General features: G+C 34.5%; 8 protein-coding genes, 1 long non-coding RNA gene and 1 other non-coding gene across 19 annotated transcripts in view; 5 read left to right on the top strand and 5 right to left on the bottom strand.

The window, feature by feature from the left end:
* Window positions 1-2,136, bottom strand: part of LOC113701358 (G-type lectin S-receptor-like serine/threonine-protein kinase LECRK1) — a 2,673-nt gene extending 537 nt beyond the window's left edge. Inside the window, exons 1-2 of one of the 2 annotated variants that reach the window (XM_027221967.2) lie at window positions 724-2,136; window positions 1-645 (exon numbers count right to left, since the gene is read on the bottom strand). The exon at window positions 1-645 is cut by the window's left edge and continues 537 nt beyond it. In XM_027221967.2, the coding sequence (XP_027077768.2) occupies window positions 1-645; window positions 724-2,101 (2,023 nt within the window). In that variant the 5' untranslated portion in view covers window positions 2,102-2,136. The other variant, XM_027221966.2, reaches the window with a different exon arrangement.
* Window positions 2,137-15,520: 13,384 nt separating this feature from the next.
* On the bottom strand, window positions 15,521-16,474 carry LOC113701287 (uncharacterized). The gene is made up of 2 exons (XR_003450882.2): window positions 16,335-16,474; window positions 15,521-16,244 (listed from the first exon to the last, which is right to left on the bottom strand). It is a non-coding gene; the product is annotated as an uncharacterized lncRNA (long non-coding RNA).
* Window positions 16,475-29,447: 12,973 nt separating this feature from the next.
* LOC113702518 (U6atac minor spliceosomal RNA) lies at window positions 29,448-29,576 on the top strand. The gene has a single exon (XR_003451163.1). It is a non-coding gene; the product is annotated as a U6atac minor spliceosomal RNA (small nuclear RNA).
* A 2,487-nt stretch (window positions 29,577-32,063) lies between these two features.
* Window positions 32,064-33,633, top strand: LOC113701284 (uncharacterized). The gene has a single exon (XM_072059323.1). The coding sequence runs from the start codon at window positions 32,064-32,066 to the stop codon at window positions 33,114-33,116; it is 1,053 nt and encodes a 350-aa protein (XP_071915424.1). The 3' UTR covers window positions 33,117-33,633.
* Window positions 33,634-34,922: 1,289 nt separating this feature from the next.
* LOC113700619 (protein NODULATION SIGNALING PATHWAY 2-like) lies at window positions 34,923-36,389 on the bottom strand. The gene has a single exon (XM_027221086.1). The coding sequence runs from the start codon at window positions 36,387-36,389 to the stop codon at window positions 34,923-34,925; it is 1,467 nt and encodes a 488-aa protein (XP_027076887.1).
* An 11,470-nt stretch (window positions 36,390-47,859) lies between these two features.
* LOC113702131 (autophagy-related protein 13b) lies at window positions 47,860-52,350 on the bottom strand. 5 transcript variants are annotated; one of them, XM_027223144.2, is made up of 5 exons: window positions 52,037-52,350; window positions 50,411-51,859; window positions 50,149-50,333; window positions 49,982-50,036; window positions 48,411-48,557 (listed from the first exon to the last, which is right to left on the bottom strand). In XM_027223144.2, the coding sequence occupies exons 2-4, from the start codon at window positions 51,794-51,796 to the stop codon at window positions 50,015-50,017; spliced, it is 1,593 nt and encodes a 530-aa protein (XP_027078945.1). In that variant the 5' UTR covers window positions 51,797-51,859; window positions 52,037-52,350; the 3' UTR covers window positions 48,411-48,557; window positions 49,982-50,014. The 5 variants fall into 5 exon arrangements, with proteins under 5 accessions (XP_027078943.1, XP_027078942.1, XP_071914867.1 ...); XM_072058765.1 differs by having other exon boundaries at window positions 48,411-48,517; XM_027223142.2 differs by lacking the exon at window positions 49,982-50,036 and having other exon boundaries at window positions 47,860-48,557; window positions 50,411-51,849.
* A 27,014-nt stretch (window positions 52,351-79,364) lies between these two features.
* Window positions 79,365-80,531, top strand: LOC113701547 (RING-H2 finger protein ATL78-like). Its single transcript, XM_027222262.2, has one exon. The coding sequence runs from the start codon at window positions 79,573-79,575 to the stop codon at window positions 80,287-80,289; it is 717 nt and encodes a 238-aa protein (XP_027078063.1). The 5' UTR covers window positions 79,365-79,572; the 3' UTR covers window positions 80,290-80,531.
* A 6,900-nt stretch (window positions 80,532-87,431) lies between these two features.
* LOC113700618 (ubiquitin carboxyl-terminal hydrolase 26) lies at window positions 87,432-108,955 on the top strand. Of its 3 annotated transcripts, XM_072060513.1 has the most exons (16): window positions 87,432-87,604; window positions 87,821-87,907; window positions 89,797-90,393; window positions 93,094-93,349; window positions 94,580-95,325; window positions 95,605-95,713; window positions 98,932-99,113; window positions 99,497-99,781; window positions 99,860-100,064; window positions 100,849-100,920; window positions 101,485-101,712; window positions 104,129-104,392; window positions 105,937-106,078; window positions 107,522-107,716; window positions 108,081-108,178; window positions 108,563-108,955. In XM_072060513.1, the coding sequence occupies exons 2-14, from the start codon at window positions 87,822-87,824 to the stop codon at window positions 107,632-107,634; spliced, it is 3,285 nt and encodes a 1,094-aa protein (XP_071916614.1). In that variant the 5' UTR covers window positions 87,432-87,604; window position 87,821; the 3' UTR covers window positions 107,635-107,716; window positions 108,081-108,178; window positions 108,563-108,955. The 3 variants fall into 3 exon arrangements, with proteins under 3 accessions (XP_071916614.1, XP_071916615.1, XP_071916613.1); XM_072060514.1 differs by lacking the exon at window positions 108,081-108,178 and having other exon boundaries at window positions 95,608-95,713; XM_072060512.1 differs by lacking the exon at window positions 108,081-108,178.
* Window positions 108,956-117,669: 8,714 nt separating this feature from the next.
* On the top strand, window positions 117,670-120,462 carry LOC113701041 (actin-7). Of its 3 annotated transcripts, none has more exons than XM_027221492.2 (6): window positions 117,670-117,808; window positions 118,591-118,661; window positions 118,783-119,176; window positions 119,273-119,886; window positions 119,980-120,067; window positions 120,210-120,462. In XM_027221492.2, the coding sequence occupies exons 2-5, from the start codon at window positions 118,602-118,604 to the stop codon at window positions 120,043-120,045; spliced, it is 1,134 nt and encodes a 377-aa protein (XP_027077293.1). In that variant the 5' UTR covers window positions 117,670-117,808; window positions 118,591-118,601; the 3' UTR covers window positions 120,046-120,067; window positions 120,210-120,462. The 3 variants fall into 3 exon arrangements, with proteins under 3 accessions (XP_027077293.1, XP_027077294.1, XP_027077292.1); XM_027221493.2 differs by having other exon boundaries at window positions 120,201-120,462; XM_027221491.2 differs by having other exon boundaries at window positions 119,980-120,462.
* A 4,611-nt stretch (window positions 120,463-125,073) lies between these two features.
* LOC113701885 (carbamoyl phosphate synthase small chain, chloroplastic) lies at window positions 125,074-131,362 on the bottom strand. The gene is made up of 10 exons (XM_027222769.2): window positions 131,086-131,362; window positions 130,580-130,712; window positions 128,524-128,612; window positions 128,360-128,420; window positions 128,188-128,255; window positions 127,916-128,044; window positions 127,678-127,787; window positions 127,244-127,591; window positions 126,743-126,908; window positions 125,074-125,592 (listed from the first exon to the last, which is right to left on the bottom strand). Exons 1-10 carry the CDS (start codon window positions 131,207-131,209, stop codon window positions 125,543-125,545), a joined length of 1,278 nt encoding a protein of 425 aa, XP_027078570.1. The 5' UTR covers window positions 131,210-131,362; the 3' UTR covers window positions 125,074-125,542.
* Between the last annotated feature and the right edge of the window lie 12,817 nt (window positions 131,363-144,179).

Raw genomic sequence — 144,179 nt, 5'->3', positions numbered from 1 at the left:
GCCATTCTGGCGCCGAGTATCCTCTTCTCTGTCTCTCCAAGGCCAGAGTTTGCTTTTGATATGGAATTAGAAGCTTTGCAGAACTGAAATTAGCTATTTTAGCTGTCCAATTGTCACCCACTAGTATATTTTCCGGCCTAATATTGCAGTGGATGATATGTGTATCACATTCCTGGTGCAAATAAAGAATCCCTTGAGCTATGTCGAATGCAAGTTTCATTCTTTGGTTCCAAAAGGGTCTTTTTTCGACATCAGAGAGACATTCTGCCAGTGATCTGGTTTTCGTAAAGTCATATACAAGGAGCTTTTTAGCACCCTCCAAGCAGAAGCCCACTAGTTGAACAACATTCTTGTGATGAATTCGCCCCATAGCAGCCATTTCAGCTATGAATTCCCTCTCTCCTTCGTCGTCAACTTTTTCTAGTCTCTTTACAGCAACAATTCTATCGCCTTGAGATATGATTCCTCCATAAATCTTCCCATAGGAAGTGCACCCTATCTCCTCTTTGAATCCATTTGTAGCTTTCTCGAGCTCATTATAGGAGAATGACCGAAGAGTAAACTCCTTATTTAGGCCGAAGTTTTCCATTTTTAAGAGCTTCTGGTATTTAACAGCTCTCCTTCTGTACATTGAGTAGCTCAAGACTGCAAGCAGAGTAAATATAAATGATAGGAAGCCAAATGGAGGTGCAAGAATTTGAACCATTCTCCTCCTGTGTTTACCTTTTGGCTCTGCAGATTGGAAACTGTTGTGACTCTGCTTGATGAAAGCTACCCCTGAATGGTTCTGATCTTGGGTTGCATACAGGAGAGGAGGCTTGTACTTGCTGCAATTACCACTTGCGTGTAGAACAGCCCAGCAATTGCAATCACTTATGCAAGACTTGCAACAGTCCCCCTGAACCATTGGAATACTAACATATGGATCGCCCCCGATTTCCATGTTTTTTATCGGGATTAAGTAATATTTGTTGGACAATGAATCATCTTTCCTAATTCCACATATTCTTTCATAACTGAAGTTTCTGTAGCATCCCAGGAATTTCTTATCAGGATCCGGATCACGGTAGATAAAGCCAGGAAAGCAGCTACAGGTAGCGTTGCCTTTGCCGACATTAGATGAGCAATAGCTGTTAAGGCCACAAAATCCTTTTACTTTACAGGGATCAAATTGCGTCAATGCCGACCATAGGATCATCATGCTTGAGTTACTTAATCTGTGCGCATACAGCCTGAAATTGCCATCAGCATCAAGGGTTGCTCGGTAAATCATTGTTTTGCTACTTTCAGAAACATTCAAGCCCTGCGCTATGCTGTCAACTAGAGACAAACCATCAAATTCAAGTCCAGCGTCGTATGACCAGTAAGCCTCATCAGGCGCTCCTGTACCGTTCACTGGATACGCCGCCAGTTTACCATCGTGCTGGAGAACAAGTTTAAACCTTCCACTTGATCTATCTCTCACTGATACACTAGAGATTAGGCTCTCGCCCAACTGAAGGTTTTGACCCGCTAATAGGGTGTCTGTTGGGTAGTCAAAGCTATTCCATATGACATTATCACCATCAGAGAGAACAAAGTTCCCAGAATCAAGCAATGAAGCTGAAGTTGCAGGTGCTCGCAAGTAGTAAACAATTGGGATGAATCCATAGGCACTGTCTTTTGTCCAAACAAGAAGCTTGCCTTCGCCAGTCAACTCCAGATAGGCGTTTGAAGAGATAGGTGGATCATCTCTATTTGCAGTCCATGTAACAATGCGTTCAGTCTGCAGCCATATGCCAACTGCAAATCCATCACCTTTCTCGTAGAAACCAAATGCAAATATGCCCGAAGGGGAAACCCAATAAGGATTGTTTTGAGGGTAGAGCCTTGACCCTAAGGTGATATTATTGACCGGCCGAAGCATGTCGCCATTTCCAGCCTGAAATAATATTACAATTGTCAAGAATTTGAGTACCAGTTTGGCCATAGGGATGAATAGATATCTCTGTAGGTAGAACAACATATATTTATTTGACGCTAGAAGAGGGTTGACTCCCTCCCTCAGGCCGCCTCGAGTCTTAGTGTTGACTAGATGATCTAATTTGGAATTTTGGAACATCTTATAATATTTTCCATAAAGTTACACAAATTATTGTACTTCTTGCAATATTTGATTTAGACCAACAAAATTCATTCCAAACTTGTACATGTACAACAAAATATTGTACGTATACACCAAGATAATAGTCGGTTGTGAAACCCCAGACATTTTCAATATTTCCCTCTGCTTAAAAATATTTAATTGACTAATATTATTAATTATTTTACTAGTAGTGTGACTACTTCATTTATCTCCTCAGGGATTTTATCGTAAATGTTCTACCAAGGGATTGTGGGAGTTGATATTTAACTCACGATCTGTACAACTTAACTAACCAACCTATCGAATTTCTACTTTTTATTTTTTATTTTTTTATTTTTCCGTTTGGCAAACACCAAATATGCTGATTGTCATCTAGACATGATAGGAGAAAAAGAAGGAAATAGGAAGTTAAATTCAGCAGCGGGAAATTGGAGCAGTTATGCTACAAGTCATGGAGACTAATGGAAATTGTAGCAGTTATGTTATATGTTGAGGGACTTGATATATATGAGATAAAAAAAATAATTGAAAAATGAGTTTGTTTGGATAAGAGTTTATTTGCATGATTTATTTGAGATAATTACTATAGCACTTTTTGTGATGTAATGTATGTGAGATAAAAAGATGATTGGAAAGATAAAAAGGTGGTTGAAATTTGTGAAGTAAATTTTTTTATTTGAAATCAAGCCAATCCAAACAAACCCAATGTGCTCACGAAAAATGCAGAGATTTTTTTTGATAAAAAATTTCTTTACAAACAAAGTCTGATAACATTTATAATTCTAGAACTCTTGTCACTATCCACCATTCACGTCAAAGAACAGAAAGAGAGAGAGTTTGTTGCCATTTTGGACAACGGACATGTAAGACTATGAACTTTCTTCTAAATTTCCTTGTTTTCTGTTTACCATGCAAAGATTTTCATGCTTAGGAGCCAAAAAAAAAAAACATTTATGGAATTAGAGTAAAAGTTTGGTCAATTTTGATAGATTTAGTTGTTGAAATTTCGGAACTGGCACGTCACTAGGCTCTCATTATTAAATATTACTACTAGCATCGCTAACTTCTAAATTTGATACTACTACTATTAAACTTGGACTTGCTTGAACTAAGAATCCAAGAAGACAAGAAATAGATACAGAGGAGTACCGCTAGCTTTTCTTGTATGAATTTAGAGACATAGCTTGATAATTCCATAATGTTCCGTGGCCGGAGTACATAGAATCGAGACATGGAAACTTAATCTAGAGTTTGGGAAAAAAAATTCCTTTGTGGCTCAAAAGTTTTGGAGTTGGAGCAGTTGCAGATTAAATAACATTTTTGCTTAAACTGAAAATAAGTTGTTTTAAAAATGACACAATTATAAGAAGTATACTTTGATCAAACCTAGTGTGTTATTTTAATAAAGTCAACCTTATTATAAAGGTTCCTTTTGACCTAAATGAATCCAAGGACTCTTTTAATAACACAAGTAAAAATATTGTTAATCCAAATATAAAAATAAACAAAGCTTTTTCATTAGTGGGTTTAACTCTAGATCAAACTCCAAATTCAAATTCAACCCAATCTAATGCAGGCAATTTCTACAAACGTAAATAAATATATAAATAAGTTAAATGATTAATTAAATAAATAAGTAGATAAATAAATAAATAACATAGCTCATAAACAAGTACATGTAAAATCATGTCATAGCTGATAAACAATTACATGCACTTAGTCCTGCAGGTTCTAGATTGATATGTTTTATGATTTGCAAGTATATTCAATAAATATGATCATGTCATGTTATATGTGTTTTCATGCCACATTCGGTTGGAGCCACTTCTAGAACCTGTAGGACTAAGTGCCACATCGGATGGAGGCCACTTATGTGCATGCAACTCTCGCCTTCAAGGAAATATATTTATATAATATTTGAAATGTGATGACAAAGGTTTTTAACTGATGTATATATGTGATATGGTGTGATCAAATTTGCAAATGTATATAATATGTGTATAGCTACATGATCCGACATGGGAGTAAGTACTATCTACTGGGCGTATGTCGCTCAACCCACATCTCTTTATTTTTCTTGCAGATCAAGAAAGCCAATTCGTGTACGTTTAGAAGATAAGTAAAAGAGGTAAATAAGTAAATGTTTAAATTCTAGGAAGCTGGAGTAAAGCATTGTGTAGATGCAATTTAGTGAAGTGTATATATTTTATTATTATTTGTAAGTTTTAAATTTTAGTGAAATTTTGTAAGTTATGACTATGATGCCTTGTATTTATGGGAGTGAAGTCTCGTAGATACGGCGTGCCACATTGCTAATCCAGTTCAGGGACCCAAATTTGGGGCGTGACACCTGTGGTCGAAGAGGTCTTAGGCTAATATCTAAAACGGGCCTTGTCTAACGGTTGAAGTTGAGATTCTGCGAATTAGAAATTCTTAGTTCTAATCCTTCTATTCCGTTCGCGCCTCTTAAATCTCACATCTCTTTCTATTCCTTCTCTGTTCCTGTCTTCGCTCCTTAAATCTCACGTCTAGTCCCGTCATCTTCCCGTTTTTTAAATTCTACCTCTCCTCTATATCAGAAATTTTTTTTTTTTAAAAAAGTCCTACATAGACTCCACTCCTCGAAACCAAAATTTACAATTGGACCGTGCTAGGCTGATAAGCCGTTGACTTACAGTCAACTCAGCCATACAATTGGACCATGCTCCGTGACCAAGCCTGTCAATCTATTCAGCTGCCACTTCCTGGTAGCTTCTGCCAGCATGGGAAAAGGTCGGTATTTATTTAGTAGCCAGGCTGATAAGGCGTTGACTTATAGTCAACTCAGGCATACAATTGGACCATGCTCCGTGACCGAACCGGTCAATCTATTCAGCTGCCATTTTCCTGGTAACTTCTACCAGCATGGGAAAAGGTCGGTATTTATTTAGTAGATTGCTAGGCTGATAAGCCGCTGACTTATAGTCAACTCAGCCATACAATTGGACCATGCTCCGTGACCAAACCGGTCAATCTATTCAGCTGCCATTTTCCTGGTAACTTCTACCAGCATGGGAAAAGGTCGGTATTTATTTAGTAGATTGCTAGGCTGCTAAGCCGTTGACTTATAGTCAACTCAGCCATACAATATTTCTTCTTTTTTTTTAACATTTGATGTACAATTAGCATAATGTAGTTTAAAAAGTTTTTAGGTGCCTAATGAGGGTAAATACTACTAGTATACGACGCTAAAGCACAACTCTAAATTTCAGTTTTAGATTCTTCCATTCTAACCTCTTTTATTGGTCTTGCCCCGGTCCAATAAGTTGTGTGGTTATCACTATCAGCTTAAGTAATCAGTGTTAACTACTTGTTAAACTGTCAATATTTGTTATTAATGGTTTCTTAAATTGTTGCTAGTTGACCAAATTGACCGTATCTGGCAAATAAATTTGGAGTAGATTTTTTAATGGCGTGCATTGCCCTCTTGTGAAACTTGACACCTAATTTCTTAGCATGTCCCTCTCGGATTTATAAAATTTCCATTTCTTGCATATATGATACCGAAGGATGTACAAACTTTGTTGTACCGAAGGGACATGCAAATAACTACTAGCCTTGGACTATTGGCCACCACTAAACTATTAAAAGTTTGGTGGAGTGGGAGGCAAGGGTTCAGATTGTCATATTAAGTGGTTTCTTAAAAAATTCAGATAGGTGCATAGTACATCTGTCTGGTTCGGTGGTAGTTCAGTCTCTACCGATCTCTTAGACCCAGTTGGGTCTTCCCTTAGATTAGAATAATGCAGGATACTATAGATAAAGTAATGATTGACAAAAAAAAAGAGGAAGAAGAGACATGCAAATGGATTTCATATGCAACAAGTAACCGTTATCTTATTCATTATAGCAACATAAAAATGAAGCAAAAAATCGGGACGACAAATTTGTAAATGGTAACCGGGAAATAAGAACAATAAAAGTAATGCAAGAAGAGAAAAGAAAAAAGTCGCACTCATGGGTTTATGTTGTCTGATATTTCTCTACCATGGGGATGTAAGAAAATATTTAACAAGCATCAAGATAAAAGAGATAAGTGCAATTTTGAAAATATAAAGGCGAGCTATATGAAATTCTCATAAACCATCAGTTCCGTTGACTTGACTAGATAATTATATTTTTTTTTTTCCTAACTGGGCGGGTGGAATGAGATTTAATAAGCAAAAAGCAGCAGACAGAGGAATTAGAATTTAAAATTTTTACGTTATGAGGTTTCAATCTTAATTTTAATCACTAGATTAAAGTTTCATCAACTTATATTATTTTATTATTCTTGTTTTTGAGTTACAAACCGGATGAGGAAAAAGGAGAAAGCCTGAAAATCGAGGTAAAAAGCCTCCTCACTTTCACTTCCCAACTAAATTGGATTTTAAGGTTCCTACACCAACCAGGAACATACAAGGAAGGAAGAAGAAAACACAGCCTTCTTTTGCATATGTAGCAGTAGAATTGACAAATACTAGGCCCAAGTATCGGGCCTAGACCCAAACATTCAAGCCCTAGTGTAAAGTTAGACTTCAGCTCAGAAGGGAGAGAGGCTCCAGGTGTACAAAAATCCATTAAGGTCCAAGGTCTATCTGAGGTCATGATAGGAGGATGAAGTCAACTTTTCTATACATACTAAATTTTTTTTAGGGTTGGAAAGCTAATTCTCATAATTTTATCTCTCTAAAAAGTTTAATAACTTTTTTTTAATAGTTTAATAACTTAACTTTTGAAACTTTCCCTAAGGAAAAAGACTTGCCTGTCACAGGTTGAACTCAAACAAGAAAAAAGTAAAACGACATCGAGCCAATTTCTAGCATCAACAAAACTTGTGATTCTTTAGAGGAGGGATCTATGCACTCAAAGTAAAATAGGTATGCACACAACATTTGATCCATTATGAGTACAAGGTTGTAGAAAAATTTATGTGAAACATTAGCATAACATTGTAATTGAATTGATGGTATTTTTTTTTTGTTTTTTATCGTTCCATCCCTCTTTACGCCCTTCCTATCTCCAACTGTCAGTAACTTATTTATGAAAGGTGGGCGGAGAGAACTCTAAAAATCCTCACATATTATGTGTCGAAATAGGACTGCTTTTATCTATTAAACTGAGATTTTCATCTAATCATTATTTAGCATTAGTTGTATTGTTATTCTTTTCTTCTTGACTTTGAACAGATCTTGAATTGAGGGACTGCAATGTAAATCAGCAGATTCATATCCCGTGTATTGACTGCAAGCAACATAAAAATCAAAATATCATATAGATTCCTAACGTTTAGTTGAACTAATGTTCTAAAGGTTAAACAAACACCAAACATGCCAAAAAAACAACTCGAGGAAAAAAAGAAACACTTCTTTTTTAAATCAAGAAACAATTCCTTTATTATTATTTTTTTGGTAATTTAGCAAGAAAAAAATTCGTATGCCTAACAACTCTTTCTAGGACCCAAAAATATATTGTTCTCCAATGTTGGGTATCAACCATCAGGCTATTGAAGGCCATATATGTTATCTATTCAGACATGAATCCTCAGCAGGAATGCAGAGAACTAATCAAATCAGAAACAACGAAAAAGTAGTTTCTTGGTTGAGTAGATATGATAAAATTTGAGAACCAACAGTCAGGCATAGAAGAAAATTAAAAGCAAAAGAAATTACAGAAAAAGAAAATCGATGGACAATGAATATTTAAGAGAAGAACAATAGAATTTGATGAGATTATCTTGCTTTCGACTTTCAATGTAAAAATCCATAAGACTGCAAAACTAAAAAACTATATGAATTCAAGCACTAGAAAAAAAACTAAATACTACACCGATAAACATCAAAAATTGCCATGTTGACTACAGAGACAAAGCAGCGCTACTAGGGCTAGAACTACTGACTGAGATTGCCTCAGTCCTTCCACCGTTCTGAGGTTTGCTTTTCTTGACATTCTTGATCCCTTTGGCCTTTGCAGTTACCTTTCTTTTCTTGATTTCTTGACCCTGATCAGGCCCGGCTCGGACTCTTCTTTTTCTATGTTTCTTCATCTCCAAGTAACGTTCCTGTGCCGGTATCTTACCCTTGCCCTTGTCCTGCAATGGAGGAGCTAGAGAGAGATCACATCCATCACCATTATCATCCCTACGCAACAAATCAAGCCGTGGCGGCTCAAGCCCTCGATTTCTTACATTGGCTCTTTCCAGAGGACGAAATAATTCTGGAAAATATATGGTACTACCCGGCTTTGCAACACCTGCTGCAGTGGGCAGGAGAGCGTACTTGATTGGGGCAGCATCTTGATCATGACTAGCTGGACCGTATGTGTAGGTGGAGGAGGGCGGAGGCTGCCGAGTACTCAGTGGAGCCAGTGGCAGAATCAGATCAAGGGGAGGGAGTCCTTTACTCGCCATTGGAGAAGCCAATCAAGAATCAAGAATGGAAAAAAAAATTCTCGTAAACAACTTCAGGGTTTCTTGATTTTTTGCCAGGCAGGTTGATGCAAACGACAATGTAGTTACTATAAATATAGAAGAAGATCAATGCAATTTCTAAACTTGGTCCTGGTGTGAAAGGAGATTCATTCTTGTTTTGGAAAGGTGATGCTAATCAGAAAATGTTTAGGAAAATGCCTAATAATCTCGCGTTCTTCGATTCCTGATTAGAATGGGAGAGGCTACGTTTTGTTTGTTTCTAAAACTTGTCCGTTCGAATTATTATTATTTTCAACTTTCAAGCAATGCTAATTCCGGGAGTTGAGTGTAATTTTTCAAACTCATTGGTAGTTTTGCGCAATTGTCATAAATCCCAAGATTTGTGAAATTATCCCGTGCCAAATTCATTACTAAAATGCATTCAGAATGTCTAAAAAGGATTATATTACAATTTATTATAAAGGATACTTGAATTAATTTCTCCATAGAATGTACATTTTTTCAGGACTATAGCATATTTTATAGAAAAATAAATACAAATATCCCTAATAACATATCAAAATTATGCACTCTCTACTAATAATTTCTTTTCTTTTTTATGAAGAATTATGAATTCTATGGTGAACCCCTTTTAGAAACCAAAACAACTCTTATGAAAAGTGTTAATTGCTTTATAAACCATCAAACTATAATTGATTAGCAGTTCGTACTCCCAAATTATAAGTTACTAGTGCTCAATGCATACCCAATATGTGCGCACTAAAAAAATACATAATATTTATGGTCACATATTTTAGATAAAATTTTTATTATTGAAGAAAGGATAGTGATGTTGAAAACATATATTTAAATAGTTAAAAGTAAAAATAGTCATGGGTAGTTATAAGTCGATAAAATAAAAGTAATCTTTATAAGGATAAAAAAGGAAGTTCATAAAATAAAAATAAATGTTAACCCCAAATCCATTTCTCAAACTTTATATGTAGTATAGATAATACTTATGTACATTAACATAACCAATTTACATCTTAGCAATTTATAGTACAAATGAAACTAAATAGTAATTAAGAGTTGCATATTGAGTTCAAGAAATCATTCTCTCTAATGAATCATTCAGACAAATTAAACCTATATCCATAAATATATTATATTTCATTATTATGGTTGGAATAATGATATTTTTTAGACATAATTTGTCATGATGTTATAAAATATTGGAGAGTTTATGATACAAAAAAAAAGAGAAAAAATGATATTAGGAGATCAAATGCAAAATACGTTATATCTTTTTTGAATAGAAAACACGCCATATCTTAAGGGCATTTATACTAATTAATCTTTAGAGGTAATAATGTTTTTTTTTTTACATTGCCATTATATAATGTTAGAGTTAGACTAATGATTTTAGGATAAAGTAAGAAAAAAATAAAGTGAGAATATAGAGTGTAAAATTGGCCATATATATATGGTGAGTTTTGTAATTTAGCCCTTGAACTTAACTACAATTATTAAAACCGAAACAATGGAATTCGATTTAAAATTGTATATCCAGCAGCGCCTTCTAGAGTGACCATGAGCCCAACAGCCGAAAGCTAAAAGACGTAAAATCTCAAGAGCAATGGAGACTGATGAGATAGCAGAGAACGATTCGTCGGACTCAAACGAACTGGGAAGAATTCAAGACTACGTTTTGAAATCCCTACTCAGCGAAGGCAGCAGAGGGTCAGTGTCGAGGGTGTGGAAAGCGAGGCACAGAGAAAGCGGGCAATTAGTAGCTTTAAAGCAAATCCAACTCTCAAAGCTTACCCGCAGCCTCAAGAACTGCTTGGACTGCGAAGTCAACTTCTTATCCTCTGTTAATCACCCAAATATCATCCGTCTTCTCGGTGTTTTCGAGGTTTGTTCAAATGGGTTCTGCTCATTTTCTTGTAATTTTGATCAGTTCTTGAGTTTCATAGCCTTCTTTTGAAGAGCCCATTTTGCTTTGCATTGAAATCCATTGTGAAATCAACTTTTTTTCCTCTGTTAATCACCTTAGATTATTCATTTTCTCGGTTCTTTGGAGGTTTGCTCAAATGGTTTCTGTTTTTTCTTATAATTTGTACAGTGTCTCGAGTGTTATGGCTTTTTTTTTTCTTTTTAACACCGCCATTTTGCTTTGTATATTGAAATTAACTCTGAATTCAAATTCTTATCCTCTGTTACTCACCCTGTATCATTCGTCTTCTAGATGTTTTTTATGTTTGCTGCGTTCTGCTCATTTTTCTAAGTCACTATGGCCCTTTGATCAGACCAGTTTGCTTTATTTTGAGATTACTTTGATTGATCGTGAAATTGGATAATTGTATAATATTAAATTAATATAATGACTCCAAGTTTGATGGTGTAGATGTTTTATGTGTGTGGGATTAATCGTCGAATAAATTATGCTTGTGATTTCTTGTCAAGTGTATGGAATCTGCTCTGCTGTAAGCTGAAATGTAGCTGAAGTTTGCTTAGTTTATACTAATTTTAATCCCAGAGTGTAGGAAGTCCCATTTAATTCTCTGACTTTCATTTTTGGCATCTAAACTTAAAGTTGGAGTACTCCATAACATGGCCTTAAAGTTTTACAGATAGGTGAGTTCAAAATTGCTCAACCATCGGTGAATTGTTGATAAACAGAATTGCAGAAGGATTCCTAGGAAGAAATAGCAAGAAATAACAGATTATTTGTCTGAAAAGTAGGAAAGTAGAAAATTTGACACATTTGTGATGTTAGGTTCCTGTTTAATTTGCTTTGTTGTTTAACTTCTTTTTTTATAATTCTTGTTCCTTGTTGCATGTCACCAAAGTAATTTCAATCTGACTAGATTGTATTACGATAAAATTTTTTGGCATCATTAACTAATTTTAGCGTTCTGTTTTGGGATGTGACACCATGTTCATCATGGTTCATGACAATTGCTTCTATTACCGTTGCATGACACCAGCGCACTCTCCTTCTCAAACTATGCTGCCACTGGATTTAGCTGATTGCTACAAAAAATTAGTGACAATCTACGGAACAATTTTTTCGGTTGCCAAATCAAATTGTCATAGTTGTTCATCTGTGCCGTTTGTGCACTCACAGCTGACTGAGACTTTGAGTTTAATTTTTCACCCGATAACCAAAATCCCCTGTTCTAACCGATATGCTCTGAAATTTAAGCTGACAGCTTTTTTATATTATTTATTTTTTGGATACACATTTGGGTCTATTAGCTCTTGAAATTGAGTGTGATGATGGACTACTCCTTTGATGTGATAATGTGTGGTAAGGGTTGAAATTCTGGTTTTGTTGTTGATGAAAATATAGCTCTTATTACATTATTTAAGTAATCATGCTGGCCATCACCTTGGTAGCTTTATGTCATGACTTTTATGAGCTAGGTTGGCTCTCACGTCCACTTAATTAGTACTATGAAATTGTTATTGCTTGATTGGATGACATAATATGTCTGTAAGTCAACTCGCTGGCACATTTATCTCAATGGATGTGGTTTGATTTATTTATTATTGATGTAGCTATATTGTGTATGAGAATTTGGACTCTTCCATCATAGCACTCATTCTACAACTATCTAAGACAATCATTTTTGTGTCATTTAATACTCAGAATTAGGGAAATCTAGGACATAGACTGTTTGCAGTAAAATGTAATTTAGATGAAAGCATTTAAGATTAAATTGAAAACATGTTAGTGTAGGATCTTTCATTGCTCAGGATTTCAAGAGCTTGAAAGTTGGATATGGCAGTCTTCCAGTATCATGGTGATAATGAAATTTTCATTTCTTTTCTTCCACGAAAAAAGTAAACTCCAAGAAAGTGATTTGCAATTTCCTTCTAATCACCTTCTCAAGGACAGTCAATGGACGTCTTTCAGGCTGAAGGCAGCATTTTTCTCATCCTGGAGTTTTGTGCTGGGGGCAATCTCGGTGCTTATATCCGGAATCATGGTAGAGTGCAAGAATGCATAGCTAAAAGATTCATGCAACAGATTGGTAATGTTTCACTCAGAAACTAGCATCAGACTTCTTCATTTTCAGCAACTACACTATTTGCCTCATTTAATAATTTCGTTCCAGCTGCTGGATTAGAGGTGCTGCATTCACACCTAATCATCCACCGTGACTTGAAGCCAGAGGTATGAATTTTTTACCTATTTTGGTTAAGGTATCTATAAGCTTCCCTCACAGTGCAGCCACGAGTACATTTATACTTGTTTTATCTACGAAATGCTGCATCATAGGAGAGTCGTCTCTCTCACTGTCCAATCCTTTGACGACATATGTTCATTTAGCATGAAACTATGTTGTCATAAATAAACAATTGAAATAATGCTAATTATGCTGTTCTGTTTCTAAAATTTGGAAGTTTAGAATCTCAAATACCTCAAGCAAAGCAGGCTCTGAACTTACATAGAAAAAACATCTAATGCATGAAAGTCTTTCTGGTTTGGCATCTTCCATTTATAAAGAATGTTATAAAGAAAGCATGCCTAATACGCCCATAGTTGCATATCTGAGCATGTTCTTATAGCTATTAGACAGTTTGGTGAACACAAAGTATGTTAGTCACTGATGAGGGAAAAGCTTTGCATATGGTATAAGGTGATCACTTGTATTAATTTGGTTGCCGGTGTCAGCACACTATGACAAGTCTTTCCCAATTTCAAGCACTTGTGCTATCTCTTGTTGCTTTTGTCTTTCCTTCAGTAATCTTTCTCAATAGGATGGAATGGATTATTTCCTCTGTTTTTTCCTCTTAACATTGAAGGCTAAAATTTTCATCATATTTCCTATCAGAAATTTTGACTTTCTGATACTAATTTTTTTTTTGGGTGTTGTTTTCTTTGGCTTAGAACATTCTGTTGTCAAGCTCTGATGGTGATGCTCTGCTGAAAATTGCTGATTTTGGTCTCTCAAGGTAATAGTTGACTAACACGTAATAGCTTTTGAATTTTCATTTGACAGGAGGACAATGTAATAAAATTGTTTGTAATGATCTCAATGCCTTTTCCTGTTGACAGAATTTTACACCCTGATACCTTTGCTGAGACAGTCTGTGGGTCTCCATTATACATGGCTCCAGAAATTCTTCAATTTCAAAAATATGATGAAAAGGTTGGAGATCTTTCTACTACTATTTTAAATGTGCTAGAGAGAAATGTTGCCAGCATATCCAATAGAACTATCGAGAACTCATACAATCATGAGTACAGATTGAGACACGTAATTTGATTTAAGCTTTCTTCATAGGTTGACATGTGGAGCATTGGTGCAATTCTTTTTGAACTTCTTAATGGCTACCCTCCTTTTCATGGTAGGACTAGTGTTCAGGTAACTCCTTTATCTAAATTGAATAGCCGTCTCAGTAGCTCCTCGTGCACCAATTATATTTGGATGATGCAGCTTTTGCAGAATATCAAGGAATCTTCATATCTTCCCTTTTCTCAGCTGGTTCTTTCTGAGTTGCATCCGACCTGTGTTGATTTATGTTCTAGACTGTTGTCTGTCAATCCAGGTTTGGATCCTACCTTGATTAGGATTTCATGATTTTCCTTTCTTTTCAGAGAGCAACGCTGAAATTTGGTTATATCTGCAGTTTTTAGTATTCCTTTGTATTCTGTCTATGCAGAGACCCGGATGTCCTTTGATGAGTTTCATGAGCATGACTTTTTGGAAATTCAGAAAGTGGAAAGATAAAAGCCAGCAATAAGTGGTTTCATATCTAAATCACCATTGAACTGTCTTAGTGATTTATAGCTTTGTTTGTAAATCATCTCAATGTTGGTGACCAGGTTTCTATATGTTGATGTCATTATGATGGGTTGTCTGCCAAGATCTCAGTTGTGAAGCTGCCATTTCCTGAGTGTGAAAAAAATATGAACTCAGCTGCATTCCTCTTGTCAGTGGATCATTCTTGAATTTAAAGCTTCTATAATGAATACTGTTGCTCCAGCTTTTCAGGCTAATGGATAACATTCTTCCTTGATTAAGTCTGCCTGTTCTCCTGAAATCATATACCTTCTCCTCTGACATAAATGACTAGTAGAGTACAAACCAGCTATGACAATCCGAAAGCTTACTTTCAGTCTGCCACACCCCAGCTGATTGGATGAGTTTTTCTATCATATCAAGACTTGGTTTAAAATTGGCTTCATTTGGCATCTCAAATGTGGATAAAGTAGTTCGGAGTTTCTGGTGGATAGCCAGAATGAGGTTGGCTATGTTTTGCCTTTTATGACACCAATTACCTGTTCTTTAAATAGTTATCCACTATAGTATTTTATAACTACCAATAAAGTCTCTTGCCACAGTTCCCAGTCAAATCATCACTCCCATGGATCAGAATATGCAGTGCACTAATTTGGCCTGCCCAGTGGCTATAGTGCTTTTACGGGAATGGAGAAGATTTCACGTGCCTTTCGCATTGAAGATCAGCTGCAATGTTAGATGGTAAGTTGACAAATCACTATTCAGTCTTCTTTGCTTCGGTTTGGTACACTTCTTTTGCTTGTTTGTGATACAATTTGGCAGATGGCAGCTCACAGGGAGGGTTAGGCTGCCTGTAGTTGAACTGGACTCAATTACCCCGATATGCCTGTGGATTCATGTTCTAGCACAGGCGCCCTGCAACGAAGCTTCAAAAAGCAATACGAGATTTTACAAGTTCAGGAATATGTTCCAATATCTAGAAACGCTGCTGTACTAATTCTTTGTCAGACAGCAAGCCTTTTACCACTAAACAACGCTCCTGGGAATTTGAATTGCTTATTTCTGGTCTTTCCTCGATTTATTTCATTCTTTTCAGTTGAATGGCAAATTTATTTTTTTTAAAGGAACAGGAAGAAGTCAAGGTGCAACACTGAAATGAGTGAAGCTGTTGTGGAGATGTCTCCGGTAGTTCATCTATTGTCTCAACAGTTCATTGAAGATGAGTTGATTACCTTGTGTGGCTGGATTCTATTCATTGCTTACGCAGAATTCAACAAATAAAATGAGGTGAGTTACAAAAGAATTGGTGAAAATGAATTCCCTTTCATCTTCATTAAAATGGGGGAGGGGGAGAGTGGAACAAAGTAAAACTCATCGAAACATGTTGCTCCTGTTGCCAAGACATGATTCAGCTGCCAAGACATGATTCAGCTGGCATTCTTCAAATCTAAGCAATAGGTTCCCCTTTTCTTCCCTAGGACAGCCAGGAAGAACTTCCTCGAATCTATTGCATTTTGAGGCGCCAAATTGTCTTTTTTCTTTGCAATCCTTTATCAGCTCCAAGGCCAAGCTGCATTTCGACTCCTTACTCGAACCTGTACATCCACTTTACATCATTCCAAGATTGATTATCTATTGGTTTTCTGTAGGTTGATAATGAACCTGTAACATTTCTTGAGGCCCCAGCCTTCTGCTCATTAGAACAGTCTGCAATTACATCCCTGTAATTTCATCACATTCTCGGGCACCTGGTGGCGTTCCTGGACGGATCATCTGCCGGCGCTTGGTAGCTTGATGAAGCAGAATAACCTTTAAGGACATCTTTTGAGGAGCACAGCCCCGTCCCCTGCTTCGTCCAACTCCATGGCCCATGACTTCTCGCTAATGACTTCTTTCTAGTCGCTTAGGATTTTAGAGATTCACATCTGAGTGCCTGAAAGTAAAGGGTGGAAGTACTAATAATATATAGGGAGAAGGAGATTGAATAACCATCAAAATTAGAAACCAAGATTGCGTAACTTACAAAAGCATAGTGTAGAATCGTAATCAAGATTCCCGAGATCTGTGTAGATCGGCAATCATTGTTACAAGCTTCCTGCACGAAATAAGAAACAAAGCTCGGGAATTAAGCGCCGGTTAAGATCACAGGATTGCAGTTACCTTCGAAATCGATCTTGAGAGGCATTCTCGAGATTCGGGCCACGATGATGGGACAGGATGGGACCTAAGTTACGGAAACAAGAGATCATCTTCATCTCGGGTACTACATAAAGGATTTATAGCATTCATATGTTTCTTTAAAAGTTCATCTAATGTTTTCGAATTCGGATCGGATCGGTCGGTTCTACCGATTCAACTGCAAACCGGCCGTGTATTCGGTCTGATTCATTGCTTATGTTGACCAGGATCAAAAATCGGTCAAAATCGTGAAAAATCATTAAAACCGTTAAAATCGGTTCGAACCTTGAACTGCGATTTTTCATTTTTTGATCAAAATTGAAAATTCAGTCAATTTTGACCGAAATTATTAATTAACATATGTATAAAAGAGCGAATACCTCGGCTCAAAAAAGGTGCTTGTGTTGGTGATGTGGCCAATCGTTATTGGCTAGAGAGTGTTCGTCCAAGTCGCTCGTGCTCCTCACGTGAGTTTACCTTGGATTCCATTCTGCCTCCAAAGAAGAAAAAGCAGTACTCGGTCTCCAAAGTAAAGTACTTTGCATCCAAAAGAGTATGTCAGATGTTTACCTGCTTGGACTTACCATCTCACTTTCTCTGCCTCGGACAGAAAGTTGAAGGTTGAAGTTGTGGGTAGTTGCTGAGAAATGCTGTGTGAGGAAGAAATTAGGTAAGCTTATACGTTTAGCTTCCTCCAGGATGCTAATCTCTTCCTCCAAGAACTTCTGCTTTTGTTCAACTTTGATAGACGAACACTCTTCCTTTCTCGCTCTCCCTCTCTGTCAAACGATGACCAGATCTATCATTCATCTACATGTTTTCTTTCTTCTTTTCTTCTTTGTTAATCAACAAAAATTAAAAACAAATAAGGCACATTGATGTTTTTTTGTTTAGTTTTTGTTTCTTTCTTTGTTTTCTTGAATTTGCAGTTACTCACAATCGCATTTTGCTTCTCATAGATTGCAGACAATGGATTGAAAGTCCACCAGAAGGAGAAAAAGAATCAACTTTCCAGGTTGTGCGATTCTCTTTAATTTATTTTTCAGTCTTTTTCCAATTTTACTCTAGCCTTCAAAATTTTGTTTCCTTTTTTTTTTTTTGTAAGAAAAGTTTCTAATTTCTAATCTCTTGCTTAGTACTTTAGTTTTGTTGCTGTTAGCGATCTCATTTCTGTTGTCTATTGGACAGATAGGGAACTCATTTTTCTTTTAATAAATTGAGGGAAAACTGGAAGAAAAATCGACGGGAGGAAGAAAAAAAGATTTAACTTTTCAAGGTTCGAATTTTTCTGTAGTTTATTTTCCAACCATTTTTCTAATTTTGCGCTGAACTGGACCTTCAAGTTTCTGCTTCCTTCTTTTTTTTTTTTTGGCTTTTCCATTGAAGATTATATGTTTTAATTTCTTGTTTAGTTATTTAGTTTTGCTGCTGCTAATAGTCTTATTTTCCATTTATGTCATATTTTGATTTCTGTTTAGTAGATTGAGGGAAAACGCAAGAAAAATCCACAAGAAGAGATAGATTTACCTTTTTAGGTTGTGATCTTTTTTTTCCCCCAATTATCTTTGCAGCTCACCTGAAATTCAGCTTTCAAGTTATATTCTATTCATTGGTGTTCACAAAGTAGCTGTAGGTATTATTTCTTAGTTTTGCCTTTTATCTTTACTATTGCCTTCTTAACTCGGATGGTTATGCATCCATGTTATACATGGTACTGGGAGATCCTGTTTGAATTGTGCTTGGAATAGATGTCTTTGTCATTACTTTTCCATTGCAGTAGTTGTGACTTTTATTTAGAGTATGCATAGAGTGGTGTAGTTGCATTTACAAGTGTGGTTAACACTTATTGCTAAAATGTCGTATGGGTGTCTAAGTTTTGCAGCGGAACCAAAAGTTTTTATGCTGTAATTTGCTTCAGTACAATATTGAGTTTTTGGTTGAGCTTACCATGTCTGGTGTATCCAATTCCAAAAAGTCCTTGCTCTCAAATTACATTTGTGCAGTGCAAGAAATTCTGTTACACAATGAGGAAAAAGTGATTGCCAAAAGTGTGTATATTTGGCCATACTCTTAACTGTGATTATTTTTTTGGCCATCTTACCTTTTGTTCAATTTGTTGTATGGGTTCCAGATTTTTACTTTTTCCTCCATTTATTTTTCTCAAACATTCTGTGCAGAAGGCATTCAATGGAAAATCATATTGTTTCTTAATGTTTATGTGCCATCATCCTGTACAAGAAGGAAATATTTTTATGTATGCAGGGATTATACTTGGTTCAGAACCCATGATTGCAATGTTTTTTTCTTTTTTCTTTTTGGGTTTTTTTTGAGTATCCAAAACTGATATGGTGTTTTTAATAGGTATTTTGCGTTAAGCTGATTGCTAGTAGTGATAGGAGGGAAGCTGCTTATATTATTCTCACTAGCTTTAAGGCTACTTAAGTTTGTTATATGTTTAGCCTTTTTCTACTTAATTAGGTATGTTTAGTCTTTTGATGTACTGTTGTTTACTTAATGTTTCTTTTACCATGAGATCCTTGTAATTTTGTAGTCTCTGAATTTTTTAGTAAGAAATTTTCATTTATTGTAGATTATTTAATATTTGATTTGAAATTCATTTGTTAGCTTGCTTATATGCAGTTTCAATGTATTGATGTATTTACCTTTTGGTACATAGTTTGCTTTCTTATTGTAATTATTGGCCCTACGGAAAAGAATGATTCATTTACAGTGGCTCATGTGCAATTTCTTTACTATCAATGCAAAAAAAAAAAAATCACCACTTAATAACTACCACTGCAACATTCATTGAAGATAATGCACACATGGTGGTAAACAGACTGATTTTGTATTCTTCGGGGTGTTTCCCCCTGAATAAGAGAAATTTTTCCCTTCCCTAGATTCTTAAATGTATATGCTGATAGGATTTAGATTATCTCCTAATTGTGTTCTTTTGTTTATTTGATAGATTGTTTTCCTCAACAATTGAAGGTTACGAAGCTAGAATAGAAACTCCAAGGGGGTTGATACATGTACATTTGCTTGTGAAAGTTAAAAATAACATATTGAATGGTTGTGCCTTATAATTTTCTTTGCCTTTCTACTCTTGAATGATGAGTTGTACTGGGGCAATTTCTTTTTTGGCCTGTTCTTCCTTTTTTTTTTCCCGGCTCTCTTAGCTCTTCAAAGAGCCTATTACTTTGGTTATTATCATAGTATGGTTAGGTTACACAATTTGTTTCACCAATTTAATGGGTAGATTTTACAAACTTACTTTTCTTCTTTGCATTTTAATCTTGATAACACCTCATTAATGTTTCAAAAACTAGAAAATCAATTTTTTAGCAAATGCTTTTACATTTTGAGCATTATCATTTAATTACATGGCTTTGTTCTAGAAGTGTTTGTGAGCAAGTTGGGTAAAGCAGAGCTGACAATTGAACTATGTGGTTCATTGCCTATAATAGCAGGTCTATTCTGCCCATAGTAATTGTAAAACAAAACAGCCAAGTTTGATCTAATAATTGTTTGTTTATACTTTTATGGGTTTTTTTAATATTATTGACAATATCTTACTTGTGCTTTTATTTCGTATGTGAATTTACCAAATCAGATCTTTAAAACCCTTTTTTCTATGGTTAGTCATTATTGGTAAAGTCATTTTTTCAGTGTATGTAATATATGGTTCTTGGTATCTCAACGTTATAGTATACAAATGTGAAAACGGTTTGAAAAAATAGAAGGAATATCTACTGAAAGGAGAAAAAATTTTAACTTTTCAGGTTGTGAATTTTTTTTGATTTATTTCCATGTCATTTTTCCAATTTTACACTAGATTGGACCTTCAAGTTTCTGCTTCCTTTTCATTTCTGAAGTTTTTAATTTCTTGCTTGCTTCTTTAGTTTTGCTGCTCCTCATAATCTTAAATTGCTGCCTATTTGATAGATTGAGGAAAATCACAAGGAAATACTAAAGGGAGGAGAAAAAGATTAGCTTTTCAGGTTATCATCTTTTTTTATTTTATTTTGTGGTTATCTTTCTAGATTACCTTAACTTTGAATTTCAAATTTCTGATTTTTGTGCTATTTAGTGGTTTTCACGAAGTGTCTGGTGAGTGTTGAAATTGTTAATTTTATTAATTCCTTTTTTTTTTAACTATTGCCTTCTCAACATGAATTGTTATGCATCTGAATCATATATGAAGCTGGGAAGTTCAGTTTGAAGTACTCTTGAGGTGGATATCTTTTCTCATAATTGTTATGCATTATACTCGTGTTCTATCATTTGCCATGCTGAATTTATCAATCATTCTAATATAGTCTTTGATAGCCATATATTGAGGGTTTTTTTAAATAATGTAGCTTATTCTTCTAGAAGCTGTGGATGTTGAAGAAAAGGCAAACAATTATCTGAAGGAAGAAATAGTTGAAAGAGATCAAACAATCTTGCTTCATTTTTTCTAGACATATATATGTTTTCTCACCTTGTGATTTGTGCTGATTCTCTAGGCTTTTAGATCAAATATTTTGCTAAATGAATGATGCAAAAGAGGACTAACAGTTTGATTGGATGCTTAAAATGCATTTTCGATTGAGCATAGAGTAGTTATTACTATTATAATTATTACTGCAATTCAAAGGGTAATTTGTTAGTCATGTTTTCCCTTAAAAATGCTGCTGCAATTCAAAGGCTAAATATTACTGCATAATATTATGTGTCTGATCGGATTCCTTAAAAATGTATTGATAGCAAGGATTTCACAAATTTCATTCCTTGACTTTTGTCAAGAGAATATAAGTATTCTTGTAGATAATAAATTAGTAAGGGTATTCTTGTAAATAGTTTGTTAGGTTTGTACTCCTATAAATACTAGTTGGTCACTCATAATACGGTGACTAGATGTTTTCCTCCCAAAATACCAGTTGACATGGTATCAGAGCAAAAGTCCTAGGGTTAGGGTTAAACATCTAGCAAAAGTCTTGACGCGATACTGTTCATCGCGCACTGTTCACGCGGTACTGTTCATCGCGATACTGTTCACCCCGGTACTATTCACGGCGCACTGTTCACGGCGCACTGTTTATAGCGAATTTTGATTGCTGTTTTGTTTGAAGTGCTATTCGCTATGGTTGAAAGTTTTGCTAATGGGGTTACCACTGATCAAGTTAAATCAAGTTCTTCAGCACATAGGTCCCAGAAAACTGTTATTATATCCGAGGAAGATTATGTTAAATTCTTACAGTACCAAACTACAAGTCACGCATCTCTTCCCTCTGCTTCTTTAGCACAAAAAGGTAATGACTCATGGATTATTGACTCCGGGGCTACTGATCATATGTCAGGTACCTCTAAAATTTTTTCTAATTTTCAAGAGTCTACTCCCTTTCCTCATGTTACTTTAGCTGATGGATCTACCACTAAAGTTAAAGGACTATGCACTGTAGAAATTAATCCATCACTTCCGCTGTCTTCTGTTCTTTACGTACCCAATTTACCATTTAATCTAATGTCTGTTAGTAAGCTCACTAAATTTCTACAGTGTACAGTTACTTTTTCTCCTGATTCCGTTGTCATTCAGGATTTGAAGACAAAGAGGACGATTGGTGGAGGGCATGAGCATAATGGTCTTTACTTTCTCAACTTTAATGGTCCGATAGCATGTCCTGCTACTGTTTCTCCTCTTGAAATTCACTGTCGTTTAGGTCATCCGTCTTTACAAAATTTGAAAAAGTTGGTTCCTACTTTGAATCAATTATCTTCGTTAGAATGTGAGTCTTGTCAGTTAGGAAAGCATCATCGTGTTTCTTTTGCTCCTAAAGTCAATAAACGGGTTTCTGAACCCTTTTTGTTAGTTCATTCTGATGTTTGGGGTCCTAGTCGAGTCACTTCAAAGTTAGGTTTTAAATATTTTGTAGTCTTTGTTGATGATTTTTCCAGAGTTACATGGCTTTATTTAATGAAAGATCGTTCAGAATTATATTCCATTTTTTGTGCATTTGTTACAGAAATAAAGAATCAATTTGGTGTGCCTGTGCGTATACTTCGCAGTGATAATGCGAAAGAATATTTTTCCACTCCTTTTAATACCTTTATGACTAAGTCTGGTATTATTCATCAGTCCTCTTGTCCTCACACTCCACAACAGAATGGAGTTGCTGAAAGGAAAATTGGACATTTAATCGAAATTGCTCGAACACTGTTGTTGCACATGAATGTGCCCAAACAATTTTGGAGTGATGCAGTTCTAACTGCATGTTATTTAATTAATCGCATGCCATCTAATATTCTTGAAGGTCAATTATCTCACTCCATTCTTTTTCCTCATGAACCTGTGTTTAAATTGCCTCATCGTATTTTTGGATGTGTCTGCTTTGTTCATCAGCTTGCTCCCGGGGTGGATAAATTAGATTCTCGTGCTATTAAGTGTATTTTCTTAGGATATGCACGAGCGCAAAAAGGGTATAGATGTTACAGTCCAGTTTTAAATCGATTTTTTACTTGTGCTGATGTTACTTTCTTTGAATCCACTCCGTATTTTATCAAACAAAGTATGTCTTGTGAGTTAGACCAGTGTCCCTCTTTTTCCTCTCCTGTTTTACCAGTCCCTTCCCCTTTATTACCTGAGTTATCTAGTCCACCAGATTCCATAGCTCGATTATCTCGTCCTCAACTTCAAGTTTACTCTCGTCGTTCCATGGTTGAAAAAGTTCCTGATATGCCACGCACTTCACCAATTAATTCTCAATCTTCCAATCCAGGTATGACGCCCTCCTCTGAGTTAGATCTTCCCATTGCTTTACGCAAAGGTAAGAGACATTGTACTTCCCATCCTATTTCTAATTTTGTTTCTTATTCTCGTCTCTCTATGTCATATTCTTCTTTTGTTGCTTCCCTTGATTCTATCTCCATTCCTAAGTCTATTACCTATGCTCTTAATCATCCTGGTTGGAGATTAGCTATGCAAGAAGAGATGTCTGCTTTGGAACAAAATGGTACTTGGGATCTTGTCCCTCGTCCTTCAGGTAAGCCTGTTGTTGGTTGTAAATGGGTGTACACTATAAAAGTGCAGCCTAATGGTTCTATTGATAGATTGAAGGCTCGGCTGGTAGCTAGAGGATTTACTCAGGTGTATGGAGTAGATTACTTAGAAACTTTTTCTCCTGTTGCAAAGATTACCTCTGTTCGTCTTCTTATCTTTTTGGCAGCCACTTATAATTGGCCATTGCATCAGTTGGATGTGAAAAATGCATTTCTGCATGGAGATTTGAAAGAAGAGGTATATATGGAACAACCTCCTGGATTTGTTGTTCAAGGGGAGAATCCGCGGTTGGTTTGTCGTTTGAAAAAATCCTTATATGGATTGAAACAGTCTCCGAGGGCTTGGTTTGGCCGGTTTAGTAGTGTTGTCATGGAGTTCGGTCTGACAAGATGTGGAGTAGATCACTCTGTATTTTATCGGCATTCTAATGCTGGTAAAATTTTATTAGTTGTTTATGTGGATGACATTGTGATTACAGGTGATGATGTTGTGGGGATTCAGAAACTTAAATCCAATCTGCAGGCAAACTTTCAGACAAAGGATTTAGGTCATCTACAGTATTTTCTGGGTATTGAGGTAGCTCGGTCTAAATATGGGATTTATTTATGTCAAAGAAAATATGTACTCGATATGTTGAGTGAAGTTGGGATGTTAGGTTGCCGACCTGTGGATACTCCTATGGATCCAAATGTGAAATTAGCAGGAGATCAAGGTGCATTACTTGATGATCCTAAGCAATATCGAAGACTTGTGGGTAAATTAAATTATCTCACTGTAACGAGACCTGACATTTCGTTTGCAGTGAGTGTTGTGAGTCAATTTCTTGATACCCCTCGTACTAGTCATTGGGATGCTGTTATACGGATTCTCAGATATCTTAAGAGTGCTCCTGGAAAAGGGTTGCTGTATCAAAATCATGGACACACTGATATTGAAGGATATAGTGATGCAGATTGGGCTGGTTCTGCCTCAGATCGAAGATCGACTACAGGATATTGTGTGTTTGTTGGTGGTAATTTAGTGTCGTGGAAGAGTAAGAAGCAAACAGTTGTATCCAGATCAAGTGCAGAATCTGAATACCGCGCTATGGCTCACACTGTGTGTGAGTTGGTTTGGTTGAAGAGCATATTACTGGAACTTGGGTTTGAGCATAAACAGCCTATGAATTTAGTGTGTGATAATCAGGCGGCTGTTCATATTGCGTCTAATCCAGTGTTTCATGAAAGGACAAAACATATTGAAGTTGATTGTCATTTCATTCGAGAGAAATTGCTTGACGGGGTCATCAAGACATCTCATGTACCGTCTGTAGATCAATTGGCTGATGTGTTTACCAAGAGTTTAGGGGGTTCTAGGGTGAAATACATTTGTAACAAGTTGGGTGCTTATGATATATATGCTCCAACTTGAGGGGGAGTGTCAAGAGAATATAAGTATTCTTGTAGATAATAAATTAGTAAGGGTATTCTTGTAAATAGTTTGTTAGGTTTGTACTCCTATAAATACTAGTTGGTCACTCATAATACGGTGACTAGATGTTTTCCTCCCAAAATACCAGTTGACAACTTTCTCCAAAATTGTATCAACCTGATAATTGTCTGTGCTTCGTAAATTTCTCATGTGAGTTTTTTCCTGTTTCTCGTGAAGCTCATTATGGCATTTGCTTATGCAGTTGTGTTTTGACTTGTAGCTTTACTATTCGATATTGGCCGCATGGTTTATAATGAAAATTCAGACTACTTGGCAGTTTTATGGTCTACCTTGTATTAATTTGTTTGGAATGGAAAAGTATGATATTATTTGTTTTCTTTTTACTAATAAAGAAAATAATAAGATACCGACTTGTTTGAATTTGAGGAATTCTAGCTGGTTTTGAGGCTGTAAATATTGGCCAGTGTGCAGTGTAAAAGAAAATTACTTCATATCTTATCTTTGTTTTTGAGTTGCTTACAAGGTTATAGCTTACTCTAGACAGTTCTTCTTTTTTTTTCCAATGTTGTCTCCCCTTCTACTTCATTCTTTCTTCTGTTGCTATATTCTTTTCTCCCTTCCTCCTCTGAATGCCGTTAATATTTTCTCTCCTTCCTCTCCCTTTCATGAAAAGTTTCTTCTATATTTTATTTTAGTGGATTGTTCTAATTTTTTGTTGTCCTTGGGCTAAGAGCATCAAAGTTAAGTTGAAAATTTTTAGAAACTTCCTTTTGTCCTGCTTTATTGAGAAATCTTCTTGATTCTTTTGTTCTCCTATACGAAAAGTTGCCAAGTTAGATTTTGGAGCAGATGTTTGCACTTAAATTTAGTTAGTTTTTAGTTGTACATAACGTCGAAACTGAGAGTAAATTTTGTTTGGAAACCATTGACGAGTTTTTTGCATATGGCAAACCTCTTATTTTCATTTAGCAATTTAGCTTGCATCTTTTGAAACAGCATGGGACTACTCCAAATGATAGTTGTGAGATTGACTTGCATGATGTGAAGGATATTACCAGTCATCTATGCCCCTTACTATTGCACGGTATATGTAGATCCATTTGATTGGTCTTTTTCTTGCATGCAGTTTTAGTCAAAAATTTAGGTATCAAAACTCCGCAGATCATAATCTTCTTATTCAGATATGAGAGTTAAAGCAAAGAGGCTGGGGCTGTTAGCTGAGTCATATTTGGAGGGAATGCAATCAATATACAAATTGATTGGCCAAGTGCAGCATTAATGGTCCATTGGGTTTACAAGTTCTTGATGACATCCCTGCAGAGATGCGAGATTTGTTGGATGCGTATGTGTTAGCAATTGCTTATTCTCATTTTGTTTCTATTTAAGAGATTATGACCTTTTCCAATGTACCCAAAAAAGAAAAAGAAAAAGAAAAAAATGAGGTTTCTTTATGATGTATATCCTTGATATTTTTTGGAGGATTTTATTTTTCTTTTGATTGGCTTTATCCCATAATGCTGTAAAACCTCTCTAGCATCAAAGCTGTGCAGAAATTGTGAGGTCGCTTTCCTCAAAACTCAAAAGACAAGATATGTTGAGAAAGAGTTTTTAATTATGTTAATTAATGCAAGTATGTTACTGTTGATGCTTTTTAAGAATGAGATTTCATTCGTAAATTTTGAGGAGAGCACAATATAATTTGTATATTGGATCAATGGCCAGTTGTGTATGTTCTAATCATGTTTTTCTGGCCTTTTGTAAAGGTGTTGTATAATAATTTTCATCTCTTGAATTTCATATTTTTACAATTTTGAACTAATTATATATAATTTCTAAGAGTACAACTCTGAATATTTTGTTTTTCATTTACATCTGCTACATAATAATTAGCAAAATAAGCGGGTATAACTGGGCTCGATGCGCGGTGAACCTCTCCTAGTCTAAACCTAATCGGCTAATCTTCACTTCTTCAGTTCACTCTTCGCTTCGCCGCTTCGGTCCGCCGCTTCGGTCTTCCTTCTGCTTCCTCTACAATTGCCCAAATTGCTTGCTGTCTCTAGCTCCTTCACCCTTAATCTGCTCCGTCTCTAGCTGATCCATAGCAATCAGCAAAAAGGAAGCATGAAGTTTCTGTTTTTCTACTCACCGCACCGCTTCTAAGTTCTAAGCCAAAAAAAACTCTGGAGTCTGGAATCAATCACGGACAGTGATCTATGGAGCAACTCAATTCCCTTTGTTTCGATTCTCAGCTGCTATCCATCAATTAATCAACAGCTTTAGGGACAAAATTTATGATCGAGTCTTGTACAGCATTACCAGCACTGAAAGTGAACCTGCCGAGTTGAAACGTTTTCCCATTCTATTGCACTCCTGAAAGGCCTCAATCTTATACCAGGTTCGTTTATCCTTTTTCCCTTTTTTTTCCTTTCGTTGTTGATTACTGGGTTTTGGTTGCCCTTCCGTCCCCTCGGCCCTCTGTATATATACTGCTGTAATTTTTGGGCATATGATCCTTATTAACTTGTCATTGCAGCAGCAGCCTAAATGATTATATTATAAGCTGATCAGCCTAAATCATTTTTTTTTTGGTTTGTCCTCAAATTAGATAAGCTGTCAGTCTGTTTGTCCTGCAATTTTCATTTTTTTTTACTCATTAGATAATTTGGTTGCCCTGTTGTTGAGTTGCGCCGCTGGTGAAACCGGAACTTAAGGGAGGTAGACTCCCACTCAGTTTTTGGCCGACAACCAAAATGTCAGTTAATTGGTGGTCAAATTTTTGGCTACTCAGTCTATTCTATTGATGTCCGTTTCCTACCTTGGCCTTATGGTGATCGAAAATGTAGGAAACATACAAATTTAAGATAGGCTCTGAAACATGACTCACTGCTGTCTTTGAGGTAATGATTGTGTGATGCATGATAGTCTAGTAAGGATTTGTACCAATTTAGATAGAAAGTTTCATGGTCATAAGTGGAAAAAGTTGCATATGATGTCCTAGTAAAATCTTAATGTGATAAATAAGTTTCAATTTGTTTTTGAAGCAAAATAAATTATTCTAATCCTTTTGGACCTTCACTGCAAAAGCTTCTTTGATCAATCATGCGTAAGCTTAACGTGGCTGACCGGCACAAAAACAGGGATCAATCTCAAGCTTTTTATTTTTTATTCTTGAAGAACGGAAAAAGGAAGAAATGCATCTGCCGGTTTCTACTGCTTTTCTAATTCACTGTTTCACTACAAAGGAATACTCTCAAGGCCCAGTACTTCACTGCTAAATTCCACCAACGGCTTGTTAGGCTGCTGGCCTGGCCACCATAAAGATCTTAAGTGCTTTTTGGGATGGAAGATTAAGAATTCGAATCGTTACAAAGAAGATTATAGAAGCCTCAGAAATTGGACTTGTTTGGACCTTTGATTGTTTTCTAGACTTGTATTGTTTTTTGTTAATTCTAATATTTAGACAATTGGACATGTAAGTTGGATAACTATGTTAATTGTGTGCGTGAATTGGTGGATATTGCTCTTATGTTAATTGTAGTTTAGCATTTATATCTTATTTTGTGCATAGGTGTGTGTGTGTGTGTTTCCTGATCTAGGAAATTTGCATTTAGATTCAACTCTAATTCTGCTGTTCGTGGAGAGGCACGTAGATAGTACACTAACAGGAGATGCAAATTAGGATATATATATATATGTATATGTATATGTATATGTATATGTATATATAATATACTATTTATTTATTTATTTATTTATTTATTTATTGAACCGGGATTGAACCGGTCTGACTGATTGAACCTCGATCCTTTCACTTTACCGGTTCACTTGACGGTCCGGGTTTTAAAACATTAACCGGAGCCCTAAAAATTCTACTTGTTTTTTGGGTAAATAAAGCAATGAAATTTTGGAGTTTTTGTAAGTCATGATTACAATTCAGTTCTTTCTCAGGTTAATATGAAACTTTTTCATTCACGTGTAATTCGTTCCCTATATATTATTTATATTCACGTAGGTGTCATTGTTTTAAACGTGAACAATATTAGCCCAATGAAACTATAAAAAATGGTCAAGCGTCCAAAAAGATGGGTTCTTATACGCCACTAATGACAAGCGTGTTTAAGTGCACAGGGATAGTACGAAGCAAATCGATTTTCTTTGGATCAAAAGACAAAAAAATCACTCGTGATAAATCTAATACATAGAAAAATTCCATGATTTCAAAACACGACATCTCATGTTTTGAACTAATTATAAAGGTGACGGAATTCGTTAAAATTAATGGTCATTTTCATTAATTTTAACGAATTCCGTCACTTTTACAAATTAGTTCAAAGTATGTGACATCATATTGTATGTTTTGAAATCACGAAAATTTTTCTGTACTTAAGTTTACCACAGCGACTTTATATTTTTTAGTATCCATTTCTTTTGGGATTGTCGTATCCGAAACTTGTCCCACATCGGCCTGTTGGATAAGCTTTAAGCACCGTGCTCATAAGAAGGAGAGATGGTTGGCATCTCCCCCGACAGGGACGGGAACGGCCTTCGGGCCTTAACTGTTACCAACACAGCCGGTTAAGGCTTCCCGCTTCGGTGGATCTATAACCCTTTTTTTTAACCGTTTTACCCTTGAATTTGTCTATCTCCTCTCATTTTATCAAAGTGTTTTGAGTTAATTAATAAATCATTTACACATTTTTTAATTTTTTCTAAATCGATGGCTTGATAACTAAAAAGATACAACATGCTAAATTTTATATATAAACTTGTTTTTTATTATTTTTAAGTTAGTCCAAAAAGATATTCTCATGGTTATAAATTATTGCAAGTCATTTTTAAGAGTAATATAAATTATTCATAATTTTAGGTAATTTAACCTATTTTATCTGAAGCAGTGACACAAAAATTGTTAAAGAGACATTGATCAATTTGCAAAAGTTAAGTAATAGATTTGGCATATTATGATAATTAAGAAATCATAAGAAAAGGGCCAACTTGGAATGAAATTGTATTCACTCTCCCAAAATGAATTTTTTAATATTATATTTTGAAATGAGTTTCAAATGTTACAAAAAGTTTAAGTCTGGGGAGTTAAGTGAGATTTTTAAAAATTTAATAGTGTTAAGTGAAACTATTAGAAACCTTAATGGAGGTTTCTAAAATCATCTCTTTTTGTTATTTATTAATGGACATGTTATTCAATTCCCTACCCTTGAATAATCATCTGGTGCCCTTTCTCATTTGCTATATTTTTTGGATTTCTTAATTTTTTATCATTTCCAATTATTTTTACCATTCTACCTTTAGGTTTGTCTATCCCTCTCATTTGTCCCCATTTTATCCTCTGATTCGTCCATCCTTTCTCATTTGTTAAATTTCTTTTTTGTGATTTCTTAATGTACATCTTATTCAATTCCCTACCGTTAAATAATCATTTGTCGCCCTTTCTCATTCGCTATGTTTTTTTTTTCGGATTTCCTAAAGATTCAATTAATTTTTTCTTTTCCCGTTTTACCTTTGGACCTCTCTGTCCTTTCTCATTTGCTATAATTTTCTGATTTCTTAATTAACAACTAACTGTTATTCAATTCTCTACCCTTAAATACTTAGTTCTTGTAGGGGCGAACAAAGATAACATGGCGGCGGTGTAGGGCTTCATCATTTTATCTTAATTTCATCTCAAAAACATCGCTATTAGGGATTTCTACTCATTTTGCTTCTAATAGTTGGTTGAAATTTCTACGGGGGAAGGTAAAATTTTGTCTGATGCTGTAATTATGCAATTTTTGGCTCAATTATTGGGCTGCTGATTGTTGAAGTAGGTTATGTAGTAATGCATCTTAGGTGTCTGATTATTTGCCCCAGTCAACTGCTATAATATACTTGTACTAATTTTTTATTCGCTGATGTTTGTAAATGGGTTTTTGCTCTATATGCATAATTTGTTGTGATTTAACTGTAAATTTCAGGTGCTGTTGGTTTAATTTGTGCAGTCTTTAGCTCAAGAGGTATTAAAGCATAGCAGGTGCTTGATTATTTGCAGCAGTTAATTAAATTATTTTTACTTAGTTATTACACTGGGATGATTCTGATTTTTGAGCTGTAACTATACTTTTCAGAATCTGTATAGTAGGAAGAATAAGTTGATACGTTCCTGATTTTTCGTACTAATGATCTCCAAGAAAACTTTGTGCGCTCCATTCTTTATCCTTGGCCCTGTGACTGCAATTACGTCCATTTTATTAAAATATTATGTCAACATGATGGAAATTATCTAATGATTTGTCTGTTCTCTGAGAATGAGAATTAGAACTTCTGCTGTAATGGTATCAGTTTTGGAGTTTATTGACCTGATGATTATTAGTTAGTAAGAATAAAACTTGACAATCTTGAAATTCCTGAACCCTCTTACTGGCTTTAAATTTCACTGGTTGCTGAACTTTTTGTATGATTTGCACTTGAGCAGTTCTTTAATTGTTATAGTGCTATATGAACCTCAGTGGCAGTTTTGTTTATTGTTTTTTTTTCTTTTTACGAATAATACCTTTTGGAATCTGGAAGATGCTTGGTCATCAACCATAATTCATTATTATTTGAACTATAAAGAGAAAAATCCCTCCAACACCCTCCTTGTACCTGTAAGGGGAGCTCCATTAGTAATCTAGGCTCTGAATTTGACGTATAAAGATTGTGATTTTGACATCCTAAATTTGTTTTCTAGTCTCAAATTTCACACAACGATGTGTGCTTGTTTGTACGTAACTGTATTGCTTTGCAGTTGTAAAACAAAATTTTAATTGTTGCTGTTCCAATTTGGAGTCTCTTATTATTGCAGATCTCATTGACGTATAAAGATTGTGATTTTGACATCCTAAATTTGTTTTCTAGTCCCAAATTTCACACAACGATGTGTGCTTTTTTGTACGTAACTGTATTGCTTTGCAGTTGTAAAACAAAATTTTAATTGTTGCTGTTCCAATTTGGAGTCTCTTATTATTGCAGATCTCATTGACCTGTTTCCCTGCGTTTTGCTTGGAGTGTGGTTGGTTTGGATTTCTTGCTTTGACCCAAATAGTCCACGCAAAAGGAGGTTAGGCAGAAGAAATGCTGCCTGCTAAATCCCTCCCTCTCTCCTCCGCTTTGATAAAGGCACCCAAATCTCCTGATGCTAATCTCACCTCAACAAACTGCATAGGCATCAACAAATGGATTACGAAAAAGTATACCAATCCTTCTCTTAGTTTTCGGAGCTCCTGCCACGGGACTTCATCAGAACCTGTAGTTGTACCTGAAGCACGTTCCATATCAGCACAAAAAAGAGTCAATATCCTTCCGGAGGCGCTGCCTTATATAGAAAAGTTCCATGGCAAGACAATTGTGGTCAAATATGGAGGTGCAGCCATGAAGTCTGAGGCCCTTCAAGCTTCTGTAATGTCTGACTTGGTTCTTCTCTCTCGTGTTGGTCTTCGCATTGTCATGGTCCATGGTGGGGGTCCTGAAATCAACCAGTGGCTTGGTAGGTTGGGCTCGAAGCCCAAGTTTGTGAATGGAAGTCGTGTCACTGATGCAACAACCATGAAAATTGTTTCGATGGTATTGGCGGGTGAAGTGAACACACATCTTGTTGCCTTAATCAACAAGGCAGGGGCTTCTGCCGTTGGCTTATCTGGTATGGATGGCCGTCTTTTGACTGCCAGGCCTTCCCAAAATTCTGATCAGCTTGGCTTCGTTGGTGATATAGCCACTGTGGACCCCACAGTGCTTCGACTACTCATTGACAATGGTCATATCCCAGTCATTGCCTCTGTAGCTGCTGACAAGACAGGCCAGTCATACAACATCAATGCAGACATAGCTGCAGGTGAGGTTGCTGCGGCCTTGGCAGCAGAGAAGTTAATTCTTTTGACTGATGTGGCTGGAATTCTAGAGGACCAAGGTGACCCAGGAAGTTTGGTGAAGGAATTAGATATCCAAGGGGCGAGGAGGATGATGAATGATGGGAAGATTGCAGGTGGGATGTTTCAAAAGGTGGATTGCTGCGTGAGGTCCGTAGCTCAAGGTGTCAGGACTGCAACTATACTTGATGGACGAGTACAGCACTCATTACTCCTTGAGATTCTCACTGATGAAGGAGTAGGAACAATGATCACTGGATAAATTGGAGAGCTTGCACACTGTTTAAAGCTTACATTTGTTAACCACTTTAGAAGATATTCAATCTAAAATGGCAATCTGGAAATATAGCTTGCAGTGCTTGAACAGCCAATGAAGAAAAAAGTTATTCACTTGTGAGTTTCAGTCCTTAAGCTCTTGAAACTATTCACATGTTTCTGCTAATAGTGGTTGGGGTAAATCACTTCTGTGGCTAGATTGGTTCTGCTTTTTGGTTTTCAGTTTCCTCCCTCCTTTTAGGTGCGCAGTGCTCTACGTGCCTGATAATTCTACCATATACCCTTTTTGTAGCTTGTGTTCGGTTATACTATATACTAAATATTTTATTTGCTATTGAGCTTCTTTATTTTTTTTTCTTTTGTTTTTTTCCCCTCGAGTTGTTGCATTTTAGCTGCATTTCCTTGGAATGTAAGAAATCTAGCATCGCTTTGGATCTTGTACAAGTCTTGACAATAGATTGATATATTTGTGCTCTGTCACTCATGGAAATTAGTTGACACAACTCTGACTGTTCAATCATTCCCTGTAGCTGTTAACCTTAAAATCAACCGTGTCTTGAGATTTTTCAACATTAAGTAATAAATGTGTTTGTTAGAGCAAGTTTAGTTACAATCATCTTGTATTTTCTTTGTACATATGTTACCTCCATGGAATTTCTTTCGAGCAGATTTTACTTGTGACCTGGTTTTTTATTACTTTTTTTTTTTTTTAATTTCTCTTCACATGTTATATTCTAGAAGCAAATTTAGATTAAGTTCCAACAACCCATCTTGTGACCACATTGTGGTGAGGTCTTCACTGCCTTTAACCTATTGAATTTGCTTTATTGATCTGGAAAAATTAACATTTGTAGCAGTTTTTTTACTCATTTCGGAGGAATATGAGTTAACTTTTGAAGAGATTAACTACAACCATTTGAGAGTTTCTTGAAAAGCTAGTTTACTAAATAAGGTCTGAATACAATCTTGATAGGAACTTCACTATTCTCATCAGTTTGTTTCTTCTTAGTTACGGGAAAAATATGAAAAAGAAACGCTAAAGGATAAATGGACTCTCAAAGTACACTGGGATTATTGTTCAGATATTTGGAGTAGTAACTAAAGGGCTTAAACCAACGGATGTTGATGCAAGAGTTCAAACAGGATTAGTCGCAGATCATAAAACGGATGCAAATACCTGTGCGTTATACCAGAAAAAAAAAGCCTAAAGGGTTTAAAGTCCTAACAAAGAGAATTTAGATGGGAACGAACTGCCACTATAGTATGAGGGAGTAAAGTGTACTTCAGTTATAAACTACAAACCTTTTAGAATCTTCTTTAATTTGATTTGATGCTTGTATATCGTGGAGCTAAAAGCCATATGGAGAAACTTGAAAAACAATAACACTTGGATAATATCTACTTTCAAGAACATAAATCTGCTGATAAAATTCTCAAAGTTGATAAGGTTTTGGGGCCACTTATTTTCCCCATTTTCATTTTGTAGTCACATTCTCCTCCTTCTAATGTGCTTCTGCACTAATATTCCCCACAACCAACAAAAGGAAAAAGAGTAAAAGCCATCTGAAAGGGAAAACAAAGGCAAAGAAGATTCCATTTGCTACATTGGTCACACCTTGCAACCTAACTACTCACTGCTAGCATGAAAATTTTTTATTGTATACAATCACTTTCAACTCTTCAATTTCAAATCTTAAAAACAAAACATGGCTATTCACAATGGAAAATACTGTCACACTAGCTTCCAATATATAATATGATCCAAAGTCCAAGGAAATTGATCTAAAACCAATTAAAAATAAGTTGACCTAGCAAGACTAGTCTTGCTTGATGCTGTCGGCACCCAAATGGAAGCTGTGGTCAAAGGTCTTGATTTCCAACATAATGTTAACTTGCAGTGTTCATTTTGCACCCAGTAACCCCCATTAAACAAACTGATTAAATGCTTTGCTTGAGTAACGTTACAGGAACTCATGGGAATTGGCCTGAATCCATTCATAGAAGGATAATCTGGCAACATGTTACTTTCATTTCCCATGATCCCACAAGGAAAATGTTTCACACTATCCAAAATTCTCTTTCTCAAGAACTCCCTCTCTATGATCTTTAATGCTAATTTGTAACCTCCACAAAAACCACTCCGGAGTGAATCAGAGAGTGCTGTGTAATGATCTAAGGCCTCACAAAAGAACTCCGCAAATGATGTAGATGGAGCTTTAGAGAAGCTGAATAACTCTTCTTGGACTAAAACCAATATCTTTGGGGACAGTTTCCTCAAACCGTTGAAAAATGTTTTGACCAATGAGCTTTCTCTACAAGGCATGTGAAGCTGATTAATCATACAATTAGCTATCAGGGTATGCCCTACTTTGATCTCTTCGAAATCTTCTTCTTTTGTTACCAGAACTTGGTCAAAGGAGAAAGAAAGATTGATTGAATTTGCGAAATCTTGTAACCTAAAACCTGTTTGTTGAATATTACATGAACTTCTTTTGTCGCCAACAATAGCTGTTATCCTAAGAGACGCATCTTCTCTAGCAGCAAGGTCAACCATCAAAGAAGGCCATTGAATTCCTTCCATGACGTCAAAATCAATAACATGAATCTCCTGAAGACCTTCGGCTGCCTCCAGGATTGCCTGGTTGGCTGTGAAATGCGCGAACTTCACATATGGTGACAGCTCCTGCACCATTTGGAAGGCTGTGATAGCATTGGTTTGTTGCGAAACGGGGTCCTCCGGAAGCTCAGGAGCAGCGAGGCTCTTGTCAAGAAGGCCCTGAGTGAAATATAAAGCTAACCTATCCATTGGATTGTCACCATTTTCTTGATCAGATAGGATATCCTTGAGCCTTAGTGCAACTAATGAAGCAAAACGAACATTTCCTGCTTCAATAGCTTCTGCCCCCATCAGCAGCAGATCAGTTAAGCTGCTCTCTTCCATGAGTTCATCTTGAATATCCTTCAAATGGGATTGCTCAGCAGCCAAAATATCCATAGTTTCTTGGATTTCTTGACAGGGCAACAATCTTTTGTGTACCACGTTTTCGTGGTCTAAAGCACAATTTTTAGCTATGGAATCGAAATCCTTGATATCTGTTTCCATTTCAAGAAAGTTTTCGGTGCTAACAATATCATTGGAAACATAATCTTGGAAAGACAAATGGTTGTTCTGGAAAGGTAATGCAGTTTCCAAGCTACAACAATGATGATCAATAATGTAGCTTGGCTCAACATCAAAATACATCTTTTCAAACTCCATTACTACAAGTTACTAAGCTAGGAGCCTTTTGAGAGATCAAACCACTGGAAGCCATATATATATATAGAATCGATTGTCAAAGAAGTAGCAGTTTGAACTGTGCTGGTAAAAGTTTCGACCTGATTAGCATCAGTAAACTGAAAAAAAAAAAAAAAGGCCTTGTAAAGCCAAGAAAAGAGAATCTCTTGCAAACTGTGACGTTCGCATTCCCATTAAACATTGAGAAAAGCTGAAGAATTTACTACTCAATTTGGAGGTTTTCAAGTTTCAACAAATCAGTTTTGGACAATTTGCTAGAGTATAGACATTTAAAAATCCAAACTCAAAAACGATAAAATATTAGTGAGATTTAATCATTGTTCAATTCTGCCTATCTCATTAACTTTTGCTAGGGGAATTAAATATAAAGCTTAGCAAAAGATCTCCTTAGACCACCATTAGCAAAAGAATGACAAAGGAAAATTGAAAAACTAAAACTCAAGTAACAGTAACACAGCATATTCATGTTCTAAGCCCAAGACTAGGGACACATATATTTGTTACCACCTAATCAAACTATCATAACCAAAAAATTATATACCATAAGCACAATACACTAAGACGCTATATATTGCATCTGTATAAAGATTGGATGGTTGATTTCCTTAGATACAAGTTCCCCAAAAACTCTTAAAACACGTTCTCCAATCATCTTCATATCAATGAACACAAAGCAGGATACATTAAGCTGTCACTTTAGCTATACAAAGCATACACGGCATGTTACAAGCTCTATATTACTTTTAGACTACAATTGTATTTACTTTCATCATCTTGTACTATATTCCTTTATTTTTAGGTAATTTCTCTCTAACTTTGTTAATAAATAGCAGAAAGGATAGGTCAATATTCGATGTTACAAAGTACTAATTGAAGGATAGAGTACTTTTTTTTTTTTTTTTTTGGCAATGAAGCTCACAGGCATAGACATCTCAAACTATGCCAAATATTTGGCAAGCCACTCCAAGAATTTTTTGTGCAAAAGGCAGCAAAGTAGTATCAATCATTATAAAATGTGACAATAATATGTACAAACTTTACTATCTGACAATGTTTTGCCACAATTTAAATGTTATCATGGGTGACAACTGACAATTAATTCATCTGTGGGATATCACCTAAGAGCATCTTAATTAGACCATAAGACTCAAGACTAAATGATTATATAAAATGCAACCACATAATCTAAATATTTGCATCAAATCAGAACTTCACATTTGTTACTTAAATTTGTAATTGGGTTTTATAGACATTCTCTCAAAAGATTCTTGCCTAACTAGACAAATCTGTAGCAAGTAATAAGCAATCAAATAGGCTTAATTTGAGTATAAAAGGAATCGTAAGGAATATGCCAAGCATATGATTGGTAGCTGACGAATTCCCCTGCAACAACTGAAACTAGACTTGGATTCTTGCTCATTTCCGTTTTAGCCAAGTTTTTATACACTGATTAGAATAAAATTTGATGACGCAATCATATAGGAAAAGAAGATCCCACAAATTAGGAAAACAAAGACATGTTCAAGTGGTTCAAATGTCTAATCCATGGCAAAACAAAAAAAAAAAATCTCCTTAATTAATTTATTTTATTTTTCATTGGTGACAAAGTGCATTAACATGCAAAAGGGCTGGCAAATGATTTTTTAATTGCATCCTTCTCTCTCTCTCTCTCTCTCTCTCTCTCTGGGTAGGAATAATTGCATCTTTGGTCTTCTGGTTCTAACAACTGTATCTCAGGATGCCATTTGTACCTAAATATGTTAACAAGCACAATTCTCTGAAGTTGTGCTAGGGTGAAAGGCGTATCTAGCATAAAGCTTGCTGCAAGTAATTGAGCCTCAATAGGGCAAGATTCTAGGGAAGTGGGGATGAAGTTGTTGATATAATAACTTGTAAAGGGTGAGACTAAAGTATGTTGTACAACTCACAACTACAAGACTTGAAAACAAGCCTTTTCAATCAGCTTCTAAGGCTCGAGAACTAATTAAAGTATTAAAACCAAGGTTAATTTGTTTGTGAGCCACACATATATACATTTTTTTTTTCAGACGCAGGAGGTTCCGGGCCTTCGGACACGTTAACCCTGGGACTCGAACCCTGGTGGAGGAGATGGACAATACTTCCTGAGAAGGATACATGACCAACCGAGCTACCCAGGAGGGACGAGCCACACATATATACAAGAAAAGTGTATTTTAGAAGTTGTTAACTTTCTACTAGTGATACTTTTGGAATAAACAAGAAAGCCATACCAACATAATTTTGTGAAGTAAAGCTATTTCACTTGTATCTATTGTGGAAAACAAAATGAAAAGAAGCAAATATCAACTTGTGCTGCAGATGCCTTGCTAATTCGTCCTCCTATAATCAACTTACACTATTAAACATGACATCTTATGAACAAAGAGGGGTTAATAATTGTGGTTTTTGAAAACATTGAGTAATTTAATTATGTTATCTTCTTAATTAGGAGGTAAATAGCATCACTCAACTTCTATAAATTATTCTCTGGCCCCAAGAAAAAGGACAAAATAAAAAAAGGAAGATCTTCCATAAAGAACTAGGTTGTAATTCCGTCATGAGAAGGAGATGTAAGTCAAACCTACAGTACAATAATTAGACCCCATCACTTTCTTGGTCTTTGGCAGCTGCCTTGTATTATTGTGGTGATGACCATTGTTTTCAGTCACGTCATTTCCTTGAGGTAAAACAGGATGATTGTGTGATGCCCTTCGCAGAAATCATAAGAAAAGTGCTAGCAATGCTCAAACAAAAAATTGCTTCAGTATCTTAAGAAAGTAATTTTTGTTAAATGTTGGAAGTTTTTTAATTGATTATGGTGCTGTTGTGAGTGCAAATTTCGTGGGTTAATTACTTTAAGGTTATAGCTAAAAGAAGGAAAAAGAAAAACAATAATGTAGCATGAGGATGCTCTTCTTTTACACCTAGTTATGATATAAAAGCTTAATGAAAATTTTTTTTTGCTCCCACAATTTTGATGCATGGAAATTAGATTTTTTTTTTTTTTTTTTTTTTTTTAAGGAAGGCCGGATTCGTGATACATCTTGTATTTTAGTCTAGTTAGAATTTCATGTGACCTGAAGATTTTTGTACAATTCTGAACCAAATATTGGGAAATTCACTCTCTTTCAGAAACTTATAACATCAAGTTGAAATAAAAATGAACAAACTGAAAGCCACAACCTTACATTTTGTTAAATAAAAAATACAGTTACTAATAAATGACTGATTGTTAAATAAAATTTTTACAAATTGAAGCATAATTTTTTTCCCTTACATTTTGTCATAGACTTATGACTAACAAAATATTGCATTGCACCAAAATCATGTCCAAATGATGTTGTATTAGCTTTTATGGAGCTTACGAAATGGCCTAATTTTTTACACTCCGACATAAGGTTAAATTTTTAGGGAAAAGCTAAACTATTGACAGGGATCGAATTGATTTGTCTAAATAAAGCTAAAGGACTATAATGTCTAAGTACGATTTCCTGAATGAGTTTAGGCATCTGAGGGTTATGTACCCTTTTTGGTTTTAGACCAACTCGGCAGCTTGGATTTATGTACGTACTAGACCATTTACAAGCTACGTGATTCACATGCATAGCGCTATTATTGCACGCATAAAAGTTGAAATACAAATGTTCCTAAAGTTGAAGGGTTCCATCTGTCCAATCATTGATAACGCTGGCCATTTGTTGCACTATAGTAATATGACAAAAGCAAATTATCAAAATGTTATGGTGTGTGCAATTTTCAAATCGGAGAATCTTCTTATCTTAAAAGAATTTCATTATAATTGATTAGTAGGATAGGAGAAAATTGAAAGACTTTTCAGTTTCTAGAAGATATCTCTGTGTAGCAAATCCAAAATCTTTAGATTGTTCAATACTTTGTGATCATCTATATGGTCAAATTTCAATATATATATATATATATATATATATATATATAATGTATGTTTGTGCGTGTGTAATTGAAATATTAAAATTTGAACATATAGATGATCACAAATATGATCACACAAACACACATGATTTATATAATATAAATTGTCATGCAAAAAAGCTCCATTCTAAAACCACACGTGAAATTTTCACTTTATACGCTCCTCCCCTATGTGTGTAAGGAAAATAATACAAGGAATCAAAAAAGATTAAAACATTCTTATTATGAACTGGATGGGGCTGGTGCTTTTGCAAGAAATATCTAGTCAACCTTCCTGCAAGAGATCCAAACCTATTGGGACTATATATAAAAATGATACCTACAGCAATTTCTTTGTTTTCAACATTTCCTAGTTTTTATCCTACTAAAATAAAGAAATAGAACTTAAGTCCCCTTTTGATATGGAAATGAACTTATGCCCCCGGCCCCTACCCCTTTGAGAAGATATTAATTATATATAAAATGAAATTCCACAATAAATGCAAGTCCTTTTTGAATAACGGTCCCCAATTCATGTTGATTGTATTTCGCCTCTTCCTCGGAGAAAGACGATCAAACAATTCCCAATCATGGCCCCCTCAACTATTTTCACCATATAGAGACACAAGCAAGCATTGCGAGCGGGTGAGATGCATCGCATCAAATTGGAATCACATAGTTTTCGGGAAATTTTATTTGTAAATGAAAATTTTCCCTAGTTTTATTAGCCTAAATCGCAATTGAGAGTCGACAGCAAGTGTGACTCTATCCATTTAAATGGTAAACTACTTGTGTATCAACATAACCACCATTGAGAAAATCCACATCCAAAATATGTTAATGTGACCAGGCTATTTTCTATTCACAAAGATATTTTATTAGGGGAGAGCTGGTCTCTATCAGCATGCTACATAATTTGTACTATCGAACTTTGTGTTGAATATATTAGAAACTTCGATAATTTAAAAAAAAAAAAAAAAAAAAACCAAAGTGAAAAAAAAAAATCTCGAGTACTCATACAATTGGTGCATATGTCCTTTTTATTATTATGTCACTTAAGACTACTGTATTTCTTGATTGGAGCAGCACGCATTGCGTAAGTGATTCTCCATATTTTGGAGTTTGGCTTTGGCATGCGCAAAATAGTAGAACTTGTCTAAATTCATTGTACCAAGCATGATGATGGATGCCATAGTGTCAATTGCAACTTGCAGTGAGAAATGCAGTAGTCAATGATGATTGTGCTATATACATTACATATATAGATACATCATATACACTATATATATTTGCATTTGTCTCTTTGCAGATTGTAGAAGTTGCATAATGGTGAGTCACATCATCAATTGCTAAAACATTCTTGCAAGTAAAGAGACGCATATATTATTGTTATCTGACCACTGTAAAAGAAGAAAAAAGAAGAAGAAGAAGAAGATATAAGCAAGCATGTTGGCATGTAAGTACATGCAGCCAGTAAAGGATCGACGTGTATTTGTGGACTATTTACTTTGACAAAGAAGGCATTTCTGAGCCAGGTGCTTTCTTTTTCAAAAGACTACTAGAATAACACAGATCAAAAACACACTTGACATAATCAATATATGAGAAAGCGAAATTGTCCCGAGAGCTAACGCAGATGTTAAGGACACTACTTAAATAACCATCAATCTCTAATTTAACTATTGAACCCTCTCCCTCTATGTCTCTTCAATTTATAAGATTTGGAATCTTCCTTTTCTAATAAACATATATATATATATATGTGTGTGTGTGTGTGTGTATGTGTTGTTGATATCATAACTAAATCAGGTCGTATAGCCTTGCGAATATTTGTATTAAATAAATATTATATCAATGGGGTATAGAAGATTAATCTAAATATAATGGAATTGCCTTAGAGTTCCATAGTAATTCCCGCTCCCACGTACACAGAGCACACAATTCTATTATCATAAATAACAATACACTGATTGATTTGTAGCAAATTCAATGACAAAGCCACCGCCCAAAATGTGAAATTCATATTATGTAAATTGTATAATTACTTTTTTGGGTAGGTCTATTGAATAATTATTTGTTTCACGTAACAGCTTAAGAAATCAGATTCATCTCCCACCCCTTGCCCCAACATTTGTAAATTTGCATAACGAAATTGATGCAATGTTACTTTGTTAAGACATCCAATTTCTTTTGCACATCCAATTTCACGGAAAACTAATAGTTACCAATCCCAACGAGTACCACAATATATGTAAATACAATACAAGAATCCAGTTTAGTGTGAAACTCATCTGCTTTCTCTCACTCTCTTACAAGCAAAAATGCCGTTTTACTCTTTCTTGGTATATTCTACACCTAGTGCAGTCTTAATATGCCTTTTCTTTTTCTTTTTACTGAAAAATAGATACTTAACTTGTTTTGAAAGATTTCACTAGCTAGTTACCCATTACCCATATGTTTGGGTAATAAATCATGCGTAAGAAAGTGTGGCAATATGCATCACCATATATATATATATGTAATTACACCTTTGGCATTATTAATTTTTTCTCTTTTCAATAAATAGAAGTGTTCTTATCCACTGCTACCAGGTTCAAGGTTTGAAACCTGAATCTCTGGCAACTGAAGGTGAGAAAGACGTAAGGAGGGGTGAGAAGGTAACCTAAAAAAAAAAAAAAAATTTGTGTTCTTGCCTATAACTAAAGGACGTACGATTCAAAATCCCACATTTGACCAAAATGCCTTGGAGATAACAAAGCAACTAATTGATAAACTCTCAGATGGGTGGATTTAGAACTCACACTTAATACAAGTATTGAACTCTTAATTCCGTTTGGAACAAGTCCAGTATACAAACTCTCTGTGAATGAATTTACTCACAAGAGAAATCCAAGGACAAATGTTCTCGATCTGCAGATGTGCTCTTTTTGTTCCTAATATACTGATATCTTTGGAATATATATTAGGGATAATTCCTATTAATTATCGTGTTGGTGTAGGCCAAATTAATTCTTTAATTTTTCACATGAGTTGGTTTATTACCGGCCATGTGTATATTATATCAGGACATTTAACAACAATCTCAATTCACTCTGTGAATTTCTCTATAATTTGGTTGAGATGGAAAGCAGAAGCTAAATTGATTTTTGGGAAAAATGTAATGGGAAGGATGTGAACTGGAACATTTACAAATGACGATGGAATTTTTTATCCTTTATTCATTTTGGAAAAACAAAAATATTTTAAGGTGCCAGAAACAATAATGTTAATTTGCAGGGTTGAAGAAACTTACATTTTAAACCTTGGGAACATTTAGCTAGTATGGAATGCTTTTATGTTTCTTCATTGACAATTTTTTTCCCCTTTACGACAATGAAATCTTATCATCGGAAAATTCATCTTTACCAGCTGTGTATGTTCTTTAAATTAACATATAAAAAGCACTAACTTTGCATTATGGTTAGTTCCTTTATATGATGATTGAGTCAAAATATGGCTCGTTGTCGTAGATTTCTTCATTCTTGTGTACACAACAAAGTGCTTCAGGTGACGTAGTCCAAACTATATGGAGATGAACCTAATGTGAAAACTTCTATAAGTTTGAGCTGTTATTTAATTAACATTTATAAAAATGAACCTCATTAGAAGTTCTAAGTGTCATTGAAGGAAGATAAATTTCTGAGGCCAAAATAAAGAGCTAAAAAGTTCAACTCGAGAATTAGTCACTAGGAACACTCCAATAACGTCATATTTTCTAGTATTTTTTTTTAAAAACCAAGCCCACATCACTATGTGATTAGTGCTCTCAACAATTAACTAGCTGTTTACTAATTAACACTGAATTTGACTTGACGTACAGTGATTTATGATTGGGAAAAACTTTTGTCAATGAGTCAATCCATGATTAAGAACACACAACATGCAAATTTACAAGAGCGGCAAGTCAATAGATAATCAATGGTTTAATCTTCCAATCAGAGAGAATGTCTTACTAGTTTAACTAATTAAAAATAGTGATGTATTTGTGCAGCGATAGGGATGATAAAAATTGGAAAGTTTCCAAATGTCTGTATCAAGTGACAACACATATTCTTCATTGTTTTAAGTAAGACAAGAAAATGGGCGGTTAACAACTTCAAAAAAACTCAGACTACAACCCAGCTAAGTTAGACTTTGTTGTCTCTAATGAATTGTTCTGCTGATTCAAGTTTAGAAGGAAAAGATAAAATGAAAGAATAAGAGGAAACTGTGGTTTCCTTTTCGAAATGATACTCCTGGTGTCTGTCTGTCTGAGTCTTGCTCTGATTAGAATATCATGTGGTTTTATTTGAGTTGTGTAGGCATGGTAAAATCATCACTCGATTAACAAGCATTACCTACCACATTGACAACAATAATTTATGCAAAGAAGTAATTACATATCAATTAACGACAAAAGGTCAAAGCAACTATCAATAGTTATAGGATTTGCCTAATCGCGCGAGACCCAGTGGAAGATTATTGGTGAAAAGATGTCACAAGTGTTTGAATTTTAAAATAGCGAAACTAAATCGAAAAAGTAGTAAAATATAAAGTAAAAAAATAAAAATAAATGCGAGCATATGTATCAATATACTATATCATTACGCATAAACAATAATACATCATGTAATCTAATGACATGTTGTATCTAGTGAAGTTAGCCATTATGGACATCTAAGCCTCCTCTTTGCTGTGATTCCGTATGATGGCCATATTTGTAAGTCCACTTGGAAATTTCAGGTAATTTCTAAACTTTCTTTACCAAGATAAGAATATTCTTCTTCCAACATGTGTTTCCTTTTCATTTCAGGGAGGTATGATTTGAGGGAATTAAGACTAACAAACATTTGAGACCATTAATGCTTTAGATAGCCAATGCATTCTTTATGATCCATACAACCTTCTTCTTTACAAAAACTATGGAGAATGCACCATCATTGTAGTTATTAGGGGACAATCTTGTGAGGGTATACCTACCTTCCAAATTATTTAGAATTTGTAAAGCTCCAAAAGCTTTATCAAGGAACAATTTGACCAAATTATGGGCTTATGATTGGCTGAAGAGTAAAGACTAAAGAGTTGTATAAAGTCACGAAAAGAGTTAGCACAAGTTACAGATACGCCATGTTTTAAATAGCCGTTACAATTGTCGATTTGTACATCCAAATTAGGGCTGTAATCGAGTCGAGTTGAGCTCGAGTATCGTTATATTTGACCTCAACTCGACATGCAAGAAGGATACTCGACCTCGAATGAGTAGTATTATTGAAACTCGAGTTCGAGCTCGATGATTGCTCACAGAACTCGAGTTTGACTCGTATTGGCTCGAGTCAATGCGAGCCTAATTATCGAACTCGAGTCAGAAATTTTCATTTTCTTGACATTATTGTCCTTTAAAAATATTCATACGATTTGAAACATTTCATAAATTCAGCCACTTTTTTTGGACATAAGCATAATTTCATAATAATAATATTTAAAGAATTAAAATTAAAAAAGCTCGACGAGCCTTCGAGCATTGTATCTGGGTACTCGAACTCGACTTGCACGGCTTATTGAGCTATTCGAACTCGACTCAAATTCGATCAACTAGAGTTCAAGAGCAGTTCGATTCGATTATAACCCTAATCCAAATTTGTCAATTTCGAAAAGGTCAGATCAACTCTTTACCTATATTCAACTCTTCTTCGGGCCAAGCAAGTATTTTCTTAATTTATCGAAAGAAAATGGATTGTTATTAAATACGTTTTTACAGTTTTTTCTTTCTCTTTTTCTGATTCAGATAGTTAACGTTGAATTTTGCAACTTTTGCATACTCTTTCAAATAAACCAGATACGTACAAACCACAGTTGATCGTCGCCTATATTTGCAGACTTATATCTCTTGAAAGCATGACCAAAACTAAGACCATCCTGTGTGTGTGTACTTGTGTGTAAATATGATAAAATATCATAATTTTATTAAAATTTATACTAATGACAGAAGATACATCGTCAAAGATACACAAATATTAAAGAACAGATTTGAAAGATAGATAAAAATTATACTATAAAGCTTCAAAAAGTATTTTTAAAAATAAGATAAAATAATTGTAATATATATAAAAGGTTGCATGCAATTCTGACTTTTGTTGAAATAAATAGATACACAGGACAGCATGGAACAATAAATGCACTTAATCTTATACTCTAATTACAGAATTTGTTTCTATAAACCAGATTTAGCCTATGCAGATAGGAAGATTTGGTATAATGGGTGAAAGACAATATCTGAACTTTCTTGGGTCATTTGGGATGTGTCTGAACGTTAAATGTGAAATTCTTGAAGTTTGCACTGTGTAAAAATTGTACATTAATTGATAAACTCAAGTTGATGAATGGTTTTGACTATATATTCCACCTGCTGGACTTTTGTTGTAGGCTTGAATATCTAAGCTGTGTTTCCCATTTTTACAACTCTTCAAGGACTGTCTGAATTTCAATTGCAAGGAGCTTACATATCAACATGGAGTAAAGAAATAAGAAGTTTTCTTTGAACTATAGGGCAGCCACCAGTTTTTACAGGGAGAAAAGAAGTTTTGGACTAATTTCACTTTTCACCCTATGTACTTTATATCAACTCTCACATTGCACCCTAAACATTTGAATGTTTTACGCACTAAATTCTATTATGTGTCTCACTTTGTATAATAGTTAATGATATATAAAATGTTAATAAAATTGTCAGTGAGCACCACTGCTTTTTCTTTCTTATTTACTTCTATTTCGTGCTCTTAAACTTTCGATTGATTTCGCATTACACTTTAAATTTCAATTTTTGAACTATTTTGTGCTCTTAAACTTTCGATTGATTCCGCATTACATTTTAAATTTGAAAATTTTGGAATTCTTAAAAAAGAATAAATGTCACTTTTGGTAGTTTCACTGTCTTTGATATTTAACTTACAATGAATTTGGTCATTCATGATTTGTTTTCATTATACTTTTCTCTCCATAGTTTAAATATCGAACCTTGTGAAAGCCCCCAGAAAATTTTGAATATTACAAAACTGGTCCCTTATGTTCTCTCTCTCTTTTTTTTTTCCTTTTTTGGTCTCTCGTGTTTCATAAATGTTGCTATATCATGACATTTTTAATTGTATAGTAAACCTACTTCTAAAATGACAAATCAGCAACCCCTAGTTCAACGTCTGAGTGATTGAATTATCAAGTACAGAAAATAAGGATCAAAGGTACAAAAGTTGCAAAATATTAAGGACTGAAGTCAACTTAATTCAGAACATGGGGCGCTAAAATTCAATTCACAAAAATTAGGATTCCTACTTGTCTTGATTAGCTTTGCACCTCAACCGTTGAACTTTCTGATTGTTTCTCACCTTTGATTTCTTTTAATCTCCAACTCCCCATACTGTATTTTCCTGTCCAACCAGTGCTCTAACCTCAAGATCACAAAGCACTTCCATTTCCATATCCAAACTCTGCATTTAAAAATCATTCATATACAAACTCTGCACAAATAAATCCTATGAAGTTATATACAGCTTAAATATATTAGACAACATATGTATATGCTTTTATATACACATCTAAGTACCAGAGTGCAGTGCTCCTTCGGCAGGATGGACTTAGCTCACTAACTTTTATAAGCTCACCATATTTACAAGGCAAAAAAATGGCCAGAACCTCAAGCTGTATGGCATGACAACTCGGTCCCTAGCAGCAACAAAATGCTGTACAGATCTTAATACTTTCCATCATCAGCTTTCCTATATTTGCACAAGATCACACTAGGTATGTTTGTGATCTCCACCTTGCTTCAGCAGTGAGTTTTTCATGACCGCATACCCATGGAGTTCTTCTAGCGCATCAGCTGTTGTCTTGGGTGCGAGTAGAGAAGCTGCAGAACTCATGGCTGCGGACTGCTGCATCACTGGCTGTCCAGAGATCTGATTAGGATCTATTGTTGTGGCCTTCAAGATTTCAGGCCTGGATCCATGCAACAAGTTTGCTGAATTCTGCAAATCTTGTTGAAGTGGGGGTGCCTTCTTCAGCATACAAACGAGTGCACCAACTGCAGCATCTTGGGATTTTTTAACAGCAGAAACTCCTAAATGGTCATTCTGTCCACAAGGATTTCCAACTGGATCAAATGAACCAGGTCTGCAAAGTCTCCTTTATTTCAGTTTGTTTTGTTACCAGTAAAGGGCACTCATATCAAAACACCAAAGATGCAAACCTCCCCAGAAAACAAAAGAAACAAGACACACAATTGCATATTGGCATAATTAGACGCCGATAGGATCACCAGACATCATCTTCAGATAGGCACAAAAAGATTCTGAAGGAAAGAAAGATGCTTCTCTAGGATATTCACAACTTCTGTAGTTGAAGGATCAATGAATTTCTTCAAAAGACTCTTATATGTGGCTGAGTATTGATATCATACCCATTGTGTGTCATTGCATGAACAGATTATAGTTTGAGAGAGGTATTCCATGCTTGTAACTCTTTTGAGACTTCTATTTAGGAACCATGCTTCCTAATTATAATTAGAATGGGGTCTTGCTTTGGGCAGGAGAGGAAAGCCAAAAAAGAAAGGAAATAATCAGATTTTCAACTTTTTACTTCTCGTCTATCTTTTGAGGCTGCACTGGTAATGGAATTTTGCTAATCATCTCCTCAACGAAAAATCCACTGGGTCAAACTACTGAGGAAAGTTCAAATGCATTTCTTACACCAGCTACACTCGAGAGTTTTCATCTTTATTTGTCAAGCAAGTACAGCTACCACAGAGGTATTGGTATTCATACCCGCTGTGGCTTTGTTTGGTCCACACATTTGTGTACTTTGGGTGCACATGTATATGTCTAAAGGCAAAACATTCAGCTTTTTGAAGAAACTAGAATTCCAGACAAATTATTCAAATGCTCTCCCGGGAAGCACTTGTGCATGCTGATCTTGGATACCAATAAAAACCATGAAATCAAACTGCTCCAATAGACAATCTAACTTCTTTTTCCCCACAGCCAAGCTCAAACAGTTAAAGTTCTTGACACCCTTCTTCCCTCTCATGAAAGGACCTCCTAGACTCTTCAGGAAAGTACGAGCCGCCTCCTTAACTAGTGGTGCCCTAGAGCTTGACTAAACCATTTTGATCGAGGTAGCAAAAATTTCAAACTCCCCAACAATTGATTTAACATGAATGGCAAAAGTTTTGGAGGTGAATTCAACCAGTGTCCTATTTAATCATTTATCTTTTGGCTAGCATACCACAAAATACAAAATGATGCAATTATAACAAGACCTGATATGAAGATGCAACTTTTTCTCTGCATTGACCAGGGAATTTCCAGAACCAATCTAGACACACTACAAAGTTCTTGCCAATTCTTGACAGAATATCAGTGAACAATGGAGCATCAAGTAGCATATGTATACAATTACCCCAATCTGGCCAAATTAATGATTCCTTATTCAAACAAATTCCATTACCTCTCAAATCCTCAATAAAAATATGTTTGCAACCATAAGTTGTTAAATTTTCTAGTAGCATGGAATTTTAAATGTAAATTCTGTGAACTGACCATCTTAGTAAGTATGACTGACTTCAATATATGTTAAAAATACGTATGGTGTTGCCTGAAAAATGAAAGAAGGTGAGCCTTTAATCCTCCTAATTACAACATTAAACGTCGATGAAACTGCATTTACAAGGAAAAGCTAGATGAAAATCAATAACTCAAATGATTACCTGCTACCTGGGTCCGTCATATCATCCTCATCCACAACAAATGGACCAGAAAACTCAGATTCATCATAGTCATCTGGAAATGATAACCTGCTAGAGCTTCTAGAGATTGATTTTTGTGGTGAGCTATTTGATGATATCTTCACCCCAGTCAATCTTCCAGCTTCATCTTTCCCAAAAGGGAATATCTACAGCACACAAAATCAGTTTGAAATGAAAAAGGTAGACAAACTCCCTAGTTCAGCATATTCAGAACCCAGAATACCTTGTCAACTGTTGAGCCAGCCTGCAACAGAGTAGAACGGCAATCCATTTTAGCAAGACTGGATTTGGAAGGTCTTAAAGGGGGAGATGGAGGCAGCATTTGATTGTAGAACAACGGAGGAATCCCAGAGGCCCTAATTGCAGGGATACTGACAGGAGCACTTTCAGACCGTTTTAGAGCGTTTGATATATGAATACCAGGAGTGTACGTAGGGGGTGATGGAGATGGAGACATAGAAAAGTTAGGGGACGGTGAATACTCGTCATAATTTGTGTTTTTCACATGTTCTTGAGGTGTTTCATCGGGCAGGTGACGAGTTCCACCAGTTGGAGGGAGACGATAGGAGTGCGGCTTAGCAAATGTAGCATGGGATTCCGAATAAGAAGGAGATGGTGATGGGATTCCAGAAGGTGGTGATGCTTTATATAAGTCATAACTCCAGCTGTGACGCCTCCCAAGATGAGAAAAAGATGGGGAACCTTGAGGCAGTGGACCAGACGGAAATGTCTTAAGGGGATCTGCCATTGGACTGCCAACATAGTCTGGTATAAACTGTGGAGACATGGGGGTTGATGGTTCAGAACTCACATCCGAGATTGATGAACGATACAATACTGAAAGGCAAAGCCTACCACATGCTGTGTCCAGCGGGGTGAACACAAACCTTTGCATCTCTGCTTCTTCTGTATGTGTAAATGGCTCAACAAAAGAAGAAACCCGATGACCAAGATTATACATCCCAATTTGAGCAGATGAAATGAGGTCCCTGAATAGCTTATAAGCAGGCAAAAGCCTAACAGTTACATACAAAGATCTCAACAACAATGTTGACTTTTTGTACAAAGTGTGCGAGCTGGTTGAACTCCACCTCTTACTCCCAGAGCCCCCACCACCACCACCAATATTACTACACTTCTTACTCTCGTACTCGACAACCCATCTTTCAATAATCTTTTCGCTCATCACCTCATTCCGATACTCATCATTCTCTGAATTCCAATAATACCTCTCTTTTGATGACAAGTTTCTAACAAGCGCCCTTTTCGGAGAACAATTCAAAGGATCCCAATTGCTTGATCTTTGCACTAAAACCACATCAACAACCATCGGTTCAAGATAACTCTGCCTCCAAAAATCAATATTTTCTAAAGCAGCAGAACAATCCTTCAATGCCAGATTAAACCACTTATCCCTTGGCCAAAAAATCGACGAGGAGGACGAGGATGAGGAGGGGGACGACAGCACTTGTTCACCACTATAATTTCGGGACGACACATAAGGGCACCTCGATTCCAGTATTATATGAAGGCTTTTCGCGAAAAATTCAGTAATTATTTGCTCATTTGTAGCAGGTTCTGAGTTAGTATTTCCATGATTTGATGCCATAGTTCTCTTCAAACAACTTTCAACAACAGTCCCCCAGCATCAATCAAGTTCTACTGTCGAAAACTAAATACAAAATTCAAATGATACACAACATATAAGCAGAGAACAAAACCAACCCAGATTTAAAAAAATCCAGAATCAAGAAAAACCCGATAAAGCAAACTCTTAAATCGGCCAAAGAACGTAACTGGCAAAAATTATAAAATTCAATCAAACTCAGCAAGAAGAGAGTAAACTTACCGCACAGAGGCGCTTGGATTGCAAGGGAAAGAAAAGGGATTAAAGGGTATATTTGTTTTTACTCCCTTCTTGGTATATTGGAATGAATATGTAAAGCTTTTTGGGTGCCTATTCATGAAAATTGACGAATATGAAGACCCCAGTATATATGGTCGATGTGGTCATAACGGAGGTGGAAGTAAACTGGAACCTCCCGAGTCCAAAAGGAGCTGAATTTGGACTGGAAATAGAGCGAGAGGAGAAGAAAGAGTGGGGAGTTTTCGTCTGTTTAAGATAGTTATCCTCTTTTGAAACATGGGGAGCTGAAGCCGGGAATTGAATGACAAGCAGCCTTTCACTGTCCATGGCTTTCCTATGAATGGGCTTTTGAAAGAAAAAAGCCCAAAGTTTTGTAGTTGTGGATGTTGGTTTAGGGCCTCTCAAGGCTTCCCTTTCTGTTCGTTTCTTTGAGAAGTAAAGTATTTCTTTGATCGAGGAAAAGGAAAAGAAAATACTACTATTACTTAGCCAATTTCGGCAAGTATTCGTAAATTTTGTTTTTCTCGAGTAGGGGAGAAGAAAGATTTAAGAAGCAGGGAGGGGCAGGAGAATTGTATTCATAAATTGATACTTTTGAAATTCAATCATTAGAGTATGATATTTTTCTATTTTATTATTTTTACATTTTGGTCACGGTTAATGTATGATGTTTAAAAGAAGGTGAAAGTCAAAAGTTTTACATTTTCAACTTTACTTTGTTCAATCTAAAGATCATTGATAAAGTTGAAATTTGAATATGAAATCTAAATCCATTAAATTACTGAATTCATTAAATACTGAATCTGATACAACCCATTATTGAATCTGAATACTAAATATAGTATGCCTATTGAATAATTATAGAAAACTAAATGCTGAATTTTATATATTTTATAGGTTTGTCCTTAAGTTGATTTATTCAACAATATGGTATTAAAATGTTATATTTTATTAGTAATATATATGATTAAATTTCATTGAAAATAAGATATTAAAAAAATAAGAACAAACCACAAAATAAAAATGAAAAAACTTTATAACAAATTTATCAAAGAAAAATAATTTTATTTGAGAAAAACAAATTTTAGCACAATTTCAATAATTTCTGTTGCTCCTTTGTTAGCATATGTAGATATAGTAAAAAATATTATTGGCACAATAAAATTAATAAATCTTGCATTTGCATTAAATGATAAGTGAATAACTTATAACTTATTTTTGAGAGTATATTTTATCTAGATAATTCAAAGTCAATTAATTAATTAAAGTATTCTTTTTTTGTTATCAAACACATCTAACTATGTTAAGCTTTAAGCACGTTAAATTTAAGTACTTAATTAGATTATCAAACAAAAGGCATAGTTTGATCCTACTCAGAGTATTAAGAAAATGAGAGTAACATGTCAAAGTTCTATCTTATTAATAAATATAAGGAGATACTGAGAAATATGTGAGTCCATTTACATTTGCAGCAATGTAAAATAGTTAGTAACATAGCAAGGAGTATAATATAAATAGAGAGATGTTATTGACACTCCTAAAAGGTTTTTAGCACTCCATCTCCTTTTAAATGCATAAAAGAGGATGGAGTGCTAGAGACTTTTTCTAGGAGTGCTAATATTATTTTCCTATAAATATTGTAAGTACTCATATTATAGGCATTTTTCTCAAATGTATGTTTAAAAGTTCAACGTGAAATACGAGTTTGGTAAAATTTTGAGAGTGGATTTTATTTTATTTTCTTTTTCGTAAGAGTAGGGGTGCAATCGAGTTGAACCGAGTCGAGTTATGGTTTAATCGAGTTGAGACTCAACATAATTTTATGAATCTTGAACTTGAACTCGTGCTCGACGAGTTCAAAATATCAAGTTCAAACTCGAGCTCCACTTAAATTCGAGTCGAGCTCGAGCTTAAAAAATAATTATTTTATTTTTTAAAAATAAATAAAATAATAATTTTTGTTAACAAATAATAAAATATTGAGGATATATATGTAAATTTACTATTAAAATAAAAAATAAAATAAATATATGTATATATATAATCGAGCTTGAACCGACTTGCGAGCTAACGAGTTTAGTATTTTTGAACTCGAGTTCGACTTGGTCAGCTCGAACTCGGGTCAAACTCTGATCGCGAGTTGTTCGATTCGTTTGCAATCCTAACTAGAAGTGTGATAGCTAGGAATGGATCTAGGTAACCGAGAGGTAATAGGGATATCTCTCAAACTGAATAGACCATTCTTTCAAAGTAAAAATTATTGTGTAGAATTGTTTGTTTATATACCCACTCGACAATTGTCTGAAAACAATTGAATTACATGATGTTTGAGCATTTGCCATCTGTACGATTTGCTTGATTACAAGACAATTAGATGAGCCCCTAATACTTCCAACTCTAGCTACTTTGTTTTTTCCTTTATGAGGAAACTTCCAAAGTCTTATAAGCAACACTCATATGAGAGGGTTAGTCACCGTGATGAGGGCCATTTTTCTCTTCATTAGAAATCGGCTTAGTGACATATGATGCACTCAGAAAATCTAACAACACACACACACATACACACACAAACTACAGGCTAACACAAATATCAAATTTTGCTGCAGTGTACATTTTTGTGATTAATACAAAATACCATAAAAAACCCTTTTTTTTTTATAAAAAGTACAATTTCAATTTCCATACAATAAATCTACACTGACGACAGAAAATACATTAAACATGACATAAACGCATATAAATTTGAAATTTTGTGTACACCATCAGATCTATTCCTAAGGCCCTAAGGTTCTTGATATGAGAAACGTGATCTAAAAATGTATGCTCTTATGAATTACTCCTGGATCAAGTCCTAAGGTCCTTGATTTGAGAAACATGATCTACTCTTCACTATACTCTGTAGTTGCAAACGAGTACCATGCATGATGATTTTGATTTTCAAAACTAAAAACAGGTCTTCTGTATTCAAAAGGGAAGATCATGATAATTTTCTTCAGAATTACATCAAGTTGGAGGGATTGCTGGGAATTCACCCCATATATATACACTCAGACTCTATAAGAACACCTCAAACTTGTAATTATGTTTTTCTTAGTAAACGTGAATGTATTTTTTTTTTATCCTATTTATGTAATACATTGTGCTACTGTCTATAAACAAGAAATTCAAGACCGCTAGTGTAAACTGAAAATACTTAATTGGAAAAAAAAAGTTTCTGCTACCAAATCAAATCAATATGTCAACAATCATTTGAAATACTAAACATAATTTTTCAGCAACACAAGGCTAGTAAGGGCCATAACAAAGTTAACTCCTCAGATTAAACATAGCAAGGAAATTGAAAATCAATTCATTTATTTATTTCATAACACAACCTTCAATCCTATTTATTTTTTCTTCCTTTTGAATTTGCGTCATCTAAACCTTGATCTCAGGATTGCCTCCACCAATGCGATCGTTTATCCATTTATAAAACATATCAGTTGGCAGATATTCATTTCCTTTGTACTCACAAATGCATCCTTCTTTATTTTGATGGCATTTGGCTCCCACAAAGTTCTTGAAAATAAGTAGGCAAAATAAATCACAGTCTTCATCTTTATAGCATCGGCGTTCTGATTGAAGAATCCAAGATTCTGCCCTATATATTAGACCTGCAGACAATATAAATATTCATGTCAAATTAATTAGTTTTACTTTGTTAATAATTATACAAAAATGTTTACCATGTAAAAGAAAGATGCATGAACACATGAAATAAAAAGAAATGACTTACAAGATTTCATTATGCAGAACATCAGAAGGAATGAAATTGTTGCACTCAAAGGCTTGGTCATATTTTCTGAAACTTGTGAGAGTGGTGGCAATGCAGGTTGATTTCCTTACCATATATATATATATTTGAATATACTAATAAGCAACTTTACTGAAACCTTTTTTCTTTTTCTTTGTCTTTTCTTTTTGGTTTCTAGCAGTCCATGTTTCAGAGGTGGAGATTGTGAAGAGAAGAAAATCAATGAAGATGGGGGATGGTGAGAATTGAGAACTTGTGGAGAACAATTCATATATTATTTTTTAATGTTGAACTTTATGTTTTATTCTTAACTGAAACAATTAATTAGTCATTTAATCCGATAAGTTCATTTATTGTATACGTATTATCTTTTCAAAATTCAATGAAGCTTCCAATATTTTTCATCTAAAGTATGCAAGTTTTCCAACAATAAGAAGTACTCCAACCTTGTTTTTTAAAAGAAAAAAAGTAGCATAAATTTTATTAATTCTCAAGCATGTCTACTGAAGTGAGGATCAACCCCTGTAGTCTGTACATTTACAAAGGAAAAGAAGTTCAACTAATTAATAACTTTTATTGTGTAGTCAGTTTGTTTTTCTTTAGTAAATACACCTAAGTAATCAATATTAATTGAAACGGAAATGGGCTTAAACCTCAATAGTAAACTAAATTTTATTAGATTGGAAATTGCAAGCTTTCACAAGATTTTTATGAAAATACACAAAGACAATAGCTTAATTTGGGCCAGACCATTTGCAACAAATATCATCATGAACCATTTTTAAAGGAAGTTATTTATTCCCCTTTTTACTTTTGGATTCAATTTTAAGTTCACCATTTTTCCTTTTTTTCTTTTTTGGTTCACCAAGCACTCTCAAGTCTTACAAAGAGAATAAAAATAAGAGAGTTTGATATTTCAACCAGAGACCTCATAATTAACTGACTAATGTCACTTTAGTACATATGTCATAACTTTTTACTGAAACATTTGCAGCAAATTCATGTTGAAATGTACGCTGAATTTGAATAATTAATTTTATATGAACAATTTTTTTTTACATTGTCAGTGTAAAGCTATTTTATACTGACGGCTCACCATCTCATGCCACATAATTAAAAATACCTTGCCACGTATTATAGCCTTTTCACAAGTTTTACCTGTGATCAAAAGTTGAATACGTTAAACAACGGAAAAGAAAACCCACTATTCAATTAGCTATAGAAATGAAAACCCTCATTGCCTTCAAAATTTCAACCTACAATCCAATTACCAACAGAAACCAAAATCCTTTCCACCTACAATCGAATTGTTCAGTGTCGTTTATTAATGCAACCCTCAAATACTTTTGATCCCGGGCATGAAATTTCAAAAGGCAGATCAACTCTGATCAGTGGCGAAGCCAGAAAAAATTTCAGCAGGGGCAAAAGCAACTCTAAAATTTTTTACCTACTCTTTTTTAATTTTTTTAAGGGAAAAAAATATTCACCAATAAGTACAAATGATGCATATATTTCATGAAAAACATCAAAAGACAAACTAAAAATTATTAATGTAATAATAATTTTATTTCAAAAACAAACTAAACCATTTACAATTGTTCATGATGAGTTTTCATATTTTGATAACGGTTTACAATCTTTTCATTTTGAACTTCACGAAGTATATTTTTTTCAATATAAGTAACTAAACAATTATTCATTCAAGTGTTTCCATTCTATTTTGTAACCCATTATTCACTATATTCATCATTGAAAAAAACCTTTCTACGGTAGATTTAACAACAGATAAAATCAAATACAACTTTAAAAGTATATAAACCAATAGATATATAAAACTCCAGGGGGCACACTTGAAATTACATCAAATTTTTATAGGTATTATAGAAATTTAAGGGGACAGTGGGGGCCTATAAACCAATAAATACACAAAACTCTAGAGGATACAGTTGAAATTACATCAAATTTTTATAAGTAACATAAAAATTTAAGGGGGACAGTGGGGGCCGTGCCCCCAGTGTAAATCCGCCACTGACTCTGATTCGGAAAAACGCTTAATGCCAACAAAAAGAAATAAATATCGGGAAGATTGAAGAAAAATGCAGTGGCTTGGCAGTGTTGAAAAGATTACTCATGTCTTTGGTTGTTGGAATTGGGTTTGGAAATATTATCAAGAAGTATAGGAGACATAAAATAGAGTTGAAGCCTCTGATAATTGAAGAAAATTGCTTAATATTTGAGAGAGATTAACTGATATAAATCTCACCGGAAAGGGGGGAGGGTTGGTTGCAAATGGATTACAATTTTTTGGAAAAAAAAAAAAAAAAACCCTAAGATACTGAACACATAGTTTCACATACCTAAAACTAAGACGGTTCATTTTGACCTAAAAAACTGAAAAACCACAATCGGCCCTCCCGAACTGCAAAATTAGGGTACCTAAACCGCACGTTATATGAACCAATTTTAGCATATGATTTGGGTCACGGTCAGGTTGAGGTTCACAAAAATCGCGGAAACTTGACTTGGTTCACATGTAAAGCTAAATTTGTAATTTCATTCATTAAAACTAAAATGAATAGAGAAAGATATAACAATCTTTCATCGAATCTTCATGTTTAAAATGATTTACTTTATTACTTCAACAATACATGGTCGTTAGCTCGTCAAAATATGTAAATTTTTTTTATTTTTTCATTGTTCTGAATAAACGTTATCTTAAAAACATATTTACTATGAGTATGTAGGGATTGATGGTTATGTATTCCTTTTTAATGAATGATGAATTAGTAACGACGTTTTTTAGACTTTTAATTAGTTTTTAATTTTCAATTATTGAAATGAATGGTGATCACGCCTAGCCGGACTGGAACTCCTCGTTAAGGAATGCGTCAGTACAGTTTTGTACCCGAAGAAATTGTTCAAAAACCAAATCATGAGACTGCATACAATCATAGAACATAGCAGTGGCGGAGCCAGAAAAAATTTTCAATGGGGGGCAAAAATAACTCTAAAATTTTTTACCTACTCTTTTTTTAGTTTTTTAAGGAAAAAAAGTATTCACCAACAAGTACAAATGATGCATATATTTCATGAAAAACATCAAAAAACAAACTCAAAATTATTAATGTAATAATAATTTCATTTCAAAAGCAAACTAAACCATTTACAATTGCTCATGACGAGTTTTCATATTTTGATAACGGTTTACAACCTTTTCATTTTGAACTTCACGAAATATATTTTTCTCAATATAAGTAACTAAACAATTATTCATTCAAGTGTCTTCTATTTTATTTTGTAACCGATTATTCACTATATTCATTATTGAAAAAACCCTTTCTACGGTAGCTGTAACAATAGATAAAATCAAAAACAACTTTAAAACCATATAAATCAATAGATACACAAAACTCTAGGGAGCACACTTAAAATTACATTAAATTTTTATAGGTATTATAGAAATTTAAGGGGGCAGTGGGAGCATATAAACCAATAGATGCACAAAACTTCAGGGATACAGTTAAAATTATATCAAATTTTTACAGATATCATAGAAATTTAAAGGGCAGTGGAATCCGGGCCCAGTGGCCCCAGTGTAAATCCGCCACCGGAACATAGTGATCAGATGGTAGAATCCCCAAGATCTTTGTGGGAAGACATGGTGGGCTCTCGCCAGATTTTAACAATCCCATAGATGCACGCCATGTTTTTATTTGTAACTCGTGCTTCGAAATCATGGTGTCAAATCGGGGGGAAATGAAAATTGTTGGCCTGTTAAACATCTTTTCAGTTGGTCATTTTCTTATCTTTATCCATCTTCTTTTTCTCTTTTCTATCTATGATTCTCTGTAATTTCTTCTGTACCAGAGCTTTATAACTACGGTAGGTGCAGCATTTTGTTCTCCTTTTAGATCACTTGCTAAATGTGATAATTTGCAATTAGATTTTGAGGATCTCATTTGGCTATAAACACGACATCATTCTTTTTTATACATAAAATGTAGAGAATACATAATCAGTCATAAAGATTCGTGTAATTTTTCATAAAATTTTCACATATCCTATTTAACCATTTTCTCGTAGGAGAAATCATTGATCCTGCCACTATCAAAGTAGAGGTATATTACGTTGTTAACTCTATACTTGTGTGGCTTCAAGAATTAGAGGTTTTGGGTACAAATCTCCTTACCTTTTTTCCTGTTTCTTAAGTCCCATCTCTTTTTTGTTGAAAAAAATTAAACAAAAAAACTCTATACTTGCGAGTTGTGATTTAAAATATTTGAGGTTGGGTACAACAAAAATTGAAAGTTTTCTGAATAAAAACAATGCAATTACCAAAATCCTAGGAGCAAGGTGATTAACTTTTCCACACACGTACATCTTAAGATTTCTAAGTTCAAGCATCCTTTTCATGTAAGATGTATCATCATATGGGTAAAATAAAGTATTTGAACTTCAAATCTTAAATCTACTTATATATATAAGGCAAAAACGAAAAAATAATTAAGGGCTACCAGCAAAAGATTTCGAAAATACCATTTAAAAGGTTCGGAATGTGTTACATGTCCTCCCACTACTAACGACCTAAGATCTCAAAAATCACAAGGCATGATAGATGACCTCTCTTCTTTTCCTCCATCTCTACCTTTGGCTTTAGGTTTGGATTCATCGTGCTGATCATTTGTTTTATCTGTCCCGTACATGCGAAAAGTTACGTACAGACAAGTACAATAGCACATACTTTAGTAACATTTTCACGTGGTTTCTTTGCAAGGGCCCTTTGTGATGATTAATGTGATTTGTGAGGAGGAATGCCATAATGACATTAGTCTGAGGAAAGTAATTTTGTCGAACGACTAACTTTCTAGTGTTGGATGATAAATTACTTCAATATTTTCTTCATAAGATTCTCGCCCTTGAAAATTCATATGCTTTTCCAAACCGAAAAGACAGATGGATTCTCCATGCGTTTAAAACGATATGAAATTGGTGAAATTTGATTTTTTATTTTTTTTGGGTCTAACAACAATCTATATTTTTATATATTTTTTTTTAGAAAAAGGAGGTTAAATTAGAAAAATGATGAACCATAAGGGGAGGATAGTTGCATGATTTTTGAAGGGTAAGTTGCGCATATTAACGAGCTGGTGACCTTAATATACCAGTTAAAAATATTTTTTTCTCTAATGTCGTATTCCCATCTGTGGTTTTGAAATGGTTTGTGTGAACTTAGAAAAGCTAAAAATTTGAGAGTGGACTAAAAATGCATCATAATCTATAATATCTGGTAAGTTTCGTCTTTCCTCTCACATTATAATTTTTGTGTATGTCTGGACAAGTATGTCTTATGGGCACAGTTGATTGTTCAGACATAAGGCTCAACGTTAATAACTTCATGTATTTAATATAAGTAAAAAGGCAGTTTCATTGCATCAGAAGATGTCAAAATCAAACAATTATGCATTATACACCAAAAGAAAGGTGAAAGAATAATGTGTTTCACATCCTTGTTAAGTTCATAAAGCATTCAATAAATTTTTTGAATTACTGTTCCATTTAGAAACAGTATCGATGTCAAACTGTCATGTATGCAATTGTGCAGCCCTAAAACCGTTGATTTGCCTTAAACTGAGATGCCAGGTCTTGTCCCTCATTTCTCTCTCTTGCTAATTAGAATAACTACCCCTATGTTTTTTTCAAGAAGCACATACTGTTCATTTCTTTTTTAGTTCTTATTTTTATTTTGCTCTTAACTTTTACTGACTTAAGCATCGAAGTTGCCAAGCTTCTTCCTAGCTCCTCGTTTCAGGACTTCTGCCTGCTGGTACCCGAAGTCCCGAGCCGGTGGATTCCCCGCACGTACAGTAAACAAGTTCAGATCAAATTAACTTTAATCCATCTAAACAGGCTCTGAATTTTCATGCGTTTATCATATTTTGCCCCATATCTCAGTGCCATTAACAATTTGGATGGTGAGGATGGTCATCCCGGCTCGGCATTACCGAGCTCGCCTTCCCACCTACGGGTGTGTGAGATGATACTGGGGCGGCACTCGTTCATTCTGGTCACCTCGGCTACACATCGCGTACGGATGACCGAGGTGAACCTTATATTTGCTGCCACCCCGGGATAGTGCCATACCTAGCACAACACCTGAGGTCCTGTCCAGGATTCTGACACTTGCAGAGTGGATATGACTTCTAACGAAATCTATTCACTGCACAGACCTGTCAAATCAGGCTGATATGTTGTCTCAATTGAATTTTTGGGGACTTAGACTCCACTGTCCTTCCCTCCAAATTGTCCCATATAAATATCGGAATCTCTCACCCAAAAAGAACTACTGATATCAGGTATAAAAAAAACTACTTTTGAAAGTTTTCCTTTACTCTCTCTCACCCAAACTGATTAGATCATCGGAGGTGAATCGGGGAACATAGCCCCGCCTCTGGTAACTTGAACAGGTGATTCCTAAACAATCGCATTTCACCTTAGAAGGCACTCTAGTGATCCGGTACAGCTCATCAAGACGGAAATCACCTCTTCAGATGGCAATGTTCCATTGAGTCCACAGTAAAACCGAGCATGTGCTGCCATATTTATAAGTAGCAATTATTTAGAGTGCTTTCTCTAAATTCATCAAGAAAATGAAAAAAACTTATAATTTTTGTGTAAGGGTGAAGAACTTGCTAATATTCTAGTTGAAGGCCTACTCACTTCTTGCTGCCGACTACTTAAAGAGGGAATGCCAGGACATGATTTATCTTCCAATAGTTTCGGTTCTACTTTCTAAATTCATTCAATTTTCCCATAGCATTACACATATAAGAATGAATACTTTTTGATATTTGCATCAATTTGACACTGAAATGTTTTCCATTTTTGTAATGATACAGAATTAGTATGAATACATTATACTACACAAAAAAAATAAGAGGGTTTGGCTAATAGTGGCACAGATGCCTCGTTAAGAGGATTTCATGTAGACAAATTAATGGGTCGGGTCTTACTCAGATGTAATATATTTAGATAAAGTTTGAATTTAATTTCTCAAATCCAAACTATACCCAAATCCAGACCCTATATGAGAGTAATGGGTCTGGGTACGATATGATTTTCTATGGTTCATATCCAAACCCAAATCCAAATCAAATCCAACCCAAATCTACGTGTAAATTATATACATATACACACATACATATACTATATATAATATATATATATGAGCAAAATACACTTTACCCCCTGTAATTTAGCAATTTTTCACATAACCTCCTATAGTTTCAAAAAATATATATAATACCCTCATATTTTGAATTAAAATATCAAAATAACAGAAATGATCATTTGTAACGAAACCCATAAAAATGTTGAAATTACTCTTATTTAAAAACTAAAATAACTGAAGTGATCAAAATATATAAATATAACATGTATAACACTTTAACCCCGTATGATTTTATGTTTTACCATATAACTCTCTTATGATTTTCAAAATATAAACATAATACCCCATGGTTAATAAATAATTTTTAACTTTACATAGGGGCACTTTTGACATTTTAATTGACTCTATTATGGAATATAAATTCTGTCATTTTAACATTTTAATCCAAACTATGAGGGGGTCATGTATAGCTTTTGAAATCATAGGGGGTTGTGAAAAAATGCTATACCACAGGGGATAAAATATATTTTACCCTATAAATATATATATATATAAAATAATCTTAGTTGTCATTATAATTGGTACGAACATTTTCGGGAAATGAGAAAAAGTAAAGGCAAACAAATAAAAGATTGGATGCATATGCAAATAAAGTTGTGAAAATAAATAGAAGTAGTTGATAATAATTCTTTCTTGAGTTCATAATATTGCATTCTACTTTTTGAATGTTAATTTTATTATTTAAAAATTAACATTTAGATGATGTTTATGTTATTTTTGAATTCTATATATTTTTAAAATATTTTTACTTTAGTTCTTCATTGTATATTCAAAAGAATACCCATGGACACCCATTAGAGACCCAAACCCATAAGGGTCCCTGTTTGGATTTACTTTTTCAAACCCATATGGGTCTGAGTCTGGATTTGGATTTAATTAAATTTAATGAGTTTGGATCTTAATCAAAGGGTCCAACCCAAATCCTATCCTTTGACATGCTTAGTTTCAAGTGTTAGTTTTTGGCAAGGATATTATTGATTTGGGAAACTATCAAAATATAGGAGAATATAATAAATGTGAGTCCAAACATTCATATGATAAGTTCGGTATAAATTAGGTGTGCTGACGGATGCCTTGGTGCCTATCAGAAAAAAAAAAATCCAAATAAGAACATTCATTACAGGTTAGTAAACTATTCTTGACAATCATGTACAAAAGATGGAGATTTCTTTCCTGTGATTGAAAACTAAAAAAAGGCTGTGCTTTAATTAGGCAGAAATCTGGCAAAGCTTGCTGATTAGGTAACTTTTGAAATCACAAAATTAATAGCTTTCTTTTAGCGTCCATTCTGTCTTATTTGTAAATTGAACGGCGCCTGCAAACCGCAACTTGCAAGGACCAAGTCATATTGACATAGACTCGAGCAAATAATTGAAGTAATAAAAATATGTTTTATTAATTTAGACTCCTTTTTTGTTGTAAAAGTTAATCCAACTAGTTAAGGGAAATTCGGTTTAAAATCTTTAAAAATAATAAATCTCATTTAATTTGATTCTTAAGCATATTAATATTTATGTGTGACAGGGACTTATGTAAAAATCATCGATACTGTCTATTCTCTCTAAAAAACAATTAATCTTTTGATCAATTTACTAGGTTATATTAAAGTGCTTTATCGTATATATAAGGGACAAAAAGCAACTTTGCAAACAATTCTGGACTGCTATTGCAGTTTTTCAAGCATTTAGTCTCAAAGGATAGATGAGAATCCAGATTGAGTGATTCTGAGCAACAAACTTTGAAGTATTATATAACCAAGAAAACAGTGGCAGAATTAAACAATGCCAGATCAGGACATGACCTTGTGATAGTTACTGAAAATGGTCATAAAGTTAAAAAAAGAAAAAGATCTTATTTTCATTTGAGAAAAATTGGAGCAAGATCTTCTGATTAGGCAAGCCTAGGTGGAAACTTTTGCTGTCCAGCCAGTGATTATGTACCCTTTTTGGCTCAAAGGATCGTCTCCAATTTCTACCAATCCAAGTAGCTCTCTTTCGATTTGGGAAAGGAAGTAGGCTGTGGAATATCCACACCAGATTGTGCTGGAGAAGAGCAGACAAATAAGAATTCCATTTTTCTAACCCCACCACACTGTAAAGAAATGCTGATAAGTGAAGAAGCCACTCTCTCCAATACATAGAATGGAATGTGGAAATATAATGCACCAAGATTTCATGTGGGTTCCACTTAAAAATTTTCAGAAGACATTAATCAATCAAGATAAGATCAATGGTGTTGAGATTGGGTAAAGTTGAGGCCTCAAGCTGTTGTTAGCCTTATTAATTGTATGCAGTCTGAACCAATTTATTTATTTTTCTTTTTTCTTTTTTTTTGCGTGAAGAAGTCATGGAATTGATCCAAAAAAAAAAAATCAAACGTTGCTAAAATTTTGACAACATAATTTTTGGATTTTCTCCAAGTGAGCTACCAACAAGAAGTTCCAATTTGGTTCTATATAACTGGTTTACCCTCCATCTTGTGGTTTGTGACATGAAATTAAAGAACTGGTATAATAACTCAAGTGATATGTCGGGGATGAATTGAATGGTACGGAAGAAATGAGTATAAGTGAGAAATCTCGAACATAAAAAGAAAGAAAAAAATATTTAAAAAAAATGATATGCCTTTATTGTCAATGATGCATGTTCATGCCCCTACCTACATATGCAGTCCAAAATAACAACATCGGGAATCATTGGAACAGTCCAACTGCTTGTTGCAACTTTGTTGTATCTAAATGTCCAGTGCTCATCTAGCAAACTGCCAGCTTACCTTTTATCATGAAAAGTTTTACTTTTCCGATGTTTTAAACCTGGAGTAGATAATCAATAATCAGACGCTCTATTGGCTGTATCGTCTTCTAGTGTCTTCTAAAAAATTTATTTAAAAAAAAAAAGAAAGAAAAGAGAAAAGAGAAAAGAAAGTGCATATTAAAAACATGAAAATTTGACTTGCTATACCTTGAGACGTGCCAAATCTCAAAACAGATTATGGACATCGCATTTATAATCAAGGAAATTGCTTGACTATATTAGCAGTTCTTTCTTGAGCTTTTATGACTATGAAATAAGATGAGGAGGGTGTTTGGCAATTTAAAGTGAAATTTAGGTGACAATTTTTGGTTGTGCATGATTTTGTTGAATGGTCACATTATCAGATGCTGCTTGAATTAGGGATCTGGATCCTCTGCAGTTTCGTGGGGGAGATAGATTTATGTTAAATTGGATGACTGGGATTAAATTTGTGGGCACAAATTTTCAATCAATGATAAGACATTATTGTAGTTTTGCATAGAGTAAATATTATATATACTGACAGTGTATATATTATCATCGTTAGATTCAGGACACAAATTTTCAATCAATGATAAGACATTATTGTAGTTTTGTATAGAGTAAGTATTATATACACTGATAATATATATACTATCATCGTTGGATTCATGATATGTGTGTAAAAGTTGAATTTCAAATTCAAATTTTACATAATTGTCATTCATTCATTGCTAACAGCATATATACTGTCGGTGTAGGAAAGATTAATCTTTTTACATATTGTCACGTTAGTGTCCATGAGATTTAGTTCAGTGTCTACTTTTACTGTATCAGGTTCTATATGGTGCAGTTGCAACTGACAACTACAGAAACTCTGGACCCGAAGAAGGATCCGAATCCTCTACTGCTGAGAGGCTTTCTTTTCTGCAGGTTACAAAACCTGTAGTATTATCCACTATGAGGGCTTACTTAACGCCAGAATCATGGGACAGACACCGACAACAGAGGTTGACTGAAGATTGTTAAGCGAAATTGGGGGGAGTAATGGCTGCATAGTGTAGGTGTCGAACCCTTTCGATTGTTCATATTGACATATTCCCTGTTAAAAAGATATGATTAATCTTTCTAACACTGACAGTATGTACATTATGAGATTTAGATAAATAACGATTATAACAAATTTGAGTTTAATATTCAATTTTTACATACGTATGCACTGTCAGTGCATATAAAATTTACTCAAAAATATATGGTTGAAAGACGTGTTGGAGAAATATATGTGTCAAAAAATTAATTTTTGAAAAGCCAAAAAATGCTACAAAAAGATAAACAAGACATATTAATGATTCCATTTTAATAGTAGTTTGTGGGCTTGAAAATATCAAATCAAGGTGGGATTTTCGGCAGTAAGATGCCTTTTTAATAGTTTTTGGGTTTGTGAGGATACTTTATCATCAATGCTGTGAAAAAATACGACATATTGATGATTCCTTTAAGAGTTTGAGAGATACTGTACTATTCTTAACTGCCCAACCTCCAAAGCCAGCTAGTAAGGGCGAGATAATTAAGGGATATTAATTTGTAGCTCCAAGTTATGCTGCTGGAGCTCAGTTGGTAAGGAGATTTAAACAAGAGGAAAGTAAGAAAATTGGCAAGCAAGAAGATTTAAAGGTAGACAAAGCTCTGTTTGAACCACCAATCCAAAGGCCTTGGCTTTTCCAGAAACTGGGCAGGTGACGTGTTTCAAACGGACCCCAATACCCAACATGAAGATATTTTGCATGGAATCTACTCTCAATCATGTACAGCGCGTGGCGGACAAAATAGGGTAGCGATTAGAATGGACAGTGAAATGGTGCAGGGCATCATGTATGATGGTACAAAAGAATATAAGGAACAATATAATACAAAAAGAAAAAAACATAACACAATATTGGAACAAATTTTCTACCCTTTTTTTCTTTTTAGGAAAAGAACATAAAAAAGTAGAATAGAACAAAATTCTTACTATTTTTTTGTATATTAAGAATTACTTAGACTAATTTAAGCATTCAACTGAAAATTTGCAAAAGGAGAAGAAAAAGAGTTAATTGGATAACATCCACCATCCAAATTGTGTTTTTGCTATAGATTGCAATCCTTGTGTGAGAGGAGATATTATATTGTTGGTTCAGCACTTATGATTCGAGATATATGGTGACAGTTAAAACAAATTAGTGTGGTTACAAGGCAAAAGGTCAATATCATGAGAAAAGAAGTGGCTCATGCAGCAGACGAGAGGATAGAACTAAAATGAGACGTACTCGTCAATTTTCTTGCTGTTGTAGTACGGGATGAGGATAGAGCTAAATGATGATGTGTTTGTCAATTTTCTTCGAAACAAGTCACTCATGATGCTACAAGTCACAAAATTAGCTTTGACAACACTTGTTTTGTGCTGGGCAAAAGGTATACATCATCCTACTGAGGTTAGTAATGGAAATCGATAAAGGGGTAGTGCGCCAAATTCTTACTTGTACATTAATTAGGAGTATTCTGTAGTCTTTTTCGAGAATCATTCCCCCAATTTGTATTTATCTAATAATGATACTGGTCCATATTTTAAAGGGATAATATCAGAAACCTCGTCTGGGATTTGTCATAATATTATTTAACTTCTCTGAAGTTTTTAAAATCTCGTTTACCTCCCTTGTCAATTTGACAAGACTAAATATTCCTATCAAATGTCACAAATGGACAACATTACCCTTGCTCTTAATAATTATTTAACCAAAAAAAAAACAAAATTTTAAAACCAAAAAATGTAAATTAAAAAAAATCAAATTATTAGCTAATAAATGGTCCATATTTCTTTACATTGGGATCACATGAATAAATTAAATCTAATCAAGGTCAACCACTTAGGAGGATTTTGGTGAGTAATTAATACCTTAAAAGATTTCGTGCACAGTTAAATTACAATTAAGGAAGTCAAGATATTTTTTGGAAAAAAATGTTTTAATTCATAGTGTGGTTTAAGTTGTATTGAAAACTAAAATAATCTCTTCATGCGTGTGAATTTCTCAAGATATTTACACGTTATAAAAATTTAACCTTATTTTATTTTTTATTGTTGTTATAACTTTCATAAGTAGGATAACTTAAGGGCAGTATTGGAACAAAAGTTTTATCTTTCTTGTATTTCTTCCGAAGGGATTAAAATGTTACAAAAAATGTCAATCCAAGGGAAGTAAGTGAGATTTTAAAAATCTCAGGGGAGCTGAGTGATATTATAAGAAATCTGGGGAGAGGTTTCTAAAATTATCCCTATTTTAAATGTTTGATCCCGTTATCATGTAAGGGTCAAAAATACTTATTTTACCGATGAATCCGACCAAAGAGCATAGAGGTTCGAATCTCCCGCTTAATATATATGTAGTAGTAAAATGAAGAAGAGAGATGCATTCAATTTGTTGAAACTGCAAAACTACCCGTCACAAATGATTTTACGGGGTGGTAACTTTACTTTAATGAATAAATACCAAACCCCAGCTTTTTTACAGGACAATACTTATAGAAGTATGCCAAGCACGAACTTAAACTATAAACAATAAATGTTGAAGAAGGCATTTGTACAATGTGTTATTTTCTTATCAACCATAATTAAGTTATTAGTTAATTACCTACTCATCTTTTCTCATAATTACCCACTCGTTTATAAGCACATTTCCTTAAGTATCCCAAAATAACTCAATATGCCAAGAATCCAATTACAAGTGAAAAATTAGAATCCTACCATGGAAATTCAAATTTGCAAGAGTGTAACAAGTTTGGAGTAGCTTATTGTGATGAATGAGAGCAATCATGTATGCTAGGATAAACTTATTTAAATAAATAAATAAAGGAAAAACTAAATCAATTATATCTATTGCTTGAGAACTGAAGTACCAATTTTCTTCAAGCACTCGTACTGGCCAAATAAAAATCTTACTATTTTGTTTAACCAAAAATCCCCTTTAACGTTATTTTGGTTATCCGTAATTTTTGTTCTGGATTATTATGAAATAAGAAAATTTTCAGAAGCAATAGTGAAAGAATATCAAAATTGATATTTTAGCTTTTAAAAGCTTGTAAAATGAAAACCCATTTTGAATTTTGTAAATAGCATTAGATATCACTCTCCATGGAGTTTAGAAAGCAAAGCCACAAGAATACCCCCAAAGTATTTGCAACCTCAAAAATTTAGGGAAATAGTTCACAAACAATTATTAAGGCAAACTTTATTTCAACATCCATCTACCAGCATCTTGAAGATATTGACACATTTATACTTCAAGCTTTTGTTGATCAAGATTCATGTTACGTAGAAAGGAACATGAACGTATACATTCAAGCCTGGGTATGCACATAAATGAATCTAAGCAGAAGAAATTATTTGTAAGAATGTAGCAAATGTAGCCACTAGTTATTGAGGTTACTGAAAATTGTTTCTACCCCTCTTCACCAGATTGGATCTCACACAATTCCTGTTACTTTGCATGTCTTTTTCAAGTGATACTACAAATGATCTCTTAAGGAAATCCATCAATAGAAAATTAATTTGTACTGAGATTTAATTAACATAAGTTATCATGCATTTACATTGAAAGTGTATACACAAGCACTTTTAGATGCATGTTACCTAATTTCAAATTGAATTTGAATTTTGTTTTTTTTGTACATATACTATACATTCAAGAATATTAGTGGATATATTATCAGTATATATAAGATTAATCTGTTATTATATATAGGGTAAAATACCAAAAACTCCCTGTGATTTGACAAATATTCAATTTAATTCCCTCTGGTTTGAAAACTTACACTATAACTCCCTATGGTTTTGATTAAATTGAAAATTGGACAGAAAGTATCAAATCTAATGGTTGTGTGTGAAATGTCAATATTGCCCCTACTATACGTGAGATGCTTTTCATTCAATTTTCAATTTAGTCGAAATTGTAGGGAGTCATAGTGTAATTTTTCAAATCAAAGGGAGTTAAATTGAACATTCAACAAATCATAGAGAGTTCATTTATATAAGGGCAATATTGATATTTCACGTATAACAGTTATATTAGATGCTTTTCGTCCAATTTCAATTTAATTGAAACCACAGGGAGTTATAGTGTAGGTTTTCAAACTAGAGGGAGTTAAATTGAACATTTAGCAAATCACCAGAAGTTTTTTGGTATTTTATCCTTATATATATATATATATATATATATATATATATATATATATATATATATATATATATATATATATATATATATACAAATTAACAAAATGATAAAATCAAAATTGAGCTTTTTGTTGTTAGAGTTTCCACCGTGACTACGCCATCTTGTCATATCGTGATCCCGTGGAGATACGATAAAGAATTAAAGTATGAAAAAGTAAAATAGCATGATTTACTTTATTTGCTCTTTTATTTCGTTTTATATCTTTTCTGGTTTTTTGTTTTAACTTTGTTTTCTTTACTTTCTTAACTCCCATCAGAAGCATAGGAGTTGCAGCATAGTCGTCATGTAATATCTTCTGAATACAAATAAAATATTTTTTAATCCATTTTGCACTTTCTCTAATATGAATCCTTTTCAGGATGGGACCTCAAGCACAATAGACTACTAGTGTTGTCCAGCCACAAGAAGATAGGGTTAAGGTGCATGCTGGTACTTGCATAATTAGTAACTAAATCATATCTCAATCATATCCTCAGCTTAGCCTTTTAGCCTTCACCTATTTAGTACAAAACGTACAAAAACTTAAAGATAGATGTTGTTGCCCTAAAAGTAGTATTAGAGAACTTTTTGTGAAGATATCCAGGCTGTTACGATGGTACCTTACTACACTTATATCCTTTTCAGACAGTTGTTAATGTGTGTAGGCCTTGACAACAACCTCCTTGTTCACCTTTCGAGGGTTTTTTCTCTTTTAACTAAGAGAATAGCTTAGAATATCAAACTGCATTATTCTGCCTTTTAGCTAAGAGAATTCTTTAGAGGATGGTACGTACAGTATGATCTGCTTTAGACGCATGCCAGAAGTTTTGTAAATCCCTTGGATCTTTGTTAGATTGCACTAAGACAACTTGGAGGCCCCCTTGTAGAATCTAAATTTAGAGTTTTTAAGATTGAAGAGATAAAATAATTACTCACAAAAAATTATATGTGTGGGAGAGAATAAACAAATAAACATTAACAGTAGAATTGATTTTTTAGACAATGAAAGAAAGACACACTACAATAATAACTTGCAAACTCTTTTGAGTCTCTTAGAAAAAAAAAAAAAAAGAAGAAGAAAACTCCAACTAATGCCCTATTTATAACTTACTTAGACTTGTAAAATAGGAGACTACTTGTATAAAAACTTAACAAATAAAACACAAATTCCTAAATAAGACAAGTACTACAAACCTGAATCCAAATAAAACTACGTACTAGATAATTATATGAGAACTTTTATTTGTCAATGTCCTTGGATTCCCTTGCAAGATTTTACCGTGGTATAAAACCTTTTAATTATAGTGTCACCTGTTAATAAAATACTCGTTAGAGAGGGATAGGAGTGTAGGTGAGAGGTGTCGGATTCGAGACTCCCATTTAAAACAAAAAGGTACCAGTTAGAGACAAATTGTTCGTGTAACCATTTTTGTGCACACACACTGAGCTTTATTCTTCCTATTAATGCTCTTATGCATTTGTTCCTTTGCCATACTAGTTTGGCTTAAATAGGCAATTTCTTATGCCACTTGTTTGGCTTAAATAGGCAATTGCTTTTGCTTGGGTTGGTTTTTTACAAACAAAAAGTTCTTGTCTTGTCGGTAGAATACTTTCAGTCTGTGGTCATTTTTTCACGTAGCAGATTTGGGCTATCAGCATTGAAACTTAAAAATAGAAAAAAAAAACTCTTTCCATATATAAATCGAACTCCTTAAATAGACTAAACTTAAATCTGGACCATAAACCTTTCCTGCCAATTATCTCTGCAAATGCCAAGCCACCACCGGATCCATTTTTAGTAGAGTTAAGTTTGAGAGAGATTTAACAATCGGTCAGCAAATATTTTCTTGTAATTAAACCAATTTAGAATTAGGGATAATTTCAGAAACCTCCCCTGAGATTTTCGACAATTTCACTCGGCTCCCTTGAGGTTTACATAATCACAAAGACCTCCCTTAGTGTGATAACAAAACAACAATATCCTTCATTAATTGTCAACTCATTGAAAAATCTATCAAATATTAAAACTCTCTCATCTATTATCAACCAATAATTCAAACTATAATCTTTCCCATTTAATTATCTATCGTCTTCCCCCTACATCTATTTTCCTTTTAAATTCATTTATTTATTATTATCAACCAAATGTGTACTGTCGCCACTAATAAAATCATCATACACACTAAAGCACTAATACTTACATATCTTGGTATCTATTCCTAATTCTTGATTTTCTATTATTATTAAATAGTTTCCTTATGCCTATTTTTGTTTCCAATTTTTGATAGGCATTAGCAAATTGAAATTGCCAAATGACAAATTGAGTGCTAATTTCAATATCAAACTAGATGGAGATGAAGATAGTGACAGTGATAAAAAAAATAAAAAATTAAGGATAGGAAGTGGAATAGGAACTAAAGATAGGTTATACTGTTATGGTTGCCATGAAAAAAGGCGTTCTTAGTATATATTTATAACTGCATTATGTTTCTATTTTTTATTTACAATTATTGATGTTAACCCTATAGAGAGAATTTGATTGATTTTAAACTTTGTGCTAATGAAATATATTGGATATTGATATTAGCAGTGATGGTTTAGATTATTTTGTATTAAAAAGGTGGCAACCATGAAATTGAAATTTAGGGATATTGATGAATATTGTTGTATATTAAGTAAAATCTGATATTGATATGAGATTGTAGGTAAGCTCATCTGATGTAGCGTTTATAGTTAATACAATGGTGTGCATCAGAAATTTTTAGGTAAAAAAGGAACATTAGAACAAAAATAAGTGTTTATTTAATCGTGATTTGAATGTTGATGGGTAAGTCATAATGATAGCAAATAAAAATAAATGAAATAGAGTCTGTAAACCATTTTTTCCTTTATATTTTTGTTGTGAATTATAGCTCAAGGGCGTTATAGGAATTTTGAGAAAAAGTATAATCTTTTGGGTCTAAAATGTTACTTAAATAGTAAATATAGGAAAGATAGGTGTAATTTTTTGAACTTGAGGGGAGCTTTCTGCAATTGTCAAAAACCTTAGGGGAGGCATATGAAATTAACCCTTAGAATTATACGTAGCCGTATACATGCAAGTGGCGGCTGGTCTTTTTCACGAGTAAAACGAGACACTTTCGTATTAAAATTTTCGTCATTGGTGGATGAATTGGAGCAAAAAGTGGTTATACCTAGTTGCATTGTCTAAGCCAATATCTTTCAATACAAGTTGCAAAGTTGATAACTTCTTGTAGTAGTATTGGTCGAAGTCACCTTTATCCATACGGACTAGAAGCGTTGTAGTTAATCTTGTTGTAATGCTGACCTTGGATGCAATTAACAGAGATTCAGTATCTCCAAATCATCTTTAAAGTTAGATTAGTTCTACGTCGATTAAGTACTTGACTAAGTGGAAGGACGTTTTGGTTGGGCACTTTTTCAATTAGAATAATCTTTCCTATACTGTCAGTATATATATCAATGGATCTGAATATACGTCACACCATCTCAAATTGAATTTAAATATTAAATTATATATATATATATGACATGTATTTAGACTCGCTAGTATATGCACTGTCAGTGTATAAAAGATTTACTGTTCTCAATTACCATTTATTTGATTGCATATGTGTGTAAGAACAAGTTCAAAGTGTCTCGCTATTAACCAAAGGAAATTAGTGTTTCAATGGCTTGAGATCTAATTTTCTATCAAGTCGCCTACAAAAATACAAGCGAGATTAACTTAGTGTACGACCCTTATAAGTGATTTTTGTAAGTTAGATTAACCTAGTGCGTGAGTCTTATAAGGTGATTAGTGTGCCTAAAGTAGATCGATCAGTTATGATTATTCTCTTCATTATGAAAGATCAAGGGCAAGGTGATAGATCTCGTAAAGTGGCTTACTTGTACAGCTTATATATTATTAACTATTTGGCTCAGACAGCTTTGTATTGAGCTTTTTCCCAAGGTATAGAAAGTTCTTCGGATTTGAGACTTGTGTGGCTCATTAATAGACTTATTTACATTAAATTCACCTGTTTAGTGATTGAGTAGACATGTAATGATTGAGGGGTAAGGAAGAAAGAGTTAAACAGACGAATTAACCCTATATCACAGTACTTAGAAAGAAAAATGAATTAACAAAGTACTTATGTTGAGCATAATTGTTGCTATCGACTATTGAAACATGTGAAAATTAAGTTAAATGCCTGTCATACGCTAAGAAGTTTTGAGCTTTCTCGACAAGATTAAGTGGAGATTGTACTGTCTTGACTTGCATACAAATTGGAATTTTTAAATTCAATGGTTAATTCCACCTGTAAATTGGAATAATTGGCATTTTTTGTCTTCATCTGTAAGTAAAAGTTCTAATGAGTAAGAGTTAATAAATAGGGATAAACACAATCAAGCATACTAGTCATAGACGGGTAGAGAATTTTAAAACACATTTCCAGTTCTATAGGATTTATTTGGATCGAGAAATTTGATAAAAGATTTAAAATTCAATCAAATCGTGTTAGTTGCTTGAATTATTTAAGAGGCTTTTGAATTTATAATTCATCAATTATGAAAATACTATAATAATTTGCGATCTTCAAACTCAAATACCTTCTAAATAATCTAAACAATTAGAGAGATTTGAAAGAATTTCAAATCTTTCGTCAAATCTCTCAGTCGAAGCGCAACCTAATACAAGGTAGAGGTAACTGAATTGCTAAAAAAGACGGTCACTACTAAAACAGCAATTTCACAATTTTAATTCTTCAAACTATTTTCAACTACGTGAGGTGTCTCTATGTTAGGGTTTAGGCCTAGGGGTATCTATCAATCACTAAATAGAGAATTTTGTTAAAAACTTCTATTCTTTTTCTTCATTTTTTTTAACAAGATCAACGCTCGATTACCATTAACATTTTAATTTCAATAAATTGTATTTCTCTAATTGATTTTAAATGGGAGAACTTGGTAATTTGGTAAAATCCAAAATTTAAAAGTAGGTAAAAAAAAATCTTGAATTTCCTACTTGGACTTTTGCACCTATTGCCTTAAATCTCCTAAAGCTCTTAGCAATTCATGTTTATTTTTCCCACAAATATCGTGTAATTTAGTCCCAAAACAAAAAGGTACGACAAATTGATTTCATGTCATTAAAAATCTGCCATGACAAGTTGGCTTTGTAGCAGTTGGCCAAGTGGCCAGAGCCAAAGTCGAGTGCTCCCTCAAGGGGGGGACAAAGTCTATCGAATTTCATTGCATTTACCACAGAATCTGTCACAAATCCCCTTTACTAAGCTGCTAGTGGAGCTGTCCAACACCCAAGAAAATACTAGTATAATAACTGGGATGGGACAATCATGTGTACTAGAATCTTAGATAGGAGGTAGTTGATAAAAGCCAGACTTGATGACAACAAAATCAGACAACATGAAATGGTGAAAGTGTAATGGGGATAGAAGGAACTGTTTTCTTCTGTATAATTTTGTACACCAATATTTGCTACACTTGGTTAAATTGATTTATAACACAGCAATTTGCACAAACTGCCCAACAATGACCCGATGAGAAAGTATGAAAGGCATCTAATGGTGCCAGCAATAGCATTTGGCAATAGGGAGCGAAATTGGAGAAAAAAAACGAGGCACGTACAAGTCATATTACAGAAAAACTTGCGCAAGAATTGGCTGAATTGCAAGAATGCAATCACTTAGAAAATGGAGAGGCAATCGCCCTGCTGATCACCACATGCCTACGATGAAATGAGGTTGAGGTTTCCAAGAATGGCTAGGAATAGTGGTTGGAAACAATTTATTGTGCTGATTCCACAATTTCAAATATGAATTGTGAAGGAACACAGAGGTGAACAGTATATCATAAAGCGATTTATTATTTTAGTGTATTCTTATATAGTTTTAGTGGTCATATTATCGTCAATATAAGTTGACTCGATTGATAAGAACGGATCGTTACTTGTTATTTTTCTATGAGTAACTTATGAATCCGAAAGTATGTTTTGACCCGTGATGATGATCCTCGTATTATCTCATGCACGTATTGTACATACGTAGCGATTTTAAATTCTCATATTATCTAATGCACATATTGTACACAAGGATTTTGAATCCATACCATATACATGATCAGATAAAATTTCTCACTTAAAGTGCTCAATGTTGTGATACAAAACAAATTGGGTTCAACGGCATCTAATTCCAAAATTTGCAAGTCACCTATGATTCCTTTGGGTTCCACGGCATCTACTACCAAAATATATAATTGACCCATGATTTCAGAGATACACTCTAATCCATTGTGGCGAATTCTCATATTATTTCATACACGTACTATACGTACTTGGCGACTTTGAATCCTCGTATTAGCACATGTGCGTAATACATAGGACTTTGAATCCGTACCATATACATGATCAATTAAAATTTCTCACTTAACTGCTCAGTCTTGTAGTTCAAAACAAATTGGTTCCACGGCATCTACTACCCAATTTTGCAAGTGACCTATGATTCCTTTGGGTTCCACAACATCTACAACCAAAATATACAAGTGACCTATGGCTTCAGAGATGTGCTTTGATTTATGGCAATGAATTCTCATATTATCTCATGCACGTATTGTACATACGTATCGACTTTAAATTCTTATATTATCTAACGCACATATTGTACACAAGGATTTTGAATCCATACCATATACATGATCAAATAAAATTTCTCACTTAAACTACTCAATGTTGTGATACAACAAAACAAATTGGGTTCAACGGCATCTACTTGCAAGTCACCTGAGATTCCTTTGGGTTCCACGGCATCTACTACCAAAATATATAAGTGACCCATGATTTCAGAGGCATGTTCTGATCTATGGTGATGAATTCTCATATTATTTTAATGCACGTACTATACGTACATGGCGACTTTGAATCCTCATATTATCTCTTGTACATAATACATTGGGACTTTGAATTCGAACCATATACATGATCAATTAAAATTTCTCGCTTAACTGCTCAGTCTTGTGGTACGAAACAAATTGGTTCCACGGCATCTGCTACCAAATTTTGCAAGTGACCTGTGATTCTTTTGGGTTCCACAACATCTACTACCAAAATATGTAAGTGACTTATGGTTTCAGAGACATGTTTTGATCTCTGTTTTGAAATTCGGACCGGACCGGCCGGTCGAACCGGAAACCGGCCAGGTAGCCGGTCTGAGTCATATTAAAAAACCTGAAATTTAAAACCCGGTCAAAAACCGGGTTTGACCGGGCAAAAATCGGTTTTTCCGGTTCAACAGTAATTTTTTTTAAAAAAAATTCAAACTTTTTAATATTATGTTTTGACCCCCTAAATTGTTAAAACTTATTGATATACCTCAAATATTTGATACTTTATAAATATTGTCCTAAAATTTGATGTTATTTTTCAATTAAATTCATAATTTTAATTCTAAACTTGTTAATATTTATTAAATAATATAAATTGCTACTTGATTGTTCTAATTTCTTTGTATTTTCTTGTTAAATATATTTGAAACATCAAATATATATGAATATACCTTTATTAATATCAATATATTATTAGATATTATATATATAATATTTTAATTTTTAAATAATTTTTATTTATGACGTCATCCGGTTCGACCCCTATCGACCCCCGGTCGAACCCATTGACCCCTGACCCCTGACCTCGGCCGAGTCGCTATCCGGTCCGGTTCTGAAAACATAGGTTTTGATCCATGGCAATAAATTCTCATATTATCTCATGCACGTATTGTACATAGGGATTTTGAATCTATACCATATACATGATCAAATAAAATTTCTCACTTAATTTCTCAGTCTTGTGGCACGAAACAAATTGGGTTACACGGCATCTACTACCAAAATAAGTTTCCTGCCACGGCGGGCAAATAACATGAACATGAAGTGATCAAATTAAACAGTTCTTTCAAGTCTCAACCACCCAGGCGGTTGAAGGAATAGGGACATCAGCGGAGCCATATGATTAGCATTTCATCATAAATGGGGAAGGGAAGCTTCACTCCCCCTTCTTGGCAACCTGGGACCCAACTCCCATTTCCAGTCTAGAGGTCCCATGTGGCATTCTACAATGTGCAGACGGGAGTGGATTGGACCCATTTTGGTTGGAAAGAGCATTAAACTATAAAAGGGCTTAGTGGAGAATCCAAATTCAAGAAATAGTATCGAAAATAATCACTCGTCTTAATAAAACTGTAGGCTGCTCTCTGCAGTATGGGCTTCAAAATCCCTCCAGAATTCTCTAACCAAAAATATCTTGTGATTACTTAAAATAATAATTTTCAGTTGTCAAGACTCAAAAAGATGATGAACCCTTTTCTACTTTCCCCCTTATAAATTGGTCTGTCACTACCACGTTCAAGGAATCAATTCACACATCCAAGAAACTCTACTACACAAGCAAAAAAGAACCAAATTTCATGGCTGCTCCTTCAACTTCTACCTCCTCTACTATGCTAACTCAAGAGCTTCTCATACAATTCCATCCAAGAAAGCTCCTACTTCACACCCCTTTACTTCAACCACCAGTAGCAGCATCAGCAACACCACCAACAATTGGGAATCTTAGTAGCCATGCTCCATCAGAACCTGCAGCAGACAACAGTTTTGATGCAAATGTTGTGATGGTTCTTTCAGTCCTCTTGTGTGCCTTAATTTGCTCCCTTGGATTGAATTCCATCATCAGGTGTGCATTGAGGTGTTCAAGTTTTGTGTCCTCTGATCAATCAAATGACAATTCCTCAGCTAGATTAGCCAATACAGGGATCAAGAAAAAGGCCCTGAAGACATTTCCTACCATAAACTACACTACTGAGCTAAAATTACCTGCCTTGGACACTGAATGTGCAATATGCCTATCAGAGTTTGCTACAGGGGAGAGAGTCAGAGTTCTGCCAAAGTGCAACCATGGATTCCATGTTCGATGCATCGATAAATGGCTGAATTCACACTCATCTTGCCCAACCTGCCGGCACTGCCTGATCGAAACATGTCAAAAAATTGTGGGATGCAGTCAGCAGGCTAGCTCTTCAAGACCGGCACCATCACCAGCGCCACCAGCACCACCAGCACAAGAAACAATTGTAAGAATTGCCCCTTTAGAGCCCGAAGGTTTATTACATAATTACCAAACTTAATACAAAAAATGACCACGTTGTTAATTAGCTTGAAATTGTATATAGCTGTAGGTTTAATTCTGATTTGCTAGCAGTCCTTATTGGCAAGCAGCATCTGTAAATATCAGTTTAAACTTCCAAGTGACCTGTGCTGGCCTTGGAATCCTCATCCTGAACTTTTGTTCTATCCAGAAAGGGTTTAATTTTGTATAGTAGTGGCAAATATGAGAATTGTATAATGGTGTATAGCTTTTCTGGTTTTCTACCTTTTTTTTTTTTGGATATTGATGGTTTTCTGTGCTAAGCCGCTATAATCAGTCACATCAGATGAATAACTGCAGAGCTAAGATCCATAAAAAAAAAAATTCAATGGCAATGAGCCCTTGAAAGAACCTAATGCAGCAAAATTTCTTGTAGGAATGAGAGAACTCCAGAGAGGTTAATTGGACAAGAGATTTGAAATTTAATTGGTCTCTTCTCTCATGTGTTGTCTGAGTCAACAAATCACCATTCAAGATATGATGTTCTGATAAAAATCATTAAGTCTTAGTGATCCACTAATTGTTTAGTACTTTGGCCTCTAATTATGCCTATCCGAGGTAGTCTCAGCCAATGGAGAACGCCATTCATCAATCTTCAATCATAATTGATATTTCTTTATACATCTCTTTCTCTTTGTTCTATTTGTTTGGCCCTTGTCTTGGTGGAGCACATATAAAAAACTTCCCTTCCACCTTTATTATTATTTTTTTTTATCACAAGCTACCACATTCTTACACTCTTAAACGTATTAATGTGTACTCTTGTGTCTCTTGGGGGGCGGGGGCACAAGCGCAGTGGATTAGTCGGGCCCGGATTATTACTCCGTTGAATCCCGGATACCCACTGTGTTAGCAAAAAAAAAAAGAATTAATGTGTACAATATCCTTTGTTAAAAGAATATATATGCTCCTTTGTTAAAACAATATCCTCTCCCATACATGTTGGAGAGGGATGTTAATATTGAATTTGTGGCATTCAATTAAGATAAAATAAAAAATTGTCCGCATTTAGTTAATGTAGTAAGACGAACACATTAAAATTGTCCACTTTTATCAGCACTGATACTTCTCTCTTTTTATTGTGCGTTTTCCAATATCAACTTAAAAAAAAATCATAACTCAAGAAAGCCAAATGTCTAACTAAAACAGTGAAAAGGAGACATATGTCTATACATATACATATATAGGATTAACAATGTTTTCTCACTCATTTCCTTAATGACTCAAACTCACGACTGTCAATTACAGGTGACGCGTTTTTTCAATTAGACTGCGTTTCACTGTCTAGAAAAAAGAGATATACACTAAACGAAACCCAATTTTTTTTTTTTCTTGAAAAGTACTCAACTGCAAAGGAGTGAAGGACCACACAAAAATATAGGTTAATTGGTCATTTCTCATCAACACCTGGCAAAACCTAGCTGCAAATAAAATCAAAGAGACGGACACGACGTTCAATCAGCGCACCACAAAATCAAATGGATGCTGAGAGTGAATGCACCATTTGGCCTCCATCATCCTAACATGTACCAAAAGGTGGATTTTGTTTTATGGTACAAAGATTGAGTGGCACCATTCAAAGAGCTGGATACAAATACATGAAAACTATGGATATATTACATATAGCTTTCCTAGTGGTTGCGTATACTATCAATACTCTCAATACTATACATGCATGTTTAAGGGGCTCCTTAAATTAGATTGAATGCACAGTGCGTATGTGCTTTGTTACATTGCTTATAATGCTTTTTTAGAGACAATAATTTGGTTTTCCTATAGTTATAGGCAATTTTTTTGGAGGTCAGAGACAATATGTTCCCCTTCATTTGTGCCTAGATTTTCACTTTATAAAATTGAAGGGCCGGCATACTTTCCCATTTAAGGGAACAACCATTAAAAAGTTATATCCAGAAGAATGGCACGTCTTTTCAACCCTTTAATATTAAGTGCGCAAACTTATTGACTACTATTTTTTTTTCTTTCTTTACATTTTCTTTTTCTTTGCCCTTTTCTCTCCATTTTTGACATTAGGTTGTTATTTTTGTTTGATGTTCAAAATAAACTTATAATTTCTTTACCTCAATTTTATTGTTATTGTAGAACTTACTTTATGAAGAATTCATTCATCTCCACATATTTAAAAACTTAATTCCAAAAGAAGCATGTTTTTCTTTTAGTTTAAATGTGCTCTAAAATATGCAATAACCAATATGCGTTTCTTACATATTTAAAATGGATAAACACACTGCTCTACCCTAGAGAAAAAAAAAAAAAGAAGAAACCATTTGCAACAAAACTGGTTTCACAAAATTTGCTTAATTATTTTCCTTCAAGTCTACAAATAAGAATTCACTCTAATGGGAATTGGTGACAATCAACCACAAGCATAAAAAATTCTTGTAAGAAGACATTTCCTAATTGAAATTTACCAGTATTGACTAAATGTACAACTATTAAAGCATGTATGTTTCAACTGTGAGTAGTGAAAATTAATTAAAAAATAATAGAAACAATAGAATGGATCCAAAGCAAGCTAAAAATTTTATTCCAAATACACGAAATAATAAGAGAGGAAGGGAAGAGGTGGCATAGAAAAATTGCAAGGAAAAAAAAGAAGAAAAAAAATTAAACAAAAGGAAAGTTTAATTAGTCATGCACCTACAATTAACTTGAATTACATACAGACTTCAAAAGTTCAAATGTTAACCAATATAGTTGACAGTTAGCTTTGGATGGTAAAGTGTAGATCAAATAAACTTCGGGTGGTAAATTACAATTGAGCCATAATTACAAGGGGTAAACTATAATTAAGCCCTAAGATAAGTATCCTTACATCCTTATCCTTATACTATATAAGAATGAGTCTAAAGCTTTAATTTCAACCGCAAGGGTGGGATTTTTTTTGGAAATGTGAGAGTGTTTGTAGTGCAATTAGAGTATTGAATATGAGTCATTATAACTAATTTAGTTTTGTTGTAATTACTTGGATGTCCTTTTAAACATTTAAAGCTAGGGGTAAGTTTGATATGTGACAGTGTTTGATATCCGATTAAACATTGGGTACAACTGAATTCAGCTTGTGTTTTAGTGAAATTACATAAAAGCCCTTCTAATCATTTAATTGTATTAACATCTAAGTCTTTTAATTTCTTAAAGCCTTTCTCATCAGTTATTTGCAAAGTTATGATATATAGATGTTAAGACACAATTAATGTCAATTAGTAGAGAAGTCTGGTTTCTCGACCGTTACCATAGTAACCCCCATCTATTCAAATTCATTTCATTTACATATAGGTTTTGTTCCAGCACAATCATACAATATATTGAATTCGGATGTTGCTACATTAGCTACTCCTCTTCTCCATTTTGCAACATTTTTTTCAATAGGTATGTTTTTTTTAACCAATCTACTTTTTGGTTGTAAAAAATCTGTAATATTGCAAATTGTATGTGCAATAAATTTTTAGTGTTTTAATTCAATTGTCCATGTTAGACAAGCTTGATACGTAAGAGACCACATTTGTTAATTGTTATTTATAGTTTAAAATAAGTTTATCATCATAAATTTTCCCATTTATAGATTGCATCTACTTCTTTTGTTGTTTTAACTATTAGTTAGGGTAATTTCAAACCGTTTGCTACTTTATTGACTATTCTATTTAGACAATTTTTCACTTCATCTAATTTGCCAATATGTTTAACTATCTACTTAAAACTATTTGGCTAATAATCTAAAGTATATACCTCATTACTTTTAATTGTTTTTCTTGAATTGAGTAGATTAGGATGCTTTAGTACTTTTTTGAGGTAATTATTCCTCTAAATTAGCATGTTAGTTGTTGTATATCTTTGCAACTAATACAAAACTGACATTTCATGATTGTAACCCCCATCAAGAAGGTGATGCTTTGCTATATGTTCTAAATCATATAATAAATTATAATTAATTGCTTGCTCAATGTGAAGGCCTCGTGATGATATATGTCCTTGGAATCAATATAAATTCAAGAATTTGGCTTGCAAGAACCGAAATTCCACTAGCAATGATTTCTTCAAGTATGCTAATTGTTCAAATCTCACTTATATGACAAGATAATGTGGTGGATTGCCCTCATACCAAGATCAAATTCAAACTAAATAACAAATTTTAATATTCCTAAAATGCATGAGCAGATATAAATAGGTCTTTTATTATACTAGGTTAGATGCAAAGTAGTTGATCGTATCTTATAATTATGTTTTATTGCATATTATATTTTTTGACTCAATATGTAACTTATGATTTTTTTAAATTTAATATCATATAATAAAATTGTCATACTTCAATTCTTATACTAGAAAATGCCAAATAATAATTATTAACCATCTTTAATTATAGGCACTAAACTTCCATGCGTTGCGTGGGCTTTTCCCCCTAGTGCTAGAAATTCAGACAACATGCTATCATAGGGAGCTAATTCACACTTTTCATACTAAAACGAACCCTATTATTCACTCAAAACATTAATACTAACATTTTCGTAACGTAATTAAAATTCTTAGTGCTTCAGCACTATCCTTAATACATGAACGGAATGGCAATCACAATCATCAGAGTAATAAACGGGCAATAAAAATAGGTTTTGGGCAAAACTCATAGGTTGTTTGGTTAGACAAATTCAGGAGTGAATATTAAAACTTATAATTCATTTATGTATAGTTGTTATTTATCTAATGTTAACGGTGTATACACTATGTTAACGGCGTATACACTATGAAAAGATTAATCCTTATGTTTTTCTATTACTGTTTTTTTCCTTTCCCTTGCTTTTTGGGTAAACCCTAACAATCACAACCACCACGACCTCCTTAGTCACCTCTGAATCTAGTAAAAATTTAACTAGAAATGGGCAACATGATCACCAATTTTCAACTCGGCACAAAATCAAAACCTTGTCATCTTGTGAACAAAAATGGATGATGAATAATCACGAACATAAACCACATAACATGTAAAGAAAAATTAAATATAAAACTCTAATTAAGAAGTTTTACAAGATAAATTTCAAGATTTATACACCACTAATGGAGAAAAAGTAAAAACAAATGAAAGAGAGAACCAAAATGCCAATGTGTTGGCCGCTGCGAAGAAGAGTAGGATGTTTGTGCATTCCTTTTTTTTTTTTGGGATCAACGTAATTCTCTTGGTTGAATCAACAATGAAATGTCCTAATATGGTTGTTAATGATCAAGAATCAATTAATGAAACTTTAACGGCCAAACCTACGGCATGGATGAATGAAACTAATAGATTCATTAAAGTCATCTCTCAAGTTCTTTGATATCATAATATTATCATTACAAAAAAGCTTGATGTTGTGATACCAAACAAGTCCTTGTTTAAGCTAGCATTCAGTATGTTTATCCATATGATCCTATTGTATTTTGGTCTATATTCGATGTTGAACCAAAACAGCAACTTGTATGTTATCTTTTGTAGGATCTTGTAAAACACCAAACAGCAACTCAAGTGCCAGCAGTTCATTGACAAGTTCTTGATTGACTAAATGGTCTAAGAGCTTCACAACAGGCACTACCAGCCCTTATCGTTTTGCTTGCAAGCAACCTTGAACTGATTTACAGCACTTTTCATCAACAATTATCCAACATATCTGAATCCAAGGCTGCAGGAAAAAAATAAAAAGGAACAAGAAAAAACATTAAAATCCATTCCTAAGGTCTCAAACCCCTTAACCAGACGCCTCTTCGGATAGACAAGCTCAATCATTTACTATGTTTGTATGTATAGTTTTGTGAAGAATTAGGCAACTGAAAATATATCCAAATTACCTGAAAACAAAGAAAAAACAATTCAGCAATTATCAGATATAATTGTTAAAAACAATTCATGGTGACGATTCCATTGTTCAAGAGAAAAAAGTAAGTGGCAGAGATTCATAGTTGGAAATCTTGAATGTGTGGAAGGACTTGCTAGTGAATAATGCTCACTATAGCTATTCACAACTTTAGTGTTGTTACATTACTTTCTACAATTTCTACTACAACTGAAGTGCTTAAGTAAATGTACAAATCATTAGCTTGTAATGTAACAGAAACGGAATGGTACAAAAATCAAAACCAAAAGCCTTCTACATTAATTTTTTTTTTAAAATTTTTTCTATTAAAAGGCAAATACATGATTATCTAATAATGTGTAGAAGAAGAAGTGAAAGTGAAAGTGCCTTTCTTCGTTGAAACAAACAGAGTTTTGTTTCCTCGTGCCTTACAATTATACAGCAGGTTTGTGAGCAACTATAAATTCAAGTATATGATTTTATGTTGTATTGCTAATGAAACATATGCAATCTTTTTATGTGAATATTGTTCTTATGTACTACGTCTAGAAGACAATGAATAAATCATACTTTGCTTTTGTGTTATTGGAAATAATTTCAGACTCTATTACTAATTTAATTTTGAGGCATTAGATTTCTTTGATGTCGAGTAACTAGATCATCGTCCATATATATATATATATATTTAAAGGAGTGCTCCCCCTCAATACTCACCCTCCTCTAACTAGCTATGAGGTTGCGTTATCCGATCTATTAATAAAACTGAATGTGTTTGGATAGAGTATTATTTAAAATATTATTTGAAATAATTAGTGTAGCACTTCTTGTGATGTGATGTATGTGAGATAAAAAGGTAGTTCGAAATATAAAGAAATAAATTAGAAAATATGTTTATGATGCAAGCAAAATATTATGTGAAATAATTCAGTAATTCAAACACAATTACTAATAATGCGAGTGAAAATTATAATTTTTTTTTTACGACACTCGAACAAGTGACTTGAAATTCATGTAATAGAGGGAGTAGGGAAAAAGATAAGAAAAATATGGAGTGTAACCAATTTCTTGTCTTCTATTTTACACTTTTCTAGCATAGTCATTATGCCGGAATTAATTACTTTCCCTTACTAAAAAAGTCAAGAATAAAGCATAAAAGGTTAAAAATTAAAACAACCACGTGGTTGAAAATGAGTGGATGCATTTCTCTATTTGCTACAAATTCACCTGTAGTTATCATAACATCAGATTCTGCCCCAGGTGCTATAAATAAAATCTCCTCCTTTCAGGCTGTCCCCTCGATTTCACTTTCCCTCGCTATTGAACTCTGACAACCCAAATAAGAGGGAAAATCCGAAGGCCCAAAAAATAAATAAAAAAATTAGAAAAAAGAAAAAAAAATCAAAAGACCAAAAATCAATTTAAAAAACCCTAAAATAAGTCTTCAAAAGTCACAGCAAAAAGGTACGAAATTTCTCCCTTTCTCTCTCACACACTCACGCACCACACATGAATTTCGTGCAGAATTTCGCCTTCGATCGTTTATTTGGCTATGAATTTTATTAATTTTATTCGGATTGAACTGTGGTTTTGATCAGAGGCAGTTGAATTGAAAATCAAGTTAGTAAAATTGATGAAGTTTTTCATGATTTTTTGTTTAAAATTTTTTTGACTTCTAAGGATGGGGAATAATCGACCGACGACGCGCAGCAAAAATAAGCGGAGCAGAAATGACGATAATGCTGAAGCCACAGCTGAAACTTTCAGGTGAATTTTGTTTTTGTTTTTTAATCTTGGAAATTTTTTTTTTTTGGATTTTTATCATCTTTACATGTTTATTCAGTGTATTATTTGTTTATTTTTCATTTTTTTGCTCCATTGGTTTGGATGATTTTTGGAGCAGAATTTAGTGGAAAGCAACTGTAAAAAAAAATTCTTTTCTTGGTTGAATTCTAAATGTGAGCTAAATTTTCGTGTTTGTTTGCTATCTCTAAGCTGTAAAGGGTTGAATTTATTTTAGCTCAACGAAATGCCAAAATTTTTTCGACTTAAAGAAATAAATTTGTTGTTTTAGATTTCCATTAGACATAAAAACATTTCCATTGCTCTTAGAGACTTAGCATTCTCGGTTTCCTCTCGGAAGGTGGCATTATGTTGAAAATGTAGTTTAGTGGCTATATGTAGACTATACATGGTGGGGAGCGGAGACAGTTAGCTCATAAAAAGTTTATCATGTCTTCTTTTGGAAGCAAGAAATTTTACCATCTCGGAAGCTTACTGGTGAGAAGGAAAGAGAAAAAAGATCGAGAAATGGAATATTTTTCTTGACATCATTTTAAGTTAACATGATGTAGAGCTTATTTCCTGGAATTTCACTTGCTTGGAAACTTCATCATCCAGCATGTTGAACAATCATAGGAGGTTCCAAAGATAACCAAGGAAGGACTTTTTCTTGGAGAACTATGCCGCAATGTCAAATTAGACAACTAGTTGTCGACATGGAACTTGTTATGTTCTACATTTCTGAAAACTTAAGAGACAATTGCTTGTCGAAAAGTCTGAGGACCACCATCATCCAATGAGTGGTTAACAGCCACCCGAAATAATTTTCTTTTGTTTACCATGCCTGCAATGCTAAGGAGACTGGACAAGATTGGTAACATTGTTCGTCAAGGATGATTTTTGAGTAAAATTTTCGGTGTGTAAATACAGATGGTTCTAAAATCAGTTTATAATGTGTCAAGCGCATAGAGAAACTGTTACTTTTCGTTGAAGCTTATAATCAGACAACGTAAAATTCACTCTTTACTCTAGTAATTGCACTCTTCAAATTTGAAAAAGTTAGCATCAATATCTAGTTAAGGGATTTCCGGTGGATAAGCTAGAGGGTGTTGATTTCAGCAGGGAGAAGAAGGTTTTTTTATTAGCTGGGTCTAAGTAGGAGGAAAAGATTGAGATAGGGATTAGCCAGTCTTTGTTTGCTTTTAAATCCTCCAGTTCACTTTACTGAAAACACATAGATGCAAAAAAAAGACAAAAAAAAAAGGTGATGTCTTTTATTACTATGGAAGGCTACTGAACATTTAGGTTTTTTCTACTAGTCCTAGTCAAAATTTTGGCAGAATTTCCAGAAGAAATGTGATTACCTTACAGGTTGTAATTCAGTATTTCCTACTCCTGATAGATGAATTAATTTTGTTAGACATGGTGGGGATACTGTGCTTGTTCTATGGTATCATGAGCTAAGAAAAAGGGCACTGACAACAAAATCAGTATACTGCAGTGATAAACAGCAGGGCAGACAAAGAACAAGCAATTCACTTAGTTTGGCCTGGGATTCAAATGTTACTTGTGAGTTAGAATTATTTCTGGAAACATGGTACCATGGTGCCAAATGGGCTCTTGTATTACATTCAGGATATTTGTTCTAGCATTGTACATTTCTGTTGAGCCAAAAATGTTGTGCTTTCGAGACGGTTGTTGCTGATTTTTTTTTCCAAGAACCAGAATTCTAAAAGATGGATGGTTTCTGTCTTGCTGGGTGACAATAAAAACGAATATGAAGAAAAATGACATATGATGTAGATTTATTATCATATCATACCTAATTATATTGAGATTTCTGTTGTCCTAATTGCTTTTTGTTTGGGCTCTAGGAGAATTCTTTCTACAGGGCAAGTTACTGAAGATGACATAAACCAACTATACATGGTGTGGAAACCTATCTGTCAAGGATGTCGTGTGAATACAAAGGATAATCCCAATTGCTTTTGTGGATTGATCCCACCACCTAGTGGAAGTCGAAAATCCGGGTTGTGGCAGAAGACATCGGAGATCGTCCATTCTCTTGGTCCTGACCCATCTAAGGACCTCCGTTTATCCCCTGATTCACCTGCTGGCCTCACAAATCTGGGCGCAACCTGCTATGCTAATAGTATACTCCAGTGCCTTTACATGCATTGGTCATTTAGAGAAGGTGTTTTCTCTGTGGAACCAGAAGTTTTAAGACAACAACCTGTTTTAGATCGGCTTGCACGACTTTTTGCACAGCTGCATTCCAGTAAGATGGCTTTTGTTGATTCAGCTCCATTTATTCAGACACTGGAGCTAGATAATGGTGTTCAGCAAGACAGTCACGAGTTCCTTACCCTACTTTTTTCTCTCCTTGAGAGATGTTTGAGCCAATCTAAAGTTTTGAAGTCGAGAACAATAGTTCAAGACCTTTTCCGAGGAGGTGTATCACATGTTACAACGTAAGTGAGATTAATTGTTCCTTACATAACAACAATATATATGGTTTATTTATACTTCAAAATCTCTTCATCACCAATATGGCTACCTGGTGAATCTTTTGAGTTTATCTGAAACCGTATTTCTATCATGTTCTTTCTATTCTGTGGTACCAGTAAAAGTGTATGAATATAATAATCTCTTTCATTGGAAGAATTTTGTATTGAAAAGGTTCCCAAGACTGTGATACTGTAGATGCAGTGTCTCATTTTATCAAGATTGAACTGTTGATTTACAAGCAAAACTTTATCTTCATTGTTGTATTAATGAGGATGGTGCTGATCCATGGTTGATTGAATAAGTCATAGAAGAGAAACCAAGAGATTGTGGATTGACATCTGAGCTTGTTCACCTATATTGTGTAAAGTAATGAATCTTTATACATCAAACTTTAGTAAATGAGATAGATAGAGCACCATATAGTGGATGTTAACTCTACAAGGTAACCAAGGTTTAGAATTACAGTGTCCTGCCTGAAATTATTTGAGGTGTTTTTGCAGATTGGCTTAAGATCCAATGGTCATAGTAAAAAATAAATTAAAAAGATGTGGAATTTTATGATAATTGTTTGTATGGTTTATTGGATTTGCACAGATCAGGAAAAATAGAGCATATATGTAAGACGTAGGATCAAATCAGAGCTTCAGTGCAAATGGGACTGGTTTTTTCTTCCGTTCTCTTGTCTACTGCTGAAATTTATGATTTTAGGATTAAATCGAGTTTTAACAACTGCTGTTTTCACTTGGATGAAATGAAAACATGCTTCAACAGGGTTTTGATTTTTGTAGTATAGTATAAGACTCTGTTCTCTGTACCAGAAAATATGTAGGGACCTAAAAATCAGAAGATAAATTATCTCCATAGTCTAGAGGATAATGCTTGATGTAGGAGGCATATAAAGCTTCTCAATTTGTTTAACTCTGCAAACAATCTAGCTACTCTAAGGGCTTGTTCGTTTATGGGATAAGTGGAAACTAATTCTCCATGTTTGGATTTTCTTTTGGCATATGACCAAGAATTCCACTTAAAATATCTGTAGTAGTTGAATGTTTTCAGCGAGTTGTGGTTGATTGTGAGAACAAGAAAGGGATCTGTGGTTGGGGGGCCGTTCTTTTTTACTGGATGTTTGGGCTGGACAGGGTGGCAAAATGAATAGAGTACAAGCTATATGCTTAACACATGCAAGTCTAACGAAGTCTTCCTGGAGTCTTTGTCATGCTTTCTGTTGTCAAGTCTTAGAATTCGGTTCCTTCATCCAGATATATCATATTTATATATGTAGCAGTTGAATGTGATAGGGGAGTTGTGGTTGATTCCGAGAACAAGAAAGGGAGCTCCAGTTGGGGGCCGGGTTCTTTTTACTAGATGTTTGGGGTGGACAGGGTGGCAAAATGAATAGAGTACAAGCTATATGCTTAACACATGCAAGTCTGATGAATTCTTCCTGGAGCCAGGTTCTCTTTCTCTTGCATGCAGACTGACCTGCAAGATAAAACATTTTTTATCAATTCTGAGCCATGGATTTTCTGGTTGTCCTGTTGAATCTGTGGTCATTAGTGAGTTATTTTTGTTGCTTTTTTCTGTAGATCTTAGTATTTGGTGTCACTACCTAGATCTTCACTACCTGTGAAGAGCAAGTACTACAATAAGACCTGAAACATTTAATGAATGGGAAACTACTTCTACCTTCCCTGGATCTGGTGTAGCTACCTAGATCTTCACTCTTGTTGTTGAAACTGGAAAACCCACACTCCGTTTTTCCAAATTTCCAGTGACCTTTTAAGGTTTCATGTGTCTCATGCGAGATATTTTTGTACTTTCAAGTTTACTCTTGTATGTTAGATAGGGAAGGGTAGTTTCTAAGTTAAAATTGGGTGTGAAAATAAGAAACCTTAGAATTCTGGCAGGGAGGTCAATTACCTATTCTAACTGTTTTGAAGTTGAGATTTTTAGCTCTTGTGCATGCAACTATGTTTTTTCTGATTAACTTTGGATCAGGTTTGAGGACTAGCAAGATATTTTTGTGTGAAAGGAAGTTTCATTTTCTTCATTGTTAATTATATACCAACTTGAACTCATTCATTACACATTATATTGCAATATCACAACATGAAAATAGCTTTGTTGCCATTTGTGTCTTTTTAGGTGTTCTGTCTCCTATTCAGGATGGTTGCCCTCATATCAGGCTTCCATATATGCTACATGCCCTCACTAGTGTTTCCTTTTCATTGTTTTCGTAATTATTGTTGAGTAGATTTCAAGAGTAAATGGTTGACCATTTGCTCCTTTTGGCTACATAATTGTAAAGATATATTTTCTTGGAAGAGGATTTCAAATAATAGTAACCGTAATATTTTGTTGGAAGTGGGGTATATATGTTACTTTTACGAAAGAGGGAGTAATTGTCTCAGAGGTTTTTGGCCATTGTTTGAGAAAGTTGGTGGTAGAAAAAAGATTTAAACAATCCGTGTTTTGGTTTCTGAAAAAGAAAATTTTTCTCATAAGAGCAACCCCAACGGAGCCCAATATTTCTGGCAGATTAGGAGCATACAAGCTGTATGCTTTGAATGTTTCCTTTTGCCTGTTAAGTACCTTGTGATTCATCCCTTCTGCTAAGGAAGCCTTGCTCCATTAGGGGGTTGCTAATTTTGTTTCTTCTGTAGTTGCTCAAAATGTGGGAAGGAATCTGAAGCTTCAGCAAAAATAGAGGACTTCTATGAGTTGGAATTGAATGTGAAGGGATTGAAGACTTTAGATGAGAGTTTAGATGATTACCTTAGCATTGAGGAGCTTCAAGGAGACAACCAATACTACTGTTGTTCGTGTGCAACTCGGGTTAATGCTACTCGTAGCATTAAGCTTCGATCACTGCCTGCTGTCCTGAATTTCCAGCTCAAGCGTTGTGTTTTCCTCCCAAATGTACGAAAAAATTTGAGTTACTTTCCACATTTTGTTTCTTTTATTTGATATCTAATGCGAAAAAATTTCGTGCTTTGTGTTTAATTTCATAGCTGTAATGCATTTAGAACAACTTATTTGTTGAATCACACTCTTAAACTATTTGAGGCAGTACAAACCTACTGGTAGGCCAATAAGATTTTAGGGAAATTCTTCTGAATTGGAAAGAGCTGAAAGCTACAATTAAATGGTAAAAAGGACTTAAGAATGGCAAATCTGCTATAAACTGGAAACAGAGATTGGACCAGACAAGGAAACTCAAGGAATAACTCCTGGAAATTTTTAGATATCACATCCAAAGCATTATTGTGACACAATTTTTAAGAAGCTTTAATGTCTGCAGAAGTTTTATTATGCTGAAATCTGTATAGAAATCTCTTTGAAAGTGAAGTACAGTATTTTTCCTACCTTGACAAGGTTTTATCAATTACTATAAGAAGGATGGGATTCCTCTTGTATTACTAATCCTAGATCCAGTTCAGAGAAGGATTCCAAATTTAACTTTTAAGACAACATTAAATACTGAAAGCAGGAAAATTCCTGTGAAATAGCTTTACTATCATTTGCTACTAAATATCTAGAAAGACTAAGATTTCTGAAACTGTATTTATGAAACATTTAGACTCTTAAAGACACCTTTTCCAAGCAACAAAATAGGATTCTAATCTTTGAAGGTATTTGAAGTCAATGCTCGAGCAATTTGGAAGTCTTAATTTTAGATTCCATATGTTATTTGTCTAACTGTTATCTTGAAATTTTCATTATGAGTTCTCTTTGCTCTGGCCCGTATCCTTTTCTCTACCTCATTCTGTAGCTTCTCAAATATATGTTGGGGTGCTGTATTCACTAGTTATGTAGATGATTTCTCTTTTTTTGGAAAAAATGCAAGCACCTCTACCACCTCAACTAACACACATAAACACACGCACACAAAAAAAAATTCAGAAAGGAGAGAGAGAGCGGGATTGCTAGGTGTTTGGGATCCTTCTTGCTGGACCAAATTAGTCTGTAAGATCTGTCAAAGGATGTAAATGTTTTATGGCCATTATTCTTGTTTGGCAGACCTGTAGTTTCAATAAAGTTAATGGAAAAGTAGTACTCTTGCACATGAAAACAGTTTTAAGTTACGATGGGAAGTGACTCAGTTTTGGTATATTTTTCATGGATGCTGCTCTTCTGTTAACTTTGCAGACTACAACGAAGAAAAAGATTACATCTGCATTTTGTTTCCCTGGGCAATTGAATATGGCATGTAGGTTATCTGAGGGTTCGCAATCAGAATTATTGTATGATTTGTCAGCTGTATTAATCCACAAAGGTGCTGCTGTAAATAGTGGTCATTATATAGCCCACATTAAGGATGAGAGCACGGAGCAATGGTGGGAATTTGACGATGAACTGGTCTCAAATTTAGGTCAACAACCATTTGGTGGAAATTCTTCAAATTCTGCCGCCAAGTCTTCACCAGCTGAGCCAGTTGAGTTTTCATCTTATGGAAAAACAGATGTTAAGGATGGACATGATACGGATACAGCTCAGTCAAATTCAGATTCTAGTAGTAACAATCATGTAAAATCTTTCTCATCCTCTGATGCATATATGTTGATGTATGTCCTGAGGAGCTCAAAGAATAGCAGTGATTGGCATGATAACTCTGATGGCCAAAAATTGGAAACAGTTACTAACATTTCTGCAGCACAACTCAATAGTCCTCTTCCCCCTCATCTTTCCGAAGAGGTAGAACTATTTAATGCGGAATATGTTAATTCCTGCAAAGAGTACAAATTAAAGAAGGAATGTGAGATTAACCGCATAACGGAGCGTCGACAGGAGGTGCGATCAATTCTTTCTGAAGCTGCTGCTCAATCACTCGATAAGCAATACTTCTGGATTTCTTCTGAATGGCTTCGTCACTGGGCTGACAGCATTGTCTCATCGTAAGTTTGTGTGTTGGTAATAACTTTTGTTTCTGTTTTTACATTTGAAAATTGTTTAAATTTTTTATTTGTACTTTTGTATTGTGGATCTTTCCAATCATGAGGAATATGTGCTGCACCATTCTTCATGACAAGATGTAAATTTCTCAAGTGAAAGATGTGTGGCAGTTGCATTATTTTTTCTTGAAAGACCTTAAAAAGATTTAGCTCTCATAAAGAAATGTGGACTTCTGCTAGCCTCTGTAGCTCCTTATTTCTCATTTTTCGTGTGTTTTGCAGTAGTATTGACAATACTCCTATCCAATGCGTGCATGGAAAAGTTTCTGTTGCAAAAGTCAGCTCCATGAAACGGTTGTCCGCTGAAGCGTGGACCATGATATTCTCTAAGGTAAAGTAGTAAATTTATGCTCTCTAAAAAGTTTGAACAAATTTGTAAAACCTCCCATGGTTTCTGTGGTAAGCCAGCTGTTTGGCCTACATTTGGTCCCCTTTACTGGAGAACAGGGGGTTTTGGGAGGGTGTAGGATGAATTTGTTGACTGATTGCTTTTCTGATGTCATACGTTGAAAATACTATAACCTTCTCAGTCTTTTGTCAGAATTATCTCTTATTTTATGTTTTAGTTGTAGCTTACCTTGGTCTAACTAACTGCTTGAAGTATGTGTAATATGACTTAATTGGTTAATAACATCGAAATCTCGATATTTAAAGCACATAATATCAGGTTGTGTCTTTTTTTCCTGGCTGGAAAGAAGATTAGTTGACTATACCATTTAGAGTGGGAGTTAAAATTTGTGGATGTGCATGATGAGGCAAAATATGCTGAAATGTATACTAAATAGAATATATAACCGAATGCCTTGAAGTTGATAGAATTTGAGGTTTATGTTGGTAGGCCGTGAATTTTGCTGGTGTCAATTGAGTATTTGATGTTAAGTATTGCTTTTAATACTGCAATCTAGTGGGCAATCGTCTTTAGTTTTATATGGAAAATGTCAGGTTGGTTAGGACGGTACCTGGAGATGGTTAATTTTGGTTAACTTAATTCTTCATAAATACTGAATAGGCAATTAGTGTTGTCATCCCTGTAGTTTTTCCTGGTTGCCGCAACATCCCAAGGGTCAGGCATGTAAATACTGGAAATCAATGAGATCTTTGAATGACTTTTCTTGTTTGATACTGAGCTTTTGCTTCTTTTGTTGGCCCTAATTGGTATCTCAGAACTAACAGTTTCAGATGAATTGTAGTGTGGCTTATGGACTTCTAATTTTCGAGAACTTTCATATTTTTGTATTGGTTATCTCCACATATAAAACCAGTTAGTGATGTGCTTTATATGGTATTTAAAAACCATCGTCCTTACCTCATTAAGAATATCAAATTCAGGTATTTCACCTGGATACTCTTGTTATGTAAGAGGAGATGAATAAAATATTAAGGTTTCTGAGTAGTCTTTGGCATCGGGAGGCTAATCTGTCTAACTATAAGTGGTGACAAGGACTGTGCTGTTTTGCCCTTGTGCTTGCTTAGATTTTCTTGAAGGAAATGGAAGATGTTACCGTGGAGCAACTGAGAGTTTTTCAGGCCACACAGCATCTATGCTTATGGTTCTTGGTGATAGTGTTTTCTAATAGAATGTGTAGTAATGACATGGATTTTTCTCGAAAACATATTAAATGTGTGAGTCCTTTGCAACTCAATAGATAGTCTGTCAAACAAATGGCAACTTAGATAAGATTCCTGCAAATTGTAGGAAGCACGTTTCACTTTTAAAAGCTACAGAATTGCAAGGATCAGAATATGTAATTCAATACATTGACTTTTAGTAAATCAGTTAATTTGGTTCTGAAGTTTTGTATAATTTCCCTTCCTTGACAGTCCAACATTTGACTCCATGAACACCAGTCTTCCATGAAATCTTATTGAAAATTCTTAACTGGTTTCAGGATGAGGATTTTTGTGAAGCCGATAGAAGGATTTACCTTCTTAGACTCCATTGGCAATAGTTGTGGATAAAACAAGGCTACAACTATGAGCACTTAACTATAGTTCTTTTTGGCTCATTTTCATGTTGTTCATGCCACTAGTGCTTGTTAGAAGTAGTATAGAAGCATTGCAGCAGTCCTGTTTCATGGTATAATTTTGGATGACAGACTCAAGACAATCATGGCCAAGTCACTTGTAACCTTTGAAAGATGGGACGCCAAATTTTTTTGATTTTCTGGTTAAGTACTCTGAATCTCACTTCTTCTTTTGCCAGTTGCTTTTGGTTGCAGTAATCTGCTTTATCCTTTATTTTTCAGCTGTCAGAATATGGTATGCAATCTAGGGAAACCGAGCTGCAGGTTTGGTTAGGCTTGCTCAAGTAAACTTTTACAGCCTGATGTCAACTTGATCCCACTTTAGATTGATCTTGAGCTTTCTGTGGAAGCACTTTTTAACATTTTTCACCTTTCCTTTGCTGTGAGATGATTGCTTCTGGGAACATAATCATCTTTTCAGTAATACTGCTGACTTTTCATCTTCAAGATTCCAAATATCCCTCCTTGAAAAAAAAGAAAAGAAAAGAAAAGATTACAATTATCCCTCACCCTTGAATTTCTAAAATTATGTCAAGGGAAATGTGTATAGTGATAGTACACATACCAAAATCTCTAAATCTATAAGATATGTATTCATACCTCATTCGCACTTTTGAGCCAGACACTTCAATTGTGAAACGTTGTGCTTGAAAGCATAACGAATGGGATCGAATATTTCATATGAACACTTGAACGATTATTTGTAGAGTTTTTCATACACTACTGCACGAGTCTTATTATTTTTTGAATTTACAAGGGTTTGCCATACCACTGGGTACCCCTGTTTATATTCCTAAGGCTTCGGGCTATTGAATAATCTTGCAATCCAATATTTATACTGTCTCTGAAGAGATTACCATTTTCCTTTATGGAATAAAGGAATGAATCACCGGTGCGACACATAAACCAAAGCCTGAAAGAATCTTAGCTATGTATGCATGTTTATATGTGTGCATACATAGATATGAAAGTATCCATATGTGTATGCACATACTTATGTAGGTAAACATCTTTATGTAAATACAACTGTATTTAGCTTGACTTTTGTGGATTTTAGATAATTCTGATGGACTATCAGTGCAGTCAAAGTGATGAAATTTTCATAGACACAAGTCTCACTATACAAGTGTCAGATTTGTGAATTTTGTGCAAATACAAGTGACCCATGATTTGCCCCATTGTTAGGTCTGGTTTATGTATGCATAACCTTTAAGATCTTTTCACCGTTGTCTTGGCTTTTGGCGTATGGAGTTATGCAGTATCATGCTAGTAATCTGCAACAGCCAATAGCAAAACAAACTTTAGCTTTTGATCTCTTGGTGGACGGATAATCTGAATGTGCTTATGTTTTTATTTAGCATTGTGCTTGAAAAGAGTTATTGTACTGTAACTAGGGAATTTCTCCAGCATATAATCTGGTTTATTCCTTCGTCTGCCATGTTATTTTCTATGTTGAATTTGCATTTGTCTGGCATTTAACTGAGTATTAATGCTTATGATCATTTCATGGTGCTTGTAAGTACAGTATAATGGAGGTCCAACACTTTGCAAGGATGACTGCTGCAAAGATTGCCTCTTTGAAGTTGCTCGTACCATGGCTAATGCGGATAACTATAGAGATCAAAGGATGTTGATGCGAGATATTGCTGAAGCAGCACTTTCTGGGGAATGCCGGGATGGAGAGCTATACTTTGTATCTAAATCTTGGTATGACTACATATGAGAATATCACACATGATACATACACATAAAGCAGACGTGCCTTATCTTTCCTTTTCTGCTGACACAGATATCAAGTGTACATGTAATACCTGATGGTTTCTCTTAAATGGCATGCCTCAAGGCTTTTTGAAACCAGGACAAGTGCTGATAAATTTGGATTGTTTGTTTGTGCAACCAATCTGTAGTTTATGATCATAGTGTGTTTCTTTTTATACATTTGCATTGGTGTGGTAAACATTTTACCAAGTTGAGAAAGGGTTTTGATCCCTTTATCATGTTCCAAATTCAACCCATTCTCATTTCTGTGCTTCTGTTCTACATAGTTTGCTATCAGTTCATGATTAGTGATTAGTGATCATCTGTGGCAGGTTGCATCAGTGGGTGCGCAGAAAAATAATTGACTCTCCTTGTGAAGGTGACGCAGGACCTACAGCTTCGATCAGGTGTCCACATGGTGGACTTTTGCCTGAACAAGCAACTGGTGCTAAGCGTGTGCTAGTTCCTGAGGCTCTTTGGCAATTTTTACATAAAAGTGCTATGACAGTGAAGCCTGATGATTCTGAGGGTTGTTCAACTTTTTCTTCAGATTCTGAGCCTTGTGCACAATGTAGTATTGAACTTACTGAAGTCGCTACTTTGGAGGACAACTTGAGGTCATCATGCACCTTTTAATTGGTTCTAATTGGAATGTAACTTCCATGTTGCTGACCTGGTTTCTTCATATGCTGCAGGGAGTTTAAATTCAGAGAACGGCAATGTCACGAGAGATTAGCCATGAACAGGAGTATTAGCATTAATCCATGCAGTAGATACTACTTATTACCCTCTTCATGGCTGTCTAAATGGAGAAGTTACATTAATGCAACTGGAAAGAATAATGCTGCAACAGAACCTGAAACTTTGTGTAGCATTATTAATTCACTGATGTGTGAGAAGGTTCTCAGAAACTTGCTCAATAGTAGTATACGTAATTGGCTGATCATTTATGATTTCCACTTTATTCCTGTGTTGTTTTACAAATGCTGATGCCTTAGAAAGGTTTCTGGTTTTCAAAATTATCCCTGGCTTCATTTATAGCATAAGATACTTAGGCGATCCAATTTTAAGTGGTCAGTCTGTATAAGCACCATGCAATTGGAAGTTTGGAACCTAGCATTTTCATAAAGGAAAAAAAGAGGGGCTTTTTTCAAATTTGGTAATTGTTGATAGTGGAATTCTTTTGGTTTTCTTTTTTTTTTTTTTTTCATTTTGTGGAAGGGGGGAGGGGGCTACTGGATGTGGCCAGCAAAATAGATAGAGGAGAATGACTTTAGAAAATCTGTCTCAAGCTTTTGGAATGGGTATGGAATTTGTTATCAACAGCAGAATATCCTTTCACAAAGTTAATTACTGTAAGATGTGGATTCAACTTAGGATTGGTAGGGACTTAAGTTTACAATCTGTAACAACTCTTTGATTGTCTTTTGGTGAAAACAAGAAAATGTGGCCAGCAAATAGGATAGGAGAATGACCTAGAAAATCTGTTTCAAGCTTTTGAATACAGTGTTCATCTTCTTATCAACAGCAGGATATAAATTATCCAAGATAAAACCGTGAATATAGATTTAACATAGGAATATTATTGAATTAAGCTTCTTATTTGTACGAAGTATTTGATGGTCACTTTGTTATTTTCTGGTCATCATAATTTGTATCTCCTGATGGTTTCTTTCTAATTCAGCACTCAAAACTTCTGGAAAGGCCTCCGGATGTCATTTATAAGCGTGGAGTGATTCTCCAAAAGGCTCCAGCTGTAAGTATCAGAATCATCAGTCTTTATTGCTCATTTGAATGATAAGCGTAATATATGATAAATTCATCTGATGATTTTGTTCTCTTGTTCAAATATAACCAACCTTCAAACTTTTTTTTCTGATTAACTTTGTGTCAGTTCATTCGGGTTAATTGAAGTTTTTCCTTCTCATGATATTTCTTCTTTTTCTAGAAGTTTGTTTTCTAGTGGCATCCAGTGATAGGAACTATAACTCTTGGGATTTTGTAACTTCAAAATACTGCCGGAAAATTATTTTAACTTTGGTGTCCTATGGTTGTATTTTGTGCCTTAAACAGTATTATTTGTTAGTAGCACCTTGTACCTCCTTATATGTTTTTCCAAACATTATGTCAATCCCTGTTTAAAAAAAGTGTGTCAGATATGCATTTCTCATAGTTTGATGACCTATAATTGCTGTGACTGACAAAAAGCTCTGACTTCTAATCTCTGTGAATAGAACAAATGCCTATACTTGGAATTAAGCTGAGAATATGCTGGAATGTTGTCATAGGGAAGTCTTTTACTTTTTTCATCTCTTTTTAGACAGATGCACTTACAGTCATTGCGGAAGACGATTGGAAACAATTCAGTGAAGATTGGGGTGGAGTAGAGACCAAAGGCATTTTAGCTGAAATAGCATCTAATATATGCTCGGAAGAGGAATTATTTGGATCTTGTGAAGAAATGCCAATTTCTGAGGATCATATCTACATGAATAATGAAGCAATTAATGGCGAGTCCAGAAGGCCCATCATTAGGACCACTCCAGAGGTAAAGATTGATTGTTACATCAACTATATTGTCACTTGTCCTTTGATGTACTCAGAATCTGTTGTCTTCAGGTTGCTGTCTATTGTTTTTTTTTTTTTTTTATTAAGTTATTGTACATGAGTAGCAGTGTCTTGTATATTGCATTTCCTGCCTGATATTATATGAAAATGATGTATCTCCCTTAAATATTGAACTTGGTATAGCCAATTATTTTGATTATTTTGCTAGACTCAAGGTTACACAAAGATGGTTTGGCTATATAGAGAAACTAATCTCTAAGTGTTATCAAAAGATTTCTATTCACTGTTCTGATTGCTACTCTCTCTCTTGCCAGTCTTACATTGGTTAGAGGCTAAAATACTTCATGGATTTCCTTTTGTTGATGACCTTAGAGCTAGGTGTACTTACTCCCTGAGTTTTTTGCTTGTCTAAAGAAAGAAAATGACAGATAATGGACCCGTCTGACATTATTAGGCTAATGCCTGTCCCCATATTTTGCTGGAACTGTTTTTTATATCAGGGCAATTCCTCTTGAAAAATGTCATACCAGAAGATATTGGACAAATGCAACGGACCTACCCTAATATTCAGTTTGATTATTACTAGTATGCTGCAACCATGTTATAAATAAGAACAGTGCTAGTTGTAAGTCTTCCATGCCCTTTTACAAAGCTGGTGCAGAAAACTAAAAGGGATTTTAGCTAACAGCGCAAAAATGCTAGGATAGATGAAGATAGATGAAGGAAATGCACAAAAATTGGAAGCAAGTTAGTTTCTAGATGTTGTAGAGCCCAAGAGAGCTGATAGAAATCTTATGTTATAATTGAGATAAAAGACTGCTGGCTGCATTACCTAAAATGGATACTTATAGGGCTCTGAACATATTGTTGCTCTAAAGTGACAAAAGATCAAAATACCCTTACTGTGGCACATGCCTAGCACATGTGCTCCGGCCACACAAAAGAATATCTAAAGCTACAAAAAAGAATTGGCAACAAAGAATGGCTAACTAGACTCAACGAGATCTTTGTTCTAACATACTCCTGCATCAAAAGCACAACTTTGTTTTTATCATCAGCTTTGTTGGGTTGTATTGTTCACAATCATCCAAGCCCTCTTTAAAACTCCTTATTGATAGATATGCATAATTAATTTATTGTGAAGACTGCTAGTATGAGAGCCCACAACGAAGGTGTCTGAGCATAAAGGTCAACATAGATGACATCTGGTTGCTTGGTGGCATCATCAATGTCAAGTGGTCAAATTCTTCACTAAAGATTGAAAATTATGAACATTCTGGTTAGGTCAATTATTCAGCCTAGTTGGTATCGGCAAATAAGGAGATGTTGTAAAATTTTGCTTCTGCAAGTCGAGCAGATGTAGAAACAGATCTGAATTTCATCTGTATGAGGATAACATCAGCAATGAAATGGATCATACGATGTCACCTAGTTAAAACTGGTGATTGCAGCACGTATGATTGTTTAACTAATTTTTGTTGTACCCACATTATTGGATGAAACTTTGATCAGATTGTACTGCAACAAATGTTGTTTTTGCATTGAACTTTGCATGTGAAGGAACAATACGTGTGTAGCCTATCTGCCTTTTGTTGCCTTTCCTGGCTAGCTCAACTCTCTGTAGGAGAACAGATGGAGAATGTCAGGAGAAACGAAAAAACTCTTCCTATGCAATTTATCATCATGATTTTTAAAGTAGCACATAGAAATTTAATTTATTAATGTTTTGTAGAGTAATGAACTCCTGATGAGTTCTCATGGGCATCTAAAGAGTTATTGGACCTTGTAGACAATTTGTTATGGCAAAGTATGTGCTTTTGATATTTTCAATTGGCCAGGTTTACTCTTGGAGCAGGCTTCTTTGTCTTTTTTTCTTCATCATAACAGGAGAACCTGTATGCTTACTACTGGTGCAACTTTTTTCCTTACTTGATTTTCATTAAGCATACACGTGATGCATTTTAGGTTGACTCTATGTACTGGCATTACTATTGTATTCTGCCTGAATTGTTGCACTGAAGTTAACTTTTGTAGTTCTGTAAATGATGAAATAGGTGAGTTGTGGGTCATCTTGCTAAAATAAAACAGTAGGCAGTTGAGGTAAACTTTGGTTCCTCAATTTCCTTGGCATCTATCTTATGTCATTGTTTAGTTTCCTTAAGCATTAAGTTTGTGTATGCCTAAGGATTCTTTGGCTCTAATTATTTTATGAATTTATGTTAAGTTGAATCACTCCAAGGGAATTGCAGAAATTCTATCGCCCTCTGTTTCTCATCTTATTCTATAGTTTTAACTCTCCTGTCCTCAGATTCTTAATATCTTTTACAACTAAAAATGCTAAGTATACTCAGTCATTCGTTTAGTGCCTCATCAAATTTCTTATAATGTGTTTTTAGGTATGTGAAGAATGCATTGGCGAAAGGGAAAGCTGTGAATTGATGCAAAAGCTAAACTATTCCAATGAGGAGATATGTGTTTGTTTTGTTCGGGGCAAGGAACCTCCAAAATCAATTTTAGAAGCATCAGGGAATGTTTTGGATCCCAGTCGAAGAACCTCTAAGCGCTCCCGGAAGTCAACATCTACAAACTCTAAGAAGTTGAGTGTTTCAGGGTCCACGACAGTCTACCAGCTAAAGATGATGATATGGGAATCATTTGGGGTATGCCATGTAGCAAAATCTTAATTTCTTATACTCCTTTATATTTTTCTATGCTCTCACCTGTATGTTCCTGTTTCAGAAAGTTGGCATACTGCAGAATCTAATGCTTATTAAGGTTCCTGGATATTTTTTTCTGTTACTTGTGTGTTTCTTTTTCACAGAGTGGAGAGTACATTGGTTCTTGGATGTGTTTAATTTCTTGGAGATATAGGTATTTGAACCATGATGGACATTAGGCCCTTTGATTGAGTAATCTATAGGCCCTTTGATTGGTAAAATCTAAATAGTGAAATTTATGTGCTGAAAGAATTCTGCATTGTGATCTCGAGTCCTTCTGAAGGTTGTTCACATTTAGAATCTAATTCAGGAATCTAGGAATAACTGACGTATTCTGACAATGATTGTGATTATTATGACCTTTTAATTTGTGATATTACTCTTTGAAAAGAGTAAACTGAAGGGTGGGATTGCATTTTCTATTTCTTATCCCTGCCTTGAAAAAACAAAAGTTGTTTGCTTTGATATAAGATGCTGTAGCTCACTGAAATCCCATCCTAAGTTGTCTTCTCATCTTGTTTTCCACCATTTTGAATATATAGGGAGAGGAATTTTGTTTTGGTGCACCAAGGAAGTAAAATACATATGGATGAAAAGAATTAAGATAACCATAGGATCATTGAAACTGCACAATTGGGTCAGGATCATGCCTACCTATTTATCTAATCATTAATGCAATCTCACAAGCGAGTGGTGCAGCTAGCAGTAGAGAGCTATATATGCAAAAGTGATCATGCTTATTTCCCCAAAATGGTTTACCACATTTTTAGATACGTGGTTTCTCAAGTTGTTCCATTTACTTTGCCATTCTCGCATCTTGCAACGTTACCTCCTTTAGTGTCACAAAGTAAAAACCATTTCTAACAGTTTAGTAGAACCAGTTTTATAGTCCATAGAAGTTATTATTTTTGCTATCATCAGTTAAGGTCTGTTGCTGGTAAAGGTAAATCAAACTGTCAGCTGATATCAATGATATTATTTTAGTTATTTCCTTTATTATGAGCCACCCATGCAATTTTTGGTAGCTTTTATGGATAGATTTTTATGTGTAAACCTGGTGATAGACACGCATATATTGCAGAACTTCTTTCTGACATAATTTTGTATTAACTGCTTTTCCGCCTTTTTTTCTGTGTGTGTGGGTGTGTGTGTGTGAGAGAGAGAGAGTCCAAGTCTTCATCTCATGCATGTTTTAGCTGTCCAAACAATAGTCTTGCTTTTTCTCTATTGTCTTTTTGAGGCTATGCTTTGTTATCTTCTGGGAAAAAATAAATGTTATCCTCTGGAAGTCTGGCTGAATTTTTATTTGAAAATTTTAATTACTTTTGAGGGACATTTTTGTTCCTCGAACTCAATGATGTATGATGTAAAAGCAACTACGAGACCTATTCCTACTTATCTTACAACTCGCCCCTAATTCCCATCTTTACTTTTTGTTAACTGATGCCATTGCTTTTAATTTTTTGTAACCAAGTTAATATCTGCAGATAGTTAAAGAGAATCAGATACTTCATAAAGGTTCCAGAACAATTGAGGGGGAGTCTGCATGTCTTGCTGACTTGAATATTTTTCCTGGAGACATTCTGTGGGTAACAGATTCGGAAATCCATGAGAATCGTGATATTGCAGGTAATTTCTATGACCCTTGGATGAATTCTTACAAGAACTCACTACACTCCAGCCCCAGCTGGAAGAAGGATTTATAGGACTGGGCATGTTTCCAGCCCATTTTCTTTATTTCATTTTTTTATCCTTCTGGTAATTATTTTCTGGAAGCAATTTCCAGTTTCATCCATAAAAACTTTGATGACCAGCTACTACCAGTCCAGTAATCTTTTTTCTTTTTGTTTCTTTTTTTTCATTTTCTTATTTTCTCTCTTCTCCTTCCTTTTTTGCTTTCACCTAAATCCGACCTCTAATTGGTTACTTATCCCCTCCAGCCAGTGTTGTTGCCACAGGCAATATATTTGGCCGTCTTTTCTGGAATGTGTACATTATTCAACTTCTTTTGCAAAGAAGATTTAGCTTCAGCATTGAAGTCGTATTTTTAACGTCATTGCATTGGAGTCAGCAGTGTTTCCGGAACTGATACTGAAATTTCCGAATTATTTATACGATAATATCTCACATTTTAGTGAACCTCAATAAGATTTCTAATTGACCAGAAAAGTAAAATGTGAACCGAAATTCCATTACTGAGTTGGAGTTGTGCTCAAACTCTATGAAGATAATAACAATTTGTATTCAGTCAATTTATTTGGTTGTCACTTAGATACTAAAGTTTATGGTCTGCTTTTGGTCTCTTGAAGTTAGCTGATTCTAGTTTGTTTAGCTAAAAGTTATTATTTGTTTGCTTATTGACTTCTGCTTGGAGCTTAAAGTTGAAAAAGTTGATAGAGGGGGAGCTGATTTCAAAAATCTCTCAAGTTTTCTGAACTTTTCAGCAAAAATATGCTTTAAAATTTTAATACAGCTTTTTAACTATTTGAATTCTTAACCAGCTTTAATTTATCCCAAGCAAATGAGAAAAGGCCCATTGTGATCAAAAGGTTTCCTCTACATTGATTTATCCTCATGTCTGGTGTGCTGCCTTGACTTCCTACCATGTTACCAGTACAGCTACTTGGTCATCTTCATCTGCTTTAAGACTTTGGAATACTAAATTTCAGATTTTTACTGAAATACTGGAATACTTTTTTTTTTTTGGAATGTCAATTTCTACAACTACAAGAATACTCTATCCAATTCTTCTGGAGTTGCAAAAATTTTATGTTGCTAACTAGTCGAACTGCAGCAGATTGAATATAGTTTTCCACTTGTGTAAATCTATAATCAATACAAATTATAATGCACCCCAGCACTAACAGTACACTTGGTATTTGTATCAAGGAGGTTGTTAGCAGGCATTTTATCTTTTTTTACTTTTTTCTTCTTTCACTGGGGTGGAATTTTGCTGTGCTTTCCTAAATTGTGCTGTGTTTTGAGGTAATGATCATATTTTTGTGGCCAAGCGATGCAGCCATTAGCTTAGAATCCATTAACCTTTCCTGCATTCTGTAACTTTCTCTACAGATGAGCTTTCTGACGAGAAGATGGACGTTGAAAAACTTGAAGAAGGTTTCCGTGGAACACTTCTTGCATCAAACATCTCTCCACAGGCGGTCTCAGAAGGGTGCTTTAACTGATGGTCACCACATAAGAAGTGTGGCTTTATTGAATTTTGGATTCAGGAGAGATCTTATTGGAGGTTCAGCAAGTCCTTTTGAGGTCAGAATCTGTGCCTCTAACATTTTCATTGTTCTCTTTGTTTGCTAGTCTTGTATATGTATCTTTTGCTCATGTCTCTTTTGTTATCAGAAATAGGATAAATGCACGAGAAAAGTTAAAATGGTAGGAAATGTGATTATTCTACAGAGAAACGTGTTAAGTGGGAGCGAGGGAGCAAGGGAGGTGAAGCTATTGATAAAAAATTCAGTTGTATTCTGCTTATCTGTTTTCTAGGATTTCCTTGTATGCAGCTATTTTTATAAGCAGTCAGTTGCTATTCTTCAATCCTGCTCAATTAGTATTGGACAATACTTTTCTACCAAGTTTCTTTTTACGTTATCCACATTTTGGCTCGGGTGTATAGGTGGGGGTTTATGAGGTTTGGCACTTAAGCAATATCAGCTTCAATATTTGTGAAAGAGTTCCCTATAGGTGATTCTACTGGAACAACACAGAACAAAGGTAATTGGTTGTATTGTTCTTCATATTTGGGCAACTTCTTTAGGGTTAAGGCCTGATGCAGTTCAATGATCTGATATGGTAGAACTGAGTTATTCAATTTAGTTAGTAGTATTAGCCAGAACAAGGGGAAAATGTTGGGCATCATAGAAAGCATTCGTTTTTAAGTGTCCTTAGACTGCTTTATTGCATGCTTATTTTGCATTTTTTTTTTTTTCATAAATGAAGAGAGAGAGTTTTTGTAGAATGGCAGCCTATGTGTGTGTGAATTTTGGAGAAAGAAGTATATGGAGAAGATTTTTCTTATATTCTTATTAGGTAATTTGTCTTTGTTAGTAGTAGGCTACTAAGTGAAGGCTCTCACTTTAGTTGCTGGTGAATTTGCAGATCTTCTGTACAAAGTGTACATTTTGGTGCTGGTGACGTTGCATTGTTCTACAAGATCAGCTGCAGCACGTCATGCTGTCATCTTCTATAGTTGCTTATTCTGTTGTGTATTATACCTACTACCCATTGGCATTCTTAGCCGAATTTTGTTCATCTAGTGGTAATGAAGGCTAGGCTCTGCTTTGGGACAGGTCTGTACATTGTTACCCTTCTTGGCTTTAATGATCGAGATCTTATGTGCATCACGAATGCCTATTAAGTATGATATATATGAGAAGTGTGCATCATTTTGCTAGTTGCTGCAGTAGGTAACTCGCAGTTGTAAATCAAATATATATACCATACTTTTGCCTAGTTCTTAGTGCAATGAAACTCTTTGAAAGATGTGAATCATTGCAGCTCCATCTGTTATAAACCGTTTTGTCTTGGAGAAAAGTATTAGGGGTGCTTGATTAGGATTGTATATTCCATTATGAGTATTGATTTTGGTCAATTGCATATATATGTTTGATATGAAAGTGGAATAAATTTCATTCTATCAAGGATAGGTTGCAAGATCTTTCATTCTGGTTAAATGATTCTCATAATGATCTACGGAGCAAGAGATGTGTGTTATTTAACTTTGATACTCATTCTTGCCTTTCATGCCCATACACCAAACAACCCCATTCTACCAGTGGTTTAACACTTTTTCGACTGTTGTTCCAAATCTTCTCCGTATTGGTACGTACTGGTTAACGTAGGGAAATTACTAAATGCATATTCACTATTTCTAGGCTCCGCCAACTATTTTGAACAATATATTGAACAACATGTGTGTGTGTGTGTGTAGATTGTAGCTTGTGCACGCCAGTACTTGGTTGAATCAGACTGAGTTCATTCAAGCATAACCATTTATTCCTCTTGAAATTTTGATTGGAAGCTAATTTCAGTTAATTGCTCCGTTTGTTTTTTAATATAGTGTAAGTGGGAGGGGGCTCGAACCTGGATCCTTCATTTGCAAGCTATCCCTCTTCCTAGTTAATTGCTCCTTGATTACCCTTAGGACAGCAGGCGACGGATACGGTGTGGATGTCCAGAGTAGAGGTAAAACGAAAAAGAGAAATTGAAGTGGAGACAAAATAATGATGAGAATTCTGCTAATCCAAAGTGATCTCTCCGGAAGGAAATGTTTGGGCAAAATTGTTGCTGTTTTAAGGATACGAAGTTATCAGTACACCAATACAGTACAGATTGAGCTGGTGCTTAAATAATCCATAAACATAACTTGAATTTGAATTCAAGAAACATAGGGTGATCATCAGATTTCCAGAGTAATTATTATTTTCTCCATGTCATCTTTTTAAAGTCAAAGTTTTGATGTTTCTTAACGTTTTGAGATTTTATCGCTCGAAGCCATGGAAGTTATTTTGCATATTCTTTTCATCTTGTATGTTCCAATGCCTCATAATCCCCTCCTCATCGAGGAAAGGCTGGAAGTGCCTTATTTACCACATCATGAACTTGAGTTTCCGATTCTACCCAGAAACAAACAAGTATGAAACGGCAAACGGGCATAAAACTAGGATGAAATACAGCAAATTCCTAAAACAACATTATTGCTATCCTAAGCAAACATCAACACCAGATTTCAAAGCGAATAGTATGAGCCATACGATTAACTTTATCCATGGAAGAGAGGAACAATAAAGGGCGGTTATAAAATGGGCATCTTCCTTTTTATTCTTTATCATTTAATTCACGTAATCATATTTTAAGTTTTTATTTTACTACCAGATATCCATTGGGCATGCGTTAACACATCTAAAATTCACTTAACTTACTGTGTATGTGTATTTACTAACAATTATTACCTTCCCTCACATTTATATATTTTTCTTATTTAATTTTACCTACACTTCTTTATATATATATTTACTTTTCCTATTTAATCTTATATTACCAAAAATATGACACCTGAAATATATTTTAGCGGATACCCATTAGACAAACCCTTTAATTTTTATATCTTTCTGTTCCACTTTGCCAACCTGTTTTTCAAAATTGCAGCACTTGGCCACCTAAAATTTTCAAACTGATTCAAATCTTCTCCATCTCATTGGTCTTCAATCAACTAAATGGACATGAACTGGTATCTATTACCCAAATTATCCCTGTAGCTAAGGTTATTTAACCTAACATTCCATTTGTTTTTTCATTAATGATCAGCCGTTGAAAAGCATGACAACTTGGTTGCACTATCTTGGAGGCTTGTGATTAATTTCAACAATTCTACAGTGTTGACAGGAGGAGCAAGTGCTCTTGGTTTTGCTTCTAGATCTTCAGTGAAAAAAAGGGATACTTGGATGTTAATCAAAGTGGTATTGTTCTACCACCAATTGTGATAGTATTAAAGATCCGTTGAATTAATTGACAAATAGCTAACATGTTATTGTAAATTTGACCTAGGTTACATATTAATAGGACTAAATGTCGCAATTGAAAGAAGAAGAGGTTTCCCTCAAAAAAAAAAAGGAAATCTTTAGGAGGATTTTATCGTATTTTACCCTTAAAAGTTAAAATTAACCTTATGCGCACACTTCCAAAATTGTACCACACAGAAATTTCACCATTTGGAGGGAATGGAAAGGTGCTAGAAACGTAGCATATATGTAAAACGCAAACAATTAATTAAAAAGAATCCAATATTTTTGGATTTTGCAACTAGTATTTATTCTGTGCATTAGCACAGAATAGTTGATTAACAATATTTCCTGTCAATTATGAATTGACGAAACGTATGAATAATTGATTAACAATATCCTTGTATATTATTCTTATTTATATTAGAAAATTATTGTATTCCAAACATTTTAATAGTTAAAAACTTTTATATGTATTTTAATATAATATGATAATATTAATTAAATACAACAATGTATAAGAAAATAGCAAGTATTCTTTAAGATAAAGGTTAAACTTTAGAATGTTTACACACCTACCTCTACTCATTTCAGTTAAAGAAAAAAATGCAAGCAATTTATTTATTCATGAAAGATTTATTAGTTTCTAACAAATTCAATGAATTTACTGATGTAATAACTAAACTCACACTAAACAAAGTTACCATATACGGATAAAAAGAATAATTCAAATTTATTAAAAGAGATACAAGTTGGTAGAAGAGAGAGAGAAATTATGAGCAAAATAGATTGGAGAAGAGTTGTGTGTGAAAATGATAAAAACCTAAGTATCCATTAACCTATTAATTCTCTTCAAGTAGGCAGGTCACTTAGAAGAGGGAAAATGATGAAATAAAATAAAAAATTTCATAACATAAATATATGTATGTATGTATGTGTGTGTGTGTCTGTGTGTTTAGATTAGCTGCCCATATTTGGAATCTAACAGCGTTGACCTCATCTAAGCTTCAAATTGTTCTCACCCCAATTAGAAGTATATTTTTTTGCACATCCCATATAATCATGCCTCCACAAAGAGGATTTTTTACTTATACTTTTAGGGATTTTTTGTGCACCCATTAATATGGATAAGAAATAACTAGCTTAATGAATGCATTAATTATTTCATTTTTTGAAGAGTTATTTTTAAAGGATTCACATGTTAAATAGCATACTTAACCTTTTCCTCTAAAAGCAAATTTATCAAACCAAGCACATATAATTTGTTTTATTAGGAGAATTAGAATATCATATATGATTTACTTGCTTTGTTGATTTTTTTAATTTTTTTTTTGATTTTTTTTACAGGTCTTAAAAATTTATAATTCTGTGTTGTCTTCTAAATAAATTGTATTTTTTTCTTTTAATTTGTCATTTTATGGGGATAAAAAGTTCCAAAGTCATAATGGTCTTCTTATTTATTTATTGTAAGCCATAATGGCCTTGTTTTGGTTTGGTTTAGAATCTAGGAACCTATCATCTCTTTATTGTTTAAAAAAATAAAAGTGCAACAATAAGTCACTTTAGGAACCTTGACAGTATTATGCATCTTTTAGACCCAAAAAAAATAGCACAAAGTTAACTACACTTTTGTTCTCAGTTTTACGAAAAAGAATTATTAGATTTTCAAAAAGGTAACTAAACAATGAAAAAAAAAAAGAAAAAGATGAACTTGAAGCACGAACAGCCACATCAAACTTAATTTCAAAACATCTTTGTTGATTTATTTGAAATGTATATTTTTTGTTTGTAAAATTTTTTTCTTACCGGAAGTTTTCTAAAATTGAAGACATCACCTCTTAAATGCTAAAATTCTTCAATTATGATAATTTTATCCATATTAACAAGTGCCAATTGGGCACGGATTAGCCGGACCGATTTTATTATATTTTGGTGTTAGATTAGCAATATTGCGCCCTGTGAATGATCATTTATTTGCAGCTCCTAAATTATCATTGGTAGAAATTTAATATTCTTACTATGTGTAATAATTTCGTATCACATTATATAAGTCCGTTTGAAATCAGCATATTTTGGTAGCCATCTTCACTAATTTATTCGTTTAGGGGCACTAAAGTATTCTTCATCGAAAAAAGTGCTAGCAAAATTTGTAAGTGTTAACTAATTTGGTATCTTAAGCTATTTAAGTATAATAATTTGGGAGATCGTTAGATTGGATAGCAAGATAGGAAGAATTATAAGTATGAGATCTTGAATTCAAAATCTCTTACTTATAAAAAAAAAAAGGTATAAAATTGTTAATTAATAATTTAGGGGCAAACAACAAACCACTAATAGTTTATACATAATGCAATTAACCTTTGGTGTGTATGAGAGGTTCATTGAGTGAAAACTTTACATGCTTTTATCCCCTATTAACCATTCGTTTATTCTAAATTTCACGAATGTCACCATTAGTTTTGTAATCCTTGCATATTCAACATGTGTATTAAATTATTCAATCATAGGACTTTATATTATTATGTCAATATTATCATTAAGAAATTGGTTTTGCATATCATTAATAAAAGCATCATCTTTAATTTTTATTGTGAGGACAAAAATTATTTTATAGTTTTTGTTTTAAATATGCATGAATATAAATTGATGTTTATTTTAATACTTGTGTTTTAGAATACAAATTTAATATCTTGTTATTTCAATCATATTAAAAAATCATCATCGCTGCCTGATTGAATTATTGCAAAAAGGGTATAGTGTTTATAAATAAAAAAAAAGTACAGTGGATTGATCGCTAATTGTATAAATAATCAACCCATCAAAAAGCCCCTCCAGAAAGCCAAGAATTCAAATGTCGGCTAAGCCGAGATGAGCTGGACCGCAAAGCATTTGGATTGGTCATTTTTTTAAAGACAACCACAAAAAATATCAAAAACAATCTCAAAAACATAAAAAATAGCATAAAAACAACCTTATCTACAGTAAAAGTTTTTCACCTACATTGCTACGGTAAAATATTTTAAAAACACCATAAAAAACAGCTAATCGAAACGAACATATGATTCTAATTAGGGCTGTAATAGAGTCGAATTGAACTCGAATATCATCATACTAGAACTCGACTCGACATGCAATAAGGATATTGGAACTCAAGTTCGAGCCCGATGATTGCTCACAGAACTCGAGCTCGACTCACATTGGCTCGAGTTAATGCGAGCCTTATCGAGCTGGAGTCAGAAATTTTCATTTTCTTGACAATTTTTGAGTGAAAAGATATTATTGTCCTTTAAAAATTTCCATACGACTTGAAACATTTAGTAAATTCAACCACTTTTTTGGGCATAAGGGATAATTTCATAATAATAATAATAATATATTAAAGAATTAAAATTAAAAAACTCGATAAGACTCGACGAACCTTCAATCATTGCATCCGGATACTCAAACTCGATTTGCTCGGTTTATCGAGCTACTCGAACTCGGTCAATGCGAGTTTGAGCCAAGTTTTTGACTGAATTACTCGCGAGCAGTTCGGTTCAATTACACCCTAGTTCTAACACAGTTCAAATGCCTTCAAAGCCAAGCGAGCTTGCGAAGCCGGCGCTAGTGGGATCTTTAACGGGTTAGCCGCCAGCAGTCAAAGCCAAGAAAGTCCGAGCCGAAAGATATTTGATCCGACGGTGGAGGTCTGATCACACGGCTGAGAAACGCGTTGAAAGGCTGCCTAGTTGCTCCAGGTCACATACCATCTCCCTCTTTTGTCTCCCTCGTGGTCCAAATGATTCCGTTTTCCATCCGTGTGTTCTACTCTAAACTTGTGTTTAATCAGAATTTTAGTTCCTTCTAAACTTGTGATTTGACCAAAACACCCTCATGGTTTTTGGTGTTAATTTGTGTGTGTGTGTGTGTGTGGTATATAAAGTTTGATAATTTTTTTAAATGTTTTCCTTTGAAGAACAAAAACTACTACTATTACTTGTTTCACAATGAGAAAGAAAAAGGCAACTGAAATAATTTATGACAATTGTTATGGCATAAGTTGGAAGCATACAAAGGAGGGAGTAGTTAAAAAAAATTCCACTTAAACATATACAAAATCAATATGATTAATAGATTTTCAAAACTATTCCTATAATCATCATTCGCCACGATTGAAATTTAATTGCTCAAAGTAATGCAAATCTTTAACTTTTACAAAGTTTTTTATAGTGAAACTAAATCATAATTTTTGTTCCACAAGATGGTATTTGAGCTGATATAACACATGGTTATTTAGGTAAATAGGAAACTTGGCTTGTAAGGGATAAAAAGAAGAATTTCTTATCTTTGTATAGGGTTTTTTTTTTCAATCTTTTATAAGTATATTTGAAGAAACAAAATTGTTAAGTATCAATAACTAACGTTTGTCCTAGGTTAATGTTTAAACCATAATTTTTTTTGTTAATTGGTTTTAAACCATAATGCACCATGCTTTTTCTCAATTTTCCTGTTCCTTGTGGATACAATTTCTTTATTTTTTTTTAGCATAATGGAATAATAGGACCAAAAGGTTTAGAAGATCTTCCTTTTTTATTTTATGTTTACTATCTACACGCTCTTCAACCCATTTTAGACCTTAAACTATAACAAAATTTTGATTTGGCTTACATGATCCATAAAGCTCCATGTAGGTGGCCTCAATTGTTGTTATAGTTCTAAATGGACTAATGGAAGAGAGTCGATAAGCGTGGCAATTTCCCCCACAAGCCATAATAGTTGGATGGCAATTTTGGAAACCTATTTAAAACAAATTAAGTTTGAATTTATAGTGAATATTAGAGTACTTTTTGGAGTAAAACCACAATAAGGCTTTCTTTTAAATCTTTTTTATTTTTCAATCAAGTGGCCTAGTGGGTTAATTGCTGTGGCCATTTAGTTAATCCTGCTCCAAGTTTGAGGATCCATCACAGAGACAATGAGTAGTACTAATGATAATCCATGACTGAAGTTTTAAACCTGAAATTGTGTGCCTTCAAAATTTATAAGTACATTTTATCTAGGGATAATATCACAAACCTCTCCTGAGGTTTCTCTTAATATCACTTGGCATCTCTAAGGTTTTTAAAAATATTACTTACCTCCCTTACTTTGTTATTTGTGTAACAAAATTTTAAAAAACCCTAAACTACCCTTTCACTTGCTATTGTAAGTTATTTGCCCAAATATATTTGCTTACATCACCATTACAATTTCCAATACACCTTTTTATCTTTCCAATTACCTTTTTATCTCACATACATCACATCACAAAAAGTGCTACAATAAAAATATCTCAAATAACTTACAATCCAAACACACATATTTCTAAATCACTTTGTTTACTTCAAGAAAACTATCACCTCAAAAATTATCTCTTGCAGTACTACCACATCACAATGCTATACTCCATAAAAATATAAATTTGAAAAAATAAAAAATATATTTGAAAAGAAATACATTTGCATCAATTTTATTATATATGCTCAAAACTGATTTCTTATGAATTTCTATTTTTTTCTCAACATCTTCTCAACCCTTGTTCAAATCATTAAATTGTACCAATTATTATAGAAATCAACTTAAAATAAGCAAATAAATCATACATCACTTTATCACAGTCACAAAAAGTAAAAGATAAACAAATTTTAGTTTATTATAATTTACAAATAAAATATTGCATAATCATCCAAAAAATATGAGTAAGAGAGAATGATGAAGAAAAGGGAAGAAAAAAGTGACTTCCATTTCTTTTCTTTTTAATTTTTGAGCTCCATTTATTTGATATGTTGTGAATTATGTGGCAAATGAGGGTTAATATAGTCTTTTTACAATCATTAGGGGAGGTAACTAATATTTCTAAAATCTTAGAGGTGCCAAATGATATTAAGAAAAACTTCAAGAGAGTTTTCTAATATTATCCCTTCTATCTACTCAAACTAACTCATAGTTACAATTTAACATTTTTAGCCTATCTATTACGCTTCTAAAATTTAATGCTATCAAATATGCTTACTCATAAAAACATTAGGAAATTTGTATGCCATTTTTCTTCAAAAAATTTTTACATTTTCAATAAATATATTTTTTAATCACAGTTTATTTTACACACATTAAATCGTTACAATAATTTTTTTTTTTATAAAAATTTCAAAAAATAGCAATACAAACAGGGTTATTCAACTTTTTCTCGTTACGGTACAATGGACAAAATGTAGGGTACCAATGTTGGAATTCATATTGATGCCCTACTTTTGGATTCTTGTTGTACTACTCAAAGTAATTAAGCAGGACCACTAGAGTATCATCATACTATTCTAGTACTATAACAAAACATTTTCCAACTAATTTATGTTCCACCAAAAGGGCATACTTGTCACTTTATCACACCTACCAAGGCTTTTTCAAATTTCAAACTTTATCAACTCTGCTTTTACCAATTTCATTTGCATTTTCAAGAAAAGGCCAAAAACATTTAAATTTAAACCCTTATCTCCCTCATCACTCAGTGAGTGTGTTTGGATTGTAAGTTATGTGAAATATTTTTACTGTAGCACTTTTTGTGATGTGATGTATGTGAGATAAAAAGGTGTATTGGAAATTGTAATGGTGATGTCAGCAAATATATTTGGCCAAATAATTGGCTGTCCAAACACACTAACTGTTACTGTACTAGCTCTAGTCTAGTAGTATAAATATATTGCCGTCTCTTCAATTTCAGTTCATTTCATTTCAACCGAGGCTACTGTCGTCTGCCTAGAAAGGAAGACCAAATTCTAAAGGCAGAGCCAGCCAGCCATCAAAGCCATTCTCCTTTCAAATTTCTGAGGTGGGCTTTCATTCTTGAGCTTAAATCTGCTTATAGATCGATTAAATCTTTTTGGGTATGCAAGAAAACTTAGTATAGATCTGAATCTTTTGCCAAGTGTTCAATTTTTTTAGTGAACTGTTCTGTTTTATATGTTCTTTTATTTGTGTTTTTACTTGATTTTTGAGATCTGCTGATGCCCTTTCGAGAATTTAAGTATCTGGGTAGGATAAAGATGGAATCTTTTGGGTTTTGTTGATTAATGGTAGAAAATTTGATGAAGTGGAGTTTAATTTGGTGAGATCTTTCTGTAATTGATTTATTGGACTGAGATCTATTGATTGATTATTGTTGAAATTCAAACTGAGCTGGATTAATGCATTATCCTGACTTGTATCTTCAATTTTTGGTTTTTTTCATTGATCGGCTGAGTTTTAATTGCTTGAACTTTTCTATCTTTTTCTAGATCTAGTGCTATCTGTAGTAAATTAGCTTTTTGGTTGGGAAAAAGAAAGTAAAAATTGTTTTTTGGTGGCTTAAAAGTGTAATTTGGTTCTATTGGTTGGTTAATTGTCTGAGATTATGCTTTGGAGTTTGGAATACTATAAAATTCATGCACCCTGAATCTCGATATACTATTTAAGGTGACTTCGTACGATGTATTTAAAATCCGGAATAATTTTTTTGTTTTAGTTTCTTTCTAGACTTTTCTTGAATTCTGTTTGTAGTTGGGTAATGCTTTCGTTTATTTGGTTTGTTACGGTTTGCTGATTGTTTACTTTCACTGTATATTGGTTTTCCAGTATTGTAAGAGATGGCCGATGCCGAGGATATTCAGCCCCTTGTTTGCGACAATGGAACTGGAATGGTGAAGGTTAGTCTCGATCTGTTTATAAATTTCAGTAGTTCAGTGCAAAATCTTTTGATATTTAATGGCTATGTAGATTAAGCTTGTATGTAGGTTTCAATTTTAAAGTTATGTTAATCTTTTGTAGGCTGGTTTTGCTGGTGATGATGCTCCAAGAGCTGTCTTCCCTAGTATTGTTGGTCGTCCTAGACATACTGGTGTTATGGTTGGAATGGGACAAAAAGATGCCTATGTAGGTGATGAAGCTCAATCGAAAAGAGGTATTTTGACGTTGAAGTACCCTATTGAGCATGGTATAGTTAGCAACTGGGATGACATGGAGAAGATTTGGCATCACACCTTCTACAATGAGCTCCGTGTTGCTCCTGAGGAGCATCCAGTGCTTCTCACCGAGGCACCTCTCAATCCCAAGGCCAATAGGGAGAAGATGACCCAAATCATGTTTGAGACCTTTAATGTTCCTGCCATGTATGTTGCCATTCAAGCTGTTCTCTCTTTGTATGCCAGTGGTCGTACGACTGGTTAGTAAGCATAAGCTGAGTTTCTTTTGGTGTATTGAAGTTCATGATTTTTTTGATTGGCTGTTTTTGACATGTATATTATTTACTCCATGCTAGGTATTGTGCTGGATTCTGGAGATGGTGTGAGTCACACTGTACCAATCTATGAAGGATATGCTTTGCCCCATGCCATTCTTCGTCTCGACCTTGCTGGTCGTGACCTCACAGATCACCTCATGAAGATCCTTACCGAAAGAGGGTACATGTTCACCACCTCAGCAGAGCGGGAAATTGTCCGTGACATCAAGGAAAAGCTTGCCTATGTGGCTCTTGACTTTGAGCAAGAGCTTGAAACAGCCAAGAGCAGCTCATCCCTTGAGAAGAACTATGAATTGCCAGATGGACAAGTGATTACCATTGGAAATGAGAGATTCCGTTGCCCCGAGGTCCTCTTCCAGCCTTCTATCATAGGAATGGAAGCTGCTGGTATCCACGAGACTACCTACAACTCTATTATGAAGTGCGATGTTGATATCAGGAAGGACCTCTATGGTAACATTGTGCTCAGTGGTGGTTCAACTATGTTCCCTGGTATTGCTGACCGTATGAGCAAGGAAATCACTGCCTTGGCTCCCAGCAGCATGAAGATCAAGGTGGTTGCACCTCCAGAGAGAAAGTACAGTGTTTGGATTGGAGGGTCAATCCTTGCTTCCCTCAGCACATTCCAGCAGGTAATTATGACACCCTTCCATTGACTGTTTACTGAAGTTGTTGCTATTGATTAGACTTTGAATTAACATGGTTGCCTTTTCTCCGATGACCAGATGTGGATTTCCAGGGCTGAATATGAAGAGTCGGGCCCTTCAATCGTCCACAGGAAATGCTTTTAAGCTGCTACTATCGCTTGGGGTGGTGAGCTTTTATTTTCCACCCATTTAGTTGGTTTTTCATGTCATATTAGAAGTGAATCTGGTTTCCTGATTTGATCAAACTGTCAAGTGGGGCATGAAGGGGACGTCATTATGTGATTCTGATGTATCTGCAGTTCCTGCAGTTCGCATTTTTGTCACTCGATGGATGCTGGGATGTATGGACGTTGTCTTGCTCCGCTGCCTATGGCTTCAACCGCGTCATTTTAGTTGGTTGCTTATAGTTGGAGAGTGATTGTGATGTTTTCTTTTTTTTTTTTTTCCCATTTACCATTTGGTTGTCATATTTGAAGTTCTTTCTTCCTGGGAACAATTATGTTAATATTTATTGTACGAGGATATTTTATATTAGTGTCAATTTGCGGAAATTATATTTAATGCTGGATTGAAACTTTCTTAGTACTTTTTGAGTAGATTAGAAATATTCAATTCAAAGGTCCAGTTTTTGGTTGGCTCATCCATTCAAGATTTGTGGGGAATCTTTATTCGAGTTTTGCTTTCAGTTGGTCTAATGTATTTTGTTCTGTCCAGTGCTTGATTCCTCTCTACACGTAAGAAGGCTGGCTTGTCTTTTTATCTCAATGGCGGCATTTGCCATCAAGTTTGTGATATATAAATTCCACCTCAAATCATCATCCGATTGGCTTGGTGGTCTGCCTTGTGTTGCAGATTGTCTTGAAGCTAATTTCCCTGAAAATTTGTCTTAACCAAGTCCTTCATTTTCATCAACTGTCTCGATCACAGAAACCAGCTATGGTTCTGTTCTGTTCTAGAGCTAGTCAATATTTGTTTTACTCTCGGCCTTTCTGTGCTCTACATTTTTCGTCTTGGCCAATTCAGAAAATATTTTAGGAGTGATGCAGAAATTTGTTCTGATGAGACCTAATGGAAAATGATATGGAAAATGATCAGTCAGGAACTCTGAACCTTAACTTCGAAGACAATTCTTCAGCCATGGACTCGCCTGGATTGCATATGAATTCGTCAAGAATTCCATCTTAGAACAGTTTTGAGCATTTTTTATGCGGTCATTTCAATTGGGATTCTAGCCCAGTCTGGGTTCGGTCCGGTGGTTGTAGCCCAGTTGGGTGAGAGCCACCAACCAAGGATCGAATCCCAGTCGTTACCATTGACCGATGATGTTAGGGAGCCTCTCGCGGTCACGCAGTGGGATTAGTTGGGGCGTACGGTAATCAGTCCTCGGCCCCAGATATCCACTGTGATGAAAAAAAAAAAAAATTTCAATTGGGATTCTAGGAAAATCCTTTGTTTTTTTATTTGTTGGCTTCTTGCTTTGAACAGCAGCAACTTCAGGTTCCTTTTCAATTTGTCAATATTGAGCTTCCAAGCGAGTCAAATTCACTGCTCAAAACTTGACAGTGTCTGGTCGGCCATTTTTTGTATTATTTCTGACAAATAGATTGAACAGCAAGCTGCCGAGAAGTTTCCTTAATATTATTTCTGACTAAGAGATTGAACAGCAAGCTGCCGAGAAGTTTCCTTAAGGTTGAAGACAAGAGAGAGGGTTAGGAAAAAAAAAAGGAAGTGACCAGCCACCAGACAACGTAATCAGGAGCATTTAACCCAAGGGGCTTAACCCTAACGTTTAAACAGTGAGAAAGAAGTCTGCATCCTTTCATTTTCAGTGGAAAGACTTCTATTAGATATGCAAATGAATATGCAGTTCTACTTGGAATACTTCACATTCATGCAGTTTCTCTTGAAAATTTGACATGTCATGAATGAACAGTGGTCCGTAGAATATATGCATTGAAAGTTTTCAAGAAAAGGGGAGCTTCAAATTGGAGCTGTGATGACAAGTTGAATTGCTGAAATTTTCATGACATCCTCAATTAGGGGTGCAAATGAACCGAGCTGAGTCGAGTTTCGACCTAATTGAGCCGAGTCTCAACATAATTTTAAGAAACTCAAACTCGAGCTTGAGCCTAAAAAAATAAATAAAATATTAGAAATATATATATGTACTGTTACTATTAAAATAAAAAAAATATATATATATATATATAATTAAGTTCGAATCGACTCGCGAGTTAATGAGTTTAGTATTTTAAAACTCGAGTTCGATCTCGAGTTCGACTTGGTCAGTTCAAACTCAATGTTAACCGAACTTGACTCGAGCCACCCGTGAGTGGATCGATTCATTTGAAGCCCTATCCTCGATAACCAATGAGGAAAAAGCTCTAAAGAATTATCAAGTCCCCAAATAGATCTAAATTTTGGGTTTGTGATTGAATGCTGAGCTTGTAAGTTTTTGCACCTCTAAAACAGAACATTAAGGAATTTTGTGTAGAAATGGTATGCAATTGTCATAAAAACGACCAGCAGTTGGATTACAACTTTAGACAAAAGATGCAAACCAATTTAGGCATCATATAGACAGGGCAGGATATGTCATCATAGCATGCAAGACCTACCTGGCTGGATTCCAAAGCAAATTTTAAACAAGGACTTTGAGTTTATTAGCATTAGAGACAGCCAGCTGAGTATGATTCGTAAATACACTTTTTTAGAAAATTTTGGATAAGGGCAATAAAAAAAAGCTTTTAAGATTCACTTTATCAAGGTTATGCCAGTTCTTACCAACAAAAAAAAAAAAAAAAAAGGGTTATGTCTGTTATTTACCTCATTATTCCCTTTTGCACATTCTCAAGTAAAACATGAAAATAATTGATTACTGACTTTGATTTGCAAAGGAATAAAAAGCTATTAGCATGTGCTGGTTGCCTTTCTTTTTTTAGGCAAGAGGTTGGACCATTGTCCTTTATCTATGTTTTTGAGCTAATGGCTGCAGTTATGAAAATTCACATGCTCAATCTTTTCCATATGGCAAATACAGTATAATATACCTCCTCTTGTCTCATTTACATTATTGTTTATTCTTTTTTTTTTTGGGAAAAATCAATTCTTTCTGAAGTTGTCAATTGTTTTATCAACCAGTGTACTAACTTGTTTATTATAAATTCATTTATCAACCAATGTACTAAAAAAAGAACATATACTTTATAGAGAAATTTTATAGCCTTTCAAAGAAAAAAGAAAAAAAGAAAAAATACTTTATAGGATTTTTATAGTTCTTTTCCATTCCCCTTTCTTTTAACTACTATATACGTAGTAATGTATGAATCAGCACTTTAAAATCTGAAAGACACGAATATGGAAATTAACTTGGTTATTCAGTGCTGGATTTTCAAATTTTAGATTATAGTACTAATAGAAATTAGGTAGGCTAATTCTGTTAATGGGATTCCAATAGTTATTAGTGGCACTCATTTGACATTTTAATTCATATGAAAAGCAAAAAAAATCCTATAATATTTGTTGTTTAATTCTTTTCGAGGTTGTCAATTGTTTCGATTTTCGAAAATAGACAAACCATTTTGGAAATAAATCTCAAGTGTTTGATTAAATCTCAAGTATCACTCAAGCATCGAGGACGGATATGAGCTCTATGTTTTGATGAAAATCTGCATGGTTTCAACTTCAACAGCAGAAATTATGATTCAGGAGATCTGTATTCATGTGGCTGGTGGTGACTTTACACTGTTTGTCGAAAGTGATGCCAAGTGAAATTTTCAACCTCGACTTCCATCAGCCTGTTTGACATTGAAGAGTAGATGATTTTCATGTACACCAGGCAGTGGCTTTTCAGACTGATTCTTTCAAAGCCGTAACAATCCATTAATTCCAGAATCTTCAGATTAGGAAACTTATCTACCCAGTCACCAAAAAATGTGCCCGGGATATGCGTCTTCTCCACCGGTAACTTCTTCAAAACTTGAGATCTGTACAAATGCATAGAATATGGTCGAAACAAAGAACTCAATCTGACATCTTCAAGATTAGGTGCATCCAATTCAGTACTTAGATTGTCATCTCTGTAATTCGAAAATTCACGGCCTGGTAATTGTGAAACTTGCGAATTATTAGTTACGTCGATGTGAAGTTGTTTCAATCCGCAAAGATTAATCAGCTTGTTTGTCTTCAGGCGCTCACATTCATAAATTGTCAAATTACTAATCAACGGGCAACTTGAGACTAAGCAGTCAAGCGTTTCATCATCTAGGCGAACACGACGGAGATTTATTGCCCTGATATTCTTACACGTTATCTTCTTCACAATCATCGGCATTACTCTAAAGTACACGCAGTAACATGGAAGCTTCCTAGGGAAGGTGTGGTCTTGATCAATATTGGAATGGCAGGTACAGCGAGAGACAGCAATGGAAAAGTTCTGAAAGCTTGGGGATGGAAAGAGGAGAACCATATGTGGAGGAGAAAGCAGCGATTAGAATGGCCTTGAGCAAGGCACAAGAACCAGGCTGGAGAAGAGCAGAGGTGCAATCTGACTGCCGAGCTGCAGTAAATAGGATCAACAATGGAGCAATGGATGATGCAAGCACAGCCACCTTCCTTCAGGACAAACAACAGCTAAGAGGGATGTTTCAGCACTGTACCTTTTCTTTTGTCTATAGGTCAGGCAATTCCATTCTATGGTGAAACAGGTTAAAAAATGTTGAATGGGTGAATTCCTTCCCCATGTGGCTCAAAATGAGTGCACAAGATGACATTGGGGCGGTTGCTCCTATTCTGTAAAGATAACCTTCTCTTCTCAAGTTTACTAATATAAATGAATGTCGGTATTTAAACTTGGCGCGAGAAGCGCTTGCTTGGGAGGGAGCATACTGGAAAATAGATTGCTGGTCAGGAATCTGGCTGCTGCAATATATGCTAAGAACTTTTTCCCCTTTTTTTTCATTTTTCCTGCTTCATACAGTTGGCCATTTCTCTGTACATAGTAATACTATCATTTGGCCAAGAAAGAAACATGTTTATCCGTTGTGTGAGAATCTGCAACTTTCTTGCTACAGCTGTTTTGACATTTTATGATCAATAAGGTAATAGAAAGTATAAACTACTTGCTGCGATGATAATGCTGAATATTATGAGCACTTCTAAGCATGATCCGTATAAGGGAAAGATCTAAAGAATATGATTAATTGTTACTAAAAATTTCAGGCATTGGGGTATTTACTACTAAGTATCTCCAACTTTCCTTTTACGTTGTTTCTCTAGCTGGAAGTCTGGTACATTCTCCAGGAAAACAACCTAGCAACGTGCAAGAAATTTCTATCAGTTGTTGTCCCTACATAGAGAAACACCATCCAGACAATCGTAGGCTGACTGAATATTGAACATTAACACAACTTAAACCAACTAGATATGACAATAGCTAATAGATCGAAGAAAACATTTTCCCTTTTAGGTGCTCGAATCAAGACAACTGCAAGGGAAAATCACGCAGGAGACCTACAATCTCTGGAGCTACAACACTGCTGCGGCTGAATGCTCTCACTTTCAATGCAAGCCTCATCATCATCCAGGAAACGTTAAGATATTGCTGCTTACCCGACAAATTTGTTGCCATCAAGCATTTGCATCAGGCCTTTACTTTTTCTTGCTTCATGAGTTGTATAAATTCCCCAAATACTGCAGCAATAATATATGTTACAAGACAATCAGATGACAAGCACATTACATAAAAGCATGCAACAGCATATACTAACAGGAGAGCCTGACACAAAGCTACTCCCTTGGCCTGTTGGAGTACATTTGATAGAAATAAGAAGTAATGAAATTTGAGTCTCAATACAAACTTCTTTTATTAATTTTTTTCCATCAAGAAACATTATCCAGCAGATATCAAATTCAAGACGTTGATTCACGTATGTTAATTAGATTAGATAACCAAGTTGAACACCTCATGACAAATTAGCAGGGAAAAAGTTTATTCTTTTTTTTTAAGACTTTTGGTGCATTGCAAGTACCCTAACGGAAACTTTTTTGCTTTTGGTGCATTAGAAAGTACCCTAAGAAACGTTCTTTCTTATGACCTGAACTTTAGGAAAAAAACATGATCTAGCCCAGATGCTTATCAGAATTGAAGAATTTTCCCTGAGTCCTGCACTGACCTCCCCACTTAATCTTTAGTTTTCAAAAAGAAAACTAGCAAGTTTGCCAAAGTTGCTCCATCCATGATTGATAGGGTGAAATTGAAAAAGAAAACAAGGAAGGTGGTAGCTTTTACATATCTCAGGTGAAGCCAATATCTTAAAACTTTTAGATTATGTTGCCACTGGATTAAGCATATTGAAAAGCCAAGGATCTGATACTTCGTACCCTATAAATTCAACTGAATGTTATGGGATCCATAATAGCTTAAACCATCAAAATGATGGCAGCAATTTGACCATTATAAAAATAGTCTCCAGAATATCACCTCTTTCATCAGAAGCACAACGTTATAATACCTTCAATATTCAAGAATGATTCAAGTATAGTCAATTATACAGATGAAAAGTGAACCGTATGGTTGTTATGAAGAATCAATCGTAATCATGTTCCACAGCTGGGGTCAATTTCCATATACTATATACCTAATTCCATGCATCTTTTATTTTGGATGTACCTAAACATATGTGTACATTACAGGGGAACATGCATATTACGCTTATATGTTAGAAATGAAGTGTCTTTTTTGATCCACATAAAAGACCATGAATCTTCTTAACGTGCTCTAATTGAGAACTGGCAACATTTAGAAGTCTGCAACGTCAATTAAAGCAACAAAAGACATTACCAGGATCTGAATCATGAGGTCCAGGAGACGCTTCAGGATGGTATTGGAGAGACATAAGCTTCAATTGGGAGAATGCAAGACCAGCACAGCTCCCATCATTGAGGTTAACATGGGTCACTTCTACGCCACTGGGTAATGATGCAGGGTCAACAGCATAATTATGATTCTGCACAGACAAGAATGAAGTCAAACTGGAAGCATTTGTAAAAAGAACAAGGAAAGTAAATAGTCCACATGCAAGGTTATGAAAGAAAATTATAAGATGAGCACGATTTAGGTTTTGCATAATGTATGAAGAAACATATGCAAACTCTACAAATTGGAAATCATTTAACTTTGACACCCATTCAGCTCCAAAGTCAAGTATATCATTGGTTTTCAAGAAACGTGGACCATACAGCAAGGAAAACAAGACTACTGAAAGATTTGCAGTATGTCTTGTATTAAATAGGAAAATTGCATTTATTTTCTGTGGGTCAGTCAAATGTAAAACAGACAAACCTGAGCACTGATCTCCACACTGCCATTCCGGATGTTACGAACTGGATGATTGCCTCCATGGTGACCAAACTTCATTTTAAACGTTTTTCCCCCCAGTGCTTGACCAAGTAATTGATGGCCCATACAAATCCCAAAAACTGGGATTTTTCCAATTATTTCTCTGACGGTATCAACAGCATAAGGAACTGCAGATGGATCTCCAGGACCATTGCTAAAAAGAACTCCATCTGGTTTCATCTTTAAAGTATCAGATGCTGGCCATGTTGATGGAACGACAGTGATTTTACAGCCATAAGATGCTAGGCGCCTAAGTATGTTATGTTTGATACCAAAATCATACGCAACAACCTTTATCCACAAAGTAAGCAGAAAAGAATTAGTCTCTAAACTACAAGTATGAGTTCATGTTTCCTAACAGATCACTTGATACTCACATGTAAATTCTCCTTACTCCTTGCACTAAAGTTGAAATCCCACTCCGAACCTGTCCGATCAACCCATTCATAAGGAGTTTTACAGGAGACACCACTTATTAGATCAATACCTGCAAAAGTTGCATCACAACCCAATAAAATTCTCTATTAACTAGAGTCAAGGGCATTCAACAACACTACAATCTTAGAGAAGTTCACAGATTTTGTAAAAGATACTCAAACTAGATAGACCACTCACCTACAATGTCCCAAGTACGAGAAATTTCTAGGAGTTCTTCATCTGATTTCAATTCTTCAGTGCTTAAAACACCAATAAGGCTACCATCGTCTCTCAATCTCCGAGTAATTGCACGAGTGTCAACATCATCTGTTACATCATGGATACCATAAAAATAAGAATATACTTAGAGCAGTCCACAACTTGGAAAGGCATGGACAAAACTAAAGCCGTGGCTAAAAAATAAATAAATAAATAAATTGATGACTAAAAACACATGAAGTTTTACCCACATATGCCCATGATGTTCCTCGCTGCCAAATAGTCACTAAGTGTCTCTGCGCATCTCCAATTCGAGGTACTAGAAAAAGCTTGGAAGAAGTAAACAATTTGACAATACTTACACCCAGAAAGGGAATAGCAACAGCCTAGCCTAAAATGTCATAGTTGTGAAGTGCAGTCTACCTGATGCTCAAGCTTCTGATTACTAGTCCTGCTAGAAAGCATTGCACTGATTCTTCATCATCTACAAGGAGATTCTCAGACTCAAGCCAGGCGCTTTCTAAGCCTTGTTGAAACATACAAGAAATTCTCATTGCAAAACACAGGGAGACAGAGAATGCACTCACCAAAATTCACGCCAGTGTTGCCAATATGGGGGTTTGTCATCAAAACAAACTGGCCAGCATAACTAGGATCTGTAAGGATCTCCTGATATCTGCAATATTATACAAATGATAGACCTCAATAAAAATTATGGTCAGACTGAAAACGAAGATTTCTTTTATCTTGGAAACAGATGTAGCATATGAAGCTACATTTAGAATGAATTGACTATTTTAAAGGAATACATAAGCTAAATGCAGAAAAAGGAATGATGCCAAGCTGATAAGGATCTGCAAATGCTCAATAATATCAGCCTCCATATCCAGGCATTTCAATCAAGAACCTAATATCAAACACAAACTCTTTAAGTTTCTTTTATATGGTCATCAGTTTCACAAATTTCAGACAAGTCAATTCTTGTAAATTTAAAAGTGCTTTACAATTTTAGCCATAAAGGTGCATCTCCTATAACTATTTCAGGTACCATATTTTCACAAGGTGTTTGTGTGTAAGCTAAGTTAACATCGCATTTTTCATCTCTAATCCTTCCCTTGCAGCAGGGCAGCAAGAAAAAAGTCTATTTGGTTCAACATATCTCTGCTTTACAGTTCTGCCATAACTGACAGTTTTACAAATTTCAGATCAGTTGATTTCTTCATTTTTACAATTTCTATATAATCATGCTACAATTTTAGCCATATAAGCTGCATATTCCTTAACTATTTAAGGTACTATATTTTCACTGGATGTTTATGTTGCAATCTAAGGCAGCATCACAATATTCATCTCTTATTCTTTCTTCGCAGTAGGCCAGCAAGAAAATACCTTTTAACTTTTCACATTTTTCAACTTCTCCCAATACTCCTTTCTGCTTTTTAGTAAAAATTATATTTTCAATGAACTTAGATTATGTTATTTTATCAGAAAATTATATTAGGTTTTTTGGACGAATTTTTGCTTTTCATAGCGCAAAAGGTGCAAGTTTTCAAAAGCAAAGTGGTAGTTTTCCATAATGCTCTAATTGTAAGAGTATCTACAAGCAAGTCCCCAACCATGCTCAATAACAGGAAGCTGGTACATCTACACTCTTATTAATCGAACGATGATTTTTCGTGCATTTTTATTCCTCAACCAGTACATTATACGAAGATGACAATTCATTCCAATTAGCCATATAGAATTAACTGTAAGATAACACAATCTACCTTCTCTTTCTACTAGCTTTCTATAGCCCTTAACCTAAGAATGTTACCTCAAACTTTGCAGAAGGATCTAATATCCTATTATGTTATTCTTTAGATCGCCTATTATATCTATTCTCCTTCCAATGAGATTTGATGGTCATAAAATCATAGGTGGGAATGTATGGTGTTCCGGATTTCAGCAAAGAGTTTGATTATGCATACTTCAAAGGTGCACACCAATTATCTGGCACTCCAAAACATGAAACATAGCATCAATGAATGGTCATGTTATAGCAAGAACTATGAATTAAATTTAGTTATGGCTTCTTTCTAGCTTCACTTTCTGAACAATGGTTTATACTGTCTTGCCACATACAGATTCAATCCAACTTCTAACAGATTTTATTTCAGAACTCTTTTCTCAAATAATTATTACAACGTCGGAATTGCAGCAACTGCTTGCACATATTGATAGCAAAATAAAAATTCTCCAAGAAGGATGCACACCATGTCTGCAATTGGTTGTTCTTTATAACTGAAATTGCCCTAGAATTTGAAGTCACTTAATCCATACATTCAGAAGAAAGTAAAATATAAATGTAATCCAATTGAACTCCAAATTTATCTTTAGCAATTCCCAGAATGTGTCAAAAAAAAATTTAAAACATGTAAAGGAAGTTTAATTCCATCACTGAGGTCAGAACCAAGAGAAATATCGTAGGATAGGAAGTCAAATTTCGAAGCCAAATGTTGCTTATTAGGTATATTGCTAGCACTGTTAGTTCTATAAACAAATGGGACGCCGCTAAAAACAAGTTCCCTGCACATTGAGGCATATTGTTCAAAATTTCGAAAAACAAGAACTATGAACTATTAGTGAAAAATAGAATCTTACCCTGTTAAAGATGTATTGAAAACCACTTCCCCAACTTGGGTTCCTGATGCACCAAACGATTTTGCCCTCCAAATTGAACCGTCCTCAAGCACTAGTCGAGCATCTGCTACCTTCCAAGGTCTTTCAGCTAAACCTGAATTTTCACTTTCTTAATATTTCATCACTATTTTTCGACTGGAGCAAAGAAACTACAACATGGGAAAAGCGTCCTGAGCAGGATACAATATATAAGGACCAACATATGCAGAGACCCGTCTTCCCTCCTCATCCCCTTCGCCCGCCCCACCACCAATGTTCCTCTTTTCCCCAAATAAAGATAATAGAAAACATAATTAATGTCAATATCCAGGAAATCCCATTCACATACCATTTACCCTGATAAAAATTCATAAAGCTCTGATTTTGAAACAACAAATCCACATATTTCCGAGCATAAATATGATTTCTAACATCAACCCATATGAAAAAATTGTGCAAAAGATTAAAGGGATAGAAACAATATCCACCAACAGAAGAGAAGCCCTGAGAGGAGGAGCATTTGACGGTAAAAAGCCTGACTTTTTTAGGTAAAAAAGCAGTCGTTGATAAAGGGCTATTGTGAATTAGTCTCAAAGAACAATCCATCGTCATCAGCTACACCTTCAATCAATCACTTCCTGACACAAACATGCACCAGAGGATGTGCCGTACGTGTTTTCGTTTAACTATTGGAGGGTTTTGGGGAGTGGTTATATAGTGGAGACAGTACGGATGTCTCCAGCAGGTAAAGCAATGGTTTTGAAGGACGTGGCGTGCAATGGGCCACCGCAATAGCAATAATGGGGAGGGCTGCACGCGATGATTCGTTGCAGCCCAACAGTGTCGATTTGTCACCGGTTTGAAAGTGAGTGGCCCGTGGATGCCTAGTGGTGGGTAGAGGTTGCAATGAGTAATTAAAATAATTCAAATCAGCACCGGGGACTGTTTTGCAAATTAAAAGTACAAATACCCCAGGGGACTATTTTACTCTTTGCCAAATTAGCCAAAAAAATTTTATTCCCTTTTTCTACTTAGCCGGCAATCATTCATCTACTTTCCATTTAATTTCTCTACCATTTAATTTTAGGTTCACAGATTTTCTTACTTTTATTATACTTGTATAATATGCTTTCCACGAGTCAAATCAATTTAATTACATGATGTTCGATATATGTTCCCATATTATATGAGTGTTATTCGACCTTGATCGAATATTAAATGACCCATAAATGATGCTCAAATTCGCTTCAATAATTTGTATATATGTTTGAGTTCAAATTCGACGTTAGTTTGTTAAATTAAATGAATCGAATACGAGCTTGAGCTCTAACTCCAATTTCAGTTTGAAAACTATTTAATTATGCATTTTAAAAATCATTCATGATTTAGAATAAATTTAATTATGCTTCTTTGTTTTACAAATTGAATAATATTAACTTCATGTATAATTACTTTTTGTATGAAACAAGAAATATATATCCTATATTTGAAAATATACTTATATTGATATTCATTTATTCTTTGTCATTATATATGTGTTCACGAACTATTCGAATAGTTTGTGAATAGGTTCGTGCTCGTCTCGACTATTAAATGAACCTAGCATTGTGTTTGAGTTTGATTCATTTATTATACCATCAATCTTTTTTCGAACTCAAATGAACTGAACTCGACCATGTTCGTGAACACTTTACTTGTACTATGGGCGAAACTTAGAGAGGAAGGGATGAATTAGATGGTACGCGAGATGGAATGTAAGTAAGAGGTTACAAGTTCGAGACTTGCCACTTACACTAAAAAAAAATTGACAATACTTCACTCTTCTTTGCTTCCATCCTATAACTTTTATTCACAACCTTCTTACAACCCATAACATCCCACTTCTCATATCCGCCAAAAGTGCGCCTATATGGAATGTTCGACTTCATCATGGTTACTCATCCATACACATATACACATGTACGTATGCATACACATATATACCATAACTATTATTTCAAGAATTAATCATTTATGCTCTGCCAATATAGACATTATCAACTTTGATTCTATAACAACTAATTTGTTATACTTGAGTTCTGCTTATTTTTTCATCTAAGTCTCTTCCAACTAATTTCATTTATAACTTGTCTCTTCTAATAACCTCTATCACACCTAATGAATTTGAGTTATTCTTTTTATCCTTGTCTTCTAATTTTATTTATCCTTTTTCAATACACTTGCACTATTGTACATAGTAATTTTCAATACATTTATTAATTCACTTTTATATTGGTTAACTTATTAATTTTGTTACATAGTAATAGATCACTAACGCACAAATGCACTATGGTATCTTTCCTTTTATTTCAACTTAAAAGAATACCGATGTCAATATAATCACACACATCATAAATTTAATTACCATCCCAGAGAATACATTTCATCTTTTGTATGAATTGTAGTATTTCGCAGATATGATTGCACCACACCATTTTTGTATAAAGACTAATATGGTAGATAAATACTTCAAATGCAATAATTTCTTCGTACAACTACGAATACTTTGTCAAAATATTATTATTCAATTATTTACACCTTGGATCAATTCATAATTAATCATTAAGCAAAAAAAGATTGCACTGCCAAAATAATAGTTGTTATTCATAAACATACTAAACCTACTACAAATTACTTGCATCTATACTATGCTTTTTATTTGGGAATAATTTCAAAAATCTCTCCTGAGGTTTCTGACAATTTCATTGAGCTCTCCTGAGATTTGAAAAATTACACTTATCTCCCCTGATTTAATAGTTTTAGTAACAAAATCTTAAAATAATATTGATTTGGTCAAATTTTAAATGAATACCCAAAATGCCCTTGTATAATGAGTTTTAATTTATTTTCCTATACAATTATAAGATGATCTAGTATAATTATAAGGAAAAGATGCCAATTTTTCATATCTATATCCACTATTTAATAAACAACTATAATAATAATTTGATTACTATGATAGGATACTTTTTGATGTTATTTTATTATGGATTTAGATTTATAAGATAGAAAAGAAAATGTTGAAATAATTCATTTAGAGTTTATTAATTTTTCAAGTAATGGAATTATCAAAATTTAGCAGTTGTTTTGGGCCATTTATTTTTCTTTTTTTTTTGGTCAATTTTAATATCAAAAAATAGAAAACAAAGATCAACAAAAACATTGAATTACATATAAAATTAACTCATAAAAAAATCACTTGTTTGATATTTTGTTACAATAGAAACTAGAGGCAATAATGGCAGTTCTACAGTTCCATTGGCAAAAAATTAACAAAAAGGAATGAGAAGGAAAAAGAATTAACAAATAATTTTAAAACTCATTCTAAGTATACGCATACCAAATAAGAGAATTTCATTAAAATATTTAAGAGTAAAATTGTCTTTTTAAATCATAAGGGAAGTATGTGTAATTTTTTAAATCTCAAGAGAGCTTAGTGAAATTGTTAGAAACTTTAGGGGAGGTTTTTGTAATTATCCCTTTTATTTGTCCTTTTTTAGGGGCCACTTGCAATTTAGTGTTCCCTTGGTCTCCATTTTTAAATTAATCACCTTTCCACATTTGCAATGATGTGCTGGTCCACCTCGAGCATGTCCCGCTGCAATACCGGCTTGGCAAGTTTTCTCCACGGTCTGGAATCTTTGTTCGCTTCCCCATAGAACCTCATTTTCAGCGCCTTCCAGCTGTCTACTCATCCTTTATTTGCTCAGCTTTTTCCTTGGTGGAGACATCCGTACTGTCTCTATTATAGAAAAATCCGGGTTTTGGGCTCTTCTTGCATTTGCTGGAAGCTGAGCCGGACACATAGGAGATAGGGTTGGGCTTGTTTAGCTGAAAACTTCGATGGATCGGCAGCGGCTCTTTCTGATATCAAATTTTATCTTGCAAATCCTTGTACCTTTTTAAACTTCAAAATCTTCCTATTTTGATCTGGACTATCTGTTTTGCCATTCACCCTTTGTAAAATTATAATCGAGCCCTTAATTAGTTAAAGTTCTCTTGATTTCTTTAGTTGATTTCATGTTTGTTATGTAATTAACTATTTGTTTAACCAACAAAAATTATTTGAAAGCTGAAACTTATAACTGTATACAATTAATTGACAAAATTATAAGTATTTTTTCTTTTTTTATTGGTTAAAACTTAGAAATCTGTGGGGATTATGCCCAATGCCTCGAGGCTTTCGCTCCCACCTCGAGCAGTGGAAAATGCATTACTCAATCATCCCCACCTTTTAAAACATTGCAATGAGCTACGAGATTGGTTTCACAATATGGCAAAAACTAAGGTTTTGTTTGGATTGCATTTATCTGGACTTTTTGTAAAAAAATTACTATAATGATTTGATAAATGTGAGATAAAAATGTGATTGAAAAATGTGTCCACAGAAAACGTAGTAATTTTTCAAAGAAAAATTGCAATCCAAACACACCAAGGGCGGTCAAATTTCAGGGGAGCTATATATAGTTTGATAAATGTGATAGAGCAGTTATTTGGCACGTTTTGCATTGTCATCTTGTCCTAATTTTGGCTATTCATGGTGCTAAGAAATGGAATTTCACTCATATTTGATATTTGTGTGAATTGTAGGTGGTTAGCATTAAAAATGATATCTTGAGGTGAATTTCCAGAAGACTTCTCATTTCAGGGCGTGGTCACGCCTTAAAAGGTGGACGTTACCGAAAGCCGGACCCTGGTCCACGTGAACCGCGAGAAACACAGGATTAAAACTCCAAAAGGCTAGCTTATGTTTGAAAAGATGAATTGGGCCAGACGTCTGGAGAGCTCCTGCGGCGGCTATAAAGAAAGGAAAAAGCAAGATTCAAGGGGACCACTACTCTTAGCCTTAGTTTCTCTTTTTCTACTTTTCTTAGGGGAAGATTTGTGAGACGCTTTTATTTTTCTTTTGTTTCTTCTGCGGCCGAATGGGTCAGACACAGAAGACTTTTCTTTCCCTTGTTTTTGGCGTCTACGTCTGACTCTTTTGCTTTTCGCTTTCGAACTTATTCAACTTCCGTTGGTTTTGGCATTGAACTTGGGGAATCCAGTACGGACTCCCACGCAGAGTCAAGCGAGACTTTTCACTTTTTCTATCTGCGCTACTTCACCAATCCAGATTCTTTGATGTTTGCGGGGATGAAATCAATTAAATTGCGTGAGCTTGACATGATGAGGAGCAGCTAATTCCCCCCTCTACCCAAAGGTTGGCGCGAGGGCGCGGTCCATCACATCTGTGAGATCTAACCGAATCTTCATTATTTCTCCCAATGTATTGCTATTCGTGCGTTTCCTGAATTAATTGTTCATGGGTATTTTATTAATTGAATATCAACGGCCGGGTATTTGATTTAATTTAATAGTCTACTGCCACGTTAATTAAATAGAATCCGTAATTGTTCATTTAGTTAACACCTCGTGGCAACCACCATAATTGGTTTTATGATGGGGAAACGCAAGATCTAGTTTAAATAAACCCTCTTAGCGTGTTTATTGGTTAGGGTTGGGTTCTTCTAGCTTTAATGCAATTGGGTAATTAAATTCCTACGGTCGTACCTAGGGTTGTTATCTGGTTAGGGAAGCAGTCAATGGTCGTACCTTGACTGTCGAAAAGGTAAGGAAGAACTGGTTGTCAGAGCTTATTGGTAACTATAACCAACCTAGTGATGGATGGATGAAATATCTTTGCATCGATGATCATTTAATTGGACCGTGCCTGAGCAGTTGATCCTTTGGGTGGAATCTTATTAATTGCTATTTTTAGTGAATTGTGCTTTGTGAGTTGGTTTTGAATTTAGTTCGCTTTATTTTTATTCTTATTTTTATTTTATTTGTTTGCCTCCTATTGAAAATCCACCAATTCCATTCTACTAATTTGGAAAGAAATAATTTCCTACCCGCTCCCTGTGGAATCGACCCTACTTGCCATTGTACACAAAAGTAATATTCTTATAGACTAATCTGGTATATCGGATCAAGCAAACTCTTCGGGAACATGGTGAATCAAGTAACCCATTGCACACCTAGGGTCCCTGTTCCAGTACTTGGATTTGTTCTATAATTATTTGTGGTGGTAATTAGGATTTTTTAGTAATTATTATTGCACAGGTTCGACACCTGTCAAAATGTTGCAAAAAATTTGACCCGATTCGAGAGACTAACCAATTGAACTGGCTCAAAATTGTTTAGGTCTTAAAGCCAACCTAATCAATGACCTAACATAAGTCCATATTGGTTGAGTTCCTAGTGCGGTTTATAAAATTGATTTTTTACTTTATGTTTTATTCTTTTTCCTAATCGGGAAAAGATAAGATTTAAGAAGTGAGAGATGGAAGAGATGGGAGATTTGAGGTTTATAAAACCAATCTTGAATATAAAATACTTAATTGACTTTGAAGGCTAGTAATCTCAATTGAACTCAATAATATGAATTATTTAGTACATCTTTCATTTTTCATATATTCATAGTGTTATAGTTAATATGTACAAGGCATCAAATACATTTTGCACAAAATTGTGGTTAGATGTATAAACATACCATCATTTTTGTTGGCATTTATGACCAAGTAAGCAAATATTGGGCCTGTTTGGAAGCTAGTTTTTTGATCAAGTTTTTTACCTACAAGTTTTTTAACAACTTTTGCTACAGGAACCTCAAAAAACTTCTCAAAATATTTTACCTACACACTTCAAAATACACAAAACACACACAAATTCCTCCACCATCCCAACCCAATACACAAAACACACATAAAAAAAATTCCCTTCCCTTTGGCTTTCTTCTTCCTCCACTATCCCAACCCGTCCACCACCTCCATCGCCGACCACCACTACCTCCGGCGCCATTTCCTTTTTTTTTTTTGCCTTTCTCCCTCTCCCTGCTATCTTCCCCCTTTATCCAGTTTAACTGCCTTCCTCTTTTTTTTTTCCTCCCCCGCAACCTCCCCCTCCCTCGACCAGATCTGGTCCCGTGACCAGATCGCAAAAGTGGAAGGGAGGGGGGCTGCGATCTGGTCGCGCGACCAGATCGCAGCTAAGGGAGGGCGACGGTGCTGCTGAGGGTGACGGGGATGGGTGAGGGGAGGAGAAAAAGGGGTGGCGGGCAGAGGGGGTTGGCGGGGAAGGAAGGGGAATGGGAGAGGGAGGGTGACGGCAGAGGGAGGGGGAGGGGTAGGAGGTGTTGCGTTGCTGCTGGGAGGGGGGCTAGTAACGGGGAAGGGGGAGAGGGAAGGAAGAAGAAGAAAGGAAAGAAAAGAAAAGAAAAAGAAAAGAAAGAAAAAGAAAGAGAAAAAAAAAGTTTTTCTCCTTAAAAACTTACTACAAAATTTTTCACATTACAAAAATTTCTGCAAACAAATTTTTCATCTTACAAAAATTTCTACACAAATTTTTTCAAAAACTTCTACAGTGTATTACAATAAAATTTTAGATAAACTCCCAAAAAACTCAGGTTCCAAACAGGTCCATGGTTTTTTAAACAAGTGTCTGTCTATTCATGCATTACTCAATAGCAATTTGTTGCAGTTGTTGGCCAATTGTTGCAGTTGCTGGAAGCTGAGCCGGGCATAGAGGAGATGGAGTTGGGCTTGATTAGCTGAAAACTTCAATGGATCAGCGACGGCTCTTTCTGATATCTAGTTTTATCTTGTAAATCTTTGTACTTTTTTAAACATCAAAATCTTCCCATTTTGATTCGTACTATCTTTTTTGCAATTCATCCTTTTTAAAATTATAATTGAGCCCTCAATTAGTTAAAGTTCTCTTGATTTCTTTAGTTGACTTCATGTTTGTTATCTAATTAACAATTTGTTTAACCAACAACAATTATTTGAAAGTTGAAACTTATAATTGTATACAATTTATTGACAAAATTATAAGTACTTTTTTCTTTTTTTATTGGTTAAAACTTAGAAAACTATAAGGGCTTATGCCCAATGCCTCGAGGCTTTCGCCCCCACCTAGAGCAATGAAAAATGCATTAGTCAATCACCCCTGCCTTTTAAAACATTGCAATGAGCTACGAGATTGGTTTCAAAATACGGCAAAAACTTGTTTGGATTGCATTTTTCTGAACTTTTTGTAAAAAAAATTATTGTAGTGATTTGATATATGTGAGATAAAAAGATGATTTGAAAAATATGTCCACAGAAAACGTAGTAATTTTTCAAAAAAAAAAATTGCAATCCAAACACACCATAAGAGTGGTCAAATTTCAGGGGAGCTATATATAGGCCCCGTTTGAAACTTGAGTTTTTTGAAAGTTTGTCTAAAATTTTACTGTAGTGCACTGTAGAAATTTTTGGAAAAATTTTTGAAGATGAAAAACTTTTTTTCCTTTTCTTTTTTTTTTCTTTCTTTTTCTCTTTCTTTCTTTCCTTTTTCTTTTCTTTCCTCTCTTCTTCTGCTTCTTTCTTCCCCCTCCCTCGTCACCACTGCCTCCAACATTGAAGAAGCAGTAGACAAGGTCCAAAATTTTTTTTTCTTTTCTTTCTTTTTCTCTTTCTTTCTTTCCTTTTTCTTTTCTTTCCTTTCTTCTTCTTCTTTCCCCACCCCCTTCCCTTCCCCGCCACCTTTGCCTCCAGCATTGAAGAACCAGCAGCCATGGTGACCGGAATTTTTTTTCTTTTTCTCTTCCCCTCTACTTCCCTTCACCCTTCCCCTCCCCCGCCCGAAGCCAGAGAACCTGTCACGCCCCGAGCCTGCACGTGCCTGTCACATGACATCCGCCGTACTCCCAAGTCTTACTCAAAAATTCAAGGCTACATTAACTAATTTAATCGTAACAGCACTAAATAATTCAACTAAATAAAGTGCGATACGAATTACATATAAAAGGAAGTGTACGACTATTCCAGACGTTCGTACATTTATTCTCCAATTGAAACAGCGGAAACAAAAGTAAATAAGACTAACAACTAGAAGTAGCTAGCCAGCCAACTTCTATGCACCTAAACTAATAAAAGTCATTCTCAGGGTCTTCTATGTAAATTAATTCATACTCTTCAGAATCTGCAAAAATAGTAAGAAGTGGATTGAGCGACACATCGCTCAGTAAGTAATATTTACCCCTCTGTTGGACCATGCACTCTTAATTTTATAGATACATATATAAATATGGGTACAACCCAAATCGTTTGCATATTATTCACATCCATAATTTTGAAAGTAACATCATTTATAAAACAATCAATAGTAAAGAATGACAAGGAATATAAAAGCACTTTATTGACAACCATACTTGGAAAATCGTAACGTCATAAATCACTTTGCAACAATTCATATGCATCTCCATATCCAATCATGTATCATCCCATAAAACGTCACATATCCGTTCATAGATCATTTCAAAACAGTTCATAAATCACTTCATATCGTTCATAAACCTTCTTTCAGTTCAGCTCATAACAAGTACATGTAATGACCGGCTACTGAGCACTCAGCCTATAGATTTTACCCCTTCTAGGTGGGCGACCAATAAGTTTCATGACTACCGATTGGTCTCATTTCAATCTTGGGTCAATCGGCTGGGCTTTATACCAGGCTACCATGACTTTATCAATCGGTCAATCGGCTGGGCTCTATACCAGGCTACCATGACCTCACCAATCGGCTGGGCTTTATACCAGGCTACCATGGCGGTTAGACAGGACTATAGCCCCTACCGTCTATTCCATGACTGCTCTGAGTTTTACTTGTCAAAATTCATTTCACATATCACATACATAAATCTTTACTTTCATAAAAGATTCAGCTCATTTTGTATATAAGAACATATCCAAACATTTCAACTAAGTCACATAGTCCATTTTTGTATAGTAAAATATAACTTTCATGAATATCCAAGTAAAGCATTTAATCAAACACCTTTCGAGTCAACACCACCAAATAGGATTGAAAACAAGCATTTCATTTTGCACATTTGAAATCTCAGAAGGGTAAGTACCACCTACCTCAAACTGCTCTCTTGAAAAAATTCTTAATGCGCCCTTAAACTTGCTTCAAACCTATAACCAATAACATATATCCCTTAATCAATTTAATTATCTTAATTTTGAAATGCATAGTCCTACCATAAATAATTCTAGAAAACATGTTTGGACATTCACTAAAATGTTCTTGAATAGTTTCCCAAAAATAGCATGGCTCCCCTTCCGAAAATTTCCTAACTTAGACAGTTTCATTCATTTTTCTTTTCTTTTTTTTTATTCGTTTAACCAAAATTGGGTATTTATAATAGCGTTGGACTTTTAAGAAAAATTAAGACTTTTAAAATAATCTACTTTATGAAAATGACTGAGCCTAACTAATTTGGGCATTACAAAATATCAACATATATCGTTAGGTAATTTTAAAATATTTTGGAGTCAATTTAACCATTAGACCACTTGATTCAAGATCAATTTATAGAACCAGTTATATGTCAAACCTTCTGGACCATAAATTAATCTTTAGAATACTTTAATTATCTTAAATGTTTTGGAGTTGTATTGAAACTTATGGAAACCAAATATGAAACTCAAGCACGTCTTCATCCTTGGGACTAATTGCCAATTGTATCTTTTCTCTTGCTCCAATAAGGGTTCATTCTCTTCTTTCTTTTTCTCTGGGTCTGTCTTGTTTGTGTTGTGAAAGCTTTGGAATTATTGTCCCGTTGGCTTGATGGATTAATGTTTAATTCTTTTCTTTCTTTTGTGCTTTCAGCCGTAAGACCAAGACCAAACTACTAATTGTTTTGGACTATCTTTTTTTTTTTTTCAACCAAAGACATCAATCGGTGTATATTAGGCCTTACAGAAACCCATTGCATTGCTATATGAACAGTTTATCAAGAACAATAAACTTAACACAGTGCTTCTAATACTTTATTTTAAAAAAATCACCATATAATGTCTACCTCCAAATAAGAAAGCCTTCACAAGAATACGTAGCTTATGTATATGATCTCTTCCAGGAAACAAAGGCTTCCAATCCATCCATTCCATGAATATGCAACCCACAAATGATACACCAGTCGTGGTTGTGCAATCCACAGAACTCACACAATAATTTTGGTGCTCGATACTATTTGCACTGACATATTCCGTCGTAAATTCCTACAAGTTGTTAGAATATGCTAATATATGAATTGGAACCCTTAATAGCTATCGAGCATCTTGACTCAATTCTATTAGAATCACCCATTGAACACCTAGGCTTATAAAATTCGTACAAAGAATAAATCATAAAATTGTAGGTCAGAATCTTACTTGTATTGGTTTGGATGTTGATGGTGTAGAGATTACTCTTTGTACTTTCTTGTCTTCTCCCTTCTCTTCTCACTGACGGCTCTTGCTCTAGGGAGGCAAACGAAAGAAATGTAAGGTTGGGGTTACTTTTCTGTCTAGGGTTTCAATGAAATCCTAAACCTAGCACTACCTACTAGTAGGTGGGTTGGGCCAAAGTTTTTTTTTTTTGTTTAATAGAACCACTTAGCCCATCCTACCGTTACTTTATTTTATTATTTCTTTTTACCTAAAACTTTATCTTTTTAATTAATTGGAAAAATTACAATAATGACATAATAAAATAGGGGCCAAAAATCGCGGGTTTCACATTCTACCCCCCTTACAAAAAGTTTCATCCTCAAAACTTACGTACCTTGATCGAACAGATATGGATACTTATTCCGCATGTCCTCTTCTAACTCCCACGTAGTCCCTCGTAGTGTATTGTTCGTCCATTGCACTTTGACATAGGGTATGGTCCTTCTCCTCAGAACTTGGTCCTTTCGATCCACGATTCTTATGGGAACTTCCTCCACTGATAAGTTCTCCTTCACTTCGACGGGTTGGTCCTCTAAAATGTGGCTCGGGTCTGATACATATCTCCTCAGTTGGGAGACATGAAAAACATTTTATATCCTCGACAGAGTTGGTGGAAGAGCCAGTTAATATGCTAAAGGTCCAACTCTCTCTCCAGTATTTCGTAAGGTCCTATATATCTTGAACTTAATTTACCATTTCTTCCAAACCCCATCACTACCTTGGTGGTGAATGCTTTTAAGTATACCTTTTCTTCCGGTTGAAACTCTAAAGGTCTCCTTTTTGGATCCGTCCAATTCTTGTTTCGGTCCTGAACTACTTTTAATCTTTCTTGAATAATCTTAATTTTCGTTCCACCAAATCGGGGACAATGGTCAGCATCTCACCTATTTCATCCCAATATAAGGGAGATCCACACTTTCGCCCATACAACGCTTCAAATGGTGCCATACCTATCCCGCTATGATAGCTGTTATTGTAACAAAACTCCATTAGTTTCACCAACCTATCCCCACTGTCCGAGAAGTCTAGAACACAAGCTCTTAGCATGTCTTCCAATATCTGTATGATCCTTTATGACTGTCCATTCAATTGGGGGTGGAAGGCGGTATTTAATCTTAGATATCAATCCCTATAATCTCTTGGTAGGTCGATCAAGAATCTAGACATGAATTTAGGGTCCTAATCCGACACTACTTTCACAATTCTTTTTTTTTTTTTTTTTTTGCCTAGATATCACATTCTCTCCCCCTTTTAAAGGTTTCGTCCTCGAAACCTAAAAGACATAAACATCAAGATAAGTTAACAAAATTTTCAACGTTCTTGCAATACATCTTAGGAATTATTCCTACAAGGTCTAAATTGGATTCCCTTATTTAATTCCATCCAGCTTCTGCTGCGCACTCTTATTTTTCTCAATACCTTCCATCTTCATATTTATATAGCTTAGATGAACATAATATCTCTCACAAATCCAGCGTCTTAAATATCAGCTTATAACGCTCTATAGATATCAACCTATAGAAAGAATACCAAAGACACTAACAGTACCATTTATTCTTTTGTCACACATTTTATCACAACTTACTTACCCACTATCACAAAATAATCCTTATCTCGATATATGGGTTCATGCCCACTGCATTTGTAATTGGTGATGAAAATCCCTTATTTTCCTCAAATTTTATATCTATCTCATTTCAAATTCCAAAGAGATCAATAATACCTCAAATAGCATCATTCTTATTTTCAAATGCTATAACCTGAGTTATTATACCACTAAATGCCATGGGAATCTTATTTCCTTTGGTCGTTTTTTTTTTTCCTAGCTCAATTCATTTTTCAAAAATATTAATATCTCAAATATCATTTCACAAACTTCCTGATCATACAAAAATATAGAAAATTTTATACAAAAATTATCACCAAATTCTCATATAGGAAATATAATAACTTTATCATAACTTTGGTAAACTATTTATCTATGCGTAGAATTTCAAACTTACACAAGTTTAGAAACTGAAAGTGTTTTGAAATACATACGTCAACTAACTATACTTCTTTCAGCATTAGAATTTAGAGTACAAAGAGAATTTATCAATAATTATTGTTAAATTTTTCTATACGATAAGAATTTTTTTTTTTTTGTAGAATACATTTCTCTAAAGCTCTTTTTGAGATTGGATGAATATATAAAAAAAAATATTTTGCATAGAATTATAGGATATAATTATTTAATGTATTTA

This window comes from Coffea arabica, chromosome 7e (genome assembly GCF_036785885.1).
Source record: "Coffea arabica cultivar ET-39 chromosome 7e, Coffea Arabica ET-39 HiFi, whole genome shotgun sequence".
NCBI lineage: Eukaryota > Viridiplantae > Streptophyta > Magnoliopsida > Gentianales > Rubiaceae > Coffea > Coffea arabica.
The sequence above is the reverse complement of the archived record's forward strand: the minus strand, read 5'-3'. Positions and strand labels throughout refer to the sequence as shown.

What these genes read in the sequence shown, in the direction of transcription:
- LOC113700619 (XM_027221086.1), bottom strand. Translation starts at nt 36,389, where the DNA reads ATGGAGTTTGAAAAGATGTATTTTGATGTTGAGCCAAGCTACATTATT.
- LOC113701041 (XM_027221492.2), top strand. Translation starts at nt 118,602, where the DNA reads ATGGCCGATGCCGAGGATATTCAGCCCCTTGTTTGCGACAATGGAACT. An exon ending in ATGGAACTGGAATGGTGAAG is followed by an intron (nt 118,662 to 118,782) that starts GTTAGTCTCGAT and finishes AATCTTTTGTAG; the next exon opens with GCTGGTTTTGCTGGTGATGA. An exon ending in TGCCAGTGGTCGTACGACTG is followed by an intron (nt 119,177 to 119,272) that starts GTTAGTAAGCAT and finishes ACTCCATGCTAG; the next exon opens with GTATTGTGCTGGATTCTGGA.
- LOC113700618 (XM_072060512.1), top strand. Translation starts at nt 87,822, where the DNA reads ATGGGGAATAATCGACCGACGACGCGCAGCAAAAATAAGCGGAGCAGA. An exon ending in GCTGACAGCATTGTCTCATC is followed by an intron (nt 95,326 to 95,604) that starts GTAAGTTTGTGT and finishes TGTGTTTTGCAG; the next exon opens with TAGTATTGACAATACTCCTA. An exon ending in ACTTTGGAGGACAACTTGAG is followed by an intron (nt 99,782 to 99,859) that starts GTCATCATGCAC and finishes CATATGCTGCAG; the next exon opens with GGAGTTTAAATTCAGAGAAC.
- LOC113701284 (XM_072059323.1), top strand. Translation starts at nt 32,064, where the DNA reads ATGCTGCCTGCTAAATCCCTCCCTCTCTCCTCCGCTTTGATAAAGGCA.
- LOC113702131 (XM_027223142.2), bottom strand. Translation starts at nt 51,796, where the DNA reads ATGGCATCAAATCATGGAAATACTAACTCAGAACCTGCTACAAATGAG. An exon ending in CTGGCTCAACAGTTGACAAG is followed by an intron (nt 50,334 to 50,410) that starts GTATTCTGGGTT and finishes TGTGTGCTGTAG; the next exon opens with ATATTCCCTTTTGGGAAAGA. An exon ending in ATGACGGACCCAGGTAGCAG is followed by an intron (nt 48,558 to 50,148) that starts GTAATCATTTGA and finishes GAGACTTTGCAG; the next exon opens with ACCTGGTTCATTTGATCCAG.
- LOC113701885 (XM_027222769.2), bottom strand. Translation starts at nt 131,209, where the DNA reads ATGACGATGGATTGTTCTTTGAGACTAATTCACAATAGCCCTTTATCA. An exon ending in TCGTACTTGGGACATTGTAG is followed by an intron (nt 127,788 to 127,915) that starts GTGAGTGGTCTA and finishes CAACTTTTGCAG; the next exon opens with GTATTGATCTAATAAGTGGT. An exon ending in ACCTCATGATTCAGATCCTG is followed by an intron (nt 125,593 to 126,742) that starts GTAATGTCTTTT and finishes TTATTGCTGCAG; the next exon opens with TATTTGGGGAATTTATACAA.
- LOC113701547 (XM_027222262.2), top strand. Translation starts at nt 79,573, where the DNA reads ATGGCTGCTCCTTCAACTTCTACCTCCTCTACTATGCTAACTCAAGAG.